The sequence below is a fragment of the Stegostoma tigrinum genome, chromosome 43 (assembly GCF_030684315.1).
Source record: "Stegostoma tigrinum isolate sSteTig4 chromosome 43, sSteTig4.hap1, whole genome shotgun sequence".
In the NCBI taxonomy this organism is placed as follows: domain Eukaryota; kingdom Metazoa; phylum Chordata; class Chondrichthyes; order Orectolobiformes; family Stegostomatidae; genus Stegostoma; species Stegostoma tigrinum.
In genome coordinates, this window is record NC_081396.1 from 2,815,204 (window position 1) to 2,959,382 (window position 144,179).

The 144,179-nt window shown below is 42.6% G+C and overlaps 3 protein-coding genes and 1 gene segment (V, D, J or C); 3 read left to right on the forward strand and 1 right to left on the reverse strand.

The window, feature by feature from the left end:
• Window positions 1-20,939: 20,939 nt before the first annotated feature.
• Window positions 20,940-67,844, forward strand: LOC125449118 (zinc finger protein 239-like). Of its 5 annotated transcripts, XM_059641702.1 has the most exons (5): window positions 20,940-21,159; window positions 25,041-26,241; window positions 26,295-26,296; window positions 48,568-49,506; window positions 66,655-67,844. In XM_059641702.1, exons 2-5 carry the CDS (start codon window positions 25,045-25,047, stop codon window positions 67,451-67,453), a joined length of 2,937 nt encoding a protein of 978 aa, XP_059497685.1. In that variant the 5' UTR covers window positions 20,940-21,159; window positions 25,041-25,044; the 3' UTR covers window positions 67,454-67,844. The 5 variants fall into 5 exon arrangements, with proteins under 5 accessions (XP_059497685.1, XP_059497684.1, XP_059497681.1 ...); XM_059641701.1 differs by lacking the exons at window positions 20,940-21,159; window positions 25,041-26,241; window positions 26,295-26,296; window positions 66,655-67,844 and adding exons at window positions 44,149-44,249; window positions 44,549-44,645 and having other exon boundaries at window positions 48,010-49,816; XM_059641698.1 differs by lacking the exons at window positions 20,940-21,159; window positions 25,041-26,241; window positions 26,295-26,296; window positions 66,655-67,844 and adding exons at window positions 44,155-44,263; window positions 44,549-44,645 and having other exon boundaries at window positions 48,010-49,816.
• Window positions 67,845-77,971: 10,127 nt separating this feature from the next.
• LOC125449101 (zinc finger protein 235-like) lies at window positions 77,972-88,550 on the reverse strand. 5 transcript variants are annotated; one of them, XR_007246816.2, is made up of 3 exons: window positions 88,412-88,539; window positions 88,031-88,123; window positions 77,972-78,245 (listed from the first exon to the last, which is right to left on the reverse strand). XR_007246816.2 is itself a non-coding variant. In XM_048524741.2 (3 exons), exon 3 carries the CDS (start codon window positions 84,979-84,981, stop codon window positions 83,755-83,757), a length of 1,227 nt encoding a protein of 408 aa, XP_048380698.2. In that variant the 5' UTR covers window positions 84,982-85,072; window positions 88,031-88,123; window positions 88,503-88,550; the 3' UTR covers window positions 82,965-83,754. The 5 variants fall into 5 exon arrangements, 4 of the variants coding, with proteins under 4 accessions (XP_048380698.2, XP_059497680.1, XP_048380695.2 ...); XM_048524741.2 differs by lacking the exon at window positions 77,972-78,245 and adding an exon at window positions 82,965-85,072 and having other exon boundaries at window positions 88,503-88,550; XM_059641697.1 differs by lacking the exon at window positions 77,972-78,245 and adding an exon at window positions 82,965-85,072 and having other exon boundaries at window positions 88,031-88,174; window positions 88,503-88,545.
• A 664-nt stretch (window positions 88,551-89,214) lies between these two features.
• LOC132206752 (syncytin-1-like) lies at window positions 89,215-91,904 on the forward strand. Its single transcript, XM_059641703.1, has 2 exons — window positions 89,215-89,373; window positions 90,611-91,904. Exon 2 carries the CDS (start codon window positions 90,684-90,686, stop codon window positions 91,125-91,127), a length of 444 nt encoding a protein of 147 aa, XP_059497686.1. The 5' UTR covers window positions 89,215-89,373; window positions 90,611-90,683; the 3' UTR covers window positions 91,128-91,904.
• A 22,845-nt stretch (window positions 91,905-114,749) lies between these two features.
• On the forward strand, window positions 114,750-133,440 carry LOC125448926 (Ig heavy chain C region-like). The segment is given in 9 exon segments: window positions 114,750-114,844; window positions 114,984-115,267; window positions 115,366-115,373; window positions 115,655-115,701; window positions 124,497-124,817; window positions 125,551-125,853; window positions 125,929-126,246; window positions 131,505-131,825; window positions 132,774-133,440. Coding segments are annotated over 9 exon segments (2,028 nt in total).
• The last annotated feature ends 10,739 nt before the right edge of the window (window positions 133,441-144,179 follow it).

Consider the following 144,179-nt stretch of genomic DNA (forward strand, 5'->3'; position numbering starts at 1 on the left):
CACCGACTCCAACCTCTCCCCGGCAGAATGTGGAGCGCTCTGCTCCCAACACTCCAATCCCAACCTCACCATCAAACCCGCAGACAAGGGAGGCACAGTTGTAGTCTGGTGCATTGACCTCTACATCATCGAGACCAGGTGTCAACTCACTGACCCCTCCTCCAATTTCCCCCTTGATTATGATCCCAGCCACACAATCATCTCCCAACCCATCCACAATCTCATCACCTCAGGTGACTTCCCACCCACAGCATCTAACCTCACTACTCCCCAACACTGCACCACCCGCTTCGATCTCCTTCCCAAAATACACAGACGTGACTGCCCTGGTTGACTAATTGTCTCCACCTCCTCCTGCCCCCTAAACCTATCTGCACTTCACTGGACTCATTTTTTCCCCATTGGTCCAGCAACTCCCTACCGACATCTGTGACACCACCCACGCTCTCCACCTCCTCCAGAACTTCCAATTCCCTGGTCTCCAACACATCACTTTGACTATGGACATCCAGTCCCTATACAGCTGCATTCCCCATGCAGATGGCCTAAAGGCCCTCCACTTCTTCCTGTCCCGCAGTCCTGACCAGCGCCCCCCCTTGACTGACACCCTCATCCACTCATCCGAACTCGTCCTCACCCTCAATAACTTCTCCTTCAATTCCTCACACTTCTCTGCATCCAAAGGGGGTGGACATGGGCCCAATCTTTGCCTGCCTCTTTGTAGGATACGTGGAACAATCCCTCTTCCAAAGCTATACTGGCCATATACCCCCTCTCTTTCTCCATTACATTGATGAATGTTTCAGCGCGGACTCGTGTTCCCACAAGGAGCTCGAACAGTTCATCCACTTCAATAACACCTCCGACCTCAACGTTGATTACCTGGACCACGTCTGACACCTCTCTCTCCTTCCTGGACCCCTCTGTCTCCATCTCTGGTATTCACCTTGAACCCGATATCCATTTTGAACCTAGCGACTCCCACATCTACCCAGAATACTCCTCCTCTCACCCACCTTCCTGAAAAAAGGCCAGCCCCGTTCTCCATTCTTTCGCCTCCGTAGCAGCTGCTCCCAAGATGAGGCATTCTTCTCCAGAAAATCCCAGATATCCTCTTTTTTCAAGGACTGCAACTTCCCCTCCTCAGTGATCAAAAATGCCCTCAAACGTGTCTCCTGCATTTCCTACAACTCGTCCCTCACACCTCCTGTCCTCAATAATAACCAAAACAGAGTCCCCCTCATCCTCATGTACCAATCCACCAACCTTAAAATCCAATGCATCATCCTCCAACATTTCCGCCATCTGCAAACTGACCCCATTGCCAAAGACATTTTTCCCTCCCCACCCTTATGCGCATTCTGGAGGGACCACTCTCTCCATGGTTCCCATGAACGCTCCACACTTCAGCCCCAGCACGTCCAACACATTTCCCTGCAACCGAAACAAGTGTTACACCCGCCCCTATAACTCCTCCCTCACCGCCATCCCTGGCCCGAAAAAGACTTTCCACATCAAACAGATGCTCACCTGCACATCTGTTAATGTGATGTACTGAATCTACGATTCCCGTTGTGGCTTCCTCTACATTGGGGAAACCAAGCGGAGGTTTGGGGACCGCTTTGCAGAACACCTTCACTCAGTTCACAACAAACAACTGCACCTCCCAGTCGCAAACCATTTCAACACCACCCCCACTCCTTTACCACGCCACGACTCCTCGGATGACATCAACCTGGGTCTCCTGCAGTGCCACGATGACGCCATCCAAAAGATGCAGGAACAGCACCTCATATTTCGCTTGGGAACCCTGCAGCCCAAGGGTGTCAATGTGGACTTCACCAGCTTCAAAATGTCCTCTCTCCCGACCAAGTCTAAATAAAGCTGCCTTCCTTATAACTGATGGAAGAATCTGTGCCTTGATGTTTATAGTTCAAGACCGAGACTTTCAGACAGACAGCTGATCACACAGTCAGTTCGATCAATTGGCCTTCACATTAAATATTTATCACAGATTCACACTACCATGTAGTGATAACTTCTGGAAATTGCGGGTTAAATTTTCTCAAGACAAATTAAATTCACTCCATCGTGCCCAATCGCAACGGATGTATCCTTCTTCCCGGTACGACATTGTTATCCGGGGATATCCTGAACTTTGCCTTCAACGACAACAACCAATGATTTCAGAATATTTTCTTCACGCATTTGAAAGGACACTGTAAATATCAATGGTCTTCTAATGGTTCGGACTCTGAGCTTTCATCGCCCAGGCCTCGATACAACTTCTGTCAGGAAACTCGGATTTATTTATCAGAATCAAGTCTATTGAAGGTTGCTTTCCATCTAGATATATAACATTAGCAGATACATGATAAAACTGCGGCCCACAGGTTCCCCTGTAAGCCACTGACCATCCCCTGTTGCAAATATTTTGCTGTCCCTTCAGCCTCGCGAGGCCTAAATCCTAGCACTGCTTCCCTGACGGCATCATGGTTTCACATACGTGTAAATTAGTTCGTGTTCAAACAAATAATCATCACCTTCATCTTTGTCAAAATTAGGGATAGACCGTGAACTCCATCCAAGTGATTGAAGTCCATGCACCAGAAATCAGCTTATAAAATTTTCCGTTTCTATACAGCGACCTGCAATCGGTCGGGAACAAGTTCAGACGTCGAGACGGAGTCACAATAAAACGGTGAAAAGCAATGATGACGGGGAGGCACGAGGCATGAAGTGAGTGAGTATCTCCTGTCGCAATGCTCAGGGGGAGTGCTAATAGGTCAGATTTTAGTGTCCATTGTTCAGACTGGCTCTCGCCCCTCTTCTGCTTAATTCACTACCAACATCTTGTGAGGTTCCTTCTGTGTGTATGAATGCGGCGTGTATTAACGTGCCCTGAGAATGAACGCACCCAGTTTCACTTCTAGTTCGAGCAGTGAAGGTATCAGTTTTAGAACAATGTAAGAGGGGAGGGGTTCGTTCTGGGCGTTTCCAGTGCAAAATGCTCAACTCTGAACAGTTCGGGTTTTTGTTTTTGGTTTGGAAATGCAGGAGGTGATTGCAACTTTTAAACAGACTTAAATAAAAAACAACACCCATTTGAGTGATCGAGTGGTTCAGGAAAATACCATATCGATGTGCAGAAACTCACTCCGGCATGGTGCCGTGGATTAGTTGGTTAAAGCACCTGTCAAAGAAATAATGGCTTCTCGCACCCTCAGACGGTAAGTAAAAATTTTAAGCGGAAGCCAGCTTTCGGCTCGTTACTATGGCAGAAGCATTTGATTGTTACCAAGTATATAGGCTGACATTTCAAAAGCTGTGGACAGCCTCAGGCTGTTTTTCCTCCCCTTTGCTGAGCCCGTCTCCCAACTTTTAACTTCTGAAGCTTACACAGAGGAACTGGAGAATGGAGGCGGTGAGTACGAGTCCAGGGCGGTATGGGAGACGAGACGGAAACCGTACAGGCAGCGACAGTGAGAGGTTGAGCCTGGTGCGGGAAACAGTCCGAGTGCAGGCCAGCCTGGAAGAAGAATCCTGATGGCGAAGTCGTGAGCCAGAGCCTGGAGTGGGAGGCAGTGCAAGCCCGGGCTGGCCCAGGGAGACGAGTCGTCCAACGCTATAAGGCAGCGATGCCTGAATTTCTGAAGAGTGGTAGAGCAGACTCAGTGAAAACGACTGCAATTTCATTAGTTTTTAAAGATACTCATTCTTATTCTGGACTTTCAGTAATTCGATTTTTTTTAAAAGTGTATTCCTATGCGACAGAAATAATGAGAACTGCAGATGCTGGAGAATCCAAGATAACAAAGTGTGAAGCTGGATGAACACAGCAGGCCAAGCACCATCTCAGGAGCGATCCTGAGATGCTGCTTGGCCTGCTGTGTTCATCCAGCATCACACTTTGTTATTCCTATGCGACACTTTTGTTTTTAATTCTTTCAATTATGTAACAAAGTAAACATAACTTGCCATTCCATACCTCAGATGGCGCCAAATCAACGACATTACCAAATTTTCAAAGCACTCATTGGAGTGCATGTGAAAAATCTGTTCTTCTATTCTATTCATTAAGCGAGAGATGCTGGGTTCAAATCCCACCAGTACCTGCAGGTGTTTTAACAGTTCTTCGTTTAAACTCCTCGTTCGTGATGTGGAAGGAAACAACTGTTCACGGAACATTCTTCTTGTGTTTGAACTAAACCTGTTATTATTCTCAGTCCCTTGGCCCGGTGTTGGCAGGAAACGTTGGTTCTTGTTACTTCATGAAACGTAGTAAATGATTTATCCTCCAGTTCCTTTCCTCTGTTTCACAAAGGCACATGCCTCCTTCTTGCCTTTTTTCTCCTCACTCTTCCTTCCGACTTCGGCAGGAATAACGAGGAGAGGCAGGATTATCTGCCGAGTGACTGTGGAATATCTGTTAATGATACAAACTACACGGACTAATCACCGTTTTTTTCTGCTATGACCATTCATTAATATTCCACCGACTGTAAAGACGTCACCATAAATCTTGTAATTGTGGTGACTTGTTTATTTTTCTGATGGATTAGAGCTTCTCTTTAGAATAGTCAAGACTCACAACCCTTGGAGGGAAGAAATATCTCCTCACCTTCGGCCTATGTGACAGACACATGATCCAGAGAATTTGAGCCCAGTTCTAGACACTTCGGCCAGGGGGATAAGCGAAGCTCTCTCAGCAGCTCCACCCTCAAACTGTCTCCGAATTTCAGACTTATGAAGAAACAGAAATGGGAAATGAGAGTGATGGACACGTGGCTTATCTGACAAGGGCAGCGAGGTTATTATGGAGATGCCTTGACTTTGGTTAGGCAACAGCTGGAATACTGTGCGCAATTCTTGTTACCACACTGCATGAAAGATATAAAGGCAGCGGAGGAGGTGCAGATAAGATTCACCACAATGTTGCTGGGTTTGGGTGCTTTTGAGATGCAAAGTTTTTTTTTGTTTGTTTGTTTGAAGCAGAGACTGAAGAACTCTGAGCAATTGCAATAGGATGAGGTGGATACAGAGAAGTACAGAGAAACAGATAGAGACACATAGTGAGGCAGACTTTGGAAGGACCAATTCTCCATTCAAAATGGCTGCTCACTGTCAGAAAAATTGATAAAAAGAAACTGATCAGGCAGCGACTTTCACCACTTCATCGCAATGAAAGGAGCATTTGAGCTGATGCTGTAAAGTTGACTGTCATAATCTGTTAAGAGATGGATTTGAAGAAAAAGGTTGTTTGGAAAAATAAACCAGATATTTCCCTTTAACATTTTAAAGGAGGTGTCTAATAAATTTGGTTCTGAAGGACGGTTATTGGATCTGAAATATTAACATTACTTTCTTTTCAAAGAACTGTTCAACATGTTGAGGTTGTGCTGCAAATGTTGATTTTGTTTCAAATTCCAGCATCTACAGTTCCTTCTTTTCTATTAACTTTAATAAACTTTGTCATGATAAAGATTGTTGTGACTTATTTCCTGTTTCTGAAATCACGTAGAAATGTTATAGCCCTGTCAAATTAGCAGAACACATGAACTCATATTCTTTGACCAGGAATCAAATGCATATTGTTGCAGTGAAAGCACCAAAGCCTAAACAGTAGATCACCAGGGATCAGTTTTGCTGCATTTCACTTTCCTCCCGGCATCGAGTTTTATAGCATGGAAAAGGAACATTGTTTTATTGCTAGTTGTCAAACATTGCTCGTCGTGTTTGCTGTATCTTGGATTAAAGTCCTTTTCAGTTGCCTTCATTTGAGAAGGTATGTACAATTTCATTCCTCTTTACTGCTGAAAACATCCTGCTCAATTTTACGATGGGACCCCCCCTCCATGATTTTACATTATTCCCTGTCTCACCTGAAGACCATATATCCTGGAATGATGAATCCTGCCCCTCTTTCAAAGTATCTCTGTGTGTTGTCACCTGCGTCCTTTCCTCATCTCTGCCCTCAACTCATCTGTCTTGCTCGTCAGAATCCTTTCATTAAACGAATACCATTCAACATTGCTGCCGTGCTTTTGATTTATCTGACGTATAATTTCTGCACCTTATTTTTCTCCTGCTCTTCTAACTTTGGCATTTCATATCGCCCTGTTGGCCCTTCTGTCTGGATTCCACCTTCTGTAGATATTTGCATAATTATGTTCGCTTTATTTAGGTTAGTATCTACTAATCACAAAGAACTCACTGTGTTTGTTCTCCAAGACATCACTTAATTTACACTATGTGTTTTCTTAAGGTTCAATAAATGGTGCCCACCCAACTGTTCTCCACGCTGTCAGTTCCAGTGAAGAAATCACAAGCAGCAAAGTTGCGACCATCGTCTGTTCAATCGTCGATTTCCATCCGAAGGAAATCTCCGTGAGTTGGTTGAAGAATGGGCAACACACGGATTCTGGCTTCTTCACCTCTCCGGTGTGTGAAGTGAAAGGGAACTTCTCAGTGACCAGCTGGCTGAGAGTCCCTATGGTGAATGGTTCAACTGTGCAGTCTATAAGTGTCTGGTCACTCATGAGGGGGTCATTCAAAGTCGAAACATCATCGGACCCCAGAGTAAGAGACACACACCAGGAGAAATACAAATCATTCTGAATTTGAGTGCAAATCAATTACATGAATTTATCAGACTGAGTAAATAGCACAGAGCAAATTGTAATTTACATTCATGCCGCGTGCGTCTCATTTCAATGTGAGTGTTATGCCACCATCGTTCATAATTCAAATCAGAGGCAAAAAAAATGCCTTCCTCTACGTTGAAGACACGTAGACAGTTCGCAGGTTTTGTTTGTTGGTTGACCATACATAGCGAGGGATTCGGAGTGCAGACTCCATTACAGGTAACGGCCTCAAACACAAGGGGTTTGGGGGTTGAGGAGGGATCTCGTTCGAACTTCGGAAATACTGAGATTTCAAGATAGAGTAGAAGTGGAGAAGATGATATCAGTAGCAGGCGACTCTAGGACCCGAGGGCGCAGCCTCAGAGTCAAAGGGAGGACCACTTAGAATTCAGATGAAGAGAAATTTCTTCAGCGAGATAGTGGTGAGTCTGTGAATTTCTTTGCCACGGAGGGCTGTCGAAGCCAAGTTATTGCATATATTTAAGACACAGAAAGATAGATTCGTGTTTACTAAGGGGAGTAGACAGAAGAATGGAGTTGAGAAACATACCAGCCATGATCGAATGGCAGAGCAAAATTATTGGGCCAAATTCTGAAACTATTTCTTATGTTCTTGTGACCTGAAGATGATATTGTAAACTATGAAGTGACCCTTTCTTGAAAATAAAACAAAATGTGTTCAATCTTTGCTCCAAGGTCAGGAATTATTGGTTGGCCTTGGGAATTGTATCATAGAATCTACATGGTAATGGGCTCTTTAACGCCATTCATGACAACCAAACAGACCAAAGGGGTACCGTATTCGATTGACAGGGATAAAAGTGATCTAATAGAGATTCTTTTAGAGGTTCTCTGTAATTAGAGGATGTGGCAGCAGAATAAAGTCCGATGGTAAAGCTAGAACAAGGGTGAATGCACGAGAAATTAGAGCCAGGCTGTTTAAAGCTGGTTTCAGGATCGAAATGTTCAATCAGTGAATAGTGGAAATCTGAGTTTCACTGGCACAAATTACCGTTGCGTTTGTACATTAATTTAAAACGCTCCTGATTGACTATTTTTCATTTCATAAAGACATCAAGAATAGCAGATTGGTAAATAAAATGAAAGTAGATACCAGTCATTAACTATCTGAAGAGAGGAAAAGGGTTGAGGTGATGGTGTTCTACTCTATTTCCGATGCTGTGCTCTGTGCCACGTTTAAAAATCTACTCCAAATTCGGTACGTGAGGAATAATATCTCATGGCATATTTTAGAGAAAGATTTCGCAACAATAATGCAAATTATTTTCGATCATGTGAAATCACTGTGACTACAATTCCCGTGGCCGTTCACCACTCCTCTAACGCATGAAATATCTGCAAATACATGAGGAATAAGATAATAGTTATGTTTGATTACAGTTTTCCAGAAATCCTGGATTTGATGTACACTCAGCATGACCGACAGCATTTGCACGTATGGCTTAAGAATGTAAAGATGTAGTCATTATATTGAGGGGAGGTTAGTTTTGTCACAAATATCAACAGATATTCTTAAGTGAGAGAAGAACTCCAAAAGGAAGGTTATTCCATGGGTTACGTTAAGGTACATCTGTTGATTGTCTTTCACTGGTATAACTTGATGCATAGTCAGTGCTCTTCAGGAATAATTACATTAGTCATGTCTTAGGCGATCACGAATATTTTCACAAATTAAAATATATAAAAAACAGTAAGTACCGCTTCAAAAATATTTGAAAGTTACCATCTCGAATTTGGTTTCTTTGCCTTGTGAAGAAATAGCCTGACGACTGATGTTTTGATTCTGAAAGGGCATCTTTCATTGATTCTGATTTCTACTTCATTGAAGTTACGGAGTGCCACGATTATGCCGTTAAAATGCTACCGCCGCCAGTCGAACAGGTCTCACTGGAGGCGACGGTGATGTCAACCTGCGTTGTTTCTAATCTTTCTTTTGGAGTCAACGTCACCTGAACACAAGGGAAGAAACCTCTGAAATCACAGATTGCTGACCAAGTCGGAGAGGAACCCGGCAGCGTGATCAGCAAATTAGACATTTCTACTGAAGCCTGGCTGATTGGGCATAATTTCGAATGCGTGGTGAAACATCAGTATCTACCGACTCCTCTGAGAAAGTGTTGACTTCGTTTTCTGAAGCACATAGGATCAATTCTCGTATTCGAACACCTGAAGCCGTTTTATTTCACATACAGAGCAATGGAAGATATTTCCTAATCAATTTTATTATACATCTCTCGAGTCGTGGGGATTTCAACTCAGGCCTCTTGTCTCAGAGGCAGAAATTTCATCACTACAACAAAAGAAGTCGTTCACAAAGCATTTATCTACCAAGGCCGCGAGAAATGTTCCCGACATCATCAGAGTCACACCTAACGGTTGGCAATCGACTAAAATTAGAACAACAATAAGAATGAATGAATGATACAAGTGCATAAACACACGCAGATACAGACAAATGCTCACAAATGCACACAAGACACACATATACAGGATCTCACCTCAAAGGACATGCATATGCACACACATAATTGTACATACAGATAAACAGTGACACGCACACACAGGCAGAGACACACATGCGTATGATACATGACCGCTCATGTGAACACTCACAAAAACGTACGTACACAGAAAGAAATGCACATACACACAAATGAACAAGGGCACCCACACATAACCATTAAAAACATAGACACACGTTAACACACAAATCACCATGAATACATGCACAAGCTTATTCCATAAATGTACAGACATACATGTATAGACACACATACAACATCTGAGAAATGTCCTCCGACACATACAAACAAACAGACATATAAGAGCACGGAGATAAGCACTAATCTCATTATTATCCAACTTTCGCAAACATAGATATGTAAGCAGAAAGGCAGCTTACTTATTTATTTTTAAACCACATCGATTAGCACGTAAACCCTGGCAAGCATACAAACAATTTACGTGTTGCAAACATGCAAGTGCATATATCAACAAACAGTGTGTCATATCAAAACAATGGGACTCTCACACAAGCGTCAGCAAACATCCAAATGCGATAACACAAGTAAGCACATCGCGAGATGGTTTAGGATACACTGACACACAAATAGACATCATCACATTAATATAAACATCTATGATAAAAATGAATTTGCAAACTAACATAACACATTTATGGAGCACAACATGAAGATAACCTAACATGGGTAGGATCTGAAATGGACACATATTTCAGGTAGCACTAACGCAAAGAAAATCACAAATACATTAAAAGACAAACATAGGTATCAAGAAATGAAATGACATATTAACACAGTGCTTCTTACACGTTGTGAAATGAGCAACATTTACGTACTAAAGCACAACCAAGTAAATGAAAGCGCCAGCACCAAAGGAGTATGAATATGTTTATTCATGCACAATCTCCAAAATCAACGCGGAGAATAACCACATACACAAATATGAAAGGAAAACCCTGCGCACCATGCTGTATACAAAAGTAACTCGAGGGACACGTGCACAACAAGTTATTCCTAACACATACAGATTCGGCAAGCAGAAATATGAAGCAATGTTCTCACTATAGATCTAGTTTATGCTCATGATTTGCCCAGCAATTAATCACAAATAAGTGAAGAAGATGAACAATCACATTTGAAGTCTTATCGAGTGATGGCCACAATTTTCAACCAAACAGTTGTCACAGCCTAAATCGAAAATAAAATGATATATTTAATGTAATCGTTCCCATTGAATGCTCCTCAAATGGTAACAATGATTATATGAAAAATGTTGTGGATGTGAGTTTGCTCGCTGAGCTGGAAGTTTCGTTTTCAAACGTTTCATCACCATTCTAGGTAATATCATCAGTGAGCCTCCGGTGAAGCGCTGGCGTTATGTCCCGCTTTCTGTTTGTGTTTAGGTTTCTTTGGGTTGGTGATGTCATTTCCTGTGTTGCTGATGTCATTTCCTGGTCTTTTTCTCAGAGGGTAGTAGATGGGCTCCAAATCAATGTGTTTGTTGATGGAATTCCGGTTGGAATGCCATGCTTCTAGGAATTCTCGTGCATGTCTCTGTTTGGCTTGTCCTAAGGTGGATGTGTTGTCCCAATCAAAGTGGTGTCCTTCCTTATCTGTATGTAAGGATACGAGTGATAGTGGGTCATGTCTTTTTGTGGCTAGTTGATGTTCATGTATCCTGGTCACTAGCTTTAAATAGAAAGCGGGACATAACACCAGCGCTTCACCAGAGGCTCACTGATGATGTTATCTAGAATGGTGACGAAACGTCTGAAAACTAACCTTCCAGCTCAGCGAGCAAACTTACATCCAGAACCTCAACCTGAGCTACAAATCTCACAAATCGTTAGCTCAATGTTATGTTAAATGTTGAAACAGTTCAAAATGATATGACAGAGATAATAAAGGAAGAACAGCTGCAGTTAATATTAGCAAGTTATTGCTGACAGTCACTAACTCAATAATAGATATAGATCGAGAGTCAAATTTTACAACAACCTGATGGCTTCAAGAAGATGTAATGGTGACTTATTTAGATACAGATAGATCAGACTGGATCAATCTAAATACATTCCCTCAGCTTTCTATTCATAGATTCAAGAGATTGCACTGAAATTGAAGACTATGAGGATGATAACGGCAACATCTAGACAACTGTTTCCACGTTTATCACCCTGTTCTTCCTGGGTATTTTCTATAGTGCTGCCGTCACTCTGGTGAAGGTAAGAATAATCAAATTGCTCACACTTCAAATAGACCAGTATGGTCTGTGAAAGCTCTTACTCTGCCATTGAATAAAAATTAAAACCTGAATGCCATGATTACAAACATCTACATCATTATTTTATTCTTCTTTTCCAGGCCAAGTGAATGAATTTCGGACTTCATCAATTTTCCTCATCTGGTTATCGAGGCCTTTGAATTCCAAGACTGCAATTTGCCCCGTCGTTAACTCGAGCAGTGAGATGACTTCGGTTTTTGAGTGCCTAGCTGTGAATATAATTGATGGCTTTTATGTTTTACTTTGTTTGACATAGTTCAGATCATTATGGTTGCAATAATATGCAGCTTCCCAATTGTTTGAAGTCCTTTTATTGGTGTTCTTGTTCCTTATTCAGATTGGTTGCCTATCCTTCATGTTGAGCCCATATTTTCTCTTTCTGGTGACTCTTCCAGGCGTGCACAAAATTCACAGCTCACAGCGCATGCGTTCTCATCCCAAAGTGACATTGGGTCATTATATTCACTTCTGTTAACTTTAACATAAAAGTTTCATTAAAAATGCTGTCAAAATAGTTAATTAATCTTGAATGAATATGAACGAACTTTGAGTTTGCTGAATTATTTGAATTTACAGGGAAAATCTCATTGAGATGAGTACTTGAAACATCAGAGCCCACAAGACTATGGGCCAGGTCCTGGAAACTGGTGTTAGTGTAGATGGATGTTTAGTGACTCACACTGACGGGATGGTCCGAAGGGTCTTTTTCCCACACTGTGAAAATTCGATGACAGGGAGAGATTGATCTGCAGAGAAAATGATCGCAAATGCAATGTCATTAAGATAAGGCAGGAGTGCGTTCCACAGTTTCCTTGACAGTTTAGTGGCTATGATTCACACTCTCACTACTGCAGCTCGTTTTCAAATTCCAGTCATGGTAGGAGAGTTTCTATGCTCTGCTAGTTAAACGTGATGGCAATATTTCTACTTCATTTTCTGAATAAAGAAAACAAGCCATGGCGCTGGCAGACGATTCTTTCTCTCTTCAGACTTTATTCAGGTTATTTTGAAGCAAATAATTGAGGATGCTGAAATCTGATACGAAAACAGAACTTGCTGGTGAACTCAGCATCTCTGGCAGCATCTGTGGAAAAAGAGTTAACGTTTCATGTGACCATTCAACCAGGTTAGTTGTACGTTTCCATATTATGATGCTGGTGGAAATTATCAGCCTTATCTGTCGAATTGGCATATTTATCAAAATCTATCTCTGTCTCATGAGATTACAACCGTCAAATTTACAACTTTAAACGGACTTAATTAGTTCTGAAGGTCCTTCCATTGACATGACGTGGCGAAAGGTTTGCATAATTACGTGCTTTTCTTTTTTTCCTTTGTGTCAGTGAACAACCATGTCGAATGGAGAATTGGTCCTTTCAATGTCTACCTCAGTATGTGTCGCTCTCTCTCTCTCTTTGTCTCTATGTATTCACCTCACCCACTTTCACTCTCTAGATCTCTCTGTCTGTCCATCTCTCTCTCTCATTTCCTATCTCTGCTCTGTCAAAAAATTAATATTCTGAGACAATTTGAGAGTGGAGCTGGTGAGAGGCTTTCCCCTCCGGCTGAATTGTTAAGAACATTCTCCGGAAAACGTGTCTGTCACTTCGGTCTGATGTGAGGAAATATTTCTTCCGTCAAAAGATTGTGTATCAGTAGCGTTCTAAATTAGATTGCTATTCTTCAGAGGAAAACAAAAACTTTCGCCAAAATTACAGGATTTATACTCGCATCGTTACGGTTGCCGTAAAATTAATGAACAGCAGAAAAAGAGGGTGATCAGCTCATCCTGCCTGTGTCATTGCCACAACATTCCCTGGTTACTGTGCGGTTTATCCTGCCTCTCCGTGTTATTCCTACAAAACTGGGAATGAAGAAGTGAGAATAAAGAAAGAGGATAACTTTATTATTTCAGTTCACAGAATAGCAAGAAACGACATTTTCCGATGGGGGCAAAGTGGGAGCTCTAAATCTAAACATGCCCATGGAAAATACAAGAATTCTTGTTCAGTCAATATTTGTCTCATCAACATGGCTTTTGAGAGAAGCTTAGACGAGGAAGCCTTAAATGGAAGGCGCAGGCATCACTAGGATTTGACCACAGAATCCGCTGCTTATGAAAGACATACTTTAACCAACTGTGCCACAGTATCATGCAGAAACGAGCTGCTAACTGCTGTGAAGGGACAAAACTAATAAAGATGTCATTCAATTAATCTAATCCCAGGTCTCGATGACCAGAAATTTCTCGTTTAGTTTGTACAATGTCTTGACACGAAGAGACCATGGCTCAAAGTATGAAGTACATTTCAATGGAGTGGGTGATAAAATAGCGCAGTGACTGTGAATAAAACGATGGAACCAGCAGACCAAGAGCGACACTGAAGCAGCCACCTGAGGACAAATGTGTTTCCTTTGTCAGTGAAAATGCCAACCATTGAAGTGAAGCAGTGACAGTGATTATTTTTTGCTGTTCATTCACCTTGTAACTATGACTGTTCCTACTTTTGCCATTTTGATCGTTTTGCAACGGAAATGAAACCTAAAAAATAAAGGTCGAGTGTTGTGTCTTGAAGAAAAGTTGCAAGCATCCTGAATCATTTGCTGGTGGTGTACTGATTGGGATTTGGCGCTGTCACTGTTATTCCTGGGTCTTTCAGCTCACACTTTCTCCCACGAAAGAAATCTTTGAGCCCATCATGACCCGGCAAGGTTAATGAGTCACCACGCTCACGTGGGCCCAGGTTCTGCCCCTAATCGTCCTAATAATGGGAATTGACAAATGAAAATCAATAGAGCACCAGAAGTATTCTCCTAGCCTGGATCTTGCCGCTTCTGCACAGCATCTGGAGCAAAATCCTTTGTTTTATCTTCCTTTCTGTTTCCTTTTTTCTTTCCTTCTGCTAAGTTATTGACTTGTAGCATCTGAAGCAAGTGAACCGAGGAATGGCGCAGAGTCTGCCCAGGAGAGGAAGTTGTGAGCTTGGAAATGCTTATCAGCACATTCAGGAGAATAGGAGTGTGTATATTGGGAACAGAGTGAACATCGTGGGAGAAAGTGTGAGCTGAAAGTTTACAGATTTGAGGGAAGAGAGAAGAAGAAGCCATTCGAGAGAAAAAAAAAACTAGAGTTTCCTGTTCTGAATTTCTAAATTGTATTTATTTCTTTTTCAGGATGCTAGAAGGAGAAAATTTGCAGACAGAAATCACAAAACAAATATCAGATGCAGACAGTGACTAAATTAATCTGAACTTGTATGACAATTGATGGATAAATGTCCATTTGTTGTGTCTACATCAAAAGTTTTAAAAGTCACTTTAATGGAAAGCACTGAGAAACAATGTCCCAAACCAAAGTAAGAATCTTCCAATGAACTGACTGGGTAATAACTTCAGTATGTGATGCAACCTGAAAAAGCATTACACCATTCACAGCAGGGAGACACCATGCCAGTGCTCTGTGTGGATGAGGCTTCAGCTGATTGTTGAACAATGAGAGCCACAGCAACACCCATAACATGAAGAAACTGTGCAAGTGTGAGGGCTGTAGGAAAGGATTCCATTCTCTGTCAACACTAGAATTTCATTGACGTGGTCCCAGCTTAGAACAATCACCTGCTCTGAATGTGGGAATGAATTCCTTGATTCATCTGCCCTTTGGAAACATCAGCGTGCGGCTACTGGAGAGAGGCCATTTGCCTACTCTGAGTGTGGGAAGAAATTCAGTGAATATTTCAGCCCATTGAGACGCTAGCGAGCACTAACTGGAGAGAACCCATCCACGTACTTAGAATGTGGGAAAGTATCCATTCAGCTATCCAGCATACATGCACAGCAGTGAGTTCACATTGAGGAGAGGCCATTCATCTGTTCTGAGCATGGGAAAGAATTCGCTCAGTCATCACATCTGCTGAAACACAAGCAAATTCACAAGTGAACATGGGAGTTGAAACTGTTCTTAATGAGCAACAGCATCTGTGCTGTTGGGTAGCTGTTAGGAGACCATCACCCCCTGCAAACACCCCTCCATGTTGCACACCATCCTCACTTAGAACTCTATCGTCTACTTCTTTACTGTCACTGGGTCAAAATCCTTGAACTCCTCCCTCACAGCATTATGGATGTCCCTCCACCACAAGCACTGCGATTCAAGAAGGCAGCTCACCCCTACTTTCTCCAGGAGGACATTTAGGGATCAGAAATAAATTTTGACACGGACATTGATGCTATACCCATGAAGTGATTTTAAAATAAGGGAAACCACATCCAAGTCTGAGCCATATTCATTTGGACAGTGGGTGAAGTGGAAGGTTCAGAGGGTTTCTTTCTGCTCGACTGGCTGCTCTCACCACTTTGCTTCTGGTGAGGCTGATGCACTTTGAACCTGGGAATGTATATTACTACTTAAATTGTCCTCAAAAGCTGATGAAGATCATGTATCCTGGACAGGCAATATTTTTGTTTTTCCAAGGCTCCACCCTCCCCTCTTCATCTCAGCCGATCAGCAGATACTTCTGTTCCATTCTCCTACATGAATATGTCCAGTTGCTACCCTGCTCCTCCTTGGCGGTGAAGGATGTGTGTTTGGAAAATTCCAACAAAGTTCTAGTAAATTTACATGTAAAATTCCTCTCTTTCGGTCCCTGCCTTTCACTGTATCTTCACATCGAAGTCAGAGTCTTTTGAAAATGCTATTTTTTTTTGTTTGACTTCAATTTCACAAGATATTGGAAGGGGAGGATTTACAAACTAAATATCACACCTTGATCTGATGGAGTTGCCCAATTTATCACAAGCAGAATATCATCAGATTTTGAAAATGTGGTGTAAAAGGCCCTGTTCACAGTGGAGACAAAATTGTGCATATTTTATGTGCGTGGGGAAGGCTTCAGCCAATAACCAAGCCACAAATACAGCCATACTAGGGAGAGACCGCACAAATGTGGAGATACTGGTGAGCATTCCATTTCCCCATCTGAGCTGGAAAATCATTTACACAGTCACATCAGTAACAGGCCTTCACCTGCTCAGACTCTAGTTGGGATTCACTCAGTCATCTAACCAGCTGGAACGCCAGCTGATTCTCTCTGATGAGAGATTATTTCAATGCCTGAACTGGGTGAAGTGCTGTAAAAGTTCCAAGGAGCCATCAATGAGCTCATAATTTTAAATATCCAGACTGGGGAAAATGCTATATAATGTGAGGGGTTCTGGAATCCTACCAAAGTGCTCACACAGAGGACAGTCGTTTTTACTATTCAAACTGTGGAAAATGTTTTAAAATTTTGAGAACCTGTTGCCTCATCAACTTGCTCACATTAATGGGAGAGTTTTTAAATTCCCAGACAGTGTGAAATGATACAAAACATCCAGGACCTGATGTTCATTCTCAGTAGAGACTGTAGAGGTGCTATTTCTGTTGACTGGGTCCAGGTAATTATCTGACCTCTTAGAGCATCAAACAAGTTCACACTGCAGAGAGATGTTTTAATTACCCATACATCAGGAAGTGCTACACACTCTTCTGGAGATTGACAGCCTTTAAATGGGCAGCCTGTGAGAATCACAAGTTTCTGGGAACTGTTTTATCATTAATTTGTCCACACTGAGTTGAGGCTTTTCAAACATCTAATCTGTGGGAATTGCTATCTGTGGAACTGACACTCCATGACAGGAGACCTTTCAGGTGCTTGCACTGTGGCACTGGGCTCAGGCAATCATCAGCACTCTCAGACTGCCAATGAGTTCACAGTGGGAGTAAGTATGCACCTGCTCTATGGATTTAAAAAAAATGATGAGCTCACTCATCCACACTGCTGAGACAGCAGAGAGATCACACATCTCAACAGGATTGGAATTGCTGTTAATCAAATTTAGGATTGAAAACAACAGTTTAATTTTCTGGATAAAAGTCAAAAATTAATCAGTTTGGTGTTAATTATACTGTCGCAGGTCATTGTAATACATTGATTAGAAGTTAGGTACTTTTGTTGGATTCTCCCTCCCCTGCATCTTCACTTTGAAAAGTCTTTCGCACATCCACTAAGCCATGAATTCACTAAAGCTACAGCTCCTTGCTTCTTCAACACTACCTGTCTTTCCAGCTATCTTTCTGTCATTTGAAAACCTAGCTACAATGCCCTCAGCTCCTTTATCAAGATCATTAATGTATATTGTGAATAGTAGTATCCCAGTACTGAACACTGTGGAACTCCAGTAGTCACTGACCTCTGTAATGAAAAATATTCCGTCATGCTTATTCTCCTCTTCTGCCAGTCATCCCATCCTTTATCCATTCCAGGATCTTGCCCCTAACACCCATGCACTTTTATAGTCTTTAGCAACCTGAACTGCTTAAACACTTTCCTATTTTGTGTGTGAGTAAAATTTAGCCCTTTTTTAAAATGTATATATATATATGAGGGAGAACAAATTCACACAACAGAGATGGTGCGTTGACCTATTGTTTTGGAAAAAGTTCTGAAACCAAGTTTGGTTCACATCCAGTTTTTTGAGTAGGATGCCAAGTATCACAGAATCAAAGAGCACAGCAATCTCCCTTCATCCATGCCGACCAAGTTTCCCATATGAGACTAGTCTCACTTGTCTGTGTTCAGCCCATATCACAGACCAAAATAAGGAAAGATGAGGAACATAATCAGGAGGCTCAAATCTGCTACAGGACAACTAATAGGTTTCAAATCCATCACCTTCACCACTTGGTCATGACTGCAGGACACACAGCATTGTCAATACAGCAGTTCTGCCCCAATCAGGGACCCTCTCATCCTTCACAAATGTGTGATGATCTCTAGTTTTCACAGATACAGATGCTCTGTGTTCCTGTATATGATATCATCACACAGTGACAATTGCACTGAACCTCACTGTTTGTAAGGGTGATAGAAATCAGGCAGAAGTTATGTTAATGTTCAAAATGTATTTAGATGTACACTAGCAAAAACAGACATGGCTACAGATCAAGTACTGGCAAATAGGTTTGGAATAGTTAGCTGGTTGCTTATACCAGACAAAAATGATGGTCTTTTTCTGTAGTGTATACTTCTGATAAACTTAATATATGCATTTAATAAGCACTTGAATCCAAGTCAGAAAAGGAGATATTAGAGTAGATTACTTATCTTGGTCAATCTTTTCAGGAGGGAAGTAAGGTGGAGAGGTGGCGTAGTTCAGATGGAAATTCAGAAGCTTAGGGAACATCTGAAAGTGCCTTCAAGTGGAGAAATAAAATGGGTTATCCTCATCAGGCTGAAATAAGAGGAAAACACATATCCCAGAGATCTATAAGGCTGGAGTAGATTGGAGATAGAGAGGATTGTGAGGCTAGAGGAGATAATGGAGATTATGAGGATTGTGAGGTTGGAGGCGATGACAGATAGTGAGATTTGTGAGCTGGAGGAGATGAAAGACCAAGGGAAGGTTGTGAGACTAGAGGTTGTTGTGATTGGAATGGGGTTTGCCAGGTGGACATCAGAATCAGGGAGCTGAGGCTAACAGAGATAAATTGAGTGTCAGGGGTTCTGATCCCTCCAAGCTCCAGCTCTGAGCTAGCTGGATCAGTGTCTTGTTTCATGCACATATAAATGAAGGATGACTTGCTGATGGAATTACTCGGTGGTGTAATTTCTGGGGAATTATAGAGATAGGGAGGATTGTGAGGCTGTAGGAATACAGAGATAGAGGGTGTTGTTGGGGCTGAAAGCCATTACAATGGTAAGGAAGTTTGTGCAGTGACATGATTGTGAGGCTGAAGGAGGTTGTAGAGATAGAGGGTCTTGTCAGATATCGAGGGGTTACAGAGATATGGAGAGTTGGACAGTATTGTAGAGATAGGGAGGTTTGTGAGGCTAGATGAGGTTATCTTTGAAACAGCACTGTGCTGTTCTTACAGCACATGCACTGCAGAAGTTCAAAAAGGCATTTCACAAACTCTTTGCACAGGTCAAATAAAAATGGACACTGTTTTCTGGTCTTGTGAGAGATTAGAAATGTTGTTTCTGCGGATAAGGATGAATGGTGGGGTCTTGCAAAAGAAGAAGATTATAGTCACAAGATTTTATAGCAGAAAGTCACAAGATTTTATAGCACAAGTTTATCATTAATCAGAGACTAGGTTCTGCAAAGATGGCAGTTAGCACGACCAGAAACATTCTTTCTGCAGACAAGGACATGGTAGAGATAAGGGTGTTGTAGCAGAGGCTTATTTCTGCAAACCTGACGATTTGCACATACAGCATGTCTACCGCTCTTTAGGATAGCCAAATAAGGATTGCAGTAAAAAAAGGGAATGGGGCCTTCGGCCGGCAGAAAATGGAACAATAACCAAGGGCAGTCCGACAGGATGGGGAATGATAGGATAAGACCAATGGGAGCAGGGAGGCGTGATTCTGCAACTGGTAAATTGTATAAGAATGTTTAACATGCTTTGTAGTGTGTGCCTGTCTAGCAGACACTCTTTCTTGCAAGATCATACAGAATAAAATTGTCTTGTTTCCAAGGCTTTGTCTCAGGCTGAATTTGTGAGCAGGTACTGTTTCTCACAGTCTGGGCAGCAAAGACCACATCCCATGAATCAATTATAATTAAGATGGATTTCTGTTTCGTGGAGAGGTAGCAGTTTTCACAATTTTAACCATAGAATACAATTTTAGTTAATTGACAAATAATTCAGGGTGAAAATGTTAAGATTATTTTGCTCAGCACATTCTGAGCATTTAGAACAGTTTGAACAGCAGCTGGATACAGATTCGGCAGTTATTCTCAGAAAAGGTTCAGAATTAGAAATAGATTTTGTTGCCACATGTTCTCAAGTGTAGAAATGCGAGTACAGTGAAATGTGTACAAAGCCGTCATTCTCCAACACCGGAGATAATGGGAACTGCAGATGCTGGAGAATCCAAGACAACAAAGTGTGAGGCTGAATGAACACAGCAGGCCCAGCAGCATCTCAGGAGCACAAAAGCTGACGTTTCGGGCCTAGACCCTTCATCAGATCTGATGAAGGGTCTAGGCCCGAAACGTCAGCTTTTGTGCTCCTGAGATGCTGCTTGGCCTGCTGTGTTCATCCAGCCTCACATTTTGTTGTCTTGGATTCTCCAGCACCGCATTGGTTGCAAAACTAGTATTTATTTTCAAAAGATAAAAGAAGTTGAAAATGTTCTGAGGAAAGATATGGAGGGCTTTGGGTAAATGACAAGAGAGTTAGAACAAACTAGTGGCATCTCTGGAAGGAGAGGCCACCCGTCCCTGTGCTCTATGCTACTGCTCCACTTTCTCCAGGGCAGTGAGGATTCCACTTCTGGCCTTACGATGGGGCCCGGCTGATTGACAGCAGCTCACTTGCCAAAAGAAGGAGAGAGGGCGGGGCTGGCGCACCAAGCAGTTGCAGCTGGTCCTCCAACCAATGGGTGTGAACGAGGGGGCGGGGCTACGGCCACACGTGACCGCTAACGCTGTAGACGGAGTGTCGTGTGACTAGCGCATGAGTGAGGGACGCGGAGATAGCAAAGTGGAAGAATCAGAGAACACTGGGAGAAAACTGGAGTCAGTCTGGACTGGGAGTTTGTGTGAACACCCGGTGTATGCCGATTAATGCGAATTAAAAACTCCCGGTGCCGCGTTTCCAACGAACGGGAAAACGGCTGCGGCCCTCAGGCGGTCGTTGACCCAGGTAACCGCCGCCATTTTTAGCGGTTAATGGGGGGCGGAGGAGAAGCCAGGTGCCCTAGCGCATGCGTATTCTTCTTCCTGGGCGGGACGGTCTGAGGAAGTGTATTTGCACGGCAAATGAAAGCCAGAGAAATGTTTGTTTTCTCTAGATTTCTGTCTTGCACTGGCAGTGTTTTTTTTGTGTGAATTCATTTTACAGGATATTAAATAAGACGGATTTGCAGACCGGGGTCTTTAACCAAGTTCTGATAGTCAGAGGAGTGATCGGGATCTGAATATCCTTGGCCTTTATAACACCGTGTTTAGCTGGAGGAACACAGCAGGCCAGGCAGCAGCAGAGGAACAGGAAAGTTGACGTTTCGTGTCGGGACCCTTCTGAATGAGTTACAGCCTCACTACAAGACCTTAAATTTCTTTCTCCTCTGATGCTACCTGGCCTGCTGTGTTATCTCTGACTCCAGCGCCTGCAGTTTTTCCTATCTCTGATCCACAGTTAAATGCTAAGGAAGGAAAAAGGTTTGTTTGTTCTGTCTGTGGGAAAATATCTTCAATATGTTTGTGACTCAAAAAACAGCAAGATGTTCAAATTCATGGTTAAATTTCTCCTGGGTAGATACTCAATTCTGGGGCTGAGGAAGGACATATTAACCTGAAAGGGGCACAGATTTACCTCAATAACACCTCATCTCTTTTGAGTGGACTGGCCTACTTTGTCCCAATCATCTACTTCATTGATTTAACCTATAATTTCCTCATTTTCAAATGCCTGCAAAATTCCTTTTTAAAATTCCTTGTGGACTCACGTTCCAGCACCATTTCAGGTGGAACCAACCAGATCCTTGAGTCCAAAGTATCATAATATGCTGAATTGAAACATGAGATGCTGTTCCCTGAGCTCCCATTGAGTTGCATTGGAACAGTGCAGGAGGCTGAGGTCAGAGTGGGTGTGAATAGACAATTAAAGTTATATGGCTGCTCTGAGTGCCGATTGTCTCAATAAGAGTGTTTTGGGGTTGGGTGAAAACAGATAGTGAGGTGAGATATGCAGAAGATCAAGCTGAAAGATTGAATGTAGTGCTCAATCTCAGCCTGAGCAGTTCAAAAAAGACAAGGGGGCAATCAAAGCAACCATCTGGTGTGTGATTGCTCTCGAGTATTTTAAAGTATAATATATCAGCTAAAGTACAGCTTCTGATTATAAACTAATGTTTGAAACAAAGGAAGATGCCTACCTCAATTGAATTCTCTGAAATGGGAAAAAGGAGCTGAATGTAGATAAAAGTCATGACAGAAGACCTCAGAAACCTGGTGTGTTCCTTTTGCACAGTGTGGGAAGTAAGGGAAACTTCAAGTGTCAGTTATGGCTACTTGTGCGGGAAGTGTATCCATCTGCAGCTACTGGCTAGCTACTTTGCAGAGCTGGAGCTATGGGTAGACTCACTGTGGAGCAGCCACAATACAGAGAATGTGAAGGACGTTGCATTTAGTGATGTGTCGCACCAAAGATGAGAATTACCAATGGCACATGGGAATGGGTGACCATCAGATAAAGTAAAAGGCCCAGGAAGGAAGTGGCTTGGATACTTAGGGTTGTCAGGATGGAAAATCAGCAACAGTCAAGTTCATGGTAGTATGGGTGACTCTGCTGCATGGGAGGGGAAGAAAAAAGGGCCACAGTGAAAGGATTCAGTTGTCAGGGGTACAGACAGGCATTTCTGTGGCTGTAGACATGAATCCAGGATGCTATATGACCTTCCTGGTGCCAAAATCAAGGATAGCATGGAGTGGCTGCGGCGCATTCAGGAGTTGAAAGGTGAACAGACAATGGTTGTGGAACATATAGTTACCAACAACAAGCCTAAATAAGGGGATGAAGACCTGAAAGTTGATTATAGGAAGTTAGGAGATACATTAAAATACAGGACCTCACATGCAATGTCAGACTTAATCTCGCTGCCATGTGCTGGCAAGAGCAGGAACAAGAGGATAGATTTCATGAATGTGAAGCTGGAGAAATGGTATACCAGAGAAGACATTCTTGAGGCATTGGGACCATTTCTGTGGGAGTTGGGGCCTGTACAAGCTTAACCAGTTGCCCCTGGGCAAAGTTAAGACAAATCTCCTTTGAGGGCTTCTGCTAATTTGTTTGGTGAGGTTTTAAACTAGTATGACAGGGGAATGGGAACCAATGCATAGGCTTAGATAGGTCAGATCCAGATCAGGAAATAGGAAGTAGAATATTGGCTAGTGGTGCAGTCAGCATCTCAGAGGGACAAAATAAAGGAGGATTACACAAGGATAGATTCTCTCTTCATACATCCGTCCTGACATCCGAGGAATCAGTTTGGTGAATGTTCTTTTACCCCTCTCAATAGTCAGTGCATCCTTCCTGGGAAAGGAAAACAAAGGTGTGCACACAATACTCCAAGAGTAGTCTTGTGGTCTCACCCAAGCCCTTAGAGAAAGATATCCCTGCTCCTGTACTTGAATCCTCTCATTATGAAGGCCAGTGTACCATTTGCATTCTTTACTGTTTGCTGTGCTTGCCTGCTTACTGAAAGAGAGTCACTGAGAAACACAGAACAAAATGGACTTAGAGAATCTGACAAAATTGTAAAGAACAGTGTCCCCATCATATCCACACTGGTCATCAAGCACCTATTTGCACTAATCCCATTTCCTGGCACTCCGCCTAACTTATATTGTAGTGCCTTGAATGATCATCAAAATCACTTCAAGGTTGCAGTGGTTTCACATCTGACACCATTTCAGATGCTGCCAGACCCTGCCAAGTAGCTCCAACATTTTCTGTTTTTATATCAGATTTCCACCATTTTTTTGCTTGATCAGGGAGTCATGGGGATGTATACAACACAGAAACAGATTGTTCAGTCCAGCTGATTTTGCGCTGACCAGATATTCTAAACTGATCTCATCCCATTTGCTAGCATTTGGCCTATATCCCTCTGAACACTTTCTATCCACCAGATGCCTTTTAAATATTGTAATTGTATCAGCCTCCATCGCCATCTCTGCCAGCTTGTTTCATACATGCACTATCTTCTGTGCGAAAAGATTGCCCCAGAGGCCCCTTTTGAATCTTTCCTCTCACACCTTAAACCTATACCCTCTAGATTTTGACTCCCTATCGTGGAAAAAAACCTTGGTTATTCACCCTATCCGTGTCCTTCACGACTCTCTCAACCTCTTATACAGTCACCGCTCAGCCGCTGATGCTCCAGGGATTAAAGCCGCAGCCTGCTCATCATCTCCCTATAACTCAAAATCTCTGAACACAGCTAAACCCTTTCAAATTTAACAAAATCTATGCAATAGCAGGGAGAGCAGAACTGAACACAGTATTCTAAATTTGGCTGAACCAACATTCTGTACAGCTGCAACAGGACTTCCTGACTCCTCTATGCCATGCCCTGACCAATTACAATAATCATTCCAAATGCCTTCTTCACCCCACTGTCTACCTGCAGCTCCACTTTCTAGGACTTATGCACTTGTTCGTAACTATTCCGACAGATGGAAGGGCAGGGCATGAAAATGTGTATGGTATTCAGTTGTAGATCTATAAATTGTCTTGGCTTCATGTCTGTCATTCTCACCTCTACCTCTTTCTGTAGTTTTGTACAAATGCTTACGGATTCGCTTTCCTGAAGAGCTGTATGAGTCAATTCAGTTTTAATGATAATCCAGTAGTTTTCTTCAGTGTCATCTCCACAACTGACCAGATTAATTGCTCTGTGTTCTTCTGGTTTCTCCTAACACATTTTGCTTCCTGTTTGAAAAGCTTTTTTTATTTAGAAACATCAAATTAAATCAAATCCAGATCTACCAGTCACTCTGTTTCTCATAACCTATTTATCTCAGGATTATGAATGTTGAAGGAGAAAGCACCATTCATATCAAGGAGAAAAATGTACCATCTGTATGTGGAAGAGTCTGTGAAGATTCATCTGAAATGTCCAAACATCAGGAGAGTCACACTGGGGAGACACTGTGGATATGTGGTGATTGTGGAAAGGAATTATTTTCCCCATCCAAGCTGGAAATTCACCAATGCAGTGACAGCGGGGAGAAGCCGTTCACTTGTTCTGATTGTGGGATGAGATTCGCTCAGGCATCCAGCCTGCTGATACATGAGAGAGTTCACACTGGAGAGAGACCATTCACCTGCTCCAAATGGGGAAACTCATTCACTCACTCATCCAACCTGCTGAGACCCCAGCGAGTTCACCCTGGTGAGAGACCATTCACATGTTCTGAATGTGGAAAAGGATTCATGCGGTCATCCAGTCTCCAGATACACCAGCGAGTTCACACTGGAGAGAGACCGTTCACCTGCTCCGATTGTGGAAAGGGATTCACCTGGTCAGCCAGCCTGCAGATGCACCAGCGGGTTCACACTGGAGAGAGACCGTTCACCTGCTCCGATTGTGGAAAGGGATTCACTCGCTCATCCATCCTGCAGATACACCAGCGAGGTCACACTGGGGAGAGACCATTCACCTGCTCTGATTGTGGAAAGGCGTTCTATTCATCATCCAGCCTACAGATACACCATCGTGTTCACACTGGAGAGAGACCATTCACCTGCTCCGATTGTGGAAAGGGATTCTCTTCGTCATCCAACCTGCAGATACACCAGCGAATTCACACTGGGGAGAGACCATTCACCTGCTCCATGTGTGGGAAAGGATTCACTCAGTCATCTAAACTTCTGGAACATCAGGGAATTCACACTGGAGAGAGACCATTCAATTGCTCCCAGTGTGGGAAAGGATTCACTTCCTCATCCAGCCTGCTGAAACACCAGCGAATTCATACTGGGGAGAGACCATTCACCTGTTCTGATTGTGGAAAAGGATTCATTTGCTCATCTAAACTATTGCAACACCAGCGAGTTCACACTGGGGCGAGACCATTCACTTGTTCTGAATGTGGAAAAGGGTTCACTTCATCATCCAACCTGCTGGAACACCAGCGAATTCACACAGGGGAGAGACCATTCACCTGCTCTGATTGTGGGAAGGGATTTACCAAGTCATCCCACCTGCGCAGACACCAGCGAGTTCACACTCGGGAGAAACCTTCACTCAGTCTACTCACCTGCTGATACTCCAGCTGTTCACGCTATGGCAAGGCTGTTGACTTGTTCCATATGTGAGAAGGGATTCATTCTGTCCAAATTGTTAACACACCAGTGAAATGACAAAGGGCGGATCCCATTCACCTGCTGTGTTTGTGGACAAGGCTTTGCTGTTTGTTAATATACCAGCAAATTTACAAAGAACCACAGTGATGGGTTTTGCATTTATTCACACCAAGGAATGAGCCTTTATCACGAGAATGTTTGTATTGCTGTTACCAAATTAAGCCCTTTTGAAAGGTGCTAACGTTATAGATAAAATGTTGATAAGATTGTGTATCTAGGATAGGTTTTTGAAATGATCACAATGTCATTGTACATCAACGCATTTATAGTGGGTAGAGACTGTCCACCTACACTGTGTTTGTAAAGTTATTTTGTAGCTCACGTGGAGTAGTTAAACAACAATGAGCTACCCGTAACTGTCAGTGTTGGATTTTGATGCTATTGTCATCTATATTCAAATCTTGGCTTCTGTACCTGTTTCTGATGATACTTGTAAATACTTCGGTTCAATGACCTATCTGGAATAAAGATAATCCAAATCATCTTTTTGTTAAATTTATGTTGCATCAAGACTTTGTTTTATTCTCAGTGCCTTTGAGATAAGCTGATCAGTACCTTTCTTCATATGAACAATTGGGAGAAGGAACATCCTGCAGTGAGGTACAGCCTGTCATGCTGGAAATTTAGATAAATGTGCAGATGGGGTGCTTGTAACTTCGCTTGGCAAGGGATCCAGAGAGAACATCCAAAAGAGTGAGAAGAATCAATGTGACAGGCCAGTTCAGGTACAACAGAGTTTAATATGATTCTGTGGCATTGATTTTAATGTTGCGAGTTTGTCAAACGAAGCAGATGAGCGAGGGATATGAATTCAAATAATTGGGTACGATGACATTGCTGTCATTGAAACACGCTTGACAGTAAGGAAAGGATTGGAAGCTTAATACTTCAGCGTACAAGGTCTTCATGCGAGACAGCAAAGGAGTCAAAGGAAGTGAATGTGTCACAGTTATGTTTCAGGAATTTATTACAGTAATAAGGAGAGATGACATCTTAGAAAATTCCTTAAATAAATGTTTATGGGTGGAACAAGTAGAGCTAGTAAGGAGGTAGATTTCAGGAATGTGTAAAAGTAATAGGGTCGTGACAGTGCGGGATTTCAATTTTCACAACATTCACTATAGTCGTCATTATGTGAAAGGCTTTGAGAAACTTTTAAAAGAGATCCAGGACAGCTTTTGTAGGTAGCATGTAAAATCAAAACCAGGAAACGGGAGGCTCTAGACTTAATTTTAGGTAGTAAATACCGACATGTGGTTGAAGTTATCCCCTGTTAGCCAGAACGTTGGTGGTTGGTAGACCAGCCAGGGATGGAAGCCGATTTCTTTTTGTTTTTCCGTCAGCATACTCCGTGACACCGTCGTGGATTGTCAGTGGGGATTTTGGCTGCAAGACAATTTTGCCTAATGTGCCCTCCACGATTAGACCTCGAATGACGGCTTCTAATGCATAGTGCTGCGAATTATGAAGAAAGACTCTTGCTGCAATGACTCTTAGAAGCACTATCTATGATCTTTCCCCTTGAGTCAAGAACTCTCAACAGGAAATTGCTTACAGTAAAATTATGAACTTTTGTTCAATCTTAATTCAATCCTTGGAACAAAATTTACAATTGAATTTCTGAAAGGTTCCACTGATGAACATTGCAAGTGAAAAATAAACCATTGATGATGATTCTGACTGACTTGCATGTTCACCCACATTTTCAGCTACATTATGAAATTACTCAGGAAGATGAAACAGTAAAATATTTTACAAGGTTCATCAATAAAAGTTTCTTGAATCAAAATTTGTATTGATGAAATTTAGAAGTCATTGAATCAAATTATTTATGACACTATAGCAACAACATGTGGGAAAGGCAGAAGCCATAACAAAGACTAGTTTGAGGCCCAATGAGCAGAGATGATGTCTATCACTGAAGCAAAAAAAAATGAAGCCAATCAGATATGCAACATAAATCCAACAGCTAGAACACTGCACGACACGGAAGCAGCTAAGACAATTATGTAAAAGACAAGGAGATTGTGTGCAAATAAAGGCTGGGTGATCCCACACAGGGACCAAGTGAGATTTTTTAAAAAAATATGTAATGGATTGAAGGGTGTAGGAGAACACGGCAGGAAAGTGGACTTGAGGCCAGGATGAGGTCAGCCAAGATTGTATTAAGTGGTGGAATAGGCTCAAGGTACTGGGGATTACTTCTGCTCCTCATTCTTATGTGTTTATGTGGAAGAAATTCACACTGCCTGTACCAGTGGAAATCTATGGGCTTTTTGGGATGAACGAAGAGGGCATTTGGTCCAACCATCACTGAAGTTACCCTCCTGAAATCAGACAGCAACATTTTCACTGGCAGAAGAAAGTAGATGCCCTGCTGGGTTAAACACGACTATGAGCAGTACTCCCATTAGTTGGACATCTTCCCATCTCCATATGATGCTCTCATACAGCTTCCAGTCATCATTAAGTTGGATCAGGAATACGAAAGATTCAAAAGGAGTTAATAGCTTACCAAACAGCAAGGCCACGTAGGATGGTGGAATTTGCCTGCATTTTTGAGGTTTGAAAATTCACAAGAACTGCTGCACTTTCATGACCTCCTATTCCCGAGGATGTGACAGATGGAAAAATTACTACAATTTATGAAACCCAATGCCTCTAGATGAGATTACAACAACCACAGGAATATCTCATTCACCATCACGAGGAAAGCCTTCTGTGGGGCCATATTTAAAAAGCCTTCATCTGCCTCCGGACTAACTGTACCCAGAAGTATACCTGTGATACAAAGTCATATAAGGTATGGACTAAGTGATGGAAAATGAGAGATGAATAGTGAGGAGGTTGTTTTCGACTGATGCAGACTCAATTAGCTGAATGGCCTTTTTTTGATGTACACGTCTGTGACCCACTCCTTTCAAACCATAATCCATGTATTGTACCATCTGACAGTATGACATTTGACATTTTCTGTGTGAGCAATGGAGTGAAACATATGCCAACAGCAAAGTCAAAAACCCACAACAACTCCTGATAAATCTGAATCGTAATAATTTCTCTCGGAGATAGGGCAAGGAGATATATTTTGAATGAAGAGACGAGGAAATAAAGGCCAATAAGCGATTCTATTAAAACACTGCTTTCCAAAACATTTCCTGATGTGACCCCAGAGTAAGGTTTTTTGAGGCGGTGTTCTAAGTTTTACCATGGAATGGGGAAAGGGAAGATAGTTGGGGGTTTATTAATAGATTCATCATGCAGTTGGACATGTTATTAATGTAATAAGATCTGTATTATTCATGTTTAAAAAATACAGGAATGACTTTGATATAATGCAGTCATAACGATTGATGGAACAGAAATATGATTATTAATTGAAATAATTCTAAATAGATTTGAATTAGAATCGTGATTATTGGTGCAATAAGTTTATGCTTATTGATGGAGTATGCAACAGGAACTGTGTAAATCATCAGATAATGATTAATGTAATAGAATCCTGACTGTTAATGTAATAGGGCACTGATTATTGGCAGGCACCAGACTATTAATGTAATTTTGTCCCAATAATTAATGTGTTCATCTCATGAAAGATGGAGTAACAGGATTCTGAGAATGGATGTAATAGAAAACTGATTTTTCATGTAGTTGGACTGTAAACATTGATGTAACAAGATCCTCATTAATGACACAACAGGATTCTGATTATTAGTGTAACTGAATCGTAATTATTAATACATTATGATACTGAATTTTGATGTAACATTTTCCTGTAATAAGAATCAAATACCTACCCTTTCACAGGCTTGTTTCAGTGCAGTGAAGCCCCAGGGGGCAGTCCAAAAGGTCACAAGGGGATTTAAAGGGACCTTGCAGCTGTCAGACATCAGTATGAGCACCACAGCAGCCATTGCTGACTGGGAACTCGTAAATCCAAACAGCAGATTCTTACCAGCAGCATTAAACAGGAGACGGGGGGAAGCATCGAGGAAGGGCTTGAGCAGCAGAGTTTCAAATCATCTCACAGTTCCAGGCGACGGTGGGCTGAATGTCAGAGGCTGGTCAGGAAGGCACTGGAATTCTCAAGTCTAAAAGAAACACTGGCATTGGTCAGGGTTTCAGCAACCAATGAGCTGGAAGTGAAATGTGTGGTGTCAGCAATACTCTGCATTTGTGGTCAGAAGCCAATCTTAGGGTTAAATGTCCGTGTGGGATTATGAACAGCATGGTTAAGCCCCATGCAGTTGAAAGGGAGAGGGATGGAAATGAGGTAGAGTTGGGAGTTATGAGTACTTGACTGAAAACTAACGCTGTACTTCTGAATGATATCACCCTGGGGCAGCATGGAGATGAGAAATAGAAGCGGCCAAGCATGGATCTTTGGGGAAGCCAAGTCCAAGCAACTTGGAGACGAAAAGAAGATTGGAGACGAGGGCAGTCGTTTGCAAGGAAAATGATTTCAAGGGTTTTTTTCTCCCGATGTGTGATGACAATGGAAGTAAACGTGAGAAGGATAACTCTGGGTAACTCTATTTCAGACAACACAACCATAATGGGCCAAATGGCCTTGATCTGTAGTGTAACTTCCTATTTTTATTCTGATACTTAGAGTTCAATTCTGATGTTAATAACCTCTCAAATTGTACTGGAGTGTAATATTCTCAAATGTATCTCTGTAGATTGTTGTATTTCTCCCCTGAGGGTTTAATATCACCTGGAGCTCAGAAAGGGCAATCTCTGCAGAGGATCATATGGCAGCAGCAGAACTTCAGCCTGGACACATCTTTCAGGGTCACACTGAGGGGACAAATAGCACTTTGGGTGTTTCACGTCTCTGTTCTCTGACAGCAAAGCCCCAGTTTGGGTTAAACCATGAGGCACATACAAAATGTGTCCCAGCCACTGTCTTCCATGTGTCAGAGCTCCAAGACATGGAGCAGAATCTCATTTACAACTGGGCTTAGAGTCAGAGAAAAAAACAGTGGTGAATGCTGGTAATGTGTTTGAAATCAAAAATTAGTGAAAAACTCTGATCTGTTCTTGACTAGAAGTGAACTGTCCGGTTTAAATTTCCCCTACATTGGTAAAGATAAAACTGTTAAACCTACAACATGGAGATCAAAAGCACATGAACAGGGCTATGAGCAGCCTGTCTCAATCTCTGCTGAAACCACACAGGATGCACCAGGCAAAAGTGAGAGAAAGATCAGAGTCAAAATTATACTTAACAAAATTATACCAAAAGTGTGGACATGGGAGGGTTGAAAAAAAAGTTAACTTTCAGTTTTCAATAACCACAAGTAACAGTTATTGGTCAGGAAGAAATGTAACAGGGGTTAGTGCTGGCAGTGAGAAGCATTTTCTCTGAAGGAGTTTTATCTGAGACTTCATCAATTTCTGAGGATGCGTAACCTGCTATGAATGTCCTCAAGACGTGTATTTTTCCCCCCACTTTGATATAATTTCCCATCTTGCCTACCTTTCATTCATTTGTCCTATCCAGTCATTCACTTTGTGGACAGTTTCATCTGACAATGTTTGATTTTATTTCAGAAGCCTTTACAAAATGCTTGACACCATCCAACACAAATCAGCCCTCTCGATTCGCACTCAAACTAACTCCATGTACATTGGTAATATATACTGCTGGGCTGATACAGTGCATCAGGGGTGAAGGGAGTCAATAAGATGCACTGCAATGACTCAGCGAGGCTCCCCCAACAGCACATTCCCAATTTGCAACCTTTACGATCTAGAAGCACAAGATCAGCAGTCATACATGAATACCACCAACTGCTTGACCCCCTCCAGCCCACATGCCATCCTGACTAGGAAATATTTCATGCCCTTTGAAGTTGTTTGGCCGAAATCCTGGCAGTCCTTCCCTAACGGCACCACAAGTCCACTGAAACACATCGACTGCAGCGGCTCAAGAAGGCAGCCTACAAAAGCAGTCATTAAAGTCACCACCGATACATCAGAAATTAGGTCACAATTTCAGAGCAGTCAAACCTAATTGATCGTGGTCTGCTGTGTTCTTCCAGCTCCACACTTTGTTATCTCTGACTCCAGAATCTGTAGATCTTGCAATCTTAGGGAATTGTCCACGTTGCTTGTAAAACAAAAAGTGCTAAACTTCCATTTTAACCGCGCAAGGCAAAAACATTTGATTTGACCACAATACACAGGAAAGGCCTCCAGTAAGAATACAGCTGCTTTGAGCAGGAAGATATGGCCGTAGTTTCTCTGAAAAACCTACACTATCAACACTTCTTTTGCAACCAAACGAGACTGTGTTTCCAAGTGGGGGGTCAAGTCCCAGGACTTCTGAGTCAGAAATGAAAATGCTGTCATTGAATCAAGGCTACAATATAGCATTGACTTCCATATTTGGTGTAACTACACCAAACTTTTAACAAGAGGAGATAATGGGAACTGCAGATGCTGGAGAATTCCAAGATAATAAAATGTGAGGCTGGATGAACACAGCAGGCCAAGCAGCATCTCAGGAGCACAAAAGCTGACGTTTCGGGCCTAGACCCTTCATCAGAGAGGGGGAGGTGGACCGAAGATGGAGAGTAAAGAAGATAGGTGGAGAGAGTGTAGGTGGGGAGGTAGGGAGGGGATAGGTCAGTCCAGGGAAGACGGACAGGTCAAGGAGGTGGGATGAGGTTAGTAGGTAGCTGGGGGTGCGGCTTGGGGTGGGAGGAAGGGATGGGTGAGAGGAAGAACCGGTTAGGGAGGCAGAGACAGGTTGGACTGGTTTTGGGATGCAGTGGGTGGGGGGGAGGAGCTGGGCTGGTTGTGTGGTGCAGTGGGGGGAGGGGACGAACTGGGCTGGTTTTGGGATGCAGTAGGGGAAGGGGAGATTTTGAAACTGGTGAAGTCCACATTGATACCATATGGCTGCAGGGTTCCCAGGCGGAATATGAGTTGCTGTTCCTGCAACCTTCGGGTGGCATCATTGTGGCAATGCAGGAGGCCCATGATGGACATGTCATCTAGAGAATGGGAGGGGGAGTGGAAATGGTTTGCGACTGGGAGGTGCAGTTGTTTGTTGTGAACTGAGCGGAGGTGTTCTGCAAAGCGGTCCCCAAGCCTCCGCTTGGTTTCCCCAATGTAGAGGAAGCCGCACCGGGTACAGCAACTCATATTCCGCCTGGGAACCCTGCAGGAGTGTCCTCCGACACTTCCGCCATTTACAATCCAACCCCACCACCCAAGACATTTTTCCATCCCCACCCCTGTCTGCTTTCCGGAGAGACCACTCTCTCCGTGACTCCCTTGTTTGCTCCACACTGCCCTCCAACCCCACCACACCCGGCACCTTCCCCTGCAACCGCAGGAAATGCTACACTTGTCCCCATACCTCCTCCCTCACCCCCATCCCAGGCCCCAAGATGACATTCCACATTAAGCAGAGGTTCACCTGCACATCTGCCAATGTGGTATACTGCATCCACTGTACCCGGTGCGGCTTCCTCTACATTGGGGAAACCAAGCGGAGGCTTGGGGACCGCTTTGCAGAACACCTCCGCTCAGTTCGCAACAAACAACTGCACCTCCCAGTCGCAAACCATTTCCACTCCCCCTCCCATTCTCTAGATGACATGTCCATCATGGGCCTCCTGCACTGCCACAATGATGCCACCCGAAGGTTGCAGGAACAGCAACTCATATTCCGCCTGGGAACCCTGCAGCCATATGGTATCAATGTGGACTTCACCAGTTTCAAAATATCCCCTTCCTCTACTGCATCCCTAAACCAGCCCAGTTCGTCCCCTCCCCCCACTGCACCACACAACCAGCCCAGCTCTTCCCCCCCACCCTGTCTCTGCCTCCCTAACCGGTTCTTCCTTTCACCCATCCCTTCCTCCCACCCCAAGCCGCACCCCCAGCTACCTACTAACCTCATCCCACCTCCTTGACCTGTCCGTCTTCCCTGGACTGACCTATCCCCTCCCCACCTATACTCTCCTGTCCACCTATCTTCTTTTCTCTCCATCTTCGGTCCGCCTCCCCCTCTCTCCCTAATTATTCCAGAACCCTCACCCCATCCCCCTCTCTGATGAAGGGTCTAGGCCCGAAACGTCAGCTCTTGTGCTCCTGAGATGCTGCTTGGCCTGCTGTGTTCATCCAGCTTCACATTTTATATTCTATTGGAGAACTGTTCAGTAGGTGTCCAGGGTGTAAGCTGTGCATGTACCTGCAATTCATAAGAACATCCTTGGATAAGCAGATGGATAATGATGGGATAGTGTAGGGGGAGGGTCTTAGATTAGTTCACAGGTCGGCGCAACATCGAGGGCTGAAGGGCCTGTTCTGCGCTGTATTGTTCTATGTCCTATGTCTCTTCTTGTCCTGCACAGACTCTGCTCCCTCGCTTCCTTTCCTCTCAGTTGCTGCAAGTAAATGATTTTATTTAAAAAAAATAAATTTGGGGAAATTGTTTGCTCATAAATGTCGGAAGCTTCAGAACGAGTGAAGCTCAATCTTCATTCAGAGAGACAGTGTCAGCAACAGCAGTAGCTTTGCTTGGCTAAAAATGAACAGCTTCATTAACCCTTTGCTGCACGTCCGCACTCAGACAATAGGAGAGCTCCAATTGGCTGGAGGTCCAGCGTGTTTCCAGTCTTCCCCTCTTCCCATTGGTTATAATACCAAACTTTATGACGGATTGGGGCGGGACAAAGATCACGTGTGGATGCGGCGTCAATGACATCATGACCTATAAACATGCAGGCAATACATTGAGAGGGTGCGGTGAACACTAGCCAATCATAAAGCAGAGACTGTTCCCGCCCCAGGCACATCCCGGCACACGAGCATATCCCGGCTCTCCCTTGCGCGGAATATGTCACGTGACCCGCGGCAACAGGAATTGTGGGGTTTGGAGTTCCCATTGAAGTCACTGGAGCGCTGTCTGGAAAGTGGACGTGAAGTGTGGGGCGGAGGGTGGTGGGCACTGGATGCCCATTCAGACACACAGGGATATGTGGACTATCACTGGAATTCACTGAAACACCCCACCCTCCTTCCACATGGCCCAACAGCTATCTGACATGAGGTATAAAAACTAAGGGACATGGGTAACAGCTTTTGGGGAAGCATCGTAATAGGTTTAATGTGACAGGGAACACCAGCAGTATCTCCAGGTAAGGAGATGTGGACTAAAGTCAAGGAGATCATCAGATGAATTGTGTTCCAAACTAAGGTAAAGAATTTTGGGCAGATTGACATTTCTATCTTTTGACTGAGAAGTGCATTCACATTATCCAAAATAATGTATTCTGAATGCCTATCCTGTAATTACAAGACCTTTTCTAAGGCCATATTCTTCTTCTTGACCAACCACCTTGGATCGCTGATAATTTTCTTCCATTTTAGTGTTGTGGGTCTTGAGTTTGTTAAATAGTTCAATATTGAATCCACAATAAATTCCACACATTGCGCAGGTGATATTTGCCGATAGGAGTGTGTATGATGCTCGAATTCTCACATGCTTATTCTACTGTTAATGTTCATTCTTGGTCAAGAAGAAGAATATAGCCTTACGAAAGGTATTGTAATTACAGGATAGACATTCAGAATGCATTATTCTGGATGGTGTGAATATACTTCGCAGTCAAAAGGTAGAAATCTCTATGATCCCCATACTCTTTTTGTTTGTTCTTCAGCTGGCCCTGTTGTCCTGGTTCATGGTGACCAGATATCCTAAATTAATCTAGTCCTATTTGACAGCATTTGGCCCATATTTCTCTGAACATTTCCTATTCATGTACCCATCCAGATGCCTTTTAAATGTTTTAATTGTTCCCACCTTCAGCACTTCCTCTGGCAGCTCATTCCATTAAGGTTCCACCCTCTGCATGAAAAAGTTGACCCTTAGGTCCTATTTATTTCTTTCCTCTCTCACCTTAAACCCATATCCTCTAGTTTTGGTCTACCCTACCCTGGGAAAAAGATCTCGGCTATTCACCCTTGCATAATTTCATAAACCTTTATAAATTCACCCCTCAGCCTCTGCCATTTCAGGGAAAATAGCCTCAGCCTATTCAGCTTTTCCCTATAGCTCAAACCCTCCAACCCCAGCAACATGCTTGTAAATTGCTTCAGAACACTGAAATTTATCAACACTTTCCTACAGCAGGGAGACTAGTATTAAACGTAGTATGCAAAATTTTGTCCAACTAATGTCCTGTACAGCTGCAACATGGCATCCCAACTCCTGTACTCAATGCAATGACCAATGAAGGAAAGCATACCAAATGCCTTCTTCACTACCCTGTCTACCTGCGACTCCACCTTCAAGAAACTATGAACCCACATCAAAGATCTCTTTGCTTGGCAGCACTCCCCAGGACCTTGCCATTAAGTGTATTTAGTCCTGCCATGATTTGCCTCATCAAAATGCAACACCTCACATTTATCTATATTAAACTACATCTCCTCAGCCTATCAGCATATCTGATCAAGGTCCCATTGTACACTGAGATAGCCTTCTTTACTGTCCACTGTACAGTCAATTTTGGTGTTACCTGCAAACTTATCTGCAAACATTCCTTCTACATTCATGCTGAAATCATTTATATAAATGACAAAAATCCGTGGATCCAGCACTGATCCTTGCGGCACAGCACGGGTCACAGGCCTCCGCTCTAAACAGCATCCGTCCACCAGCATCCTGTCTCCTCCCTTCAAGTAAATTGTGTATCAAATAGCTAGCTCTCCCGGGATTCCACATGATCTTGTCGAACTGAAGTCCCTATTGACAACGTCCATGGTTGTACCTTCAGCAATCTTCTTTGTCACTTCTTCAAAAAGTTCAATCAAGCTTGTGAGACATGATTTCCGATACACAAAGCCATTAATCAGTCCTTGCCTTCCAAAAACACACAGTTGCTGTCCCTCAGAATCCCCTCCAACAACTCATCCACCACTGGTGCCAGGCTCACCGGTCTATAGTTCCGACCTTTCCTAACCACCTTTCTGAAATAATGGCACCACATTAACCATTCTCCAGCCTTCCAGTACCTCATCCACGGTTATTGAAGATACAAATATCTCAGCAAGGGGCCCAGCAATCATTTCCCAATGATTTATCCATCTGTTTGCATTTAAGACATCCAGCACTTACTTCTCTGTAAATATGAACACTTGTCAAGATATCACTGCTTATTTCTCCAATTTATCTAGCTTCCATATCCTTCTCCTCATTTAGTATCTCACGCGGGTCCTTTGGTTCTACACATAGACGGCCTTGTTAACATTTCGGAGCCCAAATTCTCTCCCTAGTTACCATTTTCCATTAATGTATTTGTAGAATCTCTTTGGATTCTCCATTTGCTGGAGCTATCTTTTGTCCCATTTTTGCCCTCTTGAGTATACTCCACCTGGACTTATAATTCTTGATGAATTCACTCAATCCCAATGGTCTTTACCTGCCATATACCTCCCACTTTTTCTTGATCTGAGCCTCAATTTCCCCAGTCTTGCAAAATTCCTCGCACTTACCAGCTTTACCCTTCACACTACTAGGAACATATTGCCTCTGGACTCTCATTATCTCATTTTTGAAGAACTCCCACTTTCCAACTGCCCCTTTACTTGCCAATAGCCTTTCCCAATCAGCTTTTGAAACTTCTTGCCCAATAACATCAAAAATTGGCCTTACTCCAATTTAAGACTATAATTTTTAGTTCAGGTCTATCCTTTTCCATATCTGTTTTAAACCTAATAGAATTATATTCACTGGCCTCACACTATTCTCCCACTGACATCTCAGTCACTTGCCCTGCCTTATTTCCCAAGAGAAGGTCAAATTTTGCTCCTTCTCTAGTAGGTTCATCCACATACTGAATAAGATATTTTTTCCTGTACACACTTAACAAATTCCTCTCCATCCAATCCTTTAACACTACAGCAGTCCCAGTCTATGTTTGGCAAGTTAAAATCCCCAACCATTACAACCCTCTCATTTCTACATATATCTGAGATATCCTTATAATTGCAGGGGCCTACAGTACAGTTCCAATAAGAAGACAGTCCTTTTCTTACTTCACAGTTCCACCCAAATAACTTCCCTGAATGTACCCCCAGGAACATCCTCTCTAAGTACAGCTGTAATGTTATCCCTAACAAAAAACACCCCTCCCCCTCCTCTCTTGCAACCCCCCTCCTTTCTATCCTTCCTGTAGTATCTACATGCTGGAACATTAATCTGCCAGTCCCACTCTTCCCTGAGCAACATTTCCATCATTGCTATGATATACCAGTCCCATGTTCCCAACCATGCCCTGATTTAATCTGCCTTACCTGTAAGGCCTCTTGTGTTGAAATAAATGCAGTTGAATTTATTCATCTTACCTCATTCTCTGCCTCGCTGTTGCCTGCCTTGACTGTTTGACTTGCTCCTATTCCCAACTATATCAGCCTCAGATTAATCTCTTTTCTCACTATTTCTTTTCGCTGTCCCTTGCTAGTTTAAAGCCTCCATTTATTTCAAGGTTAAATGCTGTGATCATTGACATCACTGAGACCTTTGTCCATTCTATTGAAATTACTTCATTCATGTTTCTGCAGACACTTTTACTGCCCATTCCTAGTGTCCTAGCATGGATATATTGGTACTTTTATTTGGATTGGTTCTTCAGGTGAATTTTTATTTTTCATTGTTAGGATGAAGGTATCTCAGCATTTATTGCCCACCCCTAATGAGAATGTGGATCTGGACTCATATGAAGGCCAGAACATGTAAGGATGACACTTAAGGACATTAGTGAACCAAATGGGTTTTTCTGACAAACAACAATGGGCCCATGGTCACTGTTAGAAATTTGATTCCAGATATTTATTGAATTTAAATTCCACCATCTGCCGTGGCAGGATTCAAACGTGCATCCTCACAACATTAACTGGTCAATGGATTAACAGTCCAGTGATAATACCAAAAAGGCATTGCCTCCCTCTGATACATGGATTATAAATAGACCAGAAGTTGTTTACTCACAGAGATTACCCCTGAACTGTGGCACACCATCACACATTGTGGAAACACTGCACACCTCATTATATCAATTCTAATCTATCATCCACATGATTCAATTGTAATTTGGAAAAATAATGTTCATTCACCAGAGCACAATCTAAATTCATTCTTAAAATAATGGGATATTCACACAATCATGAACAAAACAGTTAATACAACAAACTTCTTGAAGAAAAGTCACTTTTTTTCTAATAATGAGTGCTGAGCCAGTATATCCCAGGATTACAATCTTCATTTTAGAGAAAATTGGAGTAACTTCCCTCCAAACATTAATCCACCAGGATCCCTCCTGTCTCCATTTTTCCCCTCGAGTAAATATAACAGAAGAATGGAATGCTCACAAGTTTACTGCTTTGGGGCATCCTTCTCTGGAGAAACACCAGCCATTTTCACAAACACAGCTGGTTTACTTTTTAATCTCTGATAATTTCCTTTAAATGCTCGTCCCTCAGACAGGGAGAAAACACATCAGCACTTTTGATTCACTTCCATCTTCTACACTATCTTTCTCAGCACCTCAGTGAGAACCTGTTCTTTTACTTTTGCTGCCTTTTCCACAATACCCTGATTCTATGATTTCACTTTCCAGCTCCTTTTAGCTTGAAACTAATAGTTTGCTGCCATTGAGATGTCTGTGAGAACGGAAGAAGGGGCACTAGACCCGAAGTGTTAACTCTGCATTGTCTCCACTGATGCTGTTTCTCCAGCAATTTCTGTTTTGTTTTCTGATTTCCAGTTTCCAAAGTTCTTGGTTTGTTGTTAACTATTCAACAGGCTACATCCTGCCACAAGGTTCATTGCCTCTCACTGAGGTCACCTCCCAGGCTTTGTTTCCCTAGAGCCAAGCTAGGCAAATTGCCCTGCTTTATTTTCCCTCAAATATCTCCAACAAGTAAGCTATAGACTACTAAACAGCAAATCTGCAAAAGCCTTCGTGAGAAACCCAAAAGAATCTGGTAACTCCCACAACCCATCTCTCTGGCAACATGATGTGCTGTGTGCGGTTCCAAACCGAAATGCAAATTAAATGCTCCGTACCTTCAAAGCAGTTACTGAATCATTTATCCACGTGATCGCACATAAAAGTAAACTTTGGAAAAAATACTCAAGGAAAATCAGCCCACTGAAATAAAATTTGTGAAACCCTCCGACCCTTCCATTTCACCCACAGTCAGACTGACCATGGTTCAGTCCTGGATGTGGTTAACAACAGAATCCAATCCCCAAAGATTGCTCAAGTTGCAACACATTGTCTCCATTCTCACTCCGCTGTACCTGATGCGCACTCTCTAAATGGTGATGAGTGACAGACCTATGTTTCCTGCAAATATATAGATATTCGATAGACTAAAATGCGTAATGCACAGAGTGGTAATGAATGATTCTTGCAAACTTGCTAGAGTCTCAGCAGGTTGGATGACTGAATGAATCCCTTCCCACACTCTGAGAGGCAAATGGCATCTCCTCAGTGTAACATTGTTGATGTGTTTCCAGTGCAGATGGAGTACAGAAATCCTTACCAAAGTCCCACTATTTCCATGGTTTCATCATGGTGCAGCTGTCCTTGTATCCTTCCAGGATGGATAATCAGTTCAAGCCTCATCAACAATATAACACATGTACAGTCTCTCCCCGCTGTTAATGGTGTGAAGTTTGTTGTGGCTGATCCGCTGGTGAAAGCCACTTCCACAGAACGCCCACTGGAACACTGTCACTCTGGTGCACAGGTCATGTTGATTTTCTGGTCAAAGTGATATTGAAAAACTTGTGAAGCAGTCAGAACTGTCCAACATTTCTCCTTCTAGATTCACAGACCAACGAATTTCAGCTTCCAAAGAATCAAGTGGCTGTGCAAAACAAAATCATAAAAGTCAGTCCAGGATAGAGGGTCAGAAAACACAATTCTAAGTTCAACCGAACATTCTTTCTCTCTTGTTCCCCAAAGATTGCTCAAGTTGCAACACATTGTCTCCATTTTCACTCCGCTGTACCTGATGCGCACTCTCTAAATGGTGATGAGTGACAGACCTATGTTTCCTGCAAATATATAGATATTCGATGGACTAAAATGCATAATGCACAGAGCGGTAATGAATGATGGGTACATGAAGAATGTGAAAAATAAGTTTATTTGAACAGCAGTGACTGTGACCTGGACCACTTCCTTTTTATATTTACTCACTCAAAGTATGTGGGCATCATCGCGAGGCCAGCATTTATGGCTTATCTCTATCTCCTCCTGACAAGGTGGCTGTGAGCTCCTTATGGTCGAAGCAAAAACAGTCACTGATTTGAAATCAAAATCTGATGGTCACCTAATGGATGTAAATGTGCAGGACTACAAGCATGCAGAGGAACAAATGTCCTGACTGGATTGTTTTGCAGTGTTGGTGTGGACACAAGATATGATGGTGTCCTTTATCAGAATGATTTTCAGATTTTAAATGTATTATGTACTTACAGTATTATATTACAAGATTGTAAACAATAACAACGACACTTTGTTGAAAGATCTATAAAACATGTTGAATATCTATTATATAATAACAAGAAATATCTATAATTTATGGTCCTCTGAGAGGACCTCCAGACAAGAAAATGTGTAAAACTGAGACAGCAAAAGGTGTAAGTGTCTGTAAGGAGGGCCGGAATAGGAACCAAGCTTTCCAAAATCTGAACGTTCCTGGATTCACTTCCCTTCTCTTCGGCTGCTGCAAGTGACCAGTTTCCCACTTCCCTCCTCAGACGGTGCAAAGTGGAGGTAGTTTCAAATGAAAAAGTACAGCACAGGAACAGACCCTTTGGCCGTCCAAGCCGGGTACCGACCATCGTGTCCTAATTAACGTAAAAACAAACCTACCTCCCCACTTACACTCACCTTCACTGGCTCCACCGCCAGCTCTTTGACCTCTCTGTTTCCTCTCCACCTATCTTCTCCTCTGTCTGTCTTTTATCCGCCTCCCCCTCTCTCCCTGTTTATTTCAGAACCCCCTCCCCATCCCCCTTTTCTGAAGAAGGGTCTAGGCCTGAAACATCAGCCTCCCTGTTCCTCTGATGCTGCTTGGCCTGCTGTGTTCATCCAGCTCTGCACCTAGTTATCCCTCTGAATGTTAGTGTTCCTAAGGGTTCTGCCATTTACAATATCATTCACACCTAAATTTGGTCCTCCAAAATGATCACCTCACATTTGGCTGGATTAAACTCCATGTGACGTTTCTCTGCCCAAGTTGTCACTCTATCTATATCCTGTTGTATCCTTCCACAATCATTGACACTATCAGCAAACTAGCTTATAAGACCACCCACATTTTCCTCCAGATCATTTACCGAAACTACAAACAACAAAGGAACTAAGATGGACCCCTGTGGAACAGCACTAGTTACCAGTCTCCATTGTGAAAAATGTCCTTCCACCAATACCTTCTGTTTTCTATCACCAAGCTGGTTTTCTCTCCATCTAGCCAGGCCACCCTGAATCCCTTGTGGTTTCAGATTTTGTACCAACCTGCCAGGCATGACTTTATCAAATGCCTTACTAAAGTCCATATCGACTACATCCACAGCCCTTCTCTCATTATCCTTGTTACCTCTTCAAAAGGTTCAATCAGATTGGTGAGATATGACCTTCCCCAGACAAGGTTTGAAGGTCATTGTTTTCCCCTTGTAGTGCTGTCTGAAGCTGACAGAATGGTTAATTTTCTAGGCCTGAAACGTCAGCTTTTGTGGTCCTGAGATGCTGCTTGGCCTGCTGTGTTCATCCAGCTTCACACTTTGTTACCTTCGATTGGTTAATTATCTCTCCTTTCAGATTCAAAGTTCGATAATAATTCACATCCAATGGGTTGAGTGACTGTATCAGATCAAGCTTGTTTTGAGATTTACGTCTGCGAATACCATGCTGAGGATCCTACGGTGTGCTGTATGGGGAATTTGCCTCAGTCATCACGACAAGTGGAGGTGATAGATTATTTCGAAGTTTATTAAATAGGGCACTTAAAGGAAATAAGCTTGCAAAGCCGTAGGGCTTTGGGGGGGGGGGGGGTGCAAACTGGTTGTAAATTTACTGCCCCTTAAATCCCGACCATGTTTGATAGAAATCCTAACTGAGAAAGTTAGAAAGAACCATCCTTTTCGCTAGGCAAATACATACGTGAAGCTGAGAGAGCAAATAGTGACAATATCTTTAGAGAGACATAGATACCTGAACCAACATTTCTAGAGTCTGTTTCGTCACTGGACTCATTTCCTGCACCTTGAATTGCTGGAAGTGAACCCATTTCTTCCCTTCACTTCCTCCCAGGACGAGGAAAGAAACTGAAAGGGGAAAGTCATTGCTTTGCTCCCAAATGTTGCACGGACTGGTAAGGTTCACTCTGATTCTCATCAAACAACTTCCGCATTGTGACGATTGGGCTTGCCTGAAGCAGCCAATAGGAAACGCAAAGCTCCGTGGTGACGTCACCGCGTTCCAGGCCGTAGGCCAAGCGCGCGGAAATCGGCGCGGATTAAGTCACCCCAACCTTGAAGCAAGGTTTCCAGGGCAACCGGCTGCCGGCTCGGGCCAAAGCGTGAAGCCGCTCGGGGAGCTGCCATTCCCGTCACACGCGCAGTTCACGGACCAATAGGAGAAGCGGGAGGCACGAGCGGACAAATTGGGAAGAGGCTGGTCCTTCAACCAATGGGAATGAATGAGGAGCAGGCGAGCCAGATGACACGTCATCATTTATGCTGCCCGCATCGGGCCGATGTGAGTGCGGGCGGGGAACACAGGAAGCCGGGAAAATCAGCGGCCACCAGGAGAAAAACGGAATCGGTCTGGACTGAGAGGTTTTATGAATACCCGGTGTCGGTCACTAGACCCGAATTGGAAACTCGCGTTTGTAGCAAACGGAAAAATAGCTGCGAGGGTCAGGCAGAGATTGGCGCCGGATAGCCTGCGCCATCTTTATTCGGGGCAAGATGCAGCAGTGCCCATGCGCATACTTCTTGAATGGGGTCGGGGCGATTTGAACAGGAGCATTCACACAGCAACCGAAACCAAGGGAAATGTTTGTCTTTCCCAGATTTTTACCCTGGACTGATAGTGATTTATCTTCTGTGCATTCGTTTTAGATGAGTTTGCAGACCGGGATCTCAAGCCAAGTTTTGACAGTCAGAGGAATCATCAGGATCTGAATATCATTGGCCCTTAACTGTGGGAGGAAAAAAGGTTTGTCTGTCCTGTCTTTGGAAGAATACCTCCGAGATGTTTTTTTTAAAGTCGAAAAATAGCAAAATATTAAAATGCGTGGTGAGATCACCCTGGGTATGTGCTCAGCCTGGGCCCTGCAGCTGATGAGATATTGGGATGAAAGGGAGCACAGATTTAGCCAAATTACGCCTTTCTCTTTGAAAGAACTGCCGTATTTACTACCAGTCACCCATTTCATGCTATTAAGCTCTGGACTTTAACCTATCAACTCCTCAATCTCAAACCTTCCTTTAAAACTCCCAATGGACTCGAATTCCAATACCATTTCAGGTGGATAGTAAGAACTGCAGATGCTGGAGAATCTGAGATAATAAGGTATAGAGCTGGATGAACGCAGCAGGCCAAGCCGCATCGGAGGAGCAGGAAATGGCCTAGACCCTTCTTAGAAATATTCAGAAAAATTCCTGAAGAAAGGTCTAGGCCTGAAACGTCAGCTTTCCTGTTCCTCTGCTGCTTGGGCTGCTGTGTTCATCCAGCTCTACACCTTGTTATCTCACCTTTTTTAGCGGAATGTTCTAGATCCTGACAACTTTGTTGATCTTGAAACTGCTGCAGTCCATGTTGAGCCTGGAGAGTTTCAAAGGGCTGAATTGAAAGATGAGATGCTGTTCACTGAGTTCCCATTGAGTGGCATTAGAAGAGTACATGAGGCTGAGGTCAGTGTAGGTGAGAGCAGACAAAATGGCAAGGTTGCACTGTGAGTGCTGTTTGGCTCAATGAGAGTGTTTTGGAGTTGGATGAAAACGGAGAGTGAGGTGAGACAGGGAGAAGGTGAAGCTGAAAGATGAGCATCAGACTCAATCTCAGTTTAGGCAGTTCAGAAAGTGATAAGTCCTGATGGGAACAGCCACTTGGTAAGTGCCACCGGCAGATTATTTTCTAATAATTTTTAAAGTATAATATATCACCTTTAAGTAAATGATTGTGATTATAGAAGAAGTGTTTGAAATAAAGGAAGATCCCTCGTTCATTTAAATTCTCTTAAGCAAAGTAACTGGCTTAATCTAGAGAGAAGTCATGACAGAAGACCTGAGACCCATAGTGTCCTCCACTTGCTCAATGTTGGAAATAAGGGAAGTTCCCAGTATCCCTGATTGCTATATGTTCGGGAAGTCTGTCCATCTGCAGGTCCTAGCTAGCTGCCTTTCAGAGCTGGAACTGTGGGTGGACTCACTGTGGAGCATCTGCAATAATGAGAATATTGTAGTCGTCACACCTCAGTAAGAAATACACAGGTGGAAATGGAATGGGTGATCATGAGGCCAAGTGAAAGGCTCAGGAAGGAACTGTAGAAGTCCCCAGTGGTTCTCTCCCTGTCAAACAGATACAGGGGAACTTAGCTGTCTGGATACAGAATTGGCTGGCCAACAGAAGGCAGCGAGTGGTAGTAGAAGGAAAATATTCTGCCTGGAAGTCAGTGGTGAGTGATGTTCCACAGGGCTCTGTCCTTGGGCCTCTACTGTTTGTAATTTTTATTAATGACTTGGATGAGGGGATTAAAGGATGGGTCAGCAAGTTTGCAGACGACACAAAGGTCGGAGGTCTCGTTGACAGTGTAGAGGGCTGTTGTAGGCTGCAGCGGGACATTGACAGGATGCAGAGATGGGCTGAGAGGTGGCAGATGGAGTTCAACCTGGATAAATGCGAGGTGATGCATTTTGGAAGGTCGAATTTGAAAGCTGAGTACAGGATTAAGGATAGGATTCTTGGCAGCGTGGAGGAACAGAGGGATCTTGGTGTGCAGATACATAGATCCCTTAAAATGGCCACCCAAGTGGACAGGGTTGTTAAGAAAGCACATGGTGTTTTGGCTTTCATTAACAGGGGGATTGAGTTTAAGAGTCGTGAGATCTTGTTGCAGCTCTATAAAACTTTGGTTAGACCGCACTTGGAATACTGCGTCCAGTTCTGGGCGCCCTATTATAGGAAAGATGTGGATGCTTTGGAGAGGGTTCAGAGGAGGTTTACCAGGATGCTGCCTGGACTGGAGGGCTTATCTTATGAAGAGAGGTTGACTGAGCTCGGTCTCTTTTCATTGGAGAAAAGGAGGAGGAGAGGGGACCTAATTGAGGTATACAAGATAATGAGAGGCATAGATAGAGTTGATAGCCAGAGACTATTTCCCAGGGCAGAAATGGCTAGCACGAGGGGTCATAGTTTTAAGCTGGTTGGTGGAAAGTATAGAGGGGATGTCAGAGGCAGGTTCTTTACGCAGAGAGTTGTGAGAGCATGGAATGCGTTGCCAGCAGCAGTTGTGGAAGCAAGGTCATTGGGGTCATTTAAGAGACTGCTGGACATGTATATGGTCACAGAAATTTGAGGGTGCATACATGAGGATCAATGGTCGGCACAACATTGTGGGCTGAAGGGCCTGTTCTGTGCTGTACTGTTCTATGTTCTATGTTCTAAACAAAAGGATGAGGACCTGAAAACAGAATATAGGAAGAAAGGAGTTACGTTACCTGCAGGACCTCAAATGTAGTAATGCAAGGCTTGTTCCAACTGCCACGTGCTAATGACAGCAGGAATAAGAGGACAAGTTGGAGAAATGTGTGCCAGAGAAGGGTTTAGGGATTTGTGATGCATTGGGACCATTTCTGGGGAGCTGGGACCCGTACAAGTTTGATTAATTAACCTCCGGGCAGAGCTGGGACAATTTGCTGAATGGGGCTTTTGCTCGTGTACTTGGTGAGGTTAAAAATTAGTATGGCAGGGGTGTGGGAACCATAGTGTAGGCTCAGATGTGCCAGATTCAGATCCAGAATTTGGAGGTAGAATGTTACTTAGTGATGCAGTCAGCGGCTCAGAAAGCCTGAAGTAGGATTATAAGAGTATTGGGTCTCTCTTCATACATCATTCTTGACATCCTAGGAATCAGTCTGGTGAACCTTCTTTACATTATCTCAATGGCCAGGGCATCTTTCTTGGGAAAGGAGAACAAATGTGCAAACAGTACTCCAGGTGTGGTCTCACCATGGTCCTTACAGAAAGATATTCCTGCTCCTGTACTCTAATCCTCTCACTGTGAAGGCCAACATATCATTTGCAATCTTCACTGCTTGCCACTCCTGCCTGTGTATGGCATAAAATCAACACAATGTTCCCTATGCTGGTCATTAAGCACCTATTTACTCCAGCCCCATTTTCTGGCACTCAGCCTGTGACCAATATTGTGGGGGCCTTGTACGATCATCTAAACATTTCTTCAAGGTTGAGATGGTTCCGGCGTCTGTTAGCATTGCAGATGCTACTGAGCAAATCCAGCATTATTATTTTAGGTTTCTACTATTTTGTTTCTGTGCTTGTTTGTACTGCTTCAAAGGGATCAAAGGGTATGCGGAGAAAACAGCAACTGGATTGATCTGCAGATCTGTGAAAAGCCTCTCTTGTTCCTCCTGCTGGCTGTCCCATCTCTAGACCTTTCCATAGTTTTCTGCAGATGCTGACTGATTCCCTTCCCTGAAGATTGATTTATGACAGTTTGGTTTTAATGATAATCCAGCAGTTTTTCAAGTGTCGGCTCCACAAATGACCAGATTCGTTTCTATCAGACTCATAACTTGTGTGTTCTTCTGGTTTCTGTCTTTCCCTCTCTATTTTAGTGTTCTGTTTGAAAGGTTGATTTGCAGATGATCCACATCTAGCTCTGACAGTCACTTTGTTTACCATAACCTAATTATCTCAGGATTTTGAACATTGATGGAAAATCTATGTTTCACACTGGCAAGAAGCACGTATCGTCTGTGTGTGGGAGGGTCAGTGAAAATTCATTTGAAATGTCCAAACGCCAGCACAGTCAAACTATGGAGAGCACGTTGAAATGTGTGGATTGCGGGAAGGTCTTTCTTTATCCATGCCAGCTGGAAATTCACCAACGCAGTCACACTGGGGAGAAGCCGTTCACCTGCTCTGATTGTGGGAAGCGATTTGCTCGGTCGTCTGACATGTTCAAACACCAGCGAGTTCACGCAGGGGATAAACCGTTCATTTGCTCTGATTGTGAGAAGCGATTCAGTCAGTCATCCGAACTGCTGAGACACCAGCGAGTTCACACTGGGGAGAAACCATTCACCTGCTCTGTGTGTGGGAAGGGATTCAGTCAGTCATCCAGTCTGCAGGAACACAAGCGATTTCACACTGGGGAGAAACCATTCACCTGTTCTGAATGTGGGAAAGGATTTACTCACTCATCTAACCTGCTAATACACCAGCGAGCTCACACGGGGGAGAAACCATTTACCTGTTCTGAGTGTGGGAAAGGATTCACTCGATCATCAAACCTGCTGATACACCAGCGGATTCACACTGGGCAGAGACCATTCAATTGCTCTGAATGTGGGAAAGGATTCACTTGCTCATCCAAACTGTTGGTGCATCAAAGAATTCACACAGGAGAGAAACCATTTACCTGTTCTGACTGTGGGAAGGGATTCACTAGGTCACCCAGCTTACTGATACATCAGCGAGTTCACAGTGGACAGAGACCATTCACTTGTTCTGAGTGTGGGAAAGCATTCACTCAGGCAACTCACCTGCTAATTCACCAACGGGTTCACACCGGAGAAAAACCATTCACCTGCTCTGACTGTGGGAAGGGATTCACTCGGTCATCCAACCTGCTGATACATCAGCGAGTTCACTCCGGGGAGAGACCATTCTCCTGTTCTGATTGTGGGAAGGAATTCACTCACTCGTCTAATTTACTGCTGCACCAGCGAGTTCACACTGGGGAGAAACCATTCACCTGCTCCGAGTGTGGAAAGGGATTCACCAGGTCATCCAACCTGTTAACACACCAGCAAATTCACAAAGAACCACAGTTTTGAAAGATTTTGTTCTTAATCACATCAAGGAATGAACCGTGGTCTTTGGGACATTTCTACTGATGTTATTAATCCTTGCTCAAACAAAGGTGCTGAAATTGTAGATGAAACATTCATAACAATCCTGTAACTATTGGGCTATGTTTTGGAAATGATCACATCATCGCTGTGCGTCAGAACATTGCACTAGGTAAAGACTGTCCACCTACAATGTATGAAAAGGGATTTCCTAGTTTATCAGGGCTAGTTAAGTACTAACTGTAGGAATTGGTTTTCGATGCTCCTATTACAAATATTCTAACTATGGTTTCTGTGTCTGTTTCTGATGATGCTTGTAAACATCAAATGTCTGGTTACCTAGGTGGGAGAAAAGTGATACAAATCAACTTCTTGTTAAAAGTATTGTGCATTGAGTCTTTATCATATCTGGAAAGCAGACTCATTTATTTAGATGGGATCTTCATCTCTCTTATCTCCTCCATCCTCCCCTCCAACACGTATGGGGACCTCCATGGAGTTTTTCTCCCATGCCAAGTAAGAAAATCAGTATGCTTTAAATGAACACAGGAAAAAAATGCAGATGCCGGAAAATCTCTGCAGGTCTATTGCCAGCTATGGTGAGAAATCAGAGTTAACATTTCAGGTCCAATGACCTTTCTTGTGAGGAACCTATTGAGCTCATAGAGTTCATAAAATCCCTACAGTGTGGGAACAGGCCCTTTGGCCCAACAAGTCCACAGTGAGCCTGGGAACATCCCCCCCATACCCATCTCCCTAATCTACACATCCCTGAACACCATTATCTCTCTCTTTTGTCCGCCAGTCTCACCCACTGTCCTCCTATTGGTCCGTGAGCTGGCGTCAATCAGCCAGGATCCATTGTGAGGTCATAGGTGGGACCCTCCCTCTGTTCTGGAACCGGCTTCATCATTCACAGTGAATGCAGAGTGCAGTGGCTGGTGGCCAGTCAGCCCATTGGGGCTGTACACTCTCATTCAAGAAATGCTGCAAATCTAACCCAACTACTGTTATTAGACCAGAGCCCTACAAATCTATGTCCTATTTTTCCCCCTGCTTGGGCTCTTCCTTCTTCTTTCATCAGAGAATCCCTGCAGTGTGGAAACAGGCCCTTCGGCCAACCAAGTCCACACTGACCCGCGGAGCACCTGCCCAAATCCATCCCCCTATAACCCACCTAATCTACATATCCCTGAGCGCTACAGGCAATTTAGCATAGCCAATCCACCTAACCTGCACATCTTTGGACTGTGGTAGGAAACCGGAGCACCTGGAGGAAACCCACGCAGACACGGGGAGAATGTGCAAACTCCGCACAGCCGGTCACTCGAGGGTGGAATCGAACCCAGGTCCCTGGCATTGTCAGTGCTAACCACTGAGCCACCGTGCTGCCCCATCCAAAGAGTTGAACTTCCTTTAAGTACCGTGAGCATCCTCTCTCCCACTCATTCACTAATCAGCACGTACACCATGATTTCATAGTTGCTTTCAGTTCTGACGAAGGGTCACTGCACTGGAATCCGTATCTCTTTTAATATGACAAATGCTGCCAGACCTGCAAAGTTTTTCCAGTGATTTGTTTGTTTCAGAACTCCAGCATCTGTTTGTATAATTTGCACTCTAAACATATACTTTTTAAGTTACATTCCAAATCAGTATTAAGAATGACAGCTGAATCTGCCTACACTTATCATTGATTCTGTTCCAGATCCCCAGAAGTCACTGAGTAAAATAATCTCCACCTCTTTACCCTACATTATGTACCAATTATCTGAAAGCTGAGTTCCGTTGTTACTAAGCATTCGCCAATGTAAATAATTTCTGTCTCGGCAGGCGAAATCTTCCAGAGATAAGTTGAATTAATTGATGAAATCATTGATTAACTTGCTCAGCTCCAAAGAGAATTATCCGAGCTTCTACAAACATACCGCATATCAGAAAACCCTCGCTTTTTCTTCATTCATGGGATCTGGTCTTAGTTGTGTCGATTAGTATTTATTGTCTATTTTTACTGAAGAGGGTGATGGTTAACTGCTTATTGAAATGCTGCAGTGGATATGATGTAGGTACACCCACCATGCTTTCAGGAAGTGTGTTTTGGTATTTTGACCCCACGACAGGAAATTAATTTAAATATATAATGGTAAATACAGTAATCGGGATGTGATGGCCTAGTGGTATTATTGGTAGACTGTTAACCCAGTAAATCAAATAATGTTCTGGGGACCTGAGCTTACATCCCACCACAACAGATGATGGAATTTGATTGCAATACAAAAACAAAGTCTGGAAGTAAGTATCTACAGGTGACCATGAAACTATTGACAACTGTTGTTAAAAAATCTTCAGTGAAGGAAACCCTTCCCCCTTCTCCTGATTTGGCCTCTCTATTGCCTCTAGGCCCAGAACAATGTTGTTGACTCTCAACTGCCGTCTGAAATCATATAGCAAGAAGTGCTAGACCCAGGCAATAAATGCTGGCCTGCTCATGATATCCCATGAGTGAAGTATATTTTTAAAAAAAAGTTCCAATCACTGTCTGAGGCCTGTAGCTGTTTTCCCATTTTCTGCAAATATGGAACCGAAAGTATCCAATTCATGTTTAGCAGCCTAACCTATCCATCATATACTCGCTTGCTTTGTCAGTCCCATTAAATTGCATCACCTAACACTTTTCAAGATTAAAATCCATTTCCCACTGTTCAGTCCACCTGACCAGCACTGCTGTATCATCCTGTAGTCTCAGACTTTCCTGGCAGAACCCAGAGTGGGAATCAGTAACAGCTTACTTCTGAGCTAACACTGCTTCATCAGGTGCCCATAACACGTCCCACCAGTTTACTAATAACTGGCATTTGATTGAAGGCACAGCAGTTGGTCAGATTCGATTTATCCTGTTTCGTGTCAGGACAAAAAATAAATCTGGGCAATTTTCCATATGCTTGGAAAGATGCCATTGTGACTGTACTGGGTTAAGTATGCTCTGTGAGACAGGTTTACATTTTTGATTTGAAGATGACAAGGATTTTGAGAAGACAAGTTTTGAAACAATGGCATGAACAAAAATCTGATCAAAGGAATTCAAATGTGGAGTTCTGGGAATGACAAGTTGGGATTCAGGAAGTAAGAAAACATTCAAGGACAATGAAGGGGCAAGAGATATTGGAGACAGGGCAATAGTTTACAGTAGAGGCATTGATATGTTTTAGACAGATGTGTTAAGGGCCCCGTGGACAGGAGTGGGTGGTGGTGGTGAGTGAAGGGAGGAAAGGGAGAGAAGAGGGAGAGGCAGAGACAGGATTTGACGAGACACAGCCATCAACAAAATTAGCAAATGTGTGAAGATGGTGGGAATAAGTTTGAAGAAGCAGCAGGTTGCCCTGACAGATTGAGCAATAAGTGAAAATATGGGGAGACGGGAGAGAAACAGTATGAAGGTGTAGGTTTGGGACTCAAAAATGGAGACCTTCGGAGGTAGTTTGTTCCTGGAGGGCTAGGGGGAGAGAGGGAAGCAACAGAGGCAGCCAATTAGATTGTCTCCGTGTTAGTGACATGGAAACTCCATGAGCTCCTGCATTTTGTGCTGGAGGTGAAAGGGAAGAGGAAGAGCATTTTGAAACGAATTACCTTGTATTCAAAACATTAAATGCTAAACACACAGTGTGTCAAACACCAAACTGAGTTATTTGATGTCAATCTCACATTTTTATAAATTGTAAAACTTGGCAGAGGTTCATGAGAATTAATTGAACCAGATGCCACTGAATAGGGTTCACTCCTGGACATGATCGAAAACAAAATCTAATCACGGTCATTACTGGTGAACTCGCTGATGTTTCTGCAGGCTGACTGACTGAGTAAATCTCTTCCCACACTCACAATGAGCGTATGGCCTTTCCCCAGTGTGACTGCACTTGTTTCTAACAAGTTCAGATGATGCCTTAAAGCCAGTGCTGCAGTGACAGCACCCAAACGGTCTCTCATCACTGTGAACATGTTGATGGTGAATCAAGTCCTCAGAACTGCCCACACTCTGGGCATTGAAAAGGTGTCAGTGTGAGCCCACTGGTTTCTCAGCAGATGAGAACTAGCAATGAATCCCTTCCCACATTTCGCACAAGTGAATGGCCTCTCCCATAAGTTGATTCATTTATGTTTTTGCAGGTCAGGTGAGTCAGTGAATCCTTTCCCACACTCGCAAAATCTGAACGGCCTGTCTCCCGTGTGATCAGAGATAAAGGGAATTGCAGATGCTGTAGAATCCGAGATAACAAAGTGTGGAGCTGGATGAACACAGCAGGCCAAGCAGCATCTTAGGAGCACAAAAGTTTCAGGCCTAGACCCTTCATCAGAGAAGGGGATGGGAAGAGGGTTCTGAAATAAATAGGGAGACAATGGGAGGCAGACCGAAGATGGATAGAGGAGAAGATAGGTGGAGAGGAGGAGATAGGTAGGGAGGGGATAGGTCAGTTTGGGGAGGACAGACAGGTCAAGGGGGAGGGATGAGGTTGGTAGGTAGGAAATGGAAGCGCAGCTTGAGGTGGGAGGAGGGGATAGGTGAGAGGAAGAACAGGTTAGGGAGGTGGGGATGAGTTGGGCTGGTTTTGGGATGCAGTGGGGGGATGGAGATTTTGAAGCTTGTGAAGTCCACATTGATATAATTGGGCTGCAGGGTTCCCAAGCGGAATATGAGTTGCTCTTCCTGCAACTGTCTGGTGCATCATTATGGCATTGCAAGAAGCCCAGGATGGACATATGGTCTAAGGAATGGGAGGGGGAATTAAAATGGTTCGCGACTGGGAAGTGCAGTTGTTTATTGCGAACCGAGTGAACTGTACTCATCCCTCACACCCCATCCCCGCAATAATTGCCAAAAGAGGATCCCCCTCGTCCTCACATACCACCCCATCAACCTCCGGATACAACGCAGCATCCTCCGACACTTCCGCCACCTACAATCTGACCCCACCACCAAAGTCATTTTTCCATCCCCACCCTTGTCTGCTTTCCGGAGAGACCACTCTCTCCATGACTCCCTTGTTCATTCCACCCTCCCCTCCAACCCCACCACACCCTGCATTTACCCCTGCAACCACAGGAAGTGGTACACTTGTCCCCACACCTCCTTCCTCACCCCATCACAGGTGAATGAACTCCACCCCATATACATTCCACTACGGGAGGAAACCAGAAATGAGGCAATCCATCACAATGGAGCCCAGAGTTCAAAAACCAGGCAGGAAAACACACCGATGTTTCATGAGAGACTGCACTGAAGCTGTTACTAAGCACAATATCGAAACATCTGCAGAACATACCAGCTCAGCGAGCCAACCAGCCTCAACTACTTAAAAAATATATTGATTGATTGGACGGGGTGTGATCACGGTTCGTGTTGGTGATGGAAACTGTTCATTCTGAAGGAGTCTGAACTGAAATTGTCACCATTAATTTATCACTTTCTAATGATGTGTGAACTATCCCCATGTTTATCCTTTTCAGTTTTCCAGGATTTCTGATGTTTTTCTTTTTTTCTTAAATCTGTTTTAAATCACGTTATTGTTGTAACACAGAAATCCAGAGGATTTTAACTGTTTGTTAAAGTCAACTCCTTTTGAGTACCGGAGAATGTGACTGGCCGTCACTTTATTTGGCTTCTTCCATTCGAAAATGACAGACCTGCAGAATTTCTCCAGCAATTTCTGTTTTTGGTTTAGATCTCCAGAACCCACAATTCTTTGTTTTTCATTAGGCAGTATCTTTGGGCTGATTTAGTAACATCAGCAGGAGATCCCAATGCACATCGTTCATCTTGCTGTAATTATCGGAAAATAACAGTCCACTGTGGTCATTTGTGAACTCACTGGTGACTCAGCAAGTGGGATAACTGAGTGAATTCTTTCCCACAGTCAGAGCAGGTGAATGACCTCTTCCCACTGTGAACTCGCAGATGTGCAGTGACGTCAGATGATCGCTTGAACCCAGTCCCATAGTAAGAGCATGAGAATGGGCTCCCATCAGAGCAAATGTGTTGATGCAGCGTCAATTCCCTGAAACTTTCCCTTCCTACAGTTTGGATATTAAAAAGATCGCATGTCCATGTAAACACACAGATGTGTCAGCATATGTGATGACTGATTCAATCCCTTTCCACAGTCAGAAGAAGTGAAGGACCAATGGAAAAAGCATGTGAAATCCACTCTTTCCAGAAAATGTCGCCTGACCCAAATGTAGCATTATTTGTGGGTTCAGCATTGGCCTATTCTATAACATCAGGACCAACAAAACCGGAGTAGAAGAAAATCATCCTCAATCCATTGTAATTGCTCAGAAAAAAGAGTGTGGTTTTGCAAAAGATATCCTAAGTACAAGATAGACATTCATTCTTGCTGGTATGAATATACACAGAGTCATACAGAAAAGTAACCCTTTGGTCGAACAAGTCCTTGCCGAACATAATCCCAAGCTAAACTCATCTCACCTGCCTGCTCCTGGCCCAAATCCCTCCAAATGTTTCCTGTCTATTAAGACATTAAGATTGACAAGTCGCCAGGCCTGGACCAGATTTGTCCTCGGCTGCTTTGGGAAGCGAGAAATGCAATTGCTTCGCCACTTGCGAAGATTTTTGCATCCTCGCTCTCCACTGGAGTCGTACCTGAGGACTGGAGAGAGGCAAATGTAATTCCTCTCTTCAAGAAAGGAAATAGGGAAATCCCCGGCAATTATAGACCGGTAAGTCTCATGTCTGTCGTCTGCAAAGTGTTAGAAAGGATTCTGAGGGATAAGATTTATGACCATCTGGAAGAGCATGGCTTGATCAAATACAGTCAACACGGCTTTGTGAGGGGTAGGTCATGCCTTACAAATCTTATCGAGTTTTTTGAGGATGTGACTAGAAAAGTTGATGAGGGTCGAGCTGTGGATGTGGTGTATATGGACTTCAGTAAGGCATTTGATAAGGTTCCCCATGGTAGGCTCATTCAGAAGGTCAGGAGGAATGGGATACAGGGAACTTAGCTGCTTGGATACAGAATTGGCTGGCCAACAGAAGACAGCGAGTGGTAGTAGAAGGAAAATATTCTGCCTGGAAGTCAGTGGTGAGTGGGGTTCCACAGGGCTCTGTCCTTGGGCCTCTACTGTTTGTAATTTTTATAAATTACTTGGACGAGGGGATTGAAGGATGGGTCAGCAAGTTTGCAGACGACACAAAGGTCGGAGGTGTCGTTGACAGTGTAGAGGGCTGTTGTAGGCTGCAGCGGGACATTGACAGGATGCAGATATGGGCTGAGAGGTGGCAGATGGAGTTCAACCTGGATAAATGCGAGGTGATGCATTTTGGAAGGTCGAATTTGAAAGCTGAGTACAGGATTAAGGATAGGATTCTTGGCAGCGTGGAGGAACAGAGGGATCTTGGTGTGCAGATACATAGATCCCTTAAAATGGCCACCCAAGTGGACAGGGTTGTTAAGAAAGCACATGGTGTTTTGGCTTTCATTAACAGGGGGATTGAGTTTAAGAGTCGTGAGATCTTGTTGCAGCTCTATAAAACTTTGGTTAGACCGCACTTGGAATACTGCGTCCAGTTCTGGGCGCCCTATTATAGGAAAGATGTGGATGCTTTGGAGAGGGTTCAGAGGAGGTTTACCAGGATGCTGCCTGGACTGGAGGGCTTATCTTATGAAGAGAGGTTGACTGAGCTCGGTCTCTTTTCATTGGAGAAAAGGAGGAGGAGAGGGGACCTAATTGAGGTATACAAGATAATGAGAGGCATAGATAGAGTTGATAGCCAGAGACTATTTCCCAGGGCAGAAATGGCTAGCACGAGGGGTCATAGTTTTAAGCTGGTTGGTGGAAAGTATAGAGGGGATGTCAGAGGCAGGTTCTTTACGCAGAGAGTTGTGAGAGCATGGAATGCGTTGCCAGCAGCAGTTGTGGAAGCAAGGTCATTGGGGTCATTTAAGAGACTGCTGGACATGTATATGGTCACAGAAATTTGAGGGTGCATACATGAGGATCAATGGTCGGCACAACATTGTGGGCTGAAGGGCCTGTTCTGTGCTGTACTGTTCTATGTTCTATGTTCTATTGAGTTGTCTAAATGGCTTTTAAAAGTTGTAATTGTACCTACATCCACCACTTCCTCAGAACATTCATTCCATATGCTCTGTGTAAAAACTTTGCTCCTCATGGCTTCTTAAGACTATTCTCCGCTCACTTTAAAAATGTGCCCTGGCTCTGAAATCCCCCAAAAGACAACTACCATTTACTCTGTCTGTACCCCTCATTACCATATACACTTCTTTAAGGTCTCCTCTCAACCTCCAGTGTTCCATGAACAAAAAACGTCCCAGCCAATCCAACCTTTCTTTGTAACTCAAACTTCTGTACCTGGCAACATCCTGGTAAATCTCTTCTGAACCATTTCCAGCTTAATAATATCCTTCCTCTAACTGGTCGACAAGAACCAGATGTAGTATTCCAAATGAGGCCTCACCAAAATCCTGTACAACTTCATTCCCAATTCCTATACTCAAAGGACTAAGCACTGAACACAAGCATGCCTAACACCTTTCTAACCACCGTGGCAAACTTCAAAGAATTATGTACCTGCAACTCTAGGTTGCTCTGTTGTACAACACTATGCAAGGCCCTACCATTAATTGTTATAAGTCCTACCTTTGTTTGTTGTGCCAAAATTCAATACCTCACATTTGTCCAGATTGAATTCCATCTGCCATTTTTCAGCCCATTGACCCATTTGATCAAGATCCCTTTGTAATCTTAGAAAACCTTCTTTGCTGTCTGCTGTGCCAGCAATTTAATGTTGCGCCCAAACTTACTACCTATGCTTTCTCTATTCTCACCCAAATCATTTGTACGAATGTCAAAAGAGGACCCTGTGGAACACCACTGGTGATAGGCTCCAGTTCGAAAAGCAACCATCCACCAGCACTCTCTGTCACCTATTGTTGTTTGTATCCAATTGGCAAGCTCATCCTGAATCCCACATGACCGAACTTTACTAATTATCCTGTTGTGCACATCTTTTCAATGGCTTTAGCAAAGTCCAAGGAAACAACATCTACTGCTCTGCCTCATGAATCTTTTTCGTAATTTTCTCAAAAAACTCAATCATGTTTGTGACACATGATTTTCCTCTCACAAAACCGTGCTGACTATCCCTTTTCAATTTTTGTCTCTCTAAATGTCGACAAATCCTGACTTTTATAATCACCTTGAACAATTTACCCGCAACTGAAGTCGGGCTCACAGGTCCATAGTTCCCATGATTCTCCTTACAAACTTTCTTAAAGAAACAATGAAAATTGGCGTGCCTTCAGTAATCAGACACCTCACTTGCACTTCTAGATGATGCAATATTTCTACATGGGGTTCAGCAATTTCTTCCCTTACTTCTAACAATGTTTTTGGATACATTAATCACATTCCAGAGATTTATTCACCTTCATATTCTCTAAGATCTCCCAAACTTCCTTCTTTAAATCTTGTTTGTTCTGAGGAAGGTTCTGTAACTTAAAAGATAACAGATTTCTGCACAGTTGTTGCAGACCTAACTGACAGTTGATTTGTTGATTTAATAATTGAAGCATTGTGAATAAATTGATAAGAAATACAAATGTTGATGGTTATTGATTTAGTTTCTGCACTGAAAGCTGGAAAATGTGGTTTCCTTCAGATCTACTTGAATCAATTTGATTTCAACTTTGAATATTTATTCTAGTACTGTTACTTTATACTCTCACACTAGAAGCTCATTTTCTTGAAATCCAGTTTATTGTGCTTTAATATATAGTCTATAAATTTGCAGTCTGATTAGTTTCTCAGATACACTTGTTGAAAAAAGACATATATATTTCCTCGCCCAATATTCTAACTGCAATGTAACTAATGCTTAACAAGTTTGCATTATCTCTGTCCTTTCAGAATCTGTAGCCAGCATTGTAAAACCTTGGACCCCACTGACTTTATCGCCACTTCACGAAGTTTTCTGCCCACTCTTAAATGTTTGTGTGTCTGAGTTTCTTATCGGTTTTATGGATATTAACGGGTCTGAGAGACTTTGAGGTGTAATTTCTGATACAACGTATTATGGAAATAATAAGTCTGGTCTGCGTTAGAAACGCAAACAGCTCCTTCCCTGCAGACAGATCACCATGGCATCACTGATTAGACATTCCATTGCCAAGAATCATCTGATTGGAAACTCAAATAAGGCCAAGGAAAAGGACATGGTTTTTCAATGCTTTATTACAATATAGTTTTCAATCAGAGTGAGTGAGAAAATAGATTAGATTTTGAATGTGTGATGTCCCTACTTATAATTGTGAAACTGTCAGAGATAACAGAATTAACAGCAATGGGAGTGTAGAGTCAAGGAGAAAATGACTGAAGAAAAGTAACTGCTATGAACCACAGAATGTGTCCTTGTAAATCATAGATAAGAGAAATTCCAGCTGTCTTCTCCTCATTTGCTACCAATTCCCAGCAGAGAAAACAAAGGGGAGTTGGGCCATAGCTGGATCCCTGCAGGGTATAAAAGTAAGGGAATACTGATGTGAGAGGGCAGTCGGGACTGGAGATCAAGCTCGGGGTGGGGTGGGGGGCTGTGTTTTCACTTAGCAGCTAATAGCGTGCATGTGATTGTGGACACACGTGACTTGCATGTTCACTCATGCACGATTATATACATGATAGTGGACAGAGAATCTGCTCAACTTTTGCAATGATGTGTGAACTGCTGATGTTAGATTGTCAAAGTTGGTGAGTAATAAGAGATGTCAGCCAGAAGCTTCCATCTCTTAACTGTTCTGGTCCTGTGGGTCTTATCCATAGTTAACGGAATTCTTTATTTCTTCTAACTTAGAAACTTTTCACTTTTAGGAATTATCTCTTTACTTTACTGTGTTTATTTTCAGTGAAAATCTTGTCACCCACATGTGAATTACAGAATGTTGATGGTCAAACAAGTCTGCACATGAGCAGTAGAGTTTTGGATAGTTTGAGATTACAGGGTGGTTGAATGTGGGAGGCTATCCAGGAGTATGTTAGGATAATGATGTCTAGAGGTTAGAAAGGAACAGGACTGTTCCCAGTGGGGAGAAACTCAAATCCATCAAGGACAATGCAGTAAGCTTGAATGCTATCCCGTTCAGCAGTTTCAACATTCACTCCCTTCACCGTTGATATGTGGTGCACAATATCTATAAAGTCTGCTACTGTAACTCAGCAACACTCCTCTGACAGTACTATCCAAACCCATAACTTGTACCACCATTTAGGACAAGGGTAGAGGCTCACAGGTGCACCAGCACTTGAAACTACTCCTCACTCCCAAGACACGCACTATCCTGACTTGGAACTTCTTTTTATTATTTACTCACGGGACCTGTGTATCACAAGTTGGCCAGCACTTATTGCCTGGGTGCACTTAAACAGCTAGCTAGGCAATTATCGCAATTAATTCCCTGTCCTGGAGTCAAAATGCCAAAACATTCTTACCGAAGGGACAGTGGGTGTACCCCCAATACGACATGCATTGCAGTAAAGATGGCCAATAAGACTGATCGGTGCCATGAAGACCAGATCCCGAGAAGGAAGAAATTTGAGAGTTTTCTGTTACGTGGCGTGCTTGTAGAAGCTTGGATATTTCTCTTTGAAGCTCAGAAAGTTCAGCAATGGTTTAGTCAAATTACAAGTTTATTTGTAATAAAGATCTTCTATGGGATTCAAAGTGGGCTGGTGAGATGGATTCAAAATTGGCTCGGTCATGGAAGACAGAGGGTAGTGTTGAAAGGGTATTTTCCAGAATGGAGACCAGTAACTGGTGGAGTTCCACAGGTTTCAGTCTTAGCTCCTCTGTTGTTTGTAGTATACGTAAATGATTTGGGGGAAATGTGGGTGGTCTGATGAGTTATCTCGCAGATGACATGAAGTCTGATGGCATTGCTGACAATACCAGCAGTTGTGAATGGATACAACAGGATATAGATAGATTTGCAAGTTGGGCAGAGAAATATCTGATGGAGTTTAATCCAGACAAATGTGAGGTGATGCATTTCGGAGGAACAAATTCAGGTGTGAACAATACTGTAAATGGCAGAACCCTGAGGAACATTAGCACACAGATGGATCTGAGCGTGCAGGTCCACAGTCCCCTACAAGTGGCAACACGGTCAGCTAAGGTGATTAAGAAGACATGTGGCATGCTTGGCTTCATTGGCCAAGGCGTGGAGTACAAGAGTTGGCAAATCATGTTGCTCCATTGTTAGGTTGCACTTGGAGTATTGTGTGCAGTTATGTCACTACACCACCAGAAGGATGTGGAAGCTTTAGAGAGAGTACAGAGAAGGCTCACCTGAATGTAGTCTGGTAACGAGGGAATTGAATATGAGCTCTCTGATGAAGGGTCTAGGCCTGAAACGTCAGCTTTTGTGCTCCTGAGATGCTGCTGGGCCTGCTGTGTTCATCCAGCCTCACATTTTATTATCTTGGATTCTCCAGCATCTGCAGTTCCCGTTATCACTGTTAAAAAGACTAGGATTGCTTTCACTGGAAAAACAGCAACTGAGAGGAGACCTGATAGAGGTCTACAAAATTATAAGAGGCATAAATAGGGTGGATAGTTGGAGGATTTTCCCCAGGGTTGAAGTTTCAATTACAGGGGGGCACAGGTTCAAGGTGAGAGGGAAAAAGTTAAGGGAGATGTGTGGGGGTAGCTTTTCATACAGAGAATGGTAGATGCCTGGAATATGGGATATAAAGCAGGGCAGGTGACTGAGTTGTTAGTGGGGGAGAACTTTGGGGCCAGAGAACATAATTCTATTAGTTTTAAACTAGTGATGGAAAAGGATAGACTGGATCTAAAAGTTACAGTTCTAAACTGGAGGAAGACCAACTTTGACAGCATTAGGCAAGAAATTTCAAAATTGATTGGGGGACGATATTTGCAGGTAAAGGGACAGCTGGAAAATGGGAACCTTTCAAAAATGAGGTAACGGGAGCCTGGAGATAGTATGTCTTTTTTAAGGTAAAGGGCAAGTCTAGTAGGTGTAGGGAATGCTGGGTGACTAGAGAAATTGAAGTTTTGTTCAAGAATAATAAGGAAGTGTGTTTCAGGTATACATAGGAGAGACTGAGCGAATCCCTCAAAGAATTTAAGGCAGTCAGAGTATACTTAAGAGGGAAATCAGGTGGGCACAAAGGGGGCATTTGGCAAATAGGGTTAAGGAGAATCCAAGGACAAAGGGTAACTAGGGAGACAATACAGCCCCTTAATGATCATAAATGCCGCCTCTGTGTGAAACTGCAGAAGATGGGGGAGATACCAAGTATTTTGCACAAATGTTGACCATAGAGAAGGATATGGAAAAGAGAAAACATGGGGAAATAAATAGCGGCATCTTGAAAAATGTCAATACTAATTAGGAGGAGATGCTGGACATCTTAAAATCAATAAGTTGGATAAATCCCCAGGACCTGATTAGGTGTAGCCTCAAACTCTGTGAGAAGCTAGGGAAGTGATTGCTGGTCCCCTTGCTGAGATATTTGTATCATTGATAGACACAGCTGTGGTGCAGGAAGACTGAAGGTTGGGTAACGTAGTGCCTCTATTTTAGAAAGATGGTAAGAAAAAGCCAGGCAGTATAGACCAATGAGTCTTGAATCGGTGGAAAGCAAGCTGTTGGAGGGAATCTTGAAGGACAGTATTTACATGTTTCTGGAAAGGCAAAGACCGATTAAGGATTTTTGAAGAAGTAACAAAACACGATTGATGAAGGAAGAGCAGTGGATGTGATCTATATGGACTTCAGTAAGGTGTTCGACAAGGTTTCCCATGGTGGAGTTGTTTGCAAAATTAGACCACACAGAATACAGGGAGAAGTAGCCATTCGGATACAGCGCTGGCTTGAAGGTTGAAGATTGAGAGTGGTGGTGGAAGGTTGCTTTTCAGGCTAGAGGCCTGTGACCAGTGGTATGTCATGAGGAGTGTCACAAGGATTGGTGCTGGTCCACTGCTTTTGGTCAATTATATAAAAGATTTGGATATGAATATAAGAGATATGGTTAATAAATTTGCAAATTATACAAAATTGGAGTGTAGTAGACAGCAAATAAGGTTACCTCAGAGTACAATGGGATATTGATCATTGAGAACCTTAAGTAGTGTGAGTCGACGTGTAGATTTGTTTTCACGATATTTCATTTACAGAGAGATAGAGACTATCAGCATTGTGACAATGTTTGGTCACCACAGAACACGGCTTACAGACAATTGGCAAATAATGCAAAGTGAAAATATGAAAATTATTTTTCTCAACAAGTTCTGAGGATCTGGAACAGTTTCAGCTGGATGCAACAGTTATTCTCAAAATAGATTCAGAATTTAATCTTTTAAGGAAAGATTTGGGCTTTGGGCAAAGGGTAGGGGAGTTGGGATAAATTTGCAGCATGTCTCGCGTGCGAGGGCAAAAGTGCACTGGGCCGAATGGCCACCAGCCCCTGTGTCCTGTGACGCTACACCATTCACTGCGAACGAAGTTTCTCCCAGGCAGAGAGAGAGAAATTCCCGCCACTCGCCTCGAAGTGGGACCCGGCTGATTGACGGCAGCTCACCGACCAATAGAAGGAGACAGGGCGGCCGGCGGACCAGACGACGGCTGCTGGTCCTCCAACCAATGGGTGTGAGTAGGGGGCGGGGCGAGCAGGATGGCACGTGACCATTTACGGTGCCTGCGCTGTGTCGCTGTGAGTGGCCTTTTGAGTGCGGGAGGCGAGAAACGGGAAAATCAGCAGAAAAATTGAGTCAGGCTGGATTGAACGGTTTTGTAGCTGTATATGCCGCCAGTCCTGAATTAGAAACTCCCTGTCCTCATTCATAGCAAACGGGCCTTCGGCTGTGATAGGCCCTGGGGAAAACGCCGCCATCTTTATTCGGGGCATTTCGCAACAGCGCGCAGATTTGAAGAGGAGCATTTGCCCGGTAGTCGAAAACCAAGAGAACATAGAACATAGAACATAGAAAAATACAGCACAGTACAGGCCCTTCGGCCCACGATGTTGTGCCGTGGAATAATCCTCATCCAAAATTAAGATATGGGAAAGTTTAAAGAGTCTTGCAGGCTGTTTGTGCATATTAAACAATATGATTCTTCTAACTAAAAGGTAACGTGAAGCTGTCTGCGAAATGATCCTATTTATGACCCTTACTGCTAAGCCTATATCTTTTCCGGATTTCCATCCTGGGCTGACAGTGATTTTTCTTCTGCGCATTCGCTTTACAGAATTTAATTGAGAATATAGTGCAGACGGGGGATTTTGAGCTCTGACACTCAGCAGAGTCATAAGGATCTGAACATCTTTGGCATTGAACTGGAAACGAAAAGGTTTGTCTGTTCTATCTGTGAGGGAATATTTCTATGTTTGTAACTCGAAAAGCGGCAAGGTGTTCAAATTTGTGATTATATCACCCCTGGGGTATGTGTTTAGTTCTGGACCCTGTAGCTGAGTGAGGAGACATTGGCCTGACAGGGGCACAAATTTATCCAAACTACAACTCATCTTTTTGCAAGAACTGTCATATTTAGTCCCAGTCACCCAATTTGTGCTTTTAATCTATAAACTCCTTGTTCTCAAATACTTGAATTTTAAAATTTGAATTCCACCAGACTTTCAAGAGGAATGTTTCAGACCTGACGACTCCCTAATAAGCCAGAAATTACTTAAAGTACATGTTGAGTCCTGAGGGTTATAAAGTGCTGAATTGAAAAATGACGTGCTGTTCCCGAAGCTCCCCTTGAGCTGCAATGGAACAGTAAAGGAGGCTGAAATCAGTGCAGTGTGAGCGGATGATTAAAATGAAACTGACTGCTGCTTGGTTTAATGGGTGTGGTTTGGATTTGAGTGAAAACAGAAGGTGAGGTGCAACAGGGAGAAGGTGAAGCTGAAAGATTGGGTGTGATGGTCAGCCTTGATCCGGCAGTTCAGAAAGTGACACAGTCCCAATGGTAACAACCAGTTGGTAACTGATACCTGCAGAGAATTTTCTTGCAGTTTTGAAAGTATAATATTTGCTTCTGTAAAGGCAGGGACTTTCAATTGTAATACAAGTATTTGAAATGAAGGAAGAACCGTAGCTCAATTAAATGCTCTTAAAGGGAGTAACTAGCTTAATTTGCGGAGAAGTCATGACAGGAGACCTCAGACACCAAGTGTGCTGCTGTTGCACAATGTGGGAATCCAAGTGTACAAGAACTGTGTCCGTCTGCAACTCATTTCATACATGCACCGCCCTCTGTGTGAAAATATTGTCCCTCGGGTCGCTTTGAAACCTTTTCCCTTCTCACCCTAAAGCTATGCCGTTTAGTTTTCAATTCCCTTAGTCAAGGAAAAAGACCTTGGCTATTCAGCCTGTCCACGTCCCTCGTGATTTTATAGACTGCTATAAGATCATTCCTCAGCTTCTAACACTCGAGAGCAAAAATTGCCCCAGCCTATTTCGCCTCTGGCTATAGCTCGATTCTCCAATCCCAGCAACAACTTTGTAAATCTTTTCTAAGTACTTTTCAAGTTTAACAACATCTTTCCTGCAGCAGGGAGACCAGAACTGAACACAGTCTTCCAAAGTTACTGTAATGCAGCCACAACATGACCTTCTAACTCCTATATTCAACAGAAAACTGACCAATAAAAGCAAACATTGCAAATGCTTTCATCACCATCCTGTCTACCTGCAACTCAACTTCAAAGGAACTGTTAACTAGTTCTTATCCCTTTCACAACCTGTCTGTTCTTCTCGTTTCTCCAAATACATTTGTTTTGTGTTTGAAAGGTTAATTTGCAATTAGAGATTTCGAATGAAACTGCATCCAGGCCTGACAATCACTTTGTTTATCATACCTTAATTAATTCTGAATTTTCAACATTGAAGGCAAAAGCACTGTTCACATAAGGGAGAAACACATCTTAGCTGTGTGTGGAAGAGTTTATGAAGATTAATCTGAAATGTCCAAACGCCAGTGCAGTCACACTGGGGAGAGATTATGGAAATGTGGGGATTGTGGGAAGGAATTTCCTTACCCATCCCAGCTGGAAATGCACCAACGCAGTCACACTGGGGAGAAGCCTTTCACCTGCTGTGCCTGTGGGAAGGGATTCACTCAGTCACACAGCCTGTGGATACACCAGCGAGTTCACACTGGGGAGAAGCCATTCACTTGCTCTGATTGTGGAAAGGGATTCACTCAGTTATCCAACCTGCGAATACACCAGCAAGTTCACACCGGAGAAAAGCCGTTCACCTGCTCTGATTGTGGGAAGGGATTCACTAAGTCATCCAACCTGCAGATTCATCAGTGGGCTCACACTGGAGAGAGACCATTCACCTGCTCAATCTGTGGGAAATCTTTTGCTCAGTCATCCCACCTGCGGATACACCAGCAGGTTCACACTGGGGAGAAGCCATTCACCTGCTCTGATTGTGGGATGGGATTCACTCGGACATCCAACCTGCGGATACACGAGCGGGTCCATACTGGAGAGAGACCATTCACCTGCTCAGTGTGTGGGAAAGCATTCGCTCAGTCATCCCACCTGCAGATCCACCAGCGAGTACACACTGGAGAAAAACCATTCACTTGCTCCGACTGTGGGAAGGGATTCCCTTCATCATCCATCCTGCTGAAACACCAGCGAATTCATAGTGGAGAGAAACCATTCACCTGTTCTGAATGTGGAAAAGCATTCCATTGCTCATCTAAACTGCTGATACACCAGCGAGTACATACCGGAGAGAAACCATTCACATGTTTCGATTGTGGGAAGGGATTTACTCAATCCTTCTACCCGCTGAAACACCAGCGAGTTCACACTGGGGATAAATATTCACTCAGTCAACTCATCAGCTAATACAATAGTGAAATGACCCTGGTTAAATCTTATTCGTCTGCCCTGTTTGTCTAAAACGCTTTGATTGCTAACACCCCAGCAAACTCACAAGTACACAGATGAAGCTTTGCTTTTAGTCACATAGCATGGAATGAACCTTGGTCATTGACTGTTTGTACTGACGTTATTAAAGACGTTTCTATTAAACGTGCAGATGTTATGGCTAAAATATCGATACAATTGTGTATCTGTAGGATAGGTTCTGAAAATAATCACAATCTCACTGTATTTCAGCACATTTAGAACGGTTGGAGACTGCCTATCTGCATATTGTTTGTAATATGATTTTGTAGTTCATCAGGAATGATTAAACAAATTCCCCAGTTATCGTCTGCATTGGATTTTGATGCTATTGTTACTCCAAATCCAGACAATGCTTTTTGGCTCTCCTGATTATGTTTGTAAACACTACAGGTTCAGTGACCAATTTGGAATAAAAAATAATACAAATTAGCTTTTTTTAGATCTAAGTTGCATCAAGTCTTTTTCTAATTCTGTGTGCCTTAGAGTTAAGATAATCAGTAACCTTCACATGAGCGGTTGTGAGACAGCACATAGTGAGATATATAAGGTATGGAACTCAAGGATGCTGGCCTGGTTTTAAATGAATACTTTGTGTCAGTGCTCACTGGTGAGAGAGAGAGAGACAAATCAGGCAGAGGTTTGTGATAGAATTTAACAAAATAGAGAGGATGCTTTGTATGGTCTGAGGGACAGAATTTATTTGCGTTTGGCAAGGCAGGGTTTAATCAAGAACAGCTAGCATGCATTTTTAAAGAGGAGTTCATGCCTGAACAACATGATTAAATTTCTTGATGAGGTGTTTGTGTGTGTCAATGAAGGCCATGCTTTTGATGTAGTATCTTTGGACATCAGCAAGGCTTTTGATAAGATCCTGTATGGGAAACTAATGGGAACGGTAAGGACCCATGAAGTCCAGTGAAGTTTTGCAAATTGAATGCACAATTGGCTGAGTGGTGGGACACACAGAGTCAGAGCTGAGAGGCGTTTTTTTTTTCTGACTGGAAGTCTATGTCCAGTCGGGTCCTGCAGTGGTCAGTTGTGGATCCTTGCTGTTTATGGTTTATTTGAATGATTTAGACTTGAATGTAAGAAGGTTGATCAGTTAATTTGCACATGATACATAAGGAATAGGTGGTAAATCGTGTGGAGGATAGCTTTAGCTTTCAGGATACAAACATGCTGGTTAGGTGGGTTGATCATATGATTGAATTCAACCTGGATCAGTGAGAAGCGACATACTTGAATGAAATGATGGGTTATTGCATTTGACAGTTAACCAGAAGGTTAGTGGCTCGTAGACTTGCCAGGGAAGGAAGACTGTTTACTTTTTCCATCAGTGTACTCTATGACGCTGTTTCGGATTATCAATGGGGATTTTGGCTGTCAGACATTTTTGATAATGTTGCTTGCTCCAGTTAGACTTCAAGAGACAGCACCTACAGTGTGAACAGGCCATTCAGCCCAGCATGTCTACACCGACTCTCTGAACAGTATCCCAGCTAGACTCACCCCACTACCCTATCTGAAGAGCATCCCACCAGACTAACCCCACTAGCCTATCCCTGTATTTCTTATGGCTAATCCATCTAACCTACCCATCACTGGTTGATATGGGCAATTTTGCATGGCCATGACACCTAACCTGAACATATCTATGCACTGTGGGAGGAAACCGGAGCACCCAGCGGAAGCCCATGCAGACATGCGAAGAATGTACAAAACTCCACACAGGCATTCGCCTGAGACTGGAATTGAACATGAATCCCCGATGCTCTGACTCAGCAGTGTTAACAACTGAGTCGCTGTGCCACATCTTCTAATGCATGGTGTTACAAATTCGGAAGGAACTAAATGGAATGTTCACTTAAATGCTAATAATGTACTGCCTAAATCTTGCCCATCTCTGATAGAAATCCTACATTCATGAACATGAGGCAAGAGGCCACCCTTTTAGTCAGGCAAATAAATGTGTGAAGCTGAGAGAACAACTAATGACCATAAATTTAAGAGACATACCTGAATTAACATTTCCAGAGTATGCTGCCTCCCTGGATTCACTTCCTCTCACGTCCATTGCTGCAAGTGTTTTGTATTCTCCCTCCATCCCAGGATGGGAAAAGAAATGGAAAAGGGGGAGACATTGCTCAGCTCCCAGATGTTGCACAGAGGAGTGAGTCTCCCACTGAACCACTGTGGACAATAACAAATCAGATAGAGAGTATCTAGGCTTGAAACGTTAGTTTGCTCTATTGCCATCGATGCTGTTTGACACGCTGTGATCTCCAGCATTTGCAGAATTTTTCAGAAAAAGAAGAAGGACCAAGTGCTGAAAGTGTTACTTGATGAATCAGACGGTGAGTATGATCGTTCCCTGACTGTCTGAGGGTTGTCTGTTTGTTCTGCAGGAAAAGATATGGAGCATGTGGATATAGAGAAGGGAAGACCATGGAGGAATTTGAAAACAAGGATGGGAATTTTTAAAATGAGGTGTTTCTGAATAGAGGGCCTTTCTGAAGAAGGGTCCAGACCCGAAACATCAGCTTTCCTGCTCCTCAATGCAGCCTGGCCTGCTGTGTTCATCCAGCTCCACACCTTGTTCAGAGGAGTTGCTTAGATCTTCAGTGAAATCCTCAGGTTCCTGGCTGCAGGCCAGGCTCGAAGTGACGGGTCCCCCGCCCTCTGGAGCAATGGCTTCCAGGGCAACAGGCTGCTGGCTCAAGCCAGAATGAGATAACAAGGAGTGGAGCTGGAGAAAAACAGCAGGCCAGGCAGCGTCAGAGGAGCAGGAAAGCTGACCCTTCGGCCGCTCGGGGTGCTGTCTCTCCCCCCTCTGCTGACTAACTGCTCCAAAAAGAGCCATCTGGTTTGGACAGCAGACCCACACTGCGCCTACTCCGGACACAGGGCAAGCATTGCGCCTGCTCCGGACATCGAGCCCCTTCCCACCTGAACTGGATTCCATCCCCTATTCCATGGAAATTGCGCTGCCCTCCGCGGGGGGAACAAGGTCAGAAATTACACGATACCAGATTATCGTCCTCAGTCGAGCCTCAGTCCTTCGAACACCTGAGAAAGGACTGAGGCTCCAGAAGCTTGCGCTGTCAAATGAATCTGTTGGAGTATAACCTGGTGTGGTGAGATTTCTGACCTTGTCCATCTCGGTCCAACACCGGCACATCCACTCCCTGGGGAGGACTGTTTAGAAAACCTCTTCCTTTCATTATCCGAAGGCCAGCTGATAGCACAGGGCTTGTGAGTTTTCTTTAGAAAGAAGAACCGGACCAAGTGCTGAATGTGTTGCTTGATGAATCAGACAGTGAGTATGATCGTTCCCTGACTGTCTGAGGGTTGTCTGTTTGTTCTGCAGGGAAGGATGTTTGGAGGAATTTGAAAACAAGGATGGGGACATTAAAATGAGGTGTTGCTGAGCAGAGGGCCTTTTTTTTATATGTTTGTTCATGAGATGCAGACATACCTGCCTGGATCAACGTTGATGGTCCAATTCAGGTGATCTGGAGGAAGTGCTGCCATGGGCGATGTTTGTGTTTTTTGACTGGGAAAATCAAAGGATCTTCTCGTGGAATTGCATTCTGTCAATTTAGGATGTGTGAAATCATGCTTGACAAATAAACTGAAGTGTTTGTTTTGAAGATGTAACCAGTAGAACCGGTGGATTGGGTCATTTGACTTTTGTGGAAGTTTTTGATTAAATTCCATCTAAAGAGTTAGTGTGAAAAATCCAAATACACAGGATTGTTGGGAATTTAGTGATGTGGATTGAGAATTGGTTTGCAGATATGAAACAGAGGAGAAAAAAGATGGAGTACAAGGTTTTGACAAGTAGGGCATTGCAAGGATCAGTGCTTGGGCACCAAGAATTTAAAGTATACATCAACGATTTGCATGAAGGAATCTAATGAAACCTTAGACAACTCGAGTGGCAAATGTGTGGTGTGTGAAGTAATCCACTTTGGTAGAAAATTCAGACAGAGTATTGCTTAAATGCTTGTAGATTTGGAAATGTTGATGTGTTAAGGGACCTGGGTATGCTTGTATACCAGTCATTCAAAGCAAGTATGTAGGTGCAGCAGCAGTTAGGAAGACATTGCAAGAGGGTTTGAGTACAGGAGCAAGGACGTCTGACTGCAAGCTGTGCAGGGTTTTGTGAGGCAATGTCCTGAATCTATATGCAAGTTTGGTCTCCTTCATGAAGAACTATTATTCTTGCAGCAGGCAAAAGCAATCTCTTCTATTGGTGAAGTCCACAGAAGGGACAAATGTTATCACTATCCATGAATCAGGAGGAAGCTCCAGCTGCTCAAATTTGAGTTAAATTTGGAGAAGCTGTCATTTGTTGACAATTCCTCAAAGATTTGTCCACAGTGGGAAGTGGCTGATTTTCTCAAACTTCTGCTTCATTTCCCTGTCATAGAGTGACACAGAGTCTGATGGCACCGTTTGGTTTAGACACTTCCACTGCATGTCTCATAAAAGAATTGGATGATGTGGGTAAAGTAATCCGAGAAGTGTAGTGTGAAATATTATACAAAATAATCACTACAACAGGATCTGCGAGAGTTGCCAAACATATCACAACCTGAATGTCACTGATCATTGAACATGGAAGGAAAAAGCACTGTTCACACTGAGGAGAAACTGTACACTGATTCTGTGTGTGAACAAGGCTTCAGCCAACCAAATGGCCTATCAGAACATGAACAGGTTCTGCTGGTATAAACTGTGGAAATGCGGGGATTGGGGGAAAGAATTCTTTCATCCATCAAAGCTGAAAATTCATCGGCATAGTCACCCTGGGGAGAGGCCATTCACCAGTTCTGAGTGAGGTGGGGTGGAATTTATTCAATTATCTACACTGCTGATAGACCAGAGAGCTCATGCTGGGATGAGGCATTCACCTCCACAGGGTTTATCATTTCATCAAAACTCTTGACACACTTGCGAGTTCACACTGAAGAGAGACCTTTCAAATGCTCAGTCTGTGCGAATTGCCATAAATGTAGTGGGGAGTTGATGCTCCATCAAATTGTTTACACTGATGGGAGACATTTCAGTTCCTCTGACTGCGGGGCGATGTTTAAATGATCATTTTACCTCATAGTACACCATCGTGTTCACACTGGGGAGAAGTCATTTGCTTCCTCTGACTGTGGGAAGGGCTTCCCTCAGTCATCCTGTTGATACACCAGCGTGTTCACACTGGGAAGAAGACCTTTACCTGCTCTCACTGAGGGAAGGGATTCTTATTGTCTCTAACACAGGGGATTCCCTTTTGAATTGCTCTCCTTCTCCCGTCCATCCTCACCTTTAACAAGAAGTGTGAGGAGCTTCGTTGTCACTGTGATTGATACAAAAAGATTTGCTACCTCTACCCAGACTGATAAAGATGCTCTGGAGATCTTAGTGATCTGATTTCCCAGCAATATATTCACACACAGAGTAAAGACTGATCAGGTGTTCTCACTGCAAGACTGGCTTCAGGCAATCATCTGCCCTCACCATCCACCAGTGAGCTCACATGATGGGAAGGCTGTTCACTTGTTCTGAGTGTGGGAAAATTCATTCAGGCATCCCACCTTCTGAGACACCAGCAAGCTCATCGGTGACTGCAGGAGTTGGATTTGTGTTTAATCAAATCCTGAAATGTCCATTTCTCATTTGGTCTTTTTATCCTGATGTTAATAAATTCCAGAACAGTTTTATGTGTGAAAATTCAGAATAAAATTTCCATGAATGAGCTTTGCCTTAAACCTAGTGTTTTGATTCTTTTCATTATCTCCTACAAAAGTGTGTCTCTTTTAAAGTCTATCCATCTCTCTGCCCATTAACAACAAGTAAGAGGAGTTCAAGGAGATTAGTTACCACTAAGATTGACACAATCTGATCAGTTGCCTCTGCTGCTCCCTTCCCTTCCACTAACCCACTGGGTCAAACTGCCTATTAAGCTGCTCCTGGCCGGCCCCTACCACACAGCTTTCTCCAGTTTCTCTAATGTTAGAGCTCATCCTGTCTATGAGACCCACCTTTGTTCCACTGACCCTATTGTCACTAAATGTGCACACTGATATTGTTAACTGTTCACATCCTGGTACTGTCCTTCAAACCTATGCACTCGCCAATCCTTAAACAAAAAAATCCTTGACTCTCCAGTGTTTGCAAAGACTTGAACCTGGTGTCCCCAAAGAACTATCCTTGGACCACCTGATACTGGATAAGCAGGTATGTCCTCCAAGCAAAAGTTTGGAAGACCAATCCATTGTCTTCAGTTCCTACTATACATTCCACTCCCAAACAACCAAGTCCAACCCCCTTTCCTTACTGAGGCTGAACCATATTGTTCATTATCTCAGTGATAGATTTAACCTCAAGATGCATTGCTGACCACAAAACCCACAATCACTGATACCAGATATTTCAATCTCCATAACATCAGACATCTCCACCAGAGGCCAGCTCATGTGCTGCTGAAACCCATATTTATGCCTGTGTTAACTTTAGACTTGATGCAGGAATGATTCAAATGCATTCCTGATCAGCCTCTCGCATTCACCCCAGCCCTATCCAGAAATATGACATCTCCCAAAACACTGCCGTCCAATTCCTGTTCGACATTCTCTTGTGAGTGTGTGTGTGTGTGTGTGTGTGTTGGTGCTCTGGTTGTGATATTGACTTCCAATTTCCAAAATCACAATTGTGCACCGTCACTGGAGGCAGTCACCCGAGGACGTGTGTTTTCTTTGTCAGTGGAAATTCACGGAATAGTAAAGGCACTTTCCCCTTCTTTAAGAGGCGGGGACACTTACTCTTGGTGACATTTGCTGATCTGAGACTTTGAAATAAATCTTACCTTGATGAACTTTGTGGTTTCATCTGCTTATATAGCATGCAAAACAATACTATTCATTGTATTGCAGGACATATGACAATAATAAATAAAATCTCATTGAGGCTTTACGACTATGAGAAAACCTAGCTCATAAGTGCACGATTTTTTTGAATTTCACTCGAGCTAAGTAGGATTCAAACCTACAATCCTCATTGTGCCTCTGGCCCTGTCCATTGTGGTGTAATCATGGACATGAGCAGGAAAGGAATCATTCACAAGGTAAGCAACCAGCAAAGGCAATCACCGTCACTGCCGCACTTCAGTGGACCCCACGTTGAGAAGCAGGCAATTGCACTCGCAAATAAGAATATATTTGTCCTCTTGTGAGGTTCCCTCTGCGTGTATTAACGCAGTTAATGGGTCCTGAGAAGATGAAGACATTCCCTTCATCCAGTGAATGTGGCAGGTGAAAATATCAGTTTTAAAACAATTTAAGAGGACTTTGTCTCCTTGTGTGCGCTTTCAGAATGTGCAGCTGTGAACTCTCTGCTTTTTCAAAAGCAAAATGTAATTGAAATTCTCATTGAGCAACATTGAAACTGAGAAGTTCCTATGATTGGTTGGGAAAATGGACAGATGGATGGGCAGGAAGCATCCCATCTGGCGGTACCATAGCGTAGTCAGTTACAACGCCAGCCTCGTCAATAGGTTAAAATCCCAGAGGTTCCAGCACCTTTCTTAAAGAAAAAATGCAATCGTTTAAGCTCCCTTCAAACCTTGTTAATCCAACCGTAGATCTGGTGATGTGCAACGAGGCAGAAACATTCACACGACACCTCAGGCTTAGCTGGAAATATCTTCCCAAAGACAATGGACTTTGGAAAAGGACCAGAGGATTTGAAAACGGTCAACCTGAGACCCATATTGAAAACGGGATGAAGTCAAAATGCGGGTATTGGAAACAATTGTCAAGGAAGTAACGGCGACACATTTGGAAAATCTTAATCTAATCAAGTCGGGTCAGGGGTTTGGAGTCTTAGAGCAGGGAAGTGTTACTGCAACTGTAACAAGTGCTGGTGAGATCACATCTGAAGTAGAGAGAGAGCAGTTTGGTCCCTTATTAAAGGAATTCTATCCTTTTAGACAGTTCAGAGAAGGTTCGCTAAGATGATCTTTGGCATCACGGTAGTCTAATGAGTAAAGGCTAAACAGGTTGAGACTCTACTCACCAGAGTTCAGAAGAATGAGAGATGATCTCATTGAAACTTATATCATTCTTAAAGGTAAATTCTGATAGGGTGCCACCTTACATGGGAGAGTCAAGGGAAGGTGCAGTCTCAGAATAAGGGCCCAATTTAAGAATGAGGTAAGGAGGGATTTCCTCGCTCAAAGGGTCTTGATTCTTGCAACTCCTTATCACAAACAGCTGTAGAGGCAGAGTCCCTGTGTATATTTAAGGCTGAGACAGTTAGATTCTTGGCCAGTAGGCCAATCAAAGGTTATGTAGAACGGGTCTGGGAGTATATGTAAAGCATGTCGGATCAGCCATGATCCTATTGAATAACACAGCAGTCTCTTGGGGCCCAACAGCCTACTCCTGTCGTTTATTTTCTCTTATGATGTTGGTGGGAGTTAGATCTTGCAAGGTGCCCATCTGCAGACTGTGGCACTATTCTCCCTCACTGTTCACTGCACGTCTATGTCCAACACACTTGAAGCAGTTATTGGATGAACAGATTCCCTGTGTTTGAACTAAAACCTGTCATCATTTAGTGCCCCCATTCCTGTCGCCTGGGTTTGGCCCTCATCACGGAATGCTGTTTCTTGTTTCTTTGTGAACTCCAATAATTCATTGTTTCTGGAGTTTATTTCCTCTATTCTACAAACGCTTATGCTTCTCCTCTTCCCTTATATTCACTCCTTCATTCTCAGTTGGTTCACAATGACAAAGAGAAGCAGGATAAACTGCAGTGACCAGGGAATGTTGTGGGAATGGCACAGATAGGACAAGGTGATCGCTCTCGTTCTCTGCTGTGACCATTCATTCATTTTACACACACTTCCTAATTCTCCCTGATACTGTTTGCAGGAATATGCACAATGTCAGTTATCCCCAGTCACAATGTTGCAATGGATAATGTGTTTGACGGTCAGCTCACGAGAGTGTCGATTCAAATCTTTCCTGGTTCCGGTGCGTTTTGCAAACGTTGCCGTGTAACATTACAAACTGAGCTGACAGCAGCAGAGGAAAAAGGCTCTTTGGTCCGTCAAGATCAACGAGAAGAGGCTGACTGTTCTAATCTCATTTTCCAACACTTGGCCCACAGCCTTATATAAACTGGCATCGTAAGTGCACATCTACTTAATTGTAATGTGTGTTTCTGCCACCCTGATAGGCAGTGTGCTCCAAATTCCTACCATCTTCTAATTGTGAGTGAAAGCATTTTTCTTCATTTTGCCTCTAAGCCGCCTACAATAGAGTTACTAACCAAGAGGAAGGAGGAGTTAACAAGTGGTAGAGCTGGATGAACACAACAGGACAAGCAGCATTAGAGGAGCAGGAAAAACATTTCTGAAGAAGGGTCCAGACCCGAAACGTCAGCATTCCTGCTCCTCTGATGCTGCTTGGCCTGCTGTGTTCATCCAGCTACACACCTTGTTATCTGAGATTCTCCAGCATCGGCAACTCCCACGATCTCTGGATGGAGGAGCTCCCCTCTGAGAGTTGGCTGGGTTTGAGGCTGCGCAAAGAAACCCGAACAGATTTCAAATCCATCGCCTTAACCAGTCGGTCTCGATTACAGAAACGCCCTACCGCCCTATCCTTCTTGCTTGGTCTCCGTGCTAAGAAAGATTGAATCCAGTTCTGAAGATAGGTCAAGCAACCCAAAACCTTAATTCTGGTTGACAGATGCTACCAGATCTGCCGAGGTTTTCCCACAATTTCTATTTTTGTTTCTGCTTTACAGCTTCTGTGGCTCTTTAGGTTTTTATTTAAGGGTGCATCATTGATGAGTTTAATTTGAATCCAAACACTTTATAGATTTCTAAAGGGTTAAATGCCAATCCACGGTGGGTCTGGTTATTTCATTTCGATATTTGAAATTATCAGTCATCTAAAAATAACCATCAATGTTTGAAGAGATTCAGCAGCAGCATCTGCAGAGAGAGTGACAGGGTCAACGGTTCGGACGTTTATCAAAGCTCCACAGAAGCTGCCAGACCAGTTCACTATATAGAACATAGAACATTACAGCACAGTACAGGCCCTTCGGCCCTCGATGTTGTGCCGACCTGTCATACTGATCTCAAGCCCATCTAACCTACACTATTCCATGTACGCCCATAAGCTTGTCTTCAATAAGTTTCATTTTCCATTCAGATTTCCAGCATTCGCAGCTCTTTACGTCAGTCTTCAAACAATATGGAAACATCTTTATGGTCACTCACTGGATAATGATTACTGTTTGGGGAACATTTTTTTTTGATCCCATCAACAACCGGAATTGCGCAGCAAAGAAAACTGATGGAGCGAGCAAAGCCAGAAGTCACACGAACCAAGGTATAGTCGAACTGGTTTATTTGAAAACACAAGTTTTCGAAGCGCTGCCCCTTCATCGGGTGGAGTCAACCAACAGCTCCACGCAAATGGATTGAAATCAGCGAAATCTCTGCTCCTGGGTGATCTCAAACCACCAAACTTTCGGTTAGCAGCGGAAAACTCTGCACCACAGATTGTGGCGACCGAGCTGTTTGAACAACGGTAAAGGCTTTCAACATGCTAGTTTTCATTGGTCAGAGCATTCAGTATAGGAGTTGGGACGACTCTTATTGCAGCAGTCCAAGACGTTGCCATTTGGAGTACTGTGTGCAGTTCTGGTTGCCCTATTATAGAAAAGAGATCATTAAACTACAAAGAGTCTGACCACACCCACTGAAGGCACATCCATATCTTTGAGAACTAGCTCTTGTCCAACCGGGGCTGTTTCCCTTCGAGCCTCCGCGGTTCAATATCCATTCTTCACATCTTCGTTACCTGAGGTATCTATTTAAGCAATAGTCGCCTCACTATTCCTTCAAAAACTTCAGCTATTTCTAGAATTTCACAACACAGGGTACTACATCATGTAAACCCAAACCAAGCTCTGCATTCTTTACTGAATCAAGATCCACACTCAAGTATTTAAAGCAAGGGTGAAGGTGAGAACTAATGATATTAAGTAAGACGTCCGCCTTAATGTCACCAGTTCTTACCCTCATTCTTGCTTTCAATATCTCCAAACATAATGACTGTCCTCACAGCCTGCAGCCTCATATAGATTTGAACTCACTGAAAGGTCTCCCTACGCAAACACCTCTACCCCCGTCTTACTTCAAGGCACTCTTAAAAATCAACATTAATTTTCTGAATATCTCATGTCACTTACTGTGATTTTTTATTCAACAACAAACGTTTGGGATACGTCACTAAGTTAAAGGCACGATACATATTAAAACCAAATGCTTTTATTTCTTAAATTCCTCCAAGACCTCTCTGCACAATGATCTAAAGGTCAGATTATCCATTTAGCTTGTCCCCAGACTCTCTTCCACTCAAGAGCTCCTCGGCTCAAATCTTGAGGTCCCCGTCAATTTCTTGTACTGCTGGTTGACTTAAGCCACTTTTTGAAGTCTTCATTTCGAACTTCAACTTTGGCCAATGTCTTAGTGAGGAATGGGGGTGAGGTTGGAGGAAGGGTGCTGGGGTAAAAGAAAAACAAACTACAGGAAGAAGAGAAGGAACATGCATCTAATGTACAATTTACAATATTAATTTATAATTTATCCTTAGCCTCAAATGTCCCCTTTCCAGCACTTTATGTCTTTCCATTGAGATCAGAGACTTGGGGATGTCCAAATCAGGCGTCAGAATTACTTCTCTGATGGGCAACAGTAAAACAATTGCCTTTTTTTTTGCCAGCCCCACAAATGTTCATTTGTCTCAATCGCACAACCTGCCCTCATGCTTTTTGTTCCTTCTCTCGCATTCCATTTTCTATTTCTTTTATCTATTAGGATTATTTTCATTAGAAAGACGGAGATTGAGGGGGGACCTGATTGAGGTCTACAAAATCATGAGGGGTATAGACAAGGTAGATAGCAAAAAGCTTTTCCCCAGAGTGGGGGACTCAGTTACTAGGGGTCATGAGTTCAAAGTGAGAGGAGGAAAGTTTAAGGGAGATATGCGTGGAAAGTTCTTTACGCAGAGGGTGGTGGGTGCCTGGAATGCGTTGCCAGCGGAGGTGGTAGACGCAGACACGTTAGCATCTTTTAAGATATATTTGGACAGGTACATGGATGGGCAGGGAGCAAATGGACACAGACCGTTAGAAAACAGATGACAGGTTAGACAGAGGATCTTGATTGGCGCAGGCTTGGAGGGCTGAAGGGCCTGTTCCTGTGCTGTAGGTTTCTTTGTTTCTTTGTATGTCACAGGAGATTAGAAGCAGGTGGCTTGCTGTCAAGAGGCTCAAACAAAACATCACATCAGGAGCCGTTGAATTCACCCAGTGTATTATAATCTGATAATTACTGGATTTTGAACATGGAAAGAGAAAGCATCATCCAAAGTGGAGAGAATGACCCAGTGAATCCCTTTTCACAAACACAGCAAATAACTAACATCTCCCCCGTATGAACTCACTGGTGTGGCATGAGGCCTGTCGGCTTTGTGAATATTTCCCACACGCAGAGCAGCTGAATGCCTCTCTTCAGTGTGACTGTGTCAATGTGTTTCCAGCTGGGGTGGATAATAGAATCCTTTCTCATAATCCTCACATTTCCATGATTTCTCCAGGGTGCTGGGCTGGATGTGACTGTGCTGATTTCCTGTTTTGGTGGAAAATTGAATCCCATACTGCAGTTATCTTGTTTCCATGGTTTCTCCTTAGGGCTGGATGCCATGTGATGGCTCTGATTAATTTTAAGCCATGATCGATATTAAATTGTTTATCACAATCCCCACATTTCCATTGTGAGGGTGTCCTTGTGTCATTAAAGCCTTGCTCTCATACAAAACATGGCTTGGCTACTCCTGGAAATTGTGCCACCTTTTCCAGATTGTTAAAATAGTTAAATCTCTTTCCACAGTCACATCACTGATACACATACATCTGAGTCTCAACATATATTTAGCCACAGTTTACCCACAGATAAACGCTTTTTCTTTCACATTCAAAGGCTAATGATATTTGGATCAGGATGGATCAAGTAACAGTCAGATCTGGACATGAAGTTCAATTCAAAATTTTCAGCAAAAATTCACCCCTTCAGTACCCTACAATAAACAAAAGTCAGTACAGGACAGAAATTCAAAACAGACAATTATTGCATTAAATGGAACCTCTTTCCTGTCTTGTTCCCACAGTGCTGCAAATCCCAGTCACACACATTCTCTCTTCCGTGAGCTGAAATCTAACCCCATCTCCAGTTCTTAACCTGCACTTCCAGTTTTCTCCCTCCCTTCGGCTCCTCCCTCTGGATTGAGATCCCCAGCTCCTATCTGCACTAAGAATCAAATCAATGAATCTGATTCAGAGTTTGGGATCTCCACTGGGTATTAGTGAATCCTCCCCACACACATCCCAGAATTTCCTTCCTGATCACAGCCTCACTGGGGGAACATCAGTCTGGAACCTCTTGTTCATTTTCGCCAACCCCTATCATTCAGTTGCTGCCCCAAGATGGGGTCCATTCCTCCCAGTCCTATTCCTAGAGGGTCGGAGCTGCCAATGACAGAAAATTAATTCCAGGCATCCACAGCCTCTCTCCCTGGCACTTACATGTACTGCATATACTCCAATATTTGGTTGGTACAGTGCCTGTGCACTGTTTTCCACTAGTACAACACATGCTCCAGGTCACAAAGGACCCAGGTGACTGATGGGAGCTGCTACCAATAGAAAAGGGGGGAGGAGCAGGAGGACCAGATCAATGGGATTATAAACAATGAGGGAATGTGGGGGGGGGGGTGGATGGAGCAGGAGGGTCTCCTGGGCAAACTGAGCAATGGGAGATCCTGACAGGAGAAAAATAAGAGGAAGATTCTGTTTCGAGGCTCAGGCAAGGGCAGCTATAAGACATTACAGCCTGCCATCCTGGCTGTTCAGAGATGGCTCCCTTAAAGTTGCCACGCAAGTGGATAAGATTGTTAAGAAAGCATATGGTGTTTGGGCTTTCATTAACAGGGGAATCAAGTTTAAGAGCTGCGAGGTTATGCTGCAGCTCTACAAAACCCTGGTGAGACCACACTTGGAATATTGTGTCCAGTTCTGGTTGCCCTATTATAGGAAAGATGTGGAGGCTTTGGAGAGGGTGCAAAGGAGGTTTACCAGGATGCTGCCTGGACTGGAGGGCATGTTTTATGAGGAGAGGTTGACTGAGCTCAGACTTTTCTCACTGGAGAGAAGGAGGAAGAGAGGTGACCTGATGGAGATGTACAAGGTAGTCAGAGCCATGGATAGAGTCAACAGCCAGAGACTTTTCCCCAGGAAGGACTGACTGCCATGAGGGGTCATAGTTTTAAGGTGCTAGGAGGAAGGTATAGAGGAGACATCAGAGGGAGGTTCTTCACCCAGAGAGTTGTGAGCGCATGGAATAGTTTGCCAGTGGTAGTCGTGGAAGCAGAGTCATTAGTGACACTTAAGCAACTGCTGGACATGCACATGGACAGCAGTGAATTGAGGGGAATGTAGGGTAGGTTATTTTATTTTTGGATTAGGATTAATCCTCGGTACAACATCGTGGGCCGAAGGGCCTGTACTGTGCTGTACTTTTCTATGCTCTATGTTTTATGTTCTATGGCATGACCCAATACTGAAGGTGGCACTTCAATTGGGCCTCCTGTTCTAGTGGTAAACACACTACCACTGTACTACAAGAGCCCGTCCCTTTAGCACTGGTGGAAAGGATGGATGAGACAGGGCAGATGGTGGTGACGTGGTAGGGGAGGTGGTGAGAGAGAAAGGGGTCTATGGGGACAGCCTTTCAAAAGGAACTGACTTGTGGTAAAGATGTCAACAAGACCCAACACTCTGGTAATTAACACAAAAATGGCGTGTTTGAATTTTATCCATAAGATAAACACCTAGAACTGGGCTGACATTCATCAACTTCTATAGTCACAGATCCCAAAGAGCAGAGTTAAGTCCTCCATATTTCTAACAGCAAAATTCCCATCACTGCAGTTCCTGGTGAACTCACTGGTGTCTCAGCAGGTGGGATGACTCCATGAATCTCTTCCCACTCGGAGCAGGTGAATGGTCCCTCCCCAGACTGAGTGTGCAAGAAGGAGCAATCCAACCATGTTAAACTCCCTTCTACCGGAACTGGCCTGAAACGTTGATGGCTTCCTGACTCACTTGTTGATTCTAAATAAAAACCAAAAGAATTGCGGATGCTGTAAATCAGGAACAAAAACAAAGTTGCTAGAAAATCTCAGCTGGTCTGGCAGCATCTGTGGAGGAGAAAACAGAGTTAACATTTTGGGTCCGGTGACCCTTCCTCTCCTCCACAGATGCTGCCAGACCTGCTGAGCTGTTCCAGCAACTTTGTTTTTGTCACTTGTTGATTCTTTTTCCTTACCCTTTGGACATTTGCTCTGGATCTCAGCCCCTTGCCAAGTACTCGTAACTACATTTCCAGCATTATAGGCTGTATTTCACGTTGGGTGTGTCTTCTCCCAACTGTTCATGTGAAGGGTACTGATAGAGCCATTTTGAATGAGGCAAAGACTTGATACAACTTAATTTTCACAAAAAGCTGATTAATATTATTTTTATCCCACATAGATAACTGAATTTGTGGTGTTTACAAACATCAGAAATAGGTCCAGACAACAGTTTGGATATAGATAATAACAGCACAAAAATCCAACACTGACAGTTACTAGGGAACTCATTATTGTCATATTGTCATAGAGCCACAAAATCATTTTCCAAACAATATGTAGGTGGACAGTCTTTACGCAGAGTTAGTGCGCTGGTGTACAGCCACATAGGTTTTGAAAATAGTCACAATCTTACAGATAGACTAATCTGTACTTCATCTACCATAATCAGCATGTTTAATACATCAGGGTTTGATAATATCAATACAAAACAGCCCAATGAACACGGTTCATTCTTTGGTATGAGTTCAGAGCAAAATCCTTTATCTGGGGTTCTTTGTGAATTTGCTGGTGTGTTAACAAACAGCAAAAAGCCTTTTACAGTAACACAGCAGGTTAAAAGGAATCAACTCAGTGTCATTTCACTGGTGTGGTAACAGTTTGGGTGACAGGGTCAATCCCTTCATGCAAAAGGAGAAGTGAACTGTCTGTCCATAGAGTAAATAGGCTGGTGTATCAGCAGAGGAATCAACTGAGTGACCATCTGCCCCCAGTGTGAACTCGCTGGTGTCTTCGCAGGTTGGATGACTTGGTAAATCCCTTCCCACAATCAGAGCAGGTGAATGGTTTCTCTCCAGTATGAACACGCTGGTGCTCCAGTAGTTCAGATGAACAAATGAATCCTTTTCCACATTCAGAACAGGTGAATGGTCTCTCTCCAGTGTGAACTCGCTGGTGTTTTAGCAGGTTGGATGACTGACTGAATCCTTTCCCACACAGGGAGCAGGTGAATGGTCTCTCTCCAGTGTGAACTCGCTGGTGTATCTGCAGGCTGGATAACTGACTGAATCGCTTCCCACACTGGGAGCAGTTGAATGGTTTCTCTTCAGTGTGTACTCGCTGATGTACCAGAAGATGGGATGACTGAGTGAATCCTTTCCCACATATGGCGCAGGTGAATGCTCTCTCCCCAGTGTGAACATTCTGATGTCTCAGCACATGGGATGACCGAGTGAATCCCTTTCCACAAACAGAGCAACTGAATGGTCTTTCTCCAGTGTGAACTGGCTGCTGTATCTCCTGGCTGGACGATTGAGTGAATTCCTTCCCACAATCAGAGCAGGTGAATGGTTTCTCTCTAGTATGAGCTGTAGAGTGTTTCCATAATTTAGATGCGCGAGTGAATCCTTTCCCACATTCAGAGCAGGTGAATGGTGTCTCACTCCTGTGAATTTGCTGGTGTACTAGCAGTTTGGATGACTGAGCGAATGCTTTCGCACAAACAGAGCAAGTGAATGGTCTCTCTACAGAGTGAACGTGTTGGTGTTCTAGCAGTATAGTCGAGCAAGTGAATCCTTTCCCACATTCAGAACAGGTGAATGGTCTCTCTCCAGTGCAAACTCGTAGGTGTTTCCGCAGGCTGGATGACGAAGTGAATCCCTTCCCACAAGTGGAGCAAGTGAATGGTTTCTCCCCAGTGTGACTGCGTTGGTGTATTTGCAGGCTGGATGATTGACTGAATCCCCTACCACACTGACAGCAAGTGAATGGTCTCTCCCCAGTGTGAACTCGCTGGTGGATCCGCAGGCTGGATGACTGAGTGAATCCCATCCCACAATCAAAGCAGGCAAACGGCTTCTCTCCAGTGTGACTGCGTTGGTGCATTTCTAGCTGGGATGGGTAAAGAAATCCCTTCCCGCAATTCTCACATTTCCATAGCCTCTCCCTAGTGTGACTGCGCTGGTGTTTGGACATTGCAGATGAACCTTCACAGACTCTCCTATACACAGACGATATGTGTTTCACCCAAGCGTGAATGGTGCTTTTTCTTTCAAGGTTCAAGATCCTGAAATAATCCGATTACGAAAAACAGCGACTGTCAGATCTGGATGTGGCTTCCTTTGAAGGCTCCAATTGCAAATTAATTTTTCAAACAGAAAACAATGGTTTTGGGAGAAACCTGAAGAACACACCGGTTGTGAAACTGGGAGCAATTAATCTGGTCACTTTTGGAGGTAACATTAGGGAAACTGCTGGATTATCATTAAAACCAAACTCCTTTAGGGAGGAGAACCATTAATAGCATTTGCACAAAACTACAGAAAGAGAAGTGAGAGAGGCAGACACTAAGCGGAAGCATTTTATAGATCTACACATCAATGCTGTTCCTGTTGTCATCTCATAGACTTCAATCCCTCTGAACGTCAAAGGACAACTGCACAGTACTTGAAAGTCGAGTTGCACATAGACAGGATCGTGAAGAAGGTATATGGCATGCTTGCCTTTACTGGTCAGTGTGTGAAGTATAGGAGTTGGGAAGTCATATTGCAGCTCTACAGGACATTGGTTAGGCCAGTTTTGGAATACTGCATTTAATCTTGGTCTCCCTGCTACAGGAAACATGTTGTTAAACTTGAAAGGGTTCAGAAAAAAATAAAAAAACTTTACAAGGGTCTTGCTGTCATTTGAGAGTTTCAGAGTTTCAGCTATCAGGAGAGGCTGAATAGACAGGATTGGTTTCCTGGAGCATCATAGGTGAGGAGTGACTTTATAGAGGTTTACAAAATCATGAGGGACATGGTTAGGGTGTATTGCCAATGTTTTTTTTCCCCCCAAGGTAGGCGAGTTCAAAACTTGAGCGCATAGGTTTAAGGTGAGAGGAGAAAGGTTTAAAGGGGACCTCAGGAGAAATCTTTTCGCACAGAAGGTGGTGTGTGTATGAAACGAGGAGGTGGAGGAGGCAGGTCCAATTACAACACTAAAAGCACATTCGGATTGGGACATGAACCGGAAGCGTTTAGAGGGACATGGAGCAAATGCTGGCTAATGGGGCAAAATCAGTTTAGGATATCTGGTCAGCACGATGAGTTGGACTGAAAGGTCTGTTTCAATGCTGTCCAGCTCTACAACTCTATATTATGTCTGACCCCAATTTGCTTGGTGTTTCGCTGTCAGTGTCTCTCCTTTAGTAGACAGACAGTCAGGAGTGGTCAGCATTGAAGATTGCAAATGGTACGTTGGCCTTCACAGTGAGAGGATTCAAGTACAGGAGCAGGGATATCTTTCTATAAGGGCTTTGGTGAGCCCACACCTGGGAGTACTGTGTGCACCTTTGTTCTCCTTTCCAAAGGAAGGATGCCCTGGCTATTGAGAGAGTATAAAGAAGGCTCCCCAAGAACCTGGTATGTCAGGAGATGTATGCAGAGATGCTAGATCCTTGATTAATACTCCTTTCTTTTGTCTCTCTGAGCTGTTGGCAACATGAATAAGTAATGTTCTACCTCACAATTCCTGATCTAAATCTGACCCACCTAAGCCTACACTAGTTTAAAACCTCAAAGGAGCAAGCAGAAGTCTTCAAACAAGATTTCTTCCAGCTCTGCCCAGTGACAACCGGTCTGGCTTATACAGGTCCCAGCTCCCGTGGAAACAGTCCCAATCCCTCAAGAATCTAAACCCTTCTCTGGCACACCATTTCTCCAGCTACACATTCATCCAATCTATCCTCTAATTCCTGCTCTCGTTAGCACATGGTACATGGAGGAGTAAGTCTAACATCATTAAAAGTCAGAACCTCAAATGTAATGTATCTCCAATATTCCTATATTTGGCTTTCAGGCCCTCATCCCCTTCTTTCTCTATGTCGTTGATTCCACGACCACTGGCTTTTCACTTTCCAGCTCCACTATATCCCTGATCCAGGCAGCAGGGAGGCAATGTATCATCCTTATCTTTTGCTTTTCTGATGGTCACCCATTCCCTTTCTGCCTATGTAATCCTCACCTGCAGTATGATCGACTCACTAAAGTGCTGTCCACAACATTCTCACTGTTGCACATACTCCACAATGAGTCCACCCACAGCTCCAGCTCTGAAATGCAATTAGCCAGTGGATGCAGATCGACATACTTCCTGCACAAGTGACCCCTTATTTCCCACATTGTGGGATAGGAGCACACCAGGGATCTGAGGTTTCCTGTCATGGCTTCTTTGTAAAGCAAGTCTGTTACTCCCTTTGAGAGAATTTAATCGAGCTAAGGATCTTCCTTCACTTCAAACATTTCTATTAAAATGGAAAGCTCCTGCCTTTACAAAAGTTCATAGTACTATACTCAAAACTGTAAGAAAATCCTCTGCAGTTATCACTTACCAATTAGTTGTTACCATTGGGAACACGTCTCTTTCTGAACTGCCCGAACTGAGACCGAGTACTACAATCAATCTTTCGGCTTCGCTTTCTCTGTCTCACCTCACTTTCTGTTTTCACCCAACTCCAAAGCACTCTCACTGAGCCAAGTGGCGCTCACAGTGTAGCCTTGTCATATTAATTGTCTGCTCACACCTACACTGACCTCAACCTCCTTTACTGTTCCAATGCAGCTCAATGCGAGCTCAGCAAACAGCATGTTATCTTTCAATTCAGCCCCTTACACCCTCCAGACTCAGCATGGACTTCTGCAGTTTCAGGATCAACAGAGTTGTCAGGATCTGGACTATTCTGCCTGAAAAAGTGCTGGAAGATGAGTCCATGAGAAATTTTCAAAGGTATTTGAGATTGAGTAATTTTGAATTAAAACCGTGAAACAGTTGTTTGGGACACAATCTGACAGTTCTTTCAAAGAGCCGTGGTGTTAATATGGTAAATGTGTGCTCCCTTTCAGGTCAATATCTCGTTCCTCAGACGAAGGGCCCAGAACTGAGCGCATACCCCAGGGTGGTCTAACCGCGAATTTGAACATCTTTGCTGTTTTTCGAGCAGCAAACATAAAAGGGTGTATATTCACGCAGACAGAACAGAACAAACCTTCCGCAATTAAATGCCAACGATATTCAGATGGTGATGACTCTCCTGACATGTTTTGAGATTCCACTCTGCTAGTTGCATTCAATTGAAATCCTGTAAAACGAATTCGCAAGAGAAAAATCACATGCACTCCAGGGCAGAAGTCTGGAAAAGACAAACATTTCTCTTGGTTCAATTTGTTGTGTAAATACTGCTTTTCAAATCGCCCCGCCCGCACCCAGGAGGAATCATGCGCATGCGTGCTGCTGCACCCTCTCGCCTCCCCCCCCCTCTCGCAGGGCTTTTACCTCCGGAGACCCGCAGCCGGTTCTCCCTCCCCCACCCCCCCAACTTTCTGCCAACGCAAGATCTGGAGTTTCTAATTCGGATATACAGGCTTACACTGGGTGTTTATGAAACCTCTCAGTCCAGGCTAGTTCAATTTTTTTTTACCGGGTCGCCCCCATTTACGGTCTCAAACATTTGCACTCACTCGCGCGCGACAATGACAGCAGCACTGCGCTGGCAGCGTAACGTGCCCCACCCTTCGTTCTCACTGATTGGTTGGAGGAGCAGCTTGGTCCTCCATTGCCGCCCCCTCCTCCTATTGGGCCATACCTACTGTCAATCAGCTGGGTCCCGTGGTGATGTGAGACGCTGCCTGACTCACGGCTGCCCCGGGATGAGAGTCGTCATTCGCAGTGAATGACATACAATCACAGACCACAGGGGTCTCGGGGCCATTCCGCCCGTTGGGAGTGTACTCTCTCCCTCGAGAATTGCTGCAAATGTGCCCCAACACCCCTGACCTTTGCCATAAACCTGCAAACCTTTACTCAAATAGCGAAATTACGTTTTGTTTTAGAGTAATTGCTAAATCTGCCCCCAGCTGACGTTCAGATTCTTCCAGCTTCACATAATTTTCTCATTATCACCCTGCGTTATTCACCAATTATCTGAAAGGTATGTTCTATGGAAACTAAATATTATTAATAATTTGTCTCCCTGCAAATGAAATATACTGGAACAAATCTACACGTCCATTAAATCACTAAACCTTCTCAGCTTCTGCTACCTCTCCACAAAACAGAAATCCATCTTAACTTTAATTTAAGTATGGGAGCTCTTCGATGCCCAGACCATTAATAATTGACCAGCTTTGTTTGACGCGGACAAAGTAATGGTGAACTGCCGACTTGAACAGGACAGTGCTGTTTGAATGATCAGTCCTGCAGTCTCAGAAGACTCCCGATCAATGTCATCCCCTCCAGGCTCACAATCTTTCCTATCTCTATAACCTTCGCCAGTGTCACACGCCTCCCTGTCACTGTAATCTCCTCCAGCCTCGCAACTAGATATGGTTGGTAAGTTTGCAACTGACATCAAAATTGGTGGTGTAGTGCACAGTGAAAAAGGTTATTTCAGAATACAACAGAACCTTGATCAGATGGGCAACGGGCTAAGGAGTGGCAGACAGCGTTTAATTTAGGTAAAAGTGAGATGTTGCATTTTGAGGAGGCAAACTTGTACACTTAATGACAGGGCCCAAGGGAGTGTTTTCGAATAAAGAAACTGAGGGGTGCAGGTACATTGTTCATTGAAAGTGGAGTCACAGGTAGACAGGGTGGTGAAGAAATTACAGAAAATAGAGGGATGGAGTGAGAGACAGATGGAGGAATTACTACGAGAGGCACAGAAGGTATCTGTAAAAAGGGAGGACGAGAAGCAGAATCAAAAAGCAAACGTGATGGTCGCTGCCGTTAAAGAAGTAACAAAGAAAGAGAGAGTTGAACAGGGAACACGGAGGCAGAGAGAGAGACACAAAAAGAAGAGGCAGATACTAGACGCAGGAGATGACAGCCAGGATGTTACCGTTGTGGAAGAGTGGGACATTTTAAGCGGGAATGTCCCGAGTTAACACGGGAAAGGGAAATGGTCTCCCTAATGGCCCTCGATGAGGATTAGGGGAGTCAGGGGTTCCTTCCTCCTAAGGCCCACCAGAAACCCTTGATAAACTTAAAGGTGGGACCTGAAGGGGAGGAGGCAGTATTCTTGGTGGACACCGGGGCGGCACGGTCATCCCTAAGTTTTATACCGACTAGTGTTAAATTGACTAACGAATATCTCAGGGTTTCCGGAGTAAAAGGCGAAGGATTCCCAGTGCCTATTTTTGAGCCAACCCTAATTAGAAACGATGATAAGGAAGTGATAGGACAATTACTATACATTCCCGACATTGGGAGTAATTTACTGGGTAGGGATTTGATTATATTACTGGGCTTAAAAAAATTGGAGTAGACAATAGTGCGGTAGCTGTAACAATGGCCATGTTAACGCCTAGGGAAGAGCAACAAATCAGTCCTGATGTGTGGGCGAGAGCTGATAATGCAGGGCACCTAACTATTACCCCATTGGTAATCACACTGACTCGAAAAGATGAGATGGTTCGGGTTAGACAGTACCCTATATCCTCTCTCCTTATGAAATGATGTTTGGATTACCTTTCTTGGGTGGAAAAGGGGGATTACCTACTGTAGAGTTCAATGATAAGTTTTTAAAGAACTATATTGTGGCGCTCAGTTCTTCTTTGTCTGTCCTTAGGAAGAAGGGTCTTTTGACCCAGACACCTCCACTTGAGTTCGCAGTACATCGGACACGACCGGGTGATTGGGTCATGATCGAAGCCCGGAAAGATACCAAACTGCACCCAAGCTGGGAGGGACCGTTCCTAACCCTCCTGACTACTGAAACAGCCGTCCGTACTGCTGAAAAAGATTGCTTCCTCTGGACTTTGATACCTATGTATGAGACTGCCCAAGCAGGAAGAGAAATACAAAAGTTGGCGCCTTCCCTGGAGGAGTTTGCCAACAATACTGCCGATGCGTTGGCCGAGACTCAATCCCAAGAGGCGGCCATAATGACTGAAATGATTGCCACCAGGCTAAAGACTCTTCAGAATGGGATGGCTCTAGATTGTATTCTGACAGAGAAAGGTGGTACCTGTGTCCTAACTGGGGAGGAATGTTGTACATACATACCTGATGTTTCCCATAACATTACTGATATCTCCCAACACGTACGAGACAAAATCGCCAAAATAAGGGAGGCCAGTAACTGATACCGGAATGAAAAAGGCTGGGAATGGGGAATTGGGGATTACCTGGTTGGGGAGAGTGGTTGGTTAATTTGGCCATTTATGGATTATTGATATTAGTGGGTCTGGTAGTGGGATTTAATGTCCTTAAATGGATACTGAACCAATTAATGACATCTCTAGGGGAACGAACCCCAGTACATCACCAGATGCTTTTACAATCAGCAGATGGTATGCAACAAAGAGAAAGTCAAAGAATGCTTCTAGAGTTCGAAAAACGAACATCACAAAGAGTGGTTTAAGGGTTAACCGTGTACAAGATTGTGAACCTCAACGCCAGCAAGCGTAAGAGGGCAGAAAATGGGAAAATGAATTTAAAAAAGAGGCTTAATTAGTGCAGAAACAACAGTTTGAGGAAAAGAAAAAGGGGGAATTGTGAGAGATTAAACATGTTGTTTCTGCAGGTAAGGATGAATAGTGGGGTCTTGCAGGAGCAGAAATTCACAAGAATTTGTAGCAGAAGTTTATCATTAACCAGAGACTGCAAAGATGGCAGTTAGCACGACCAGAAACATTCTTTCTGCAGACAAGGACATGGTAGAGATAAGGGTGTTGTAGCAGTGGCTTATTTCTGCAAACCTGACGATTCGCACGTACAGCATGTCTAGCGCTCTTTAGGATAGCAAATAAGGATTGCAGTAAAAAAAGGGAATGGGGCCTTCAGCCGGCAGAAAAGGGAACAATAAACAAGGGCTGTCTGACAGGATGGGGAATGATAGGATAAGACCAATGGGAGCAGGGAGGCGTGATTCTGCAACTCGTAAATTGTATAAGAATGTTTAACTTTCTTTGTGTGTGTGTGCCTGTCTAGCAGGCACCCTTTCTTGCAAGATCGCACAGAATAAAATTGTCTTGTTTCCAAGGCTTTGTCTCAGGCTGAATTTGTGAGCAGGGACTGTTTCTCACAGGAATTGGAGGAATTGAGCGCAATGGAAAGGCTGAAGAGGTTGGTGCTTTTCCCCTGAGGCATTGGATGCTGACGCAATCCCTGAAAGCACTTTATTGAATCATGAGGGACATGGCGCAGGCAAATAGCCATGGCTTTATCCCGGGATAGTGGATTAAAAACTAGACAGCTTAGGTGTAAGGTGAGACGGGAGTGATTTAAAAGTGACCATGTGGCAATTTTTTCACAGGGTGGTGCATGTATGGAACACGATGCCAGAGAACATGATGGAGGCTGCTACAATTACAACATTTAAAAGAGTTATGCAGCATGTAAATAGACCCCCTCCAGCCTGTCCATGTCAACCAGATATCTCTGATGAAGGGTCTAGGCCCGAAATGTCAGCTTTTGTGCTCCTGAGATGCTGCTGGGCCTGCTGTGTTCATCCAGCCTCACATTTTATTATCCTAGGTTAATCTTGTCTCTTTGCTAGCATTTGTCCCATTTCCCTCTAAACCCTTCCTATTTGTATACCTATCGAGATGCCAAACCTCAGAACATTTCCACATGGGACAGCAGTGATCAAATCACTTTCAGAAATGGCGCATGGCAGAGTATTCGTAAATGGTGTAGTGGTCAGAGGAGGGGAGGCACGTGGGGAAGGAATGGAGAGCCATGGTGAGGGAAACAGGAAAGGCAAGAAGCAGGGGTTGTCGGGGGGCATGTGGGGGAGGAGATGAGTTGAAGTGAGAATATGGGAGGCCCCAAGTCCTGGATAAGATTCTGCAGAAGCCACACTGGTAGCTCCAGGGCATTTTCTGGGAAACAAGTTCAGACTCGGAGCAGACTGCATGCGTGAACCTCTTGCTGATGTAAAAGGTAGGTGAGGCTCCACCTTAAATGTGGCCAGGAGACTGATGGAGCAAGTGAAATCTCAACCCATGGCACGGTGGCTCAGTGGTTAGCACTGCAGCCTCACAGCGCCAGGCACCCGGGTTCAACTCCAGCCTCGGGTTACTGTCTGTGGGGAGTTTGCACATTCATGCCGTGTCTGCATGGGTTTCCTCCGGGTGCTCCGGTTTCCTCCCACAGTCCAAAGATGTGCAGGATGGGTGGAACGGCCATGCTAAAGTGCCCGTAGTGTTCAGGGGTGTGTGGGTTATTGGGGGATAGGTCTGGGTGGGACGCTTCAAGTGGCGGTGTGTTGTTGTTGGACCTAAGGGCCTGTTTCCACAGTGTAGGGAATCTAACCTAATCTGATGCCGCTTCAATAATGTACTGACGATTTTTTTTTTGTCATTCTCTCAGATTCCCTTTTATACTCTTCCTCACTTACTCCTCATGCTCCCATATTCATTCCCCTCTCTGGCTCTCACACCCTTCACACTCTGGTCCCTCTTTCCTACTACATTTTCTCTCATTCCTGCTACTTTGTCCCCACCACACTACTTTCTCTCTGATCTCCGCCGCCATACACTCTTTCACCTCAGCTCTCTCTCTTTGACAAGCTAGCAGCTTTCATAGTTAACTTTTCCCAGTCCCTGTCTCGGATATTACAAGAATCAGCTCCATTTCAAAACCTCGCCATGCTTTTTTGTCAGTTCTCTCTCTTTTTCACACTGTTTTGTTCTGAAATATATTTCACAGGGCATTAGAAAGGGAGGATTTGCCAGTGGGAAGCTCAAACTAAGCATCACATCAGGATCTCAGAGAGGCACCAGGTTTGAGATAATAAAAAAAATCAGATTCTGAACAGGGAATGGACAAGTCCCATTCACAATGTGTGTATGGGCAACACTTCAGTCAGTCAGCTGGCCTCACAAACCACAAATGTAGTCATACTGTCTGAACGTGTTGATCAGCTCAGAGTATGGGATGGGATTCACTAGGTCAGCCCACCTTCTGAGAAACCAGTGGGTTCACATTAAAGAGAGACCATTAATCTGCTCTCAGAGTGGGAAGGGATTCATTCAATCATCCAGCCTGCTGAGACACCAGTGAGTTGACAGTGAGGACAGATCTTTTAAATGTCCAGACTGAGAAATGCTCTAAAAGTACCAGCAGTTTGATGTTTCATCAAAGTTTTCACACTGAAGAAAGACCATTTAACTGCCCAGACTGCAAAAAATGCTATAAAAGTTCAGGAAAAGTGATGTCCTGTCTACAAGTTCACACTGAGAGATGTTTTAAATTCCCAGACTGTGGGATATAATTTAATCATTCTAGCAATCTCACATCACATCAGCATGTTCACCTTGACAAGAGATCATTCAAGTGCTGTCGCTCTGAGATTGAGTTCAGGCAATCATCTCAACTCACTAAATACCAGCAAATCCACACTGGGGAGGGACCATTCACCTGCAGAGGTTGTGAGAAGGGATTCACTCAGTCACCCCACCTTCTCACATGCCAGCTGGTTCTCACTGACAAGGGATATTTTAAATGACCAGACTGTGGGAAGTGCTTAAAAATTCCAGGGTACTGATTTTCCACCAACATGTTCATATGGAGGAGACAGCTTTCGCACGTCCAGCCTGTGGAAAGTGCTTTACAAGTTCTGGGAGAAGACAACCATATGTTCACATTGCAGAGAGACTGTTCAGATGCTCTCACTGTGGAGCCGGGTTCAAGCGATCAGCTGAGCTCTTTGTAAACCAATGCAGTCACTCTGGGAAGAAGCCATTCTCCTGCAAGGAGTGTGGGAAGGGATTCACTTGCTCATCCAACCTACTCAGACACCAACGATATCACAAATGACTACATGTATCAAATTTTGCTGTTAACCACTTCATGGAAAAAACCATGTTCATCATGCTTATTGATGTTGATAACTTCCATTAATATGTGTTAATATACTGAATGAAAGTCAAATAAATCAGCTCTATGTCAGTCTGTTAAATTTTCACAATAGTTCATTTTGAAGCGGTCTCCTATCCCCTGTCTCCTCCATCCTCACCTCCAGCAAGGCTTTGAGGATAGAGGACAGGTGAGCTTCTTTGACACTAAATTGAGACAATCCAATCATCTGCTCCTGCCATTTCTCTCCCTTCCAATAGCTTACTGGGTGCAGAATTCCCATCTTTCTCCAATTGATCTTTGTTCTCTCATCCTGTCAGAGCTCATCTTGTCGACAAGATGCCCCTCCTGCTCCACTGACCCTAACCCCACTATTATGCAGACCATCCAACTTCTCCATGCTCGCCGATATTGTGAGAAGTTCATTGTCTCTTCTCATTCTGTACTTCATGCCTTTAAATTCCCCAATCTTATTTCAGAAAAAACTTGATTCTCTTCAGCTAGCTAACCCTCCATCTCAGACATTCCTTTCCTCTGTAAAGCCCTTGAACGTAGCTCTGATATTACTGACCTAAATACTGTCATCACGTAAAATCATCCAGAAGCATCGTGACCGTTTTTGCATTGTCACAGACAACACCCAGCTCCAACTCAGTACCATTTCTCCACTGTTACTTAATTATCAGACTTCTCGTCCCACATACAAGACTGCATGATTAGAAATTTCACAATTCTCTCTGCCCTATCCTGTCCTCCCAACATGGAAGAGGATTTCATGAGCATGTGGCTGTAGATGGGACTTTCTGTGCTAGATCAGTCCATCCTTTCCAGTGCCTTTCTGCAATTTTCAACCTTCAGTCAGTCAGCCTTCACTGGTCCAATGCAACCACGACAGGAAACTGTGGGATAGCATCACATTGAGACTGGGAGAACTTTGTTTCACAGGTTTACAGCTCACAGTCTTGTTTAACCCAGTGAGACATCTGTCTACTGCAGCAAGCAGGACATTTGGCATTTGCTGATTTCAGGTGGGCAACTTTGGTGTTAGCTGGATTAAGGACGATCTTGGTTCCATCATATGTAGCGGATAGATCTTCATTGTCACAGACAGTTTGGATTCCTTGACATAACCTAATCGAGTGCATTTTTGCATAGCATCTCTCTCACTTCTGCATAATTTTCTTGGCCACTTTCACATTTTGCAGTGTTCTAGCTATTGAGTTTATGTTGCTTCAGTTTGGATTTGATTTTGGCTTCAATGATAGATATCATTTCTGCAGGGTAGATCTCAAACAAGTCTCCATCTGGTAAAAATGCTTTCTTAAAAACTGAATCTGAAACATTTCCATTGCTTTAACCTCGAACCAGCCATAGACATTTTTAAGGTCAGCACAAAAAATATCCAAATATTATCAAACTGTCATTCTTGGATGTGATTAACATCAACATTTGTGAACTTAGAAGTTTTTGAAAAGATTTGTAGCTCAGTTTGTGGATGAGGTTGTACACTTGCTCACTGAGCTGGTATGTTTGATTGCAGATGTTCCGTCACCCGGCTAAGTAGCATCATCAGTTCGCACCCCCCCCCCCCCCATGAAGCATTGGCATTCTGTCCTGCCTGGTAATTATATGCCTTGGTTCACTGACGTGGTTGGCATCACTTCTGATTTTGTGTTTTAGTGGTTTGTATGTTGGGCCCAGTTCAATGTGTTTGCTGATGGAGTTACGGTAGGAATGCCAGGCCACCAGGAATTAGGAGAAGTCAATGGCCTACTGGTATTATCACTGAACTGTTAATCTAGAGACCCAGACCTCAGATGTTCTGTTGGACCCAGGTTTGAATCCTGCCATGGCTGATGGTAGAATTTGAATACAATAATATTCTGGAATTAAGATCAGAGATAATGGAAACTGCAGATGCTGGAGAATCTGAGATAACAAAGTGTGGAGTTGGATGAACACAGCAGGCCAAGCAACATCTCAGGAGCACAAATGCTTTTCTGATGAAGGGTCGAGGCCCGAAACGTCAGCTTTTGTGCTCCTAAGATGCTGCTTGGCCTGCTGTGTTCATCCAGCTCCACAATTTGTATTCTGGAATTAAGAGTCTACTGATGACCATGTGTCCATTGCCGCTTGCCAGGAAAAACCCATCTGATTCACTAATGTCCTTTAGAGAAGGAAATCGGCTATCATTACCTGGTCTGACCGACATATGGCTCCAGACCCACAGCAATGTGGTTGACTCTTAAGTACCCTCCGCGCAATGAGGGATGGGCAACAAACGCTGCCCAGCCAGCGATGCCCTCATCCCGTGAACGAAACAAGGAATTCCCTGGCATGTCTCTGTTTGGGTTGTTCTATTCTGGATACGTTGTCCCAGATGAATTCCTGTCCCTTGTCCGTGTGTTCTGAGACCAGTGGCTGTCTATGCTGTCGGTACCGGACACTAGGACCCGATTCAAACCAGACAAATCAAACTCCGCTCAGTCAAGTTTACGTCACTACGCTGGGACGTTTGCGCGCTGCCCTCCGTAATCTAAGATGGCGGGTATTAACACGAACCTCTTCCCGGGTAAAAGCACCGGGGACACGAATTCGGTACTTACAGGTTGTTAATAGCGGTTTGACGTATTTGATAAGTGTTTATAAACACTGCCTGTCCTCGCTGACGCCCCCCCCCCCCCGCTCATGCGCTACCTCCGCGGTCTTGCAACCTCACCGCCTGCAGATGAGAAAAAACAGCGCCTCTGCCCAGCATCATCTCGACCACTGCGCATGCCTGAGATCGTGCATGGGACTGCACTTGCGCACCACTCTTCCCTCTGCCTGAATCAAGGACATTCACTACCGCGCGGCATGGTGGGTAAGCATGCTTTAATTGGTTGAACTTTGTTACCTATGATGTGGACTGAGGATGACTGTCAAAAAGATTAGGAAGAATATTACACTGAAATATGCTTGCACAAAGGACAGAGAAAGAGAAGAGAATTTAAAACACTTTCAGGAACATATTCCAGATAACAAAGTGTGGAGCTGGATGAACAAAGCAGGCCAGCAGCATCTCAGGGTCTAGGCCTGAAATGTCAGCTTTTGTGCTTCTGAGATGCTGCTTGGCCTGCTGTGTTCATCCAGCTCCACACTTTGTTATCTTGGATTCTCCAGCATCTGCAGTTCCCATTATCACATCTCAGGAACGTATTCAGCAACTTTACTTTGGTTCATTCCAAGGATTTTAGCCTTGTTGACGGGGCCAGCCTTTATCACTTGTCTGTAATAAACCAACAAGGTGATAGAGAGATGCTTTCTTGAATCACTGCAGTCCATTTGTGTGGGAGGGCGACCATGCTGTTCGAAAGGGAGTTTTCAAGTCTTTGTTCCTGAATATGATTTCAGCCCAGTGAGAAAGGAGGCAGAAGTGGACATGGTTCATGGGAATGAGGAGGCCCAAGTGTCAGTTGAGCACTTAAGGATTGATAATCGTTGTGCCAAATGTTTTAGGCTTATGATTTTGAAAATGATGTTCAACAATCTCAAGTACAAATAATTAACTTGGGAAAGCTAATTTAGACTTCTTAGACAAAGGATCAATAGTGTTGGGGATTTGAGGGGAAAATATTTCACCCAGTATGTGACAGGGGTCTATAACACATTTCATGGGAAATAAGTTGATGTGGGTAACCTCACAACCTTTACAAAGTACTTGAATGAGCACTTGAAATAACATGATGTTCGAAGCTATAGGCCTAGTGATGGAAATTGTTACAAGCATAGATTTAGTTTAGATTTGACTAACTTGATGGACCTCTTCTGTCTTGTATGGTCTCTGATTCTCATTTCAATGGAGTAAGAACCACCCTGTGTCAAAAATAATTAAGTTAACTGTTGGCAGGTAAGGAAATGTAGCTGAATAATTGGCTACATTTGAAAAAAAAGTATTTCAGACACAATTAAAAAGTAGGGCAAAGGGAGCCAGAGCTTCATTAATGACATGAGATAGAAATTAACACAAGTAAGAAAAAGGCTAGGATAGGGGAGTGGATCTGGGTGGGGATGATCTTCAGAAGGTCAGTGTGGACTCAATAGGTCAAATAGCCTGTTTCTACACTTTACAGAGTGTATAATGATAAAAAGGGTGTTTGTTACGGACATGAGGGGAAAATACAGTTGAGAACCAGATTGAATTTAGAAGACTCAGGAGAGTGAGAAAGAATGATTGAGAAGCAAAACAAAAGTTGGTGTAGTGTAAAATGAGACTAGCAGTTAATTTGGAAGGGAATACAACCTCCTTTATGGACATATAAACAGTAAAAGAGTAGCAAAAGAGGTGTTTTCACAGAGGCAGTGCTGTAAACAGTTGTGTCCCTCAGGTTTGGTTGTGGGACCATTTCTCTTCTTGAGAGCAGAAAGTGATCTGAAATTGAGGAAACTAAGCATGAGATCAAAATATCCAGCGAACACTGAAGCAATTATTGTTAGCATAGAATAGAACCCCCGTAGTGCTTAAACTGGCCATTCAGCCCAATGGGTCCAAACTGACTTTCTGATGATCATTGCACCTAGTTCCATCACCCCTGCATTTCTAATGGCTAATCCACCTGGCCAGCCCACTATGGGCAATTTAGCATGACAATCCTCCCAACCTGCACACCTTTGGATCATGGCAGGAAACCTACACAGACATGGAGGAAATGTATACAGTTCACACAGACAGTTGCCTGAGGATGGAGTTGAACCCAGGTCCCTGCTGCTGTGAGGCAGCCTTGCTAATCACTGAGACATTATGCCACCCCAAGTAGGATAGTTGTCAACCTCAAAAGAAAAACACAAAATACTTGCAGTGGTATAACATCAGTCACAATCTCAGGGCGTCACACTGTGCTTCACTGGACAGTCTGAGGAAGGACCATATGGCATGGTCAAAACATCACTGCCACATATCTTTATCTTCCTAACATAACCTGTTCTAGACTTGGACACATTTGCCAATTCTCTCCTCAACCTCAGTTTCTCCAACCAATTTTGCAATGAAATTTTCTCTTCCTTCAGATCGTGATGTGAATTTACATTCTGGTCTGATTTTAGGTGCTCCTTTCACAGACAAATTCCAACCAAGAGATAAGTTTGTTACTGAATTTAAATTTTGACTGACACTTACGATTTTTGTAATCTCATTTCACAGACACCTGAAGATTTTTAAAAACTGGCATTTTTCTCTTAAAACAATTCTTGTACAATGTTTCCAGCTTCAACATCCAACAGGGGAATTTAAATTTGAAAATCAAAAAAAAATTGTCTCAGAAGTGAGTATTGTTGGGCCTCTGTCTACAGTTTGCTGCTTTCTGTGTTATGCTGTTGTTCTATCCCTCTGGGATGCTGCGATTCTCTTAGTGTTTCTGAATCCACACCCATTCATTTGTTTCATCCCTCTTGCCCTGATCATCTCTTTGCCGTTATACAACTTGTTTACCTTTAATAGTGGCACTTAGCTGTGGATGTTTACCATTTGTGTCCAAATGATATTTCCATTCCTGTTCATCTGCTGACTAAGTGTTACTGATTCACCAGTTTTATCTTCCCTTGATCAGCAATTTTATTTCCCGAATGTGTGCTCTTTCTCTTCAACTTCTGAGCTAATGTGAACCATTATATTCTGTACCATTTTCATTCAATTTATTCATTCTGCACATTCTCAAATGTTAACTCTGTGTTGCCTTCATAACGATAATTCCTGAGCTGCTGAGCTTTCCAGTCTTTCATGTTTTGTTTTGTTTTAGCTGTTCAATATCTGCAGTTTTTCCTAGTTTTATTCCAGGGCTTGTTCATAGAACCAAGTCAATAAACACAGATAGAGCAATTAAGAGATAGTAGGAACTGCCAATGCTGGAGAAACTGAGATAACACAGTGTGAAGCTGGATGAACACAGCAGGCCAAGCAGCATCACAGGAGCAGGACAGCTTGACGTTTGGGTTGGGACCCTTCAGATGGAGCAATTAAGAGCTGGTTTGCAGTATGACAGTTTTGATTCCAGAGGTTCACTCCCTGTCCTTGTTTACACCCTTTTTTGACAGAATCATGGAATGACCACGGAACAGGAGACCATTTCGTACATCGTTAGAGAAAATCAGTGAGTTTCACTCCCCTCCCTTTCATTGTTACCAAAGGATGTGCCCCCCCCCCACTGGACCTAGTTGTTGGGAATGAGCTGGGTGAAGTATCACTTAAGTATTTTTGAGGGTGCATACATGAGGATCAATGGTCAGCACAACATTGTGGGCTGAAGGGCCTGTTCTGTGCTGTACTGTTCTATGTTCTATGTTCTATGTTCCTTCCCATCTTCGGGTTCACACCAGGAAACTGTTCACTGGAGATGCAGCCATCAGCCAGAGAGACTGGCAGCCCCTCCTACATCATCCACCAGTTTGTCCTCTGGGATTGGTATACCACTTTGGTCAGTTATGGAACATACACTTGTTGTGTCTATTTAGCTCATGCCTCAGGTTACTTCTCAAAAAGCTACTTTAAAGTCACTCGAGCTTGAACCCGTTTCGGTAATCTGTGACTCCTGGATCGAAAGCCTACAATTGGTGTTCAAAGTGAGGTCACAATGGTTGAGGTCACAGTCTTGAGAAGACATTAGGTTTATTTCTACACAAATGGAAAAGTTCTGAAATAAGGTCTGGAATATTATATGATGCAACTGTGATACAACAATAATAAAGCAGTGTGGGTTCTGGAAATCTCCATTACAAAAAGCCTGAAAATATTCAACGGTTCAGGTGGTGGAGAGAGAAACAGTGTTAACATCTCATGGTGTATAAAATAAATTACAGGGAATATTAAACAGTAGAGAATTTGATGGCCAATAACCACTGAAGTGGAAGAGAAATAGACAACAGAACGAGAGAGTAAAACAATTTCTGACTTTGAAGGATCCTGTGGGAAGATCAACCTGGGAAATCAGCAGCACATAGTTAGGTGACAGGCAACCATGGAAAACTGACCAATAAATTGCTAACCATGTGTAAGGCAAGCCTGTGGTTAGAAACGGAGGACCATTTCCAACGTAATGATAGAGGGGAAGTCACTGATGAAGCAGTTGAAGTTGGTTGATCTAAGGGCACTACCCTTTAGAAGTCCTGCAGACATGTCTGAGTGCTGAGATGACTGACCTCCTGCAGCCCCGACCATCTTCCTACGTGTCCAGTATGACGCTAACCACTGGAGAGTTTGGTACCCAATGATTCGAGTTTCGCTAGGGTTTTTTGATGCCACACTTAGTCGAATGTAGCCTTGATGTCAAGGGTTGTCATTTTCAACTTACCTCTGGAATTCAGCTCTTTGTTTTTCCAGTGCTTGAACCAAAGCTGTAATGAGGCCAGGAGCTGAATGGCCCTGGCAGAACTTAAACACTCATCACCAAGAAGGTTACTTCTGAGCAGGTGCTGTGTGATAACACTATTGATGACAACTTCCATCACTTTACTGATGATCGAGAATAGACTGATATGCAGTAATTGGCCAGGTTGGATATTCCCTGTTTTCTACATACAGGACATACTTGGGAAATATTCCAAATTGTCAGTTAGATGCTAGTGTTGTTGCCCAGTGGAGTGGCAGGTTGTAGAGAACAAGTCTTCCATACTATGGCCGGAATTTTGTCAGACATGAAATGTTTGCATTATCCATTGCCTCCAGTCTTTTCTTGATATCATGTGGAGTGAATCGAGTTGGCTGATGACTGATAACTGCAATGGTGGGGATCACTGGAGGAGGCTGAGATGGATCATCCATTCGCCACTTCTGGCTGAAGTTTGCTGCGAAATCTTCAGCCTTATCTTTTACACTGATGTGCTGGTGTCTTCCATCATTGCGGATAGAGATATTTGAGGTGCCTCCTCCTCTAGTGGTTCGTTTAATCTTTCACCACCATTCATGACTGGATGTGGCAGGACTTCAGAACGTAAATCTGATCAGTTTGTTTTGGGACTGCTTAGATCTACCCATTGCTGCTAATGCTGTTGGCATGCAAGTAGTCATGTTTGGTGGCTTCACTGGCTCACATTTCATCTTCTGGTATACTTGGTGCTGCTCCTGGCATGCCCATTGGCACGTTCCATTTAAACAGGGTTGATCCCTTTGTTTGATGGTAATACTTGGATAAGTGATATGCCTGTCCATGAGGTTACGCATTGAGCTGGAGTACAAATTCTGCTGTTATTGCTGGCCCATAGCTCCTCATGGATGCGCAGCCTTAAGTTGCTAGATATGTTTGAAGTCTTTGCCATTTGGCGCTGTGATAATGCCACACAACATAATGAAGGTTATTCTGAATGTGAAAGTGTGTCTTCATTTTCACAAGGACCGTGTGGTGATCGTTCTTACTGATACTGTCACGGACAGATGCCATTGCGGCTGGCATAATGGTAAGGATCAGGTCAAGTATGTTTTTCCCTCTTGTTGGCTCCCTCACCACCCGCCACAGAACCACGCTGGCAACTATGTCCTTTCGGATCCGGCCAATTCCATCTATGCTACCAAGCCACTCTTGGTGGTGGTGGTGGACATTGAAATCTCCCCCGCCTTCCTCCGTGCCTTTTTCAAGTGTTGTTCAACATGGAGGAGTACTGATTCATCAGCTGAGTGAGGATGGTGCATGGTAATTAGTAGGCAGTCTCCTTGCCCATGCTTAACCTGGCACCATGAGACTTCATGGTGTCCGCAGCCAATGTTGAGGACTCCCAGAGCAACTTCTCCCTGACTGTACACCACTGATCTGTCCTGCCTGTGAGACAAGGCATGTCCAGGGATGATAATGGCGGTGCCTGTACAACATGATTCCGTGAGTATGGCTGTGTCAAGCTGTAGCTTGAGTCGTCTTTGAGACAGCTCTCCAAATTTTGACCCTTGCCCCTAGATGTTTGTAAGGAGGAGTTTGCAGGGTCCACAGGGCTATTACTACTTTTGTATATTCCAGTACCTCAGTCAATGCCAGGTGATCTGTCTGGTTTCATTTCTTTCAGGCTTTCTGGTGAATGGTGCAACTGAATGGCTTACTCAGCCATTTAGAGGGTAACTGAAAATCAACCACATTGCTGTGGGTCTGCAGTCACATGTATGCCAGATCAGGTGAAGGTAGCAGATTTTCTTCTCTGTGATTTTCCGACAATCAACATTGATTTCATGACTTCTAGACTATTCAACCAGCAAAAGAGAGGGAATAGTGATTTATTTTCAGGACAGGGTCGCGTCATCTAGAAGGAGAACTTGCAGGTGACTTATGTCTTGTGTTATCCCGTTAAAACAGTGATTGGTTTGGCACAACTTATTTGTATGTGTTTTTAAAACCAAATTAAGTAAAGAACGTATCCTTCTTAACAGTTTGTGCAGGCGTCTCTGAACCACACAGAGTACAACACTTTATGAAGCAGGCTCACCCTCACCATACTCAGAGCAACCAGGGATCGTCAAGAAATGACGAGTTCATCGTTCAAAACAGCAGCATGCAACATTTCTTCCAGCAGCGTGAACGTGACAGTAGATGTGTCAGAATCAGGGATTGCTCATTCGTTTCTGCAACCTGCTCCACAGTTCTGTCATCTCAATAATAATTTGATTGTGGTGCATACCTATTTTCCTTGCAACGTTTTTTCAACTACCTTGTGAGCTAAGGATCAAGCTAACTCTTCCGACAATATATTTGATGACCCAGTTTCCTTCTCTGCACTCTTACGACTGTCTGTGAAAAATATCTTCTCTGCTTTTTACATTGACAGTCTCAAGGCCCTCTTAGAAATTGCATAATTCTCCTCATCGCCTTCCTAACTTGCAAACCTCTTGCATCCATGTTGCATTGCATTAGTTGAGCATCCATCCGAAGTGGGAACAGTGTTTCGGAATTTATCCTGTAATGTTTTCACGCAGGCTTGTATGTTGCAAGAAGATGTGGTCTCATTCTAAACTCCATGGAGTTCACGCTATCAAAACTGCACTTAAAAGATAATTGCATGATTTCATGGTAAGCATTCATGAAAGAAAAACCGAAAATGCTGTGAAATCTCAGCAAGGCAGGATCTGTCGAGGGAAATCAGAGTTGACATTTTGCGCCCAATGATCCTTCTTCCGAACAGAAGCGTCACTGGAGACTGGTCACTGACGTAGAGTCATGGGGCCCGAAACGTTTGCACTGCTTTCTCTGCACAGATGCTGCAAGTCCTGCTGAGATTTTCCAGAAATTTCTGTTTTTGTTTTAGATTTCTGGCATCCGTTGTTCTTTCAGGGTTTTTTTATAGTCATTCATTCGCGATTTGCGCCAATGAAATCCCAAGCGCTTTGTATGCGCTTTTTGAGATTCTTCCAGCAATTATTACCTTGTTTTGTGTCACATGCTCCTTCAGACCACGTCAGATTTACTTGCATATATTTGTATCGTTTTCGTTTTTGTCTCTATTAATTATGTGGATTTTCTTAGAAGCATTAGTCACGACATGCTTACCCTGCGCATGTTACAATTTGGAGCTGCTTTTCATCTCTGAATACCAATCTTTTTTTTTAAAGTTCACATGCAAGCTGTTTCGAAATATGGCTCTCAGTGGCAGCTGTTGGAGGTGTTCAAAATAACGCAAACACGTCCCCAATTTGCATAATGATGTGTGTGTCTCTATCTGGAGACTTCTGAGGTTTAATGGTTTGTCGCTGCCTTTCTTTAAAATAACAAACAAAATGAACCAGGGAGCGATGATGCCTTGCACGAAAATAAATTTGCCACGAGTAAGTTTGCTTACTGCACGAAGAAAACAACAGTTGTTATTCTGTGGGTTTATATGCGCATGCTTTACTCGAAATATTGTTTTAGAATTCACATTTAAGGTGTTAATTTAGTGCAAAACATAACGCTCATTTCTCAGAATTGCTAGTTGCTGACCCATAAATAAACATTGGTCGCAACGTCTCGTATCGGTGGGTTGACTCCCAGGGAACGCTGCAGGTCGTAGTACTGATAAACCAGCGAGCAATTAAATGTGCTGTGCCATTTAGTTTCTAAGCTTTGACATCATTGCTATTATTTTAAACAGAACTCCATACCTTTGTTTTAAAGAAAAAGCCATTTTGGTCTGAAATAGGTTATGCAATTTTCTCAACTATTTTCCACCGAAGTGCTCAGGCAGGGTCTTTTTTGTTTTTCTCGAAGTTCTGTGCCACGTAACTTCAAAGTAACGACAAAACGTTTTGGAAACATATTTTCTATGAGAAATTGTGAGAGACAATTAAATAACAGAAAGTACTCTTCAATATTAAAGCACCAGTCGAAACTCTGAGTGACCATTGAGCTTGTTTATGTCCAATTTTAAGGGCAGATGCGAAACAGATTGCAAAATATGGTGTATATGTTATACAAAATACTCAAAGACCAGCAGCATTTAAATATTTTGAGAGAATAGTTTGGTTGATCATTGTTGTCGGGGAAAACAATTTGCCTCATAATGGAAGATTGAGAAATTCAGAAAGAATGTCGATAACATGAAGTGAACTTATCCGCACCCAGTTTTAGTTCCGTAATGTCACGCAAATCTCAGGATATAAGTGACAAAGGGGCGAACCCCGCTTGTGTCCTGTGGTTAAAAAAAACCCCTGATATTCGATGAGAACTGAAAGCCCATTAGGACTGAAAATAAATTATTTCTATTCATGGATTAAAATGTTCAAAGAAAGAGAGAGCGATATTGTCACACTTATGCATTATATATGTAAATTATAAACATATATCTGTGTGTGTTGAAAAATGCCCAAATATCGGAATGAGCATTATTTTGCTGAGGATGAATATCATGTTGACAGTTTTTCTCTACTCTTCATAAAATATCGAAGCACTTCACATGCAATGGGCGTTAGTATTTTTCTTTGGCTTTTAGGGAAATAAAAGAAACCTGCGTAAATATATTTAAATTTTCGATTACTTATGAAAAGAGAATATGTCGTTGTTTATATTCATGAAATAATATCAGTAATTAATAAAAGCACTGAAACATATTCGTTTGATCAGAATTCCTTGTAGTAGTACTAATTTAATGCGCGCTTGTACTCAATCCATTGATTACTTCATATAAGAGATAGGAGAAAACTATTAAAAACTCATGTTTGAGCCTAATCCGAATCTTAATTAGACCATGGCGAATCTGAATTCGACTTCAACTGCACATTCGCAGCTACGTGTTAGACTTCAAACCCGGACTGCCAAACATCTCTCTTAACTCTTCCATAATAACATGCAAAGGCTGTTTTAGGACAGAGTTCAAATACAAATATAAATAGCTCATTTGGAACACGTGTCTTAAATTTGGGAGAAACCATCGCAACTCAGTTCAGCGTCTTAGAGGTGGACCCAATTCTCACTGGTTTGAGCTAACATTTTAACATGGTATTCCTTGTGAGCCCTGTAATGAGTCATCCCCAATTGAAACGGGAATGGGAATGAAATAATGTTGCTGCGGTTGATAGTACAAACTGAGGTTCAGAACATCCAGGTTGGCCGTACACACAACATAATTTCATCAAAAAAAATGTAGAGACTACACGACCTGATACCAGCCATAGTTCATGCCTCCAATTAGCATACAATCGGATCTGTTTGTCAGACAGGTCAGTAGAATCTGTCTTCGTCATCCTTTATCTGCCAGACTAAGAAATCACCTGCAAATTCTCATTCCGCAAGGCAATGAAACAGTTCATGGTTCAATTGCAAGAAACATTATAAGCTTCTCTGAATCTTTCTTGCGCGCGCGTGTGTGTGTTAGGGGGTGTTGGTGAAGGGAGCGGTGGGCTGTGTACACGCGCACATGCGTGTATAGTCTCTACATTTTTTTTGATTTACCTTGTGGCTATGTGCGCAGATATGTGCGTGGCTAACAGTGAATGCTTATGGCATCGTGATAAACCGGGATTGGGGCATGTAAATAAGCAACTTGATGAACTTTGACAGAGGAAAACGTAGTACTGAATGATGATTTGAGTTTAGAATAAAATAAAATGGTAAAAAGAAGCGACGAAAATAAAATATTCCAGTTGAGCATATTGGCCAAGGTTTAAAGAGACAGATTTGAGAGGAACACAATTATTAAAACACTGGAACAGAAGTAATTCATTTAGACTCCTGAGCTTACTCTATCATCCAAAACGTTTTTGGCTGATCTGATAATCCTAAATTTAATCCTGTATTTTTCCCAAAACAATTTATTCCTTTTCTAATTTAAAAAAAATGTGTATCTCAGCCTTGAACATACTTGATCACAAAGCCTAAACAGCCCAATGCCTTGAACAAGAAAATTGCACACAGATTCACTATCGTAAGAAAGTTGAAATTTTATATGAGGCACTTCTCTGCTAATTTAATAATTTGTGTGTTGCTGAAAGAATGAAATTGACCAATGGGCCCCCAGGCCAGCCGAGATGTAAGTTACTGAGTTCGATGGTGGAGAAGCAAAAGAGAAAGAGAACAAAACACAGGACTTAAGATGGTACATCACAGGAGCAGGGTCCTCGGCCCATCATGTCTGTGCTGTCCAGGATGCCATTTTAAACTAATCCCATTTGCCTGCACATGCCATATATATTCACTGCCTGTTCCTGCATCTTCCAAATTTGTTGGAGTTATTAACACGTCTGGCAACATGTGAGAATAGAAGGCAGAATTTCATATCCAGTGATCCTTCTTCAGAGATGCTCTTCCTTTTACTCTTCACCAGTTAGTGTTGCCAAGTCTTTTCTTCTCTTGTTGCTCTTGACCATCGATGTCTTGGGTTTTGAAGTAGCTGTCAAACGGCTTGGGTAAGTTACTGTCAAGCGTCTTCTGTACACTGTTGCAGTGTGCATCAGCAGTGAATGAGAAGAGCATTGAAGGTACAGGATCGTATTCCAATTTTCTTTGATTACATAAGGCATTTTGAGTGTTGATGGGGCGTTCACTGAAGACAAAACTATTCCATTGCAGTCTTGACTTGTGCCATATGAATTGTGAACATGATCTGCGATGTCAGGGCTGGTTTCGGGAGATATGTTGTTGGCTTCTGCATTCGCTTTGAACATAAAGGTCAGTGAAATGGTATCAGCTGTCCCGGCAGCCTCAATTGCATTATAACCATTGTCACCACCACATTACTTAGGTCATCCTTCTTGAGGGTGAACGCATGGACATCGATTGGTCCAAATCGAGTCTTCGGCCATGCACTCAGATCTTGTGCATACCAAATGGTTGGAGTATTCACTGACATCTTTAACGTCTTCTTATTTTGATCCGAAGTCCCCACCTGCTTCAAGAACACCATCATCATCCCAATGCCAGCGAAAAATCAGGCTGCAATGAATACCACCCAGTGGTGCTAGTCTCCATATTTTTGAAGTGTTTCAAGGGGTTAGCCATGGCTCACATCTGTTCCAGCCTATTACATTGTCCCAATCCTGGCAATTCATCTCCTGGTGCATCAAGCCCACAGCAGATGCCATCACCCGCAATCCATCTCCAAAACATTTGGTTAACAAGAATACCTAGGTCAGGCTCAAACTTATTGACTACAGCTACACCTCCAACACCATAATTCCAAACAAACCCATCTTCAAAATCCGAGACCTAGATTTCGCATCCTCTGGATCCGGATCCTCTACTTCCTGACCAGTAGACTGCAGTTCGCAAGAATAGGCAACCACACCTCCTGCATGACCATTATCGACACCAGTGCCCCACAAAGCTGAATGCTCAGCCCCTATCATATCCCCATACACTCACGACTACATGGCAAATTTCTGCTCCAACTCCATTTGCAAGGTTTCTGACAAAACCACCATTGTAGGTTGCATCTCAACAATGATGAGACAGAATACAGGAAAGAGATTGAGTGCTTAGTGGCATGGTATAAAGATAACGATCTCTCCATCAACGTTAGAAAAATGAGGGAGCTGGTCATTAACTTCTGGAAGCAGAGTGGAGGGCACGTCCCTGTCTACATCAATTCTGCGAAGGTGGAGATGGCTCAGAGGTAAAGTCCCTGGGAGTGCCGTCCACCAAAATTCTATGCTTGTCCATCCAGGTCGACACAATGGTCAAGAAAGCATAACACCATCTCTATTTCCTCAGAAGGCTGAGGAAAGTCGGCATGCCCACAAGAAATGTTTTTTTTGTAGATGCAGTGTAGAAAACATCCTATCTGGATGCATCACAACGTGGTATGGCAACTACTGTACCCAAGACCGCCAGGAACCACACAGAGTTGTGAATACAAGTCACAAACCAGCCTTCCATCCATTGACTCCATCAGTACTTCCCGCTATCTCAGGAATGCAACAAGCATAATCAAGGACACCTCCCACCCCAGTTTTATTCTATTTCACCCTCTTCCATCGAGCAATATATATAAAAGGTTGAGCAATCATATGAACAAAAGCATCTTCTTCTCTGCTGTTATCAGACTTTTGAATCAATAGCTCAAATGTTAATGTTGACCTCTCCCTCTCTCTGCAACTTCTCTGCATCTGTAACACTGAATTCTGCACTGTTCCGTTACCTCATGCGCTTTTGTCTGGTACCATTTGCCTGTACAGCATGCAAAACGACACTTTTCACTGTAATTTGGTACAGGTGACAGCAATAAATCAAATCAAATCAAAACTAGCAATCACACAGATGGAAGGTATTTCTCTGGAGGTCTTTGTCATTTACATCTTAATTTTTAAAATCTACTGCTATCTGATATCTCAAATCGGACTGAATTTATAATGTTTAGTTTTAAAACCCAAGACTATTGCCATGTGCCCATCTCTACATTTGTCAATTCCTCCTTGCATGTTCCCAATACAGATTGGTTGCAAACCTACTGAATAACAAATCTCAATGTTAGAAACATAGTTGGATCTCATGCTCACTATATTGGCGTCGTTATATTACTGGTATAAAAGAAAACCTGCCACATATGTGTTATAAAAGTGATTTGGTTGGGAAGGACTATAAAATATGAGACATAGGAGCAGAATGAAGCAATTCGGCCCATCGAGTCCACCCTGCCATTCGATCATGGCTGGTACATTTGTCAACCCATTCTCCTGTTTTCTCCTTGTAGTCCCGATCACCTTCCTAATTAAGAACCTCCTGTCTCTATCTTAAATGCGCTCAATAATTTGACCTACACAGCCTTCTGTGGCAATGATTGGTAATAGTGTTGGGAAATGTGTTCCAAGCATTTTCCACGGATTAGCAACCCTTGGTCATCGATAATAAATATACCAGATGACAATAAAATGTCACTGCTTGAAATTCCAAAAACCGCTATTCACAAAAGCGACACCGAAGGCACCCATTGCACTTTTGTTTAGAATCTGCAAAACAGCCCATCAGACAGAATTCAGAAAAAAATAGTTTGAGTTAAAATTTAAAAAAAATTGTTTTCTCGCAGAAAGAGTTCTAGTTTTGGTGTTTTCCAGTCTGGAGTGCAAGTGATTTTAATTGTAATAAAACATTTCGGTCGTTGTGCACCTTTCATGACTACCAGTTGTAACACCAGCCAACTTTCATTTGACCAAGATAAGTAAAAAATTAGGAAATGCTTCCGTTATGAAATGCGCTAATATTATTGTGTGGTGAAGCGGGCTCTAAAGCTGAAGGGCCTACCTCTACCCCGAAGTAATATGTTTATTAAATCGTATCAAGTCTAGTAGTGAATGAAGGCATGGAGTTTTGTTCTCACATCATTTTCCAAAGCGTTATGGCCTGTTATTCTAATCTCTAAAACTTGACCCTGTCCCTATGGTCAATCCTGTAGGCCTCGACAATGTTGAAATCTTGAACTAAATTGATTCACAATTTAATCTACTCTAACTATAATGCTTTTTTTGCAATGGCAAGTATCCAGATCAGGTAATGGAAAAATATTTCAGGAAGATAGAAAAATTGATACCAGATAGTCTCAATGCTTCAAGTGTTAAAATATGATTTCAACAGCTGGAGTCTTCAGATAAATCAATCCATTGGCAATCAGTAATTTAGGATTAATAGTAATAATCATGAAATTATGAACTAGGTTTTATTTCTAACTTCCCTCAATAACAACTAATACCCAACTGTCCGTGTGCAGATAAGCTCTGTCATCTTCAACAGTCTGACATGTTTATATCTCCAAAACTGATCAATATTATTAACATTGGGTTACTCGCTGAAGTTATTTAGTAAGTCTGTGATTTGTAAAGTAGATGGTCCATCATTTCTTTCTCAAGTAATGTAGATTGGGATAACCATTGCTCGTTTACCAAGGGACCCCGAAATTCATTTGGTGTTTGATCATTACAGCCTCAGTATTCATACGAATTTAAATTGCTAATTATGCTCACAACACGTAAGATATGTTATATATATATATGCGTGTGCACGTATGTTTCCTCCTGAAAGAAATCTCATGTTCCCATTGACTTTGCTTTAAAGCAACAGTCTTCCACAGGAACTGAGCGTAGGTATGTACACACAGAAATTACTATTACTTTATTTTCAAAAAGCATCAATTGACATTTGCAACTTTTGAACGACATTTGTGATTTCTCTGTATAACATTCAATTTTACCAACATCCCAATGGCCTATTAAATAACCTCATATTTTGATGCCAAGCATGTTTTTCTAAATTATCATGATGCTTAAAGGCGAGTTAATACCATAGATATGTAGAGCATAAGTGCTTCCAGAACGGAAATCCATGGACACTACAATGCACCTTCAATATTCTATATTCACTGTTAGAAATGGATATAAGGTTGGTGGAGTTGTGCATAGTGACGACGGATGCTGTAGTTTGCAGAGAGACATAGATAAGCTGCAGAGCTGGGCCGAGAGGTGGCAAATGGAGTTTAATGCAGACAAGTGTGAGGTGATGCACTTTGGTAGGAGTAACCAGAAGGCAAAGTACAGGGCTAATGGTAAGATTCTTAGCAGTGTAGATGAGCAGAGAGATCTCGGTGTCCATGTACACAGATCCTTGAAAGTTGCCACCCAGGTTGACAGGGCTGTTAAGAAGGCGTATAGTGTTTTAGCTTTTATTAATAGCGGGATCGAGTTCCGGAACCAAGACGTTATGGTGAAGCTGTACAAAACTCTGGTGCGGCCACACTTGGAGCATTGTGTACAGTTCTGGTCACCGCATTATAAGAAGGATGTGGAAGCTTTGGAAAGGTTGCAGAGGAGATTTACTAGGATGTTGCCTGGTATGGAGGGAAGGTCTTACGAGGAAAGGCTGAGGGGCTTGAGGCTGTTTTCATTCGAGAGAAGAAGGTTGAGAGGTGACTTAATTGAAACATATAAAATAATCAGAGGGTTAGATAGGGTGGATAGGGAGAGCCTTTTTCCTAGGATGGTGACGGCGAGCACGAGGAGACATAGCTTTAAGTTGAGGGGTGAAAGATATAGGGTAGATGTCAGAGGTAGTTTCTTTACTCAGAGAGTAGTAAAGGAATGGAATGCTTTGCCTGCAACGGTCGTAGATTTGCCAACTTTAGGTACATTTAAGTCGTCATTGGACAAGCATATGGACGTACATGGAATAGTGTAGGTTAGATGGGCTTGAGATCGGTATGACAGGTCGGCGCAACATCGAGGGCCGAAGGGCCTGTACTGTGCTGTAATGTTCTATGTTCTATGTTCAGATCCGTTCAACACCCACACAATTCTGTACCCCTTACTTTTCATGCAGCCTCATTTGTAACACATTGTGGATATTCTATCGTGATCATGATGCATTCCCAATGTATTCATAAATATCCAGAGATGGTAATTGAATCAATCTGCACGTTGGTCTAATTGATCCCAGCAAGCCAGGCAATATCTAGAGGAAAGGAACAATCAACGTTTTGGATATTACCTTTCTTCAGTCCTTGCTGTGTTCATCCAGCCTCTTGTTTTTTTCCCCCCAGATTTCGAGGTGTGGAGCTGGATGAACACAACAGGCCAAGCAACATCTTGAGATCTGAATAGCTGACGTCTCGGGCCTCGACCCTTCATCAGAAATCGGGGAGAGGGAAGAGAGTTCTGAAATAAGTAGGGAGAGAGGGGGAACCTTCTCCCTATTTATTTCAGAACCCCCTTCCCCTTTTCTGATGATGGGTCTAGGCCTGAAACGTCAGCTATTCAGATCTCAAGATGTTGCTTGGCCTGTTGTGTTCATCCAGCTCCACACCTTGTTATCTCGGATTCTCCAGCATCTGCAGTTCTTATTATCTCCTGTCTTTTCCAAATGGATTCTGACATCTGCAGTTTTGTTTTTGTCTCTAACGTGGGTCTATTGTTGTTTCTATTGCCAATATCGAAATTTAACTTTCCTACAGAGTGATTTCTACGTCTGTCATAGCCAGGAAAATTGACTAGTAATGAGACTACAGAGAGACGGCCTTCATGATGCAATTGGTGCATCAGTTAACAGCCAAACAAAACTTATTAAAATAAGAAGCCATGGACAACAATAGGGACAGAAACGAAAACAAAACACATCCAGGTGGATTATCATGAACGTCTTTGTTCATCTTTGATTAAGGGAATACAAATCCTAGCCACATTTGCAAGTTGAAATGCTATCTACTGCTGGAGAGCTTTATGTTGTGTTTTGAGTCACAGTGTCTGCACAGTGACATGGACACACCATGGCACCCCAGAACATTTATTAATTAAGTGCAAATTGCACCAAACTGATTACGAAGACAATTCTGTCAAAACCTGCCAGTAGCTTCAGTATGAGAGATAATACTGAACCTACTGGCAGGTTTTGACAGAATTGTCTTCGTGGTTCAGTATGATTGGATTTCCATTCCTCCATATGCAAATAAACCTCACTTTCCGAATTTATAAGCGTTGTGCTCAGATGCTCAAGGTTGCTCCGAACAGTTGATGTCGACATCTGCGGTTACTCGGCTCAACGTTTCTATGCCAGTGAAGCAACAATGATTTTTTTGTGGTTCTCAGTAATGTTAGTCTGTTTATCAAGTAAGTGTTATTTGTTGAAATGTTAATTGAATACAATTGTGTCGAAGCGCCTACTTTGTCAAAATTGCTTAAATTTAATTTCTTATGTTTCCAATCAGGTGCATACAGTATTAAAGCTATTTTCTTTCTCTTCACACAGATAGCTTCTGTTTCAGAGTGGAGCAAACACCTGAAGCCGTTATCAAAGAGATAGGCGAATCGCTGACCATCCAGTGTGTGCTACCTGATAGCTTGTACGGTACATCGTGGTTCCGGAAAAATCACGGAAACGTAGATTGGGAACGCATAACTATTGGCGGACGATATGTTGAATCAGTAGACAAGGAAGCAAACTCGTTTTCTCTGACAATAAATGACCTGAGAGTTGAAGACAGTGCCACGTATTACTGCAAAGCTCAAGCTGACGCATGGTATGGTGGCTGTGTAAACACAGTGACTCAAAATACAACATAAAGCTGACGAGTAGTAAATAGCATTTCAACTTGCAAACGTGGCCAGGAATTGTATTCCCTTAATCACAGATGCTGTTGTAAGGAAAATGCAATGATTTCCAGGTCGGCTTTCATTGTAGCAATTTCCAAATTCCGAAATTTTCGAACATTGGACTTTCATTATCAGTCTGCTAGGAGCTTGCATTGCACACCTTAACTATATGGATGGACAAAAACTGAGAAAATTAGGATTTATTTCGCATTTCAAAGTATTTAAAGGATCTTTTTTAATCGGTAAAACTTTAGGATGTTTACTGCAGGACTTGCGACTGTTTCATCCTTTTGAGCGGGGCTGATGAGGAGATGACAGACTGTGCAGCTATTGCTACTATGACGGAGCTGGCACTGTACTGACGGTGTACTCTGGTAAGTCAACACATTTTAAATTATTTTTAATGTAGCGTTAAACGCATGAAAATTCAGAAGGGCTGTAGATCTTGCTGCGATTACATGGAAAACTATCGACAATCCTGCAACCATTTTTACAGATGACCATAATGTTCAGTAAAATTTGTTTTAACATTAGAATATGTTTAAAGTTTTACAACATGCTTTTGTCCCAGGATAAAGCCAATCGATTTTTATTTTTTTGAAAATATATCTGCAATTGATGAAAAATTCCCATATCATAGTAGAGACTCGTGGAGGTAAAGAGATGCACGGCACCAGAGAAGGTGTTTTTGCTCCTTCGTGTCAATATAAATCGAAAAACAACCATCTGACTATTCAAATCTCATTTTTCAGAACTTAATAGTTTAACACTGAAAATGGAAACGAACGTTTTATAGTTACCACTTAATAGAGCCATGTCTCACGATCACACTGTAATTATGATTCCAACAAGTAATGCAAATCTTGACCAGGATTTAATTTCCAATTTAGTAAACTGCCACTTTCAAAATCGAAACAATGTCAAATGCTGAAAGACATTAGACAGTCCTGATTTTGTTCCTAAAATTTTACACTAGTCGCTGGAAAAAACGAGAATCTATGACTTTTTCCCAAAGAGTCATTCCGCCAATCCCCACCACCCGCACCCTTCATTTTCATGAAAACTGTAGCTAAGTTTTTTCCCGCTATAAACATAGACTTTGAATCAAATGGTGATCCGATGTCATTTGCAATTTAATAAAATTTGTTCTGTGAACGTCACTGGAAAACAAATCAGACTGTAGAACATAAAGCAAAACAAGAAAGAAAAGACAGAGTTCTGTTTGAATTCAGGTTGCATGGACGTCAGTCGTCTGACCTCGTCTTTCAGCTAATTTAAGCAATTGTATGACATCGTAAGAAATAAGTGATACGTTTGATATTTCTTTGGATAGCAGTAGAGAAAGAAAAGGGTTTTTCTTTTGAAACAGTCTGCGAGAGTAAACTAAATGGTCTCTCCATTTCCTGGAGCTTCCAACCAATATTTTCTATATAAAAAAGTTATTTGAAGACACAGTCCGATAACGTAAGATCAGAGATTTGTAAAAACTTGTCGTGTTGCAGTGGAGAACAGGATGTTTCAAAGCAGCTGCTCTTTGAATGCAACTCCGACTGCGCTCACTGTGTGAAGCATTCTGCTGACCAGGCGCTGTTTATTTTCTTTCATCAGCTGAAATAAATTTCTACTCCATTGCATTGAAGGCCAGCAGTGTGATGCAAATTGTGCGAGAATAATTATTGTGCTGTTGTAATTCCTTGCGGAGATAGAATCGTTAGCAGTTGAAAAAAAAAGGAATCATGCAAAACAAATTGCCTGAACAAAGAGAAACGATTGTTACTTTCGGTATATAGTGAGATTATAGAATGTTCGTAAATTAGTTACAACTGGTGGTCTCTAGTTCAAATAATTTCCAACTGCTGTAGCATCATTTGTGATTCTCTCTTGTTCGCAATGCAGTCATAAAGTTGTCAATTTCATTTGGTTCCTGCATTGCTGTAAGGGTTTACTGCAAAAAAAGTAAACGTGATAGTCTGAGATGTAGAAGAGGGTCATTTTTAAGCTGCATTTCTATTGGCAACGAAGTCACGAGTAAATGACCTGTGTTTAAAAAGGAATTTGAATATTATTGACAATGCTATTTCAGTTAGAGATAATATTCTAGAGCAGATCTGCAAGTAGATTGAGAGTGAAATATTTGTGAAAATAGCCTTTTTTGAGGCAATAATTGGTTTACTTCCCCTTCATTATATTATTCAATTTTCACTATTTAACATAAATGGATCGTAATTTCATTTTCTAAATGTTCGTTTGTAAGATGGCGCCTCAATTCAGAATTAGCTCTTTTTTTCAATATTTTCCAATTTATTCAGTCACCTCGTTTTCCAGGCCGCTGGACGAATCCAAGATAGACCTCCTTGCGTTATATTCCATTGCCCTTTCAAACTCTGCTTACTTTCGCATTTTTCACTGTAAGATACTTACTTCTTGAAATCTTCCACAAATATTCTGCTTTCAATTGAACGTAGGGCAGCACTAGAACCAACAAGCCTGTCTCTCGTGGCCAATTATGATGCCATTTTAAACTTATCCCATTGGCTGCACGTGGTCAATATCCCTCTATTCCCTGTCTGTTCATCTGTCCGTCCAAATGCACCTTGAACATTCCACCATGTCTACTTTTGTCACTTCCCTCGGCAGTGCAACCCAGACACCTGCCAACGTCTGCCTAAAAAAAAGCCTTGCATATTTCGTTCAGACTGTGTCCATCTCAGCTTAATCCCAACAATATACACTCCTATCCTGTGGAACACAAAACTCCGACTATCCACTTATGTCCTCTCATATTTTCATATACATCGATTAGATAGACCCTCACAATCCACCACTCTCGTGAGATCAATCCAGTAACGTGCAAGTTCTCTTTATAGTATGTGTGCACCCAACTTATCCAAAGCTTCCATATAATTCCTATAATGCAGCGACCAAAACTGCATGCATTTCGGGCCTCAGAATAGCTTGTTATCTATTATGTTGCTGCTAAATCGTGTAAAGACCACTCATGACATAGGAGAGTTGTTTCATTAAATTATAATCAGCGGAATAATATATCATTGAATACGATTTGCTCAGTTTCACTGTTTGAATTTTTGCTGGACTGGAAACGATGACCTTCAACCATGTGTTTCCATTCAGTTGAAATATGGTGATCACGATGCAAAATCCCATATGATTGTTGCAATCCTGTATTCGGAAGACAGAATCTTAAACCATGTCTAATGCATAGTGTTTTTCCTCACCTGATACAAGTGGAAGCACATAACTTTGCTTTCTCATGCACAAAAGATGCAGATCTTTTCTTCATAATTGCTTTCACTGGAAGTCTTACATTTCTCCGTGCACTTTTCTTTTCAAAGTAACATTATTGATTTACAGCTGTTATAATTCTAAACTTGAGCAATGACAGTTCAGTAACATTCATTCGACAAACCATGCAATCCAGTAAGCAACAGTGATTTGCATTTGCATTGTAGTTAAACCTAATTAAAGATGGCACTTGGAGTGAAGGGAACGCAAGACAGAACAAGCCGGAGGCAAGGGAACTGAGTTCAAATGAGAGGCACTGAGAGGCAATTAGCAACCATGAGATTACGACCAAGTGCAAAATACTGTTCTGCCTTATAAGAAACTCAATGGTCCATAAATCACTGCACACGCATCGTGGAAATTATGGTCATGAAATAATACTTCTTTTTAATCATTCATGGAATATTGGCTTCGCTAGCAGGCCAGGAGCTACCCAAACCTGGTTGTCGTTGCGAAGTTAGTGGTGAGCTGCCTTTGTGAAATGCGCTGAAGTTTGACGCACAATGTTCCTTCGGAGGGGATTTCAAGGATTTTAGCCCAATGACAGTGAAGTAATAGTGATACTTTTCTCATTCAAGATCGTGGTTAGATTGAATGGGAACTTGCAGGTGGTGGTTTTCTCATGTATCTGCTGTCTTTGCTCTTTTAGGTTGAGTGGTCGTGTGATGTTTGGTGAATTTCTGTGGTGACGGGAGCTTATGTTAGTGGATTTAGCGCGAATGAAGCAAGTTGCTTTGCACTGGATGGTGTCAGGCTTCTTGAGTGATGTTGAGCAAATGCTCTCATCATGTCATGTAAGGAATATTGTATCACACACATGACTTGTGCCTTGTATACGGTGGACAGGCTTTGGTGAGGCAGGATGTCATTCATTTGCCGCATTATGACAATTCCCTGGTCTACAATTTTAGACATTGTATTTATATGGCAAATCCAGTTGAGTTTCTGGTCAATGGTAACCCTAGGATCCAGTTATAGCAACACCATTGAATGACAAGCAGTGGTTGTTACATTGTGTCTTATTGGAGAATGCCATTACGTCGCATTTGTGTGGCACACATATTTCTTGGGGAATTCAGTTGTGGATAGTATCAGCTGCTTCACATGACAAAAGCGAACCTGGAAGATTTTCGCTACTGAAAAGTGCAGATCAAAAAAATCTGTAATTCCGTCCAAAGAAAGCACACTTCTGATCTGTGAAAATTTTGCGTGCCAGAGTTACTGGGCAGAAATATGCGTAGAACCAGTCATAGTTTTTATTGCAACCCTAAATGCGTGGCTAAATCTAACATTTACAATTTGCTTTGATATTGTGGTACAGCTAATGTGTTCAGAGTCTGATTACCTGCGGCTGTTTATGTATTTAGCCTGATTTTTCTATTTTCCCGACTGTATTTGCTCAGTATTTCGCAATTGCTGTTAGATTAAAACGTTGCAATTTTATAAAACGCCCTCAACTGTGATAAGAGTTAATCACACAGTAACTTATAGAATATACCAATTGGCGTTGAATAACGGCTGATACCTTAATCACTAGACGCATCTTTCTGCGTTTTGTTCTGAAGAGCCTTGTCGAAATATGTTCTACCTGTATCATATCCTTTATGGTTACAACAATAAGAGCACTACCTTCGACTTTAAGTTCCTAACGGATCGTTATAATGAGGCCAAGAATCTGAACTATCTAATTGGATTTGGTATTGACCAAGATTAGGTCCAGGTATGATCTAGGTTGGACGATGCTGTCATGGTTAATAAAGTGTATTGCTCGTATTCAAATGCCAAGCAGAAAGAACCAAACCAAAAGAAGTGCTATAAAACTGATACATTGTACATCTGATACGGTGGCGAGTAGCAGGTGATATACAACAGGAAAATTAATGAACAGCACAGATCATGCTGACAACACATTATGCACAAGAATAAGTTTTGAAAAGTTTTAGGAGAGTGTATGAATCAGTTTAATATCATTAAAAATGTGGGGATCAGTGTGGAAACATCGACACTGACTAACCTCACTAAGAAGAGATGCTTATGTCAAAAGTGCCAAAATGGAGGAGAGCTTCAGCATGCAACAGATGCTCTCTCAGCAACCCCTGAAACAAGAAGGAATAGCTAACGCGTGGTCTTTGCCTGGAATGCTACTTATATACGCATCTCATAAGCGAAGTTGGTATATACAAGACGAAAATGTGATTGCAAGTTGTAGTCGTTATTTTCGATTCACGATATAGGAGAATATTTTACTTACCGTCGGTATATTATTTAATTCGTCGGAAATAGCCCAGATTTTTGAACTACAAGACTCCTGACAGTTTTACTTACTCCAACTCAGAAAAGACTAAAATTCTAGTCGACATCCGTACACCACACACCTCACCTTTTGAAAGATATGTTAAAATGAATATTCAAACAGCACAGATTCATCAAGTAATTAAAATGAAGTAAAACTGCAGAGGCAGTGTTGAACAGACCAGACAATTATCAAATTAAAATATTGCAAGTGGGAATATTCGGGCAGTAGGTTTACAGATTTCACAGAGTATTAGAGGTAAAGTGTAGCGTGAAGATAAAGAAATGCACCCTGCAGTATACATTGATTTGTCATTTTAAATATGTAATTCATGGATGAGATTAGTACTCAATTACTCCGATAAAGAGTAGTTCATATTTGGACGTTGCCACTAACTGGAGTGTTCTGGTAGTAATCAACAGCAATCTTCAAAACTGTGATTTTATTTTCTGAGATTTTATAATGAGAACATTGTTTTCATTTGTCTGGAAGATGCAAGCAGAGAAAGTTGTTGATAATCAGGATTTCCACTTTGCTTAACGCAGACTGGGGTATTGTAGCGCATAAGTAGAAGAGTAGGAGAAATATTTTACATGAGCACAAGTGATTTTTATCAGCCCTTATGATTGTAAATTAGTGCAAAGGAAACAAGCTGGACTGAGCTCTGTGAAATAGTGAGGGACAATGAAATCCTAATTTATGAGGAAGGCATTTGGGGAACAGAGGCAATAGCGTTGTATGCATTTTATCACTGTGTTGCCAAGCAAAAGCACAACAGCCTGAAAATATTCAATTGAGATAAACTTCTAAGACATGAGAAAGAACATGAAACCTGTTTGAATACTGGGACAGATTAAATACCGAAGCACATAACATTTTTGAACTCTGAGCAGGCAGTCGAAGCATTAACTCTGCTTGCTCTCTACAGATGCTGCCAAACTTGCTAAGTTTCTCCAGCAGTTTCTTTTTTTATTTGCAGATTTCCACCATCAGCAGTGCTTTGCTTTATTTTACAATACTGTTCACTGAAAGGACATGTCTAAGTTGCTAAGTAAGTAGTTTTGACTTGTCCTCACTTCCAGAGAGTGAGTGTCAAAGCTGCTACAAACAAACAGTATATAAACTGAATAGTACACAATAGGCAAAGATGTGATACCACCAAATGAGGAAATAATAGCGAAGATGAACAGGGTAAAGTAGACAAAGATTGAACACTGTCAAATGCTGAAAACGGCTAGAGTCATAAAAGCACGTGTTTGAACAGAAAGTGCCTCAGGATGCTCAGGGACGTTTGGGTGAAAATAATTCAAATTCTTTAGTTGGGCTTCCAAACAATCTCATAATTGTGTAGGCTTCAGAAACCTGAGGGATTCCAGATATAATTAAGGTTCGACAGAAATAAAAGATTACAAAAAAAACATTATAAATCTCTTCCCAGAAACACATTAACAAAACTGAAAGCTGTGGCTGCAACGACTAATGTATACAGAAACAATAGCCTCTTCTAATGCTGCATCAAATGGTAGCTATTACGCAGCTTTTCAAAATTATGTTTCAGTTTTGATTGCATGATGGACTGCGTCATGGGGACATGGAAACACGAGTAGGTCATTCAACCTGGAGAGGCTACTCCGCCAATCAGTACAATTACCGCTGATCAAGGGCTTCAATAGCTTCTAACCATGCCATCCCAATAAACTTGTACGATACGAGAAAACTTAAATTGGTCGATTTCTCACTTAAACAAGCTTAAATGCTGATCTTCCACAGAACTCTGCGGAGAGAATTCCGGATACATACAACCCATCGAGTTTACATTTTAAAAAAACCCTCATCTCAAAAATGTACCTTCTGCCTTACTTTTGTTTGAATTGTGCCCCGACTCCCCTACTAGGGTAAATATCTTACGTGTGCCTACCCCAGTCCAGCCCTATAAGTACTTTGTAAGTTTCAACTGACTTCGCTTTCTTCAAAACACTGCACAAAAGTTTGCCGGTTCCTTCTTCATTGAGCAACTCCACCCCGTGACAGGTAGTCTTTCATTGCTCTCCCACTGCTAAAGCAATACGTGCTCTGAGGTAGCGAGACAAAAAAATGCAAGCAGATCATGTTTCTTTTGCTTCTACATGCTGTGGAGATCTAACCATGAAAGCTTTAGGCATGAGCCAACAGTTGGCACCGGAGAAGATTTTTAAAGTCAGTTTGAGGAGGGAAAAATACTTAGACATGAAAAAAAAGGCCAGATAAATGGTACATAGCACTGGCTTCAAAAGAGACAAAGCAGGTTATCTTACAGGGCAAAACCTGAAGCAGTGTCAAGGTGCCCGATGTAAAAATGTAACGTAGAATGACATTTAGTTTTCATTTACTATGCATTCTATGGTAACTAGTATTCCAATTAGAATTCACTTTCTGAGAGATCAGCACTCGCCTGTCACGCAGTGCGCATTATTTTCCCTTGCACAGTCACGCAAATGGCCCTGATGAGTGACAGTTTCGACGAAAGTTCTCTTTATTCAGTCAGTGTGCAGATAGCGAAGGTTCTTCGAGAAATTACTAAGCATTACGTCAGCAAGTTTTAAGTCCATAGGTTTGTCGTGAGGGCCCTGCTGGATACAAAAATTGTGACAAAGTATAAGTCAGAAAAAGTAGTGTCAAGCGCTTTTCAAAAGTAAACTAACACCCGACATCATGATATGTAGCAGGTAGAAACTTAACGAAACATGTGAATATGAGAATTTGGAGTAGAGGCAGGCTATTTAAACCCCTGTCTTCACTGCATCGAAAAAAAATGCATATCTGATCTGTTTTTAGTTGAATTCCATATGTGCATCTAATCCAGATAATCTTTGCGCCCCCTGCCTAAGAAGAAACAATCCACCTTGATGTTAAAAGTAATCGCTGATGAAAAAAAAAATAAATGTCGCTTACCGCTCTGAGACAAAAATAAAAGCTTTACTCAGTTCTAAAGAGGTAACAAATGATCTCAGCGTTGTCGAGGTCTAAGACTGGACGAACAAGCTCGAAACAAAATCTGTTACTCTTAGTGCGAACCAAAAGAACTGCGGATGCTGTAAGTCAGGATCAAAAACAGAAGTTGATGAAAAGCTCAGCAGGTCTGGTAGCATTTGTGAAGAGCAAATCAGAATTAACATTTCGGGCCTGGTGACGCTTCGGCAGAACCGGTCACCGGAGCCGAAAGGTTACCTCTGATTTTCTCTTCACAGATGCTACCAGACCTGCTGAGCTTTTCATCAACTTCTGTTTTTGCTCACGTTTCGTGCAAATATAGAATGCATTAAAATCTTAAATCGATGTCATCATACCGCTGTGTGAGAAGCTTCTGTTTTGAACAAAGCAAGAAAGCTGTTATCGAGTCAATAGAAATTATAAATAGCTAGCAAAAAGAGAAGACACCAGATGACAGTGCATCAGCAGTGAAGAGAGAGAATACATAAGGATAGACTGCCAATCTCGAAGCTTGCTTGATTTTTGATGTGTTTAGATGTTAACTGAGATATTTGAGCTCGGGCCAAATGAGAATAACCTAAATATTTTTTTTTGTAATTGTAGCATCACAACGCTCTTCTCCAGCCATCAGTCTCCTCTATTCTGTAACAGACGAACTGAAGAGAAAAGGATATGTGCAGCTCGCCTGTCTGATCAGCGGATACTATCCAGAAACCATTGAAATAGAATGGGAGAAAAACAACCGTCGTGTAGATTCAGACATTACAACTACGGCCCCGGCGAAAATGACAAGTGGAGACTATAGTTCTACAAGCTTTCTCCAAGTATCCTTGCGGGAATTGAACGGCAGTAATGTGTACAGTTGCCAAGTAACTCATCCTTCAACCAACACTAATCAGAGAAAAGAAATTCAATTCGCATCAGGTAAGGAAACTGGCCTATTTTGCAGGCTTTCAAGTGAATCCTCTCAATATGTTTGTAAAGTATGGATGAGTTGGCATTTTAATTTATCGATAATATTTGATGTCTTCCTTCACTGGCACAATGAGTGAAGAAGCGCCAGTTCATGATGCAGTGAAAAACGACAATCAAGAGGATGGGAAATATTTCAGCAGGAAGAATCAGTGAATCTGAAGCCTTGGCTTAGAAAATAAACAATTATATGTTTGTTACATACAATACAATTATTTTTATAGAGGGAGTTAATTAGCATTGGATTTTATCATTTAATATTTGAGCAAAAATTGATCAGAACAATCTCGACCAAGCCAGAATGTGAAATATCAGTTGTGAGGACGGATTGGAGACTTTGTGACTGATCTTCTTGGAGAGAAGTAGGCAGAGAGGAGATTTCAAGAATGTTTCAAGAGCATGATCATGCTGTAGAGAATAGAAGCTGTTGCCGTTTGGAGAGGAAAAAAGAAATTACAAGAGGGAAGAGTTGTAAAGTGATGTGCAATTGAATTAGTAATGCCGTAAGAAAAACAAACCTAGGAAAACAATTAGAATATTGTTTCATTTTCAATAATCGCCTGCGCTAATGAAAGACAATGGTTCTCGTTAAATGAGTTGTCAGTGACATTAAATCATAGCCACACCTCAACAACCATCATCTTTAAAGCTGGCCGAATCTGAATCTCTGGTTTCTCATTGGCAGGTCTCATCGTATTTCTCAGAGACCCTACAGTTAAAGAAACCTGGATCAATAAGACTGCCACACTGGTGTGTGAGGTAGTTTCTACAATTTCCACTGCGGTTGTGATTTCTTGGACAGTTGATGGACAGGTAAGGACTGAAGGAACTCAGATTGAAGCGGGGAGAAAGGAAGGAAACCAGTATGTGACCGTTGGGCGTTTAACAAGCAGCGCGGAGGAATGGGATAGAGGCGTTGAATATACTTGCACCGCCAACGACAGCCAATCATCAACTGTGGTTACAAAAAGAACAAGAAAGACAAAGGGTAGGTAAAGAAAATATAGCATTATTTTGAATGTCAATGGAGGGAAGGCTAACGTGGTTTAAACTTCTGTTACAGTCATGCCAGTTGTGCCAAAGGTTCGTCTCATGCCTCCATCACCAGAAGAAGTTAAAAATACAAATATTGCTACGCTTACTTGCCTGATAAGCGGATTCTACCCTGGGAAAATAAACATAACCTGGGAGAAGGATGGAACAGTTTTGCACTCGAACATCAGCAGTTCGCCCACTGCTTTGGAGCAAGACCAGACTTTCAGCACCGGAAGCCTCTTAACAGTACCGGCAGCGGATTGGAACTCAGGAGCAAGATACTCCTGTGCCGTTTTTCATCTACCTTCACAATCCAACGAGAAAAAAGTCATTAGAAGCCTGAAAGGTAAGAACAGTTTCTCACATTACGTTCATATGAACAGTGTTGCATTCAGACACGTACGCCTGAATGCAACACTGAAACGTAATGAGGTTGCGACACATGCTAGAAGTATCACGATTTGATTAGTTCCATTAATGTTCTTAATTCACACGCTGTAATCCGTCAAGTAAATGATTCACGGTCAAAGTATGCATAGCGGCCAACTTTGTGAGAAGTCGATAATGCGCCGGTGAAGATTTGTCTGACTTCGTTGGGGCAAGTGCTTGGCGATTGCGTGCTGCGTACAAACAGTGCTCAATAGATTCAAAGTGATAATAGGAACTGCAGATGCTGGAGAATCCAAGATAATAAAATGTGAGGCTGGATGAACTCTCTGATGAAGGGTCTAGGCCCGAAACGTCAGCTTTTGTGCTCCTGAGATGCTGCTGGGCCTGCTGTGTTCATCCAGCCTCACATTTTATTATCAATAGATTCAAAGACAGGTTGTGCTCCATACAATGTTGAGGAAGAAAAAAATCTGCAAGTCGTCAGCTTTACTCCTTCTTTTCCACTTCAAATATGTTCAAAGACTGATCGTTAGACGAGTAAAAAAATGAATACGTTATCGGTGATGCACTTGTTCCAAGTTATATATGTCAAACAGCAAAATCTTCTTCTCCATAGATTCACACAGGGGAAAATAAAACGTCTAAATGAATGGCGCCGGATGCCATGATCTATTACTCAGACCATTTCAATTCTAGCTTCTATTTCTGGTCATTTACTTTTGCAGAAATGCATGTTTTCGTTAAGGGAGCTGGTGACAGGGAAGCAGTGAAACTTGCTGCAACAGTGGGTGCCTTCCCAAGATTGCAAAGAGTTTATTGGTGTCAGCTTGTTGTGTTTGGCGGCCTTGCAGTCGGGGATAATGCCCTCAGATTTATCACGCCTTAAGAACAGCCTGCTTTCACTTCGGATTTTGGCAAAGTGCTTGTAGTGCATTTTCTAATAACAGCCAAAATGAATTTGACCATTGTAGCATATCTTTATATTTTGCGCAAGCAACAACGTCTGCGCCTGACTTTCTGGAGGATAACCTACAGAAAATATATGGCAGAGTGAAATGAGTGGTGGGAATGTCACAGGATGAACACTGCTATTACAAAGGATCACTGTTTCTAAATTTCAGCCTCTACAATTGGTGTGTAATTGTGCATAAGAGTCGAGATGTAACAATAGCTGAATACTAAGCTATCCCGTTTGAAGGTGTGTAATTTTACAGTTCACACTGTTGGAATTATATCCAAATAACCTGAGAAGAAAACGTAACTTGGTCTTCCAATGACTTGAGGCGTTCCTTTCACCTGTGCTACGGGCAGAGCTGAATGGATCTCTCCGACTATAACCGCGGATACATGCTGATCTGCAGCTGTGATGACCACTGAGTGGAACACTCAGAGCTGAATAATGCATCGGAACTGCCAAGGCGCCAAGTCATAGAGTCACACAGCCTAGATACAGACCCCAGTCAAACCTATACATGACGACCAGGTATCCTAAAGTGAATTCATCTCATTTGCGTGCATTTGGCCCACATCTCTCTAAATGCTTCCTGTTCATGTACCTGTCCAAATTTCAGTGTTGCAATTATAGTGGCTTCTACCATGTACAGTGGCAGCTGAATCCATACACAAACCACCTTGTGTGTGAAAAAAATGCCCCTCAGGTCCGTTTCAAATCTTTCTACTGTCACCTTAAACTTATGCCACATAGTTCTGAATTTTCGTCTCCTGGGAAAAGACCTTGGTTATTCACCAAAACTATGCTGCTCATGATTTTATCAATCTCTTTCTGGTCACCCCTCAGCCTATGACACTCCAGGGAAATTAGCCCCAGCCCATTCAGCTTCACCCCATAGATCAAACACGCTAAATCTGGCAACATTATTGCAAATATTTTCTGAACCATCTCAAGTTTTACATCTTTCCTGGAGCAGGGAGACCAGAATTGAACGCTGTGTTCCAAAAGTGGCCTCCCAATGCCCTGTACGGCTGCAAAACGACCTCCCAATTTCTATACCAAATACACTGACCAATTAAGGCAAGCGTACCAAACGCCTTCTTCATCATCCTGCCTACCTGAGACTCCACTTTTCAGGAACTATGAGTCTGCAATCTAAGGTCATTTTGTTCAGCAATACTCACAGGGACTTAACATTAAGTGTAGAAGTCCTGCCCTAATTTGCCTCATCAAAATGCTGGATCTCGTATTTGTCTAAAGTAAACTCGATCTGCCACTCTTCGGCCCGTTTGCCAACTGATCGAGATCCCCTTGTACTCTGCGGTAAAAACCAAAATAACTGCGGATGCTGTAAATCAGGAACAAAAACAGAAGTTGCTGGAAAAGCTCAGCAGGTCTGCCAGCATCTGTGAAGAAAACGTTCTGAGGAAGTGTCACCAGATCCGAAACATTAACTCTGATCTTTTCTTCACAGATGCTGCCAGAGCTGTTGAATTTTTCCAGAATTTTTTTTTGTACTCTGATGTAACTTTCTTCGATACCCACTGCACCAATTTTGTTGTGGTCTGCAAACATAGTAACCACACAACCGATATTCACATTCAAACTATTTACATAAATGACAAAAAGTAGTGGACTCAGCAGTGACCCTTGTCGCACAGTGCTGGTCACAGGCCTCCAATCCGAAAAGCAACTATCCACTACCACCCTCTGTCTAACCTTATGCTAGAACAAAGAGCGTTAATGAATCTGTTGCAGATGTTAGGGCCTAGGATCCTACATCTTTATGTTTAATTCAAATAGCATCTTATTTTTCTAAACTCCAGTAGAAATGAGCATAATCTTTCTTTTTTTTTTCTCTGAAGACAACCATTGCATTCCAAGATTTAGTCTGGTAATCCCTCTCTCAGCTAACTCCCAGTGCGTTCACATTTCTTAAACGGAGTGAGCATACTCTGCATATTACATCAGATGTAATCCCAAGTCATTTCAAAATTGGAACATAACTTGCTATTTTGTATTCAATTCCTTTCGTGATGAATTATCACATTGTGGCAACATTATTAATTACTTGCTGCGCCTATTTACCATTTGTAATTTCTGAGGTCATTGCTGTCACTCTGCATCTTGGACGTCTGCAGTCTCTCAGCATTTGCTCAGTATAAAAGATTGAACCGGAATTAGGCCATTCAGTCTTCAGAGCCTGCTCTGCCATTCGATACGATGATTCTTTCTAATCCAACTCACTATTCTGCTCCGTCTTTCTTCCCTTATCCTTCTTTCCCTTTTGTCCTCAGAGTCGCTTCGAACACCTTTCGAAAACATTCAACATTTTGGCCTCAGTCATGTTCTGTGGCAGGAATTTCCAATCGCATATCAGTGTCAATGTGAAAACATTTCTCATAATTAGATGTTTCTATCAGAACTTTGCTGCCAAAACGACAATTTTCCCGAACAGGGTCTGTTTGCAACAATATTGCCCAATCACCAAACTAATATGTTGTTTTTATCCTTTTTACTAGCCTTCTTACAGTCTTTTCAAAAGGTAATCCCCTTGTCTTCTTTGCAGCTTGAGCAAAATTGACAATTATGCCTTCTGACAATTTGTCCAATATCCTTCCTGTAAGTTGTAAAGCATTAGCATTGATTCTTGTCAGACAACAGATATTATTTATTTCCAACCTGAAAGCATTAATTTATACCTCATTTCCCTTCATTTTAACCAGTCAAACTGTGTTCCATGTTCAGTTGTATTTCCAGTTTTCCCCAACCTGACAGTCTTTACATTAGATTCCCTACAGTGTGGAAACAGGCCCTTCGGCCCACCAAGTCCAAACCGACCCACATAGCATCCCACCCCTTATAGCCCACACACCCCTGAACATGACGGACAACTTAGCATGGCCCCTCCACCTAGCCTGCACATCTTTGGACTGTGGGAGGAAACCCACGCAGCTACGGGGAGAATGTGCAAACTCCACACAGACAGTCGCCCGAGGCTGGAATCGAACCTGGGTCGCTGGTGCTGTGAGGCTGCAGTGTTAACCACTGAGCCACCGTGCCGCCCCCAAGAGTATCAACCAACTATCAAATACTGCCTTAAAACATTAGTTTAATAACTTTCCCTAGTTTCTGGAGAAAGAGAAATAAATAACTATTTTTTTCAATTGAGAATATGTAGAGTCCTCATCTCGAAATTAAGAGCAACACGTTGCATTTCTAGGATGCATAATAATTACGTCTTCAGAACTCAGAATTTGGAAGGATAGACATTGGATGCGAATGGGAACAATCCAGAAACGCATTCTATAACATTTTGGTCCCTTTTCATCTGGATTAAGTGACAAATTTGGCATTGATATGGCAAAATAATGTGATTATGCCCCTGAGTAGAAGACGTTATCCCACTGGAAGAATATAGATGTAACATAAGTGATTACTGAAAGTCTCTAAATGATGTATTAGCCATTGCTAAGAGGAAAGCAGTTTCACTGCTCACAGTGGCAACTTCTATTCGTTGTCTCTGGTATTGTGAACATGAGCAATATCAGTTTACTCGAACTGTTAAAAATATACTTCTACATAAGAAAACGTGTCAGGAGAAGTTTCCTTTAGGCTAGGTATGATGTCGTAATGCAAGTCTCATTTTATACTTTTAATTCAATGTGACAACGTATTTCCAACAAAGCTCCTTCGTAAACTGATATTGCATTTCTTTATTCCATCAAAAGAAAAATGTGACCTCAAAAAACAAACGAAATCCATGCAGAGTTGATGTGGGAAATCTGAAGTTTAGTCCAAAGGTAATAAAGTCTTTCATTCCTTGAACACAGTCAGACCAATATCAAGACTGACACAGAGCACACTCTGATGATCTTAGCTGGTGCAATCTTGGAATCCGCAGCTTTCGGTAAAAGTAATGAACACCAGCATTGCTTCATTTCATGGGTAGGTATGTGTTCAGCACCGGAACTGAAAGAGTCTGCACGATTAACCTCCCAGTCGGAAAAAAAAAGTGACACCCTGTGGAATGTTCGGAAGTGTTACAGGTAACTTTCTCCATGGAAGCTGGAGCAAGTTAAAAATAAAGCACAGTCCAGGGGAGTCCATCATTTTACAAAGTATTCAAGAAATAAAATGTACTGAGAAGAACAGTTTAGAGTAAGTGTAATTGTTTCTTGCCTCTTGGAATATGTTGCAGTTGTTTCAAGTTATGTTTTCAAAATATCATCTTAAAATAACTATTCTATTGTTATTTCAAGCTGATTGTCACAAGGGAGTCATTTCTGTCAATGTTCAGAAGCCTTCATTTGAAGAGATTTGGAACCAGCTGACTGCTACTGTTGTGTGTGAAGTTCTCTACGTTGATTTGGAAAACATCAGCGTGTCCTGGCAAGTGGATGGGAGCTGGAGGACGGAAGGAGTCGATACTCAGAAGCCTGAGTGGAGAGGAAGTGAATTGGCCATCATTAGCAAACTCCAAGTCACTACTATGGAATGGAACAGTGGGGTGGAATATGTTTGTTTCGTAGAGAACAATGCATTACCAACCCCAGTGAAATCATCCACCAGAAAACTCATGGGTAAGATATTTTGTTGCATATGTTCAACATATCGCCCATGATTTTCGGTCAATGCAACACCGAAGAGTATGCCATCCGATGTATCACTCTCGTCTTTAGCTTGGCTTGGATACCAACCCCTTCTGCGACGAGCAGGGCTTGTGTCAGTATCAAAAACAAAGTTGCTGGAAAAGCTCAGCATGTCTGGCAGCATCTGTGAAGGAGAAAACAAGTTAACGTTTTGGGTCCGGTGACCATTCTTCACAGCATTCGGCTTTTATCTTGTGGCAGAATTTCTGAGTTTAGAACTTAGCATCTTAAATGCATTCGAAACAACACGGCTTTTTTTAGCGATTTTTCTTGGTTAATTGTTGACGTAAAACAGAACTTTTTTTGCCGCTGACTTCTCTTAGTCATTTGACACGCACTGTGCTGCCAAATGTTTCCTGCCAAAGAGAGATAGTTATCAAATTTCCAAGGATGCACACCCTATCAAAAGAACTGGCAGACGGGCAGAGGAGGCGCAGTTGCCTTGTGAGTAAGAAATGAAATTATATCGGTAGCAAAAATAAGGATAGAGTTAGTAAGCATAAAATCTGTATGGGTAGAGTTGAAGAACCACAAGGTCCCAGGTAGAACCTCCTGGTAGGAATCAGGAGATGGCTCAGAACTCTGTTGGAGAGTCACCTGACTCAAAACATCATAAGCTCTGCTTCCCCGCTCCCCGCCCCCCACCCCACAGATGCTGCCAGACCTGCTGAAATTCTCCTGCAATTGTGTGCCTGTGTGTCTTTGCTTCAGATCTCTTGCAGCCGCCGTTCTTATTTGTGTTATAGATACAAGTAAACTTGCATGGGTTTGAAGCTTTTTTTTAAATGTCCAAACAAAATTCTTCTTTACAGAGGGCACTGGAAAGTGAGAATTAACCAAAATATAGCATCTGTGTAATAAACTTCATTCTCTTTGCAGTTGGACAAATGCATCCTCCTAAAGTCTACGTTCTGCCTCCATCAGCGGATGAGATTAAAACTGAGAAGACAGCTACTCTCGTGTGCCTCGTCACTGGTTTCTATCCAGCTGATATTTACATTGCTTGGATGGCCAATGACACGCTTTTGGATTCGGGTTCTCTGAGCCAACCAATCACCAAGAGGGAAGAGCATTCCCATTCCATTGCCAGCAGATTGCAAGTCACTGCGGCAGAGTGGAACAGTGGCGTTACTTATTCCTGTTTAGTGGGACACCTGTCCCTTAAAAGAAACTTAATTAGAAGTACAAATAATTTCCAGGGCAAACCTACATTGTTTAACGTGTCTGTTGTTCTAACTGACAGTTTAAAACCTTGCGTATAACTACCAGCATTGAATAATTGCTTACTATGGAGTTAAGAATGCGGTGGTGTTCACAAATGTTTCTGATTCGTCAATCGTCACAGAACTCTCCAGACCAGCAAACACTTGCCCACATTTCAGGGAGGTGAATAAATTGAATACATCAATAAAATGTAAATGTGCTTAGAATCTGATGGTAAAGAATTAGCTTAGTCCTGCCTGATACTACAGTAATTCTAAACATATTTTGAAGGGTTTTGTGACTTGGTGATGAACAGAAGGTTGTGTTTCATCACATAATTGCAATAAATGGTCAATTTAAAAACAAAATCTTCTGATTTCCATATCTATATCTCTGTTTCGCATGCATTTAATCTTCATGCAGATAATTTATAAATGAATCCATATATGTATGACGTCCATTCCATAGAATATCGCAACACATTTCCATTTCTACTCTGCTGCCAGATTCAAGTTTGCTTTCAAGGAAGTTATACTGACCCTCGAAGATTTGCGTTTAACCCAAGGGGAATAGGATGAAAGGAAATATTAGTAGGTGACCAACTCAGATTGGATGGGCCGAAGGGTCATTTGCTGCCCTGTAAACCTCTATTAGAATCAGTTGACCGAAGGTGACTGAAGGTGAGATCATCAGATAACTGAAAGTGAGGGAACGAGGAGAGTGAGACAATATTGTAATTAGAATTAAGAATGGTCAAGACTGGCCTGCGTTATTTGGAGTTCAAACTAGTTACTGGTGAATTTATAGGAAATGGGATGAGTGACAATTTCCCTCCGCTGTGGAAAAGGTTAGAATTAGGTTAATATTAGCGAGCTGTCAATTAAAATGGACGGTGAGGAGAAATCATTGAGGGTTGGAAATGTCTGAAGTTCTTCCCCAGAAAGAAACAGAGGTGAGTTAATTTATTGCATTAAATTACATTGTTAGATCGATTCACAAATAGCAAGGGTGTCAGGTAGGAACGTGGAGTGAAGACATAATGAGACATAGAACATAGAACAGTACAGCACAGAACAGGCCCTTCAGCCCACGATGTTGTGCCGACCATTGATCCTCATGTATGCACCCTCAAATTTCTGTGACCGTATGCATGTCCAGCAGTCTCTTAAATGTCCCCAATGACCGTGCTTCCACAACTGCTGCTGGCAACGCATTCCATGCTCTCACAACTCTGTGTAAAGAACCCGCCTCTGACATCCCCTCTATACTTTCCTCCAACCAGCTTAAAACTATGACCCCTCATGTTAGCCATTTCTGCCCTGGGAAATAGTCTCTGGCTATCAACTCTATCTATGCCTCTCATTATCTTGTATACCTCAATTAGGTCCCCTCTCCTCCTCCTTTTCTCCAATGAAAAAAGTCCGAGCTCAGTCAGCCTATATGTCATAATCTTATCAAGTGGCAGAGTTGGTTAAATCAGAAAAATGTCCTTATCCTAATAGAATCTGGAACAAAAACAGAAATATTTGGAAAATGTCAGCAGATGTTGCAACATCAGTGTAGAGAAATCCGAGATAATGTTACGGGTTGACTGAAATTTCCTCTGAACTTACAGACCGTGTGTTTTCCTTTGATCTCATATCAATCACCGGTGTCAAGCACAATAGCGACATCTCGAATCTTTTCTAAGTCTCCTGTGGTGTGAAATGAGGTCATAGTCTCCCTCCACCCCATTCGCCATTGTCTTGAGCCAACACTCAACAGGCAAAATGAAACCTTAAAGTGGAAGTGAACAGGATTCAGGACACTTTCTAAAAAGTTCAGGGCAACCACAGCTTGAAGGGACCGACGAATCCCAATGTGGGCAATGTCCTCTTCAAGCTCAGTTGGGAATCGAATCATGGGTACTGCACTGCTTTCAAGCGTATTTTATGCAGTACTTCCAACAGAGCTACATCTCCAACATCTAATGGCAGGGCACCATGTATTTTTTTATTCAGTCACGTTTATGAGAACCTTGTTGGTGCGGTGAGTATGCATTGCCCTTTCCCTCATTATCCAAGGGGCAGTTAAGAGTCAATCACATTTCTCTGAGTCTGCAGTTTGCAGTTTCCTTTCCCAAAGGGCGTTAGTGACAATCGACAATGGTATCATGGTCACTATTAGACACCTCACTCCAGATTTTTATAGAATTAAAATTCAAATATCGGCTGCAACTTGATTCAAACTTGGGTCTCTGAATTAACATTCCAGCAATAATACCAGTCGGTATCACCTCCCGTAAACATTACAAGCATTGAAGTAAGAGAAACGATTGGCCTCACCAGCATTGAGGCTTTTTTTTTTTCTGTCTAAGCTAGCTACATTGTATGGGATATATTGCCTGCATTAACAACAATCAGTTGCATAAGGTTAGGGTGCAAAGGACGGTAACAGAGCCACAACATGGAAGGCGTTTCAGGACTCTTCGAAGGTGTTGCTGTCTGCGACTATATCTTAAGTGAGTTAGATTGTATCTGGAGACTGAGACTACCTATTGTAGAGCCGCCTTGAAGTGTTCGTAGCCTGCATTTAGACTTTTCCGAACTGTTAGTGATTTTTAACCTCCTGTTGCAGCATATCTCTCTGAACTAGTTGGATCTTGAATTCAAGGCTTCTGATTCAGGGGTAGAGACACTGCCATTGAATTACAAGAGCCTTTATTCTGCCTGTTAGCACGTTATAAGCTTGAAATCTGATAATTCTAAAGATTGTGGTTGCCTTGTTTGTAAGAAATGAACTTAAATCACAAGAAATGATATAGTTTGTTGGAAGGCATTGAGTCTGTGTGGATAAAGCTGAGAAACTACAAAGGAAAACATACCCCGATGGGGGTAATGTACAGCCTCTTAGGGATAATCTGGGTAGAGGGGAGAAACTATATCAAAGGGTAGAAAAGGCATGCAGGAAAATCATCATTATAATAATCAATAAACTTGTTGATTGGGAAGTGCAGGTTTTAGCGGATTCCAAGAAAATGAAATTGTTAACTGCCTTCCAGTTTTTCTTTGTTGAAGCAGAATATAATAGAGTCCAGTAGGGAATAGGCAATTCTGGATACGGTGATATATAATGAAGCACCCTTGATTAGGGAGATTAAGGAGAAGGAACCCTTGGGGTCAGTGATCATAATATGTTCAATTTCACCCTGCAATTTAACGGGGAGGTGGGGTGGAACTTGAATCAGATGTAACTGTACTAAAATTGATTAATGGTAACTGCAAATACATGAGAGAGGAACTGGCCAGAGTCAGTTGGCAATGGAGTCTAGCAGAGAAGATGGTGGAGCAGCAATGACAGCAGTTTCTGTGGGTAATTCAGGAGAAACAGCAGACATCCGTCCCAAGGAAGAAAGAACATGTTAAGAGGATGACGAGGCAACTATGGCTGATGAGGAAAGTCAAGTACAGAATAAAACCAAAGCAGAAACCATGCATGTTGCAAGGACTGAGTGAGAAGCCAGATGTTTGGAAAGCTTTTAAAAATCAGCATAAGAACAATTGAAAAAAAAAGCAATAAGGGGGAAGAAGATGCAATGTGAGGGTAAATGATCCTGTAATAGAAGATTGCAAACAATGTTATTTTTACATCGAAAAAAAACAAAAGAGAGGCAAGTGTGCACATTGAACCATTGGAAAATGAGATAGGAGAAGTAGCAATTGAGAGCAGGAAAATTGCAGAGGAACTGAATATGTAGTTCACACCAGTTTTCACAGTCCGAATGTGAATAAATCACATGGACGCATGACACACCAGGAGAAGGAGACACCTGAGGAGATTGTGGTGAAATTTAATGAATCGCTGGAGTCAGGGATAGGTTTATGTAACAGTACTATTTAAGAAGGGAAGGAGGCAGAAGATGGGAAATCATAGGCTGGTTAGCCAGACTTCTGACTTCTTGATAATATTTTAGGACGAAATTACAGAAGACCCTGAAGTGCTTGGTAGAAAAGGGTGAAGCTTGCATGATTTCGTTAAGGGGAAGTCGTGCCTGCAAATCTATTAGAATCCTTTGAGGAAGTGACGAGCAAGTTAGACAAAGAAGATCCAGTGGACGTGACCTATTTCAATTTTCAGAAGGCCTTTGACAAAGAGTTGCTCTGGGTGCTGATAATAATGTTGTAAAGGGAAATGTACAGGTATGGAAATACAGATTAGCTTACTGATGGAAGGCAGAAAGTGAGGATAAATTGGCAGCCTGTTAATTGTGGAGATCCACAGGGGTCCAGGTTGCTGGGAACACAACAGTTTACTATCTGGACATAGGAACTAAAGGGCTTGTTGTCAGGTTTGTGGGTGAGAAAGATATGTAGAGAGACAGGGAATGTTGGGGGAGCAGGAGCCTACAGAAGGACTTGGATGGGTGAAGAGAGTTGGCCATAAAGTGGCGGATGGAATACAATATAGGAAGGTGTGAGTTCATGCACTTTGGAAGGAAGGATAGAGGCGTACACTATTTCATTTATGAAAAAAAACCCTTAAACGTTTAAGGCAAATAGGGTCTTAAGTGACTTAGTTCAGGATTTGCTGAAGGTTAATATGAAGTTTCTGTTGACAGTCAGGAAGGCAAATGCAATGTTAGCATTCATTTCAAGAGGAGTGAAATGAAAACACAAGTTTGTACATCTGAGTATGTATACATCTCTGGTACAACTGCATTAAGAAAATTTTCAACAGTTTTGAGGTTCATATCTGACGAAGGATGGGCTGACCTTGGAAAAGGTCCGAAAGATTTTCACAAGAGTGATCCCGAAGATGGAGGGCTTATCAGATGAGAAGCGTTTGATGTCTCTGAGCCAGTACTTGAAGTGGTTTAGAAGTATGGGGGTTATCTCACTGAAACTTAGATAATACTGAGAATCCTGGGTAGCGTGAACATGGAGGAGAAGTTTCAATTAGTCAGGGAGAATAGATCCCGAGTGTAGAGCCTCAGAGTGAAGGGACAACTCTTTAGAATTTGGATGAGAAGGAACTTGTTCAGCCTGTGGGTGTTGAATCTGTGGAACTCATTGCCTCAAAAAGGTTTTGGAGGTCAGATTATTTAAAATGTTTAAGAGAGAGAGAGATAAAGTAATGACTAATCTTTTACTATTAACAAGCAACAAGTTGTTTATTCCCCCCAGTTATTTTGATAGTCAGGCTAGCCGTCATTAAGTTGGTTAATGGATGAACCAAATGAATGAACATTGCTTGTTCTTGCTTTGAATTCTTTTGCAACCTCTTTGCAGCTATTCACACTTCACATTATTTTATTTGTAACAATGTCAATCTATTACATTTAGAAATCCCTCAAGTGAGTCAAGAGCCAGAGGCTTATGAGGTTGAAGAAGATTTAGAATTTTCTAATGAAGATTCCAGCTGTGTATCAACCATAGTCATCTTTGCCATCATGTTTATTTTCAGCATGTTCTACGGCACTTGTATAACCCTGTTTAAGGTAACTATAATTGTGAATTGCATTCCGCTTTAAAAAATTGCAAGAATCTTCAGCTTAGTTTTTTAGGTGTACCAACATACAAATTATATAGTGTATAATCCAACATATCAATTGTTCCTTTCGTGATACTTATCATATTAGTCTTGAACGATTATTTGAAGGTCGATTGCTGACAGGAAATAAAGAGAATGCTGAAGAACATCAACAGGTCCGCCAGCATTTGTGAAGAAGAAAAGAGTTAACTTTTGGAGTCTGGAATGACTCTGCTTGAGAAGAAAATTATGAGGAATGGTCAAACACTAACTGTCAACTACATTTGTCCATCCACAGATGCTGACAGAACTAGAAAGTTACTCCTGCATTCTCTATGTCTGATAAATACTTTTGGCACTAGCTCTATTTCGGCTTTATGAGCAGTTTTTTGACCAATTCACCAAGTCTCCCAATATGATGAAATTGTCGAAGAATATGCGCAAACGAGATAAAATGTCACATTAGAATCAGAATATAGCAAGAATAGAAAACGTTGAGTTGGGAAGAGTTGAACTTTCCTTAGAAAGGAAGACAAAGAGAGAAAGTTGAACTGCAAGCAAAAGTTTGCAATAGAACATGGAGCACTCTAAATAAATTAGGAAACGTTGGCTTCTGAGGGATGGATCATTATGAATAAACATTGAGAGTATTGCTACAGAAGAAATTTGGATGATGATAGTACACAGATCATACACACATGTCTCAGAAAAGTTGGAATTTTGGTTTCCGCGAAGTGCAAGGAAATTACTTACAAGAGAGATGGTAGAATGTTTACTTTGCGAAATTCATGAAAGGGGACGATTTATTGAGAATAAAATCAGCAAATGTAATAAACAGAATCAACGTGAGAATTTCAACATGGAATTCTCATTCCACTATAAGACGGCAGTTAAATGCCAATATCTAATAAATAATAGAGACCCAGATAATGTTCTGAGGTACCCGTCTTCGATTCCTGTCACAGCAGATGGTAGAATTTGAATTAAATAAATAAATACGCAGAATTAAGAATTCAATGAGCGCCATAAGCCCATTGTTGGGGGCAACATATCTGGATCACTCATGCCCTTTAGAAGGGAACTTCCCATCCTGATCAGATCTGACTCCAGACTCACAGCTATGTGCTTGACTATTAACTTCCTCCAGACAGTTAGGGATGAGCAATAAATGCTGCTTGGCCAGCAATTCCCTCATTCCATGAATGTTTTTTTTTTAATCAGGAGAGCACGCTTAACAGGCTGACCACAGTGATGACAGGGTGCAGAGTATTGGCCTCAAGTTAGGTTTTGTAGACCAGGCTTGTTGCCTGGAAGATGAAATAGTAACTCTTCATCCTCATTGAGCTAATTGAGATACTTGGAATATTCGTTAGTGAAGAATAAAAGAGGAAAACTGATCTTCTGCTCAGTGCATCGAGATCATGGCTTAGTTAACAACAGTAAAGCCAAACTCCAAACACGAATGCTGTTGGAAAACATTTTCACACAACTGCTCTGATCCACAATAGCAATCTAACGCAAAAGGAATGCCAATTAGAATTATAAACGTTCAGATTAACACATATGAATATTAACTTCTTAAAAGATGTGAGTGGAAGTGCATATAATTCGATAAGGCTTTGATCTATTTTCTTCACAAAGATTGTGGGAATAGTATTCTTCGTCTTGCTGGTGATCTTACGTTCTATTGGATTCCTGTTTTTACTCTGAATCGCTGCAAAACATTTCAAATTGTGGTTCATCACCACGTATTCTATTTTATAATCTCATGAAATTATATGGATCACAAACATTATTATATCTTAGAGTTTCCAAAATAATTTTTGATAAGGTCCCACAGTATGAATTTGTGAAGAAAATTAAAGCACACTTGACTGGGAATCATCGACTGGCATGGATTAAAAAACGGTTAACAGGCAGAAGGTAAAGTAGAATATTTGGACCATTTTCAGTTGATAGATTTTGCCCAGAATGGTAACCCAGGCACAGGGGCTAAAAGGTCCGTTACTGCTCTCGAAATCCTATGTTACTCCAAAGTTTCTGTTCTCAGCTCTGTCTCTCTCACTTGACCTTGATTCCACTATCCTTAACAGCTCTATCCATCTCTTTCTTGAAAGTATCCAGAGACTTGGCTTCCACTGCCTTCTGGAGCAGAGCATTTCATATATTCACCACTCTCTGGGTGAAGAAGTTTTTTCCTCAACTCTGTTCGAAATAGCCTACCCCTTATTTTTAAACTGTGTCCTCTGGTTCTGGGCTCACCCATCAACGGAAACATGCTCCCTGCATCCAGAGTGTCCAATCCCTTCATCATCTTATACGTCTCAATCAGATCCCCTCTCACCCTTTTAAACTCAAGTGTATCCAAGCCCAGTCTCTCCAGCCTTTCAACAGATGACAGTCCCGCCATTCCCGGAATTAACCTCGTCAACCTACGCTGCATTCCCTCAATAGCAAGAATGTCCTTCCTCAAATTGGGAGACCAAAACTGCACACAATACTCCAGGTGCGGTCTTACCAGGGCCCTGTACAGCTGCAGAAGGACCTCTTTGCTCCTCTACTCAATTCCTCTTGTTATGAAGGCCAGCATGCTATTAGCTTTCTTCACTGCCTGCTGTACCTGCATGCTTGCTTTCATTGACTAACGTACCAGAACGCCTAGATCTCGTTGTACTTCCGCTTTACCTAGCTTGACTCCATTTAGACAGTAATCTGCCTGCTGTTCTTGCCACCAACGTGGATAACATCACATTTGTCCACATTAAACTGCATCTGCCATGCATCTGTCCACTCACCTAGCCTGTCCAAGTCATCCTGTATTCTCATAACATCCTCTTCATATTTCACACTGCCACCCAGCTTTGTGTCATCAGCAAAATTGCTAATATTACTTTTAATGCCTTCATCTGTATCATTAATGTACATTGTAAACAACTGCGGTCCAAGCACCGAACATTGTGGTACCCGACTGGTCCCCGCCTGCCATTCTGAAGTAGTTTATCACTATTCCTTGCTTCCTGTCAGCCTTAGTCTTCTGCTGCTTCAGTCTTCTCCCACAGTTCAAAGATGTGCAGGTTAAGTGATTTGGCAATTTTAAATTATGCTGTAGAGTCCAGGGATGTGCAGGCTTGGTGGATTAGTCATGGCAAATGCGGGGTGGTGTCGGTAATGTGCGGAGGCTGTGTCTGTTTCGGACTCTTCAAAAGGTTGTTGTGAAAACTATGGGCCAAAGTGACTCTTCCACACTGTATAAGCGTTCAAAGGGTAAAAGGGCTTGGCAGCAGCGTGGTCATTGAACAAGTTGGTGATTGCATTCTGTAAAAGCCAAGGTGAAAAGGAAAATGCACATCTAATCATTGTTTTCGAAGTAAGACTATAAGACATGTGATCAGAAATAAGCTATTCTGCCTCCGTCAAGTCCATGCTGTTGATGGCAAGTAAAAGTTTAATTTTTCGAAGCACCGAGGATAAGAGATTGCCAATTTAAGTTTCTGTGCAAGCGAAGCAATACCGTGAAACATTTCCCAAGTAGACAGCGGTATAAAACTAGAACACAACACCTTCTGCCAACAACCGACACCAGAACGCCATGAAGGCAGATTCAATGTAGACACTCAAATGTAAATTTAATTTATATCTCAAAAGGAAGAAAATGGGGAGCTAATTGGGGAAGAAGACAAGTATCAAACAGCAAATTTTCACTGCTAAAATTTTGGGCTCATTGATGGGCCAAATAGATTACTTCTAAACTGTGATTTATTATTTATAACGATCATAACAAAGGCTTTATTTTTCACCCTATTCGTGCTTTTGAAGATTCAACGTGAATTTACATCATCTCCCTACTCATTCTGATACTAATACACAATGTTTTATTTTTCCCCTTCAGATGCATTGACAGCCACTTGGCAACAATTTGCTTTCGTGCTGAAATCAAGGTTTGTGCCGGACTATCGCTCAGCTCAAATGTAGAATAGATTACATTTCATTGGCTTGTGACAAACAGTATGGAAGTTGAATTTTCGTCATGGATCTGTTAAGTCCCCTGGCCATTGCAGAATTCTCAGCATTAACTACAGAGAGAAATGCATGTTGAAGTAATCCAAAAACTATGGCTCAATTTAACAAAATTGGCAAAACCCTCCCCCTGGATCATTTCACAGTACAACACCATGAACAACATTGTCTCCAATGAATTTTGATGAAGTCTCGCTTCAATTAACTGCCAATTAAATTGAATAATGTATTCATCTTTTTAGCAATTCTTTGACAATCAGAGCCCACTTCGGAAAGAATCAGCACTGTTCTCTTACGTATGCACTCCCCAATATTGTATGTTATTTTTGACAATTCCTGGTCAGGATAAGATGATAAGGCTTTAACTTTTAAAAAAAAAACAATTGTTCACAGTAATGTGCATGTTTCTGTTCCGATGAATATTCATTCCAGTACATTGAACTGCAATGGGAAACGTTTTGAGAACTGAGTTTTTGTACTGTTTTAGTCCTTCCGTGTTATTACAACTACTGTGCCGTTAGAAAGATAGGATGCCGACTCAGTGGCAGTGAATGTCGTTGGAAATCAGAATGTAGAGTGGCTTGAGGGGAACTTCCATTTGGTGAAAAATAGAGCAAAACCGCCGTGCTGGAAAACATAAACGTAAATTTGTGGAGAAACTGAGCACGCCAGGGAGAGACAGAGGGCAGGGGTCGGGGTGGAGTGGGGGGTGGGGGTTGGGGGTAGGTCGACAAAGGAATGGTTAATATTTAGCTGGGGAAGATGAAACGCCTGGTAGTTGGTAATGGGGATAAAACAGCGTGAAAGTGGGTTGGCTGTGCTGAAAGCAACTCATGTCATGACAGGACTTGGGGTGTGGTAGGTGCGTGAACGATATGGAAGCTGGCGTGCAGGCTTTAAAATTATTGAGTGCGATATTTAGCCCCGATTGGTGGTTTCCACATTAATCTCTAACCCTTGACCTTCAGGGTAATAGACATTGCGGTTCTAGAAGGTGCTTTTAAAATAGGTTCGGTGACCGACAGCACAGCATCCTGTAGATTGTATAAACTGCTACCACAGCACTTTTTCGTGAAGACAGTGTCTCTGGGAGGAAGTGGATTCGCTAGCAGCAATGCGGACTCCTTGTACTGGACGAAGCGGATCTTTGTTGACTTGGAGCTGCATTCATCCACGCAAGTGTAGAGTGTTTCATGACCTCTTTTTTTTCAATCTCTGACTTCACAACTTTGGGTACATATTAGGAAGCAGGAAATCATTTATTGCCTCTGAATTTCCAGCATATGATCCACATTTGCAGGCAGTGTATTTATCTGGTTGGTCTAGTTGTTTCTCGTGAGAGGTATCTCGCAGGAAGGTCCACTCAGATGATTTGAAATCTAATTCAAAGGGCATGTAAAATGATGCCTTGTTCAAACTGTGAAAGCTTATACCAGAGTATTTTTATTGTAATTCCACAAAACTTCCGCGTAACGTATATTTTGCTACAAAAGCTTAGATAAAGATATTCTCGAAAAAAAATGAAGTGCTGTTTGATTCAAGTAATAAAGTGGAATG

Bases quoted from the DNA above. Each gene is read 5' to 3' on its own strand.
- LOC125449101 (XM_048524741.2), bottom strand. From the start codon at position 84,981: ATGTCCAAACACCAGCGCAGTCACACTAGGGAGAGGCTATGGAAATGT.
- LOC132206752 (XM_059641703.1), top strand. From the start codon at position 90,684: ATGATCGAAGCCCGGAAAGATACCAAACTGCACCCAAGCTGGGAGGGA.
- LOC125449118 (XM_059641702.1), top strand. From the start codon at position 25,045: ATGAATGTTGAAGGAGAAAGCACCATTCATATCAAGGAGAAAAATGTA. The intron at 49,507-66,654 runs GTTTTGAAAGAT...GCACCAACGCAG, and splicing joins CAAATTCACAAAGAACCACA to TCACACTGGGGAGAAGCCTT.